The 111,065-nt window shown below is 45.5% G+C and overlaps 3 protein-coding genes and 1 long non-coding RNA gene across 5 annotated transcripts; 3 read left to right on the top strand and 1 right to left on the bottom strand.

The window, feature by feature from the left end:
- Window positions 1-401: 401 nt before the first annotated feature.
- LOC310881080 (GPALPP motifs-containing protein 1-like) lies at window positions 402-13,184 on the top strand. The gene is made up of 6 exons (XM_083797812.1): window positions 402-4,029; window positions 7,838-7,972; window positions 8,175-8,337; window positions 8,843-8,862; window positions 8,918-9,016; window positions 11,208-13,184. The coding sequence occupies exons 1-6, from the start codon at window positions 3,697-3,699 to the stop codon at window positions 11,424-11,426; spliced, it is 969 nt and encodes a 322-aa protein (XP_083653938.1). The 5' UTR covers window positions 402-3,696; the 3' UTR covers window positions 11,427-13,184.
- Window positions 13,185-18,120: 4,936 nt separating this feature from the next.
- GPALPP1 (GPALPP motifs containing 1) lies at window positions 18,121-29,769 on the bottom strand. The gene is made up of 8 exons (XM_083828442.1): window positions 29,626-29,769; window positions 27,628-27,772; window positions 26,504-26,599; window positions 23,115-23,223; window positions 22,085-22,219; window positions 21,688-21,852; window positions 21,059-21,154; window positions 18,121-18,892 (listed from the first exon to the last, which is right to left on the bottom strand). Exons 1-8 carry the CDS (start codon window positions 29,678-29,680, stop codon window positions 18,674-18,676), a joined length of 1,020 nt encoding a protein of 339 aa, XP_083684568.1. The 5' UTR covers window positions 29,681-29,769; the 3' UTR covers window positions 18,121-18,673.
- A 105-nt stretch (window positions 29,770-29,874) lies between these two features.
- On the top strand, window positions 29,875-52,847 carry NUFIP1 (nuclear FMR1 interacting protein 1). Its single transcript, XM_083828437.1, has 10 exons — window positions 29,875-30,149; window positions 30,304-30,392; window positions 31,397-31,501; window positions 32,129-32,191; window positions 32,498-32,574; window positions 38,789-38,881; window positions 42,650-42,915; window positions 46,824-46,952; window positions 48,464-48,696; window positions 51,613-52,847. Exons 1-10 carry the CDS (start codon window positions 29,927-29,929, stop codon window positions 51,949-51,951), a joined length of 1,617 nt encoding a protein of 538 aa, XP_083684563.1. The 5' UTR covers window positions 29,875-29,926; the 3' UTR covers window positions 51,952-52,847.
- Window positions 52,848-78,464: 25,617 nt separating this feature from the next.
- Window positions 78,465-108,007, top strand: LOC310896315. Of its 2 annotated transcripts, none has more exons than XR_014581381.1 (3): window positions 78,465-82,707; window positions 99,818-100,037; window positions 104,311-108,007. It is a non-coding gene; the product is annotated as an uncharacterized lncRNA (long non-coding RNA). The 2 variants fall into 2 exon arrangements; XR_014581382.1 differs by having other exon boundaries at window positions 78,465-84,983.
- Window positions 108,008-111,065: the final 3,058 nt, after the last annotated feature.

The raw sequence follows: 111,065 nt of genomic DNA, 5'->3' as shown, positions 1-111,065 counted from the left end.
GCTGTCACCAATCACCTTCTTATTTTTCATGTGCCTTAGCAGAGTTTCCAGGTTTTTGTTTCCACCCTCTGTAGGCTTCCACTTTCTGCTTGAGTTTGGCCAGGAGCTCTCTGTTCATCCATGCAGGCCTCCATGCAGGCCATGTGGCATTTTTGCCCAACTTTCTCTTTGTTGGGATGCATTGCTCCTGAACTTGGAGGAGGTGCTCCTTGAATATTAACCAGCTTTCTTGGGCCCTTCTTCCCTCCAGGGCTTTGTCCCCATGGTGCTCTACCAAGCAGATCTCTAACTCCTCTTGTTTATTCCCCATGCTACATGCATTACCACAGAGACATTTAAGTTGGGCCCCTGATAAAGCTGACTTACCGTAGAATCACAGAACCATAGAACGGCTCGGGTTGGAAGGGACCTTAAAGATCATCTAGTTCCAACGCCCCTGCCATAAGCAAGGAGGCCACCCAGTAGACCAGGTTGCTCAGGGCCTCATCTAACCTGGTCTTGAACTTACTGGCTGGAGCAGCTGGCCTTCCTTTGTGCTGTGCTTCAGGTGCTCTCCTGCTGACCCGTGACCCTTCTCCAGGCTCTGGACATCTATCACTGATACTGGCTTTGACCTTGGAAAAGTGTGATGGATAGAGGTTCCCCTTCCACAGCAACTCTAGTTTAAAGCCCTTTTCACCAGCTCTGCAAGCCTATGACTGAAGATGCTCTTCCCCTTCTCTGACAGTTGGACCCCGTCAGCCCCTAGCAGACCAAGTTTCTCAAAGCAAGTCCCATGGTCTAAGTAGCCGAATCCCTGTCTGTGGCACCAGTCCTGCAACCATTTGTTGATTTGACAGATTCTAATGGCCCTTTCAATCCCCTTCCTTTTGACTGATGAAAAAACTACCTGTGCTCCTGAGCCCTTTACAGTTGCTCCCAGAGCTCTGTACTCCGTCTTGATACTCCTCATACTGCTACTGGCAGTATCACTGGTGCCACATGAAACAACAGCAGTGGATAACAAAAACCTCAAAAACCAACCAGACAGGTAATGGCAATGCTGTGCATGTTCCCTTCCATGACTTCCAGTTTCTCTGTCCAGGAGGCAGAGGGGCACCAGGAGCTCCAGCTGGCAGTGAAACCAAAGTCTACCCCATAGGACTCCCCAGCATAAGGGCACTGGGGGAGATGGGGACGAGGAATATGCTTATAGCCTTCACATGTGTATGTGTGCAGGGGAAAAGGGAAGAGGGAAATGGGTTCTCCAGGTCCTGCTTGGAAAGAAAGTGGAGAATTCGGCTTGGCTTGCTGAAAAGGGTGCTTACTCCCATTAAGGACCATGAAGCACTGGATCTGGTTGCCTCAAGAGGGGATGGAGTCTCGGGCACTGAACATTTCTGGCTTTTGTGCAGCTGGTTCTGCTCTGAGAAGGGCTGCTGGACTTAGAGCCCCTCTGTACGGCCCTTTGTGCCCTAGTGTATGACTCGTTCCCCAGCACTGGGAGCTTGTCTGAATGTCTAGACTAAGCTTCCCCTGTTGCACTTGGAGCTCATTATTTCTTTGCTGTTCACTGTGGACGTGGGAAGCATTTTATTACCTTCAACTCTGCAGTTTCACTTTATCCTTTTACTCAGAAGGATCCCTTTGCTTTGTCACCAGCGTGCTCAGCAACCTCAGGTCATTCAATCTGGTCTCTTAGCTCCTGTTTTCTAGACCTCTGGTCATGCCTATTGCTCTCTGAATTCTCTGCGGTGCGGGTTCACATCTTCCTTGAAGTGTGGTGCACAACAGTAAAGGCCGTACTCTGTCTGAGACTACACCAGCACCAAGCCGAGCATAACCCTGGCTCGTTATACAAGGCATTGCTCACGTGGCTTGAAAGCAGGCTCAGTGTGACATCTCAGGTAGGGCAGTCTGTCTTCTGAATTGCTGGCAAGCACCTAGCTAACCAAGAAGGGCAATGCTTTTTGTATGCCTGAAGGAACAACAGCTAACATGGAAATATTCTGATAAGGATTATGTTTCATATATTTGGGGTTGGTTTGGTTTTATGTTAGAACTGTATGTGTCTGCGGAATTCAGCTGGGAGGGTGGATGAAGCCTGTACTGTTAGTCAGCTGCCACTAAAAACTCAGATTTCATTAAGACAAACCTTGAGAGCATCTCCTGAAATCCAAAGATGGAATTTTTGGATGCATCATGCCCCACTGATGCTCTGTGCTGGTGATAGGGCAGTTTGTTCCTGGGGGCTCTGAGGATGACCTGGGGGCACTCCCTCTAAGGGAGGCCCAGAGGCATGGCTGGATAGCCAAGGTGATATGGGGGCAGCCACGCTCTCGCTCTCTCCTCCAGTGTAACTCCACGAAACACTGCACCCACAACTGCATCCAAATCCTCTCTGGGCACTTCCCAGCTGACATGTTGCTCCCTGCCCTGCTGTAAAACAGCTTGGGGATGGGCCTGGCACAAACGAGGAGCTCAATGATACTATTTTCCTCTAGAACAGGCAGCAAGTTAGCGACAAAGTTGTCTCCCTGCCTCTTGTTTCAGCTCCACTGGTGTGCTCAGGTCACACCCACCACCACTTAAAAAACAGACAGAGAGGCAGAAGGGATTTTTCTGGCCCAAGTGACATTGCCAGTAGCGCAGTGTCACGGCTGGGTTGCTCTTGTGAGTGCCATATCCCCTCCCTAGGGCTGGTAATTGCAGGCGAAGAGCATGGCTTGCAAGTGGCACAGAGGCAATAAAAAGCAGTGTGAGGAGCTGTTTTGTGACTTGTTGGAGAAGTTGCTCCACAAGGAACCATCACTCTGACTCCAGGTGTAAAGAACAGGAATGAAAATGTCTGTGAGAGCCTGGCGGTCTCTGTGGCTCAGCTGGTGGAGCACAAAGTGGCAAGGCAGGGATTTCTGCTTGGCTGCTCTCACCAGGCCGCTTCTTCAGACCTCCTTCCACAGAAACTGGATTTAAAGGGAAAACAAGAAGGAAAGGCAAATTTTCATTAATTCCTCATTTAAAATCTGAACCTTCCGTTTGTCACTGAGAGAGTTAGTGCCATGGAGGAGGATCTGGGGGCCAGCGGCTGAGGAGTGGTGCTGTGCATTAGTCACCGCTTTTCTTCTTCTTTGCATTGAAACTGATGTTGTGTCCGAGGAAATAGATGGCAAAATTCAGACTGGCTGCATTAGGGAAAGCACCAACAGCAGGTCAAGACAGCAGATCCTTCCCCTCTGATCAGCAGTGGTGAGGCCACACCTGGAGTGTTGGGTTCAGTTCTGGGCCCCCCAGTACAGGAGAGACCTGGAGTGTTGAAGAGGCCGCAGCCAGGCTCTTTTCAGGGGTGCCCAGCGCCAGGCCAGGGGCAGTGGGCACCGAGGGGCAGGCAGGAGGCTCCCTCTGAGCACCAGGCAGCACTTGTGTGCTGGGCGGGCGGCTGAGCACTGGCCCAGGCTGCCCAGAGAGGCTGTGGGGTCTCCTCCTGGGAGAGCGGCACAAGGCGCCTGGACGGGGTCCTGGGCACCCTGCGCTGGGGGGCCCTGCTGGAGGAGACCCCTAGAGCTCCCTGACCGCTCTGTGGTTCTGTGATTCATCTAGACCGCTTTCCACATGCCACTTAGGAAAATGCTGTAGGAGTCAGCGTTGAAACTCTGGCTGTAGCTTGACGCCCATCTTAGGGGCCAGAATGAAAGGAGGTCAGTGTGCTGTAACTTTTTAATGAACCGTCTCAATCACATGGGTTTTCCCTGTGCTGTTTCACCTTATTCCCTATGTCCCCTCCCCCCGGCCGCCATTTTGGGCGTCCCCGGGGCCGGGCGGCGGGGCGGGCCCCGGCAGCCTCCGCCCCCCGTCTCCGCCGCCGGCGGCCGGAGCAGTTTGGGCGCCGCGGGCCGCCGTCGGTGCGCCGGGGCCGCGGGTCCGGGCGGGAGCAGCGGGAGCCGGAGCCGGAGCCGCCTGGGTCCGTGCCGGCCGTGCCGCGGCGCCATGAGCGAGAAGGGCGAGCTGGACCTGAGCGGGGCCAAGCACAACACCGGCATGTGGCTCGTCAAGGTGAGCGGGGGCTGCGGGAGGGCCCCGTGTTTGACGGCGGGGAGTTTGTAATAGCAGCCAGGGGAGGTTGGCTGCCTTCGTAGTTTTTTGTACCAATGTTACTGTGGTAAAGCCAAAGCGTGTGAAGGAGAAGAGGGGCTGGGGAGGGAGAAAGAGCTAGCTTGTAGCTTAAAGGTTAGGGAGACGAGCGGCAATCCAGGTGCTCACCTGTCCCATAAGCTCAGGGTTTTTGGTGCTTACCTACTTTTCCTCTCTCCAGGGCAGCTCCTTTCCAAGCTAGGAGAAAAGTTGCAAACACCAGGCTGTGCCCTGCAGTGTGTGGATGTCCTGTTTCTTAGCTTGGTGTGACCCGTTCTTGTAGAAAAGCTGTTGTTCTGTGCTACCTTCTCCAGAGCTGTCAAAGCAAACATTCCCTATTAAGAGCAGCTCGGGTGGCAATTTGTGGCTTTTCAATATTATTTGAATCGTTCTAGTGTAAATATATATATGTGAACAGGTTTTTTTCCCCTTTATAAGGGATGTTGTTTATCAGTGTTATGTGGAAGTCTAGTACTTGTAAATTTTCCAGAAGTATTCGTGCATCAAGGTAAAGAGCAAAGATTATCTTAAAACGTGTAAGTGAGCCGTCAGGAGAATGCCAGAACGCCCATCTTCTTGCTTGCCTTAGCAAGGACTCAATGTCCAACACCAAGCAGTTATTCTTTGCCATCTATGAAATCCCAGCTGTACTAAAGGAAAGCTTAATTCATGGTAAGCTAGAGCTTTTCTTGAACCCCCCTCTGGCCTGGGTTTGGGACCTCACCACTGCCCTTGCCATGGCCTGAGCTCATGTTTGTGCTTGTGGCTGGCTTTTGATTTCCCCTTCTCAGATCCTGATCATAACGTCACTACAGCGGGGCCGCACTGGTTAGGTTATCCTTCAGTTCGGAGATGATAATGACAGTAATTCAGTTCACATCGCGTTATGTTTGACTGCCCAAAAGCTCAGAGAGTGGAGATCATCCTAAATCAAGTCTCTGCCTGAAGTATTGTGAGGATTCTGTCACCTGGATATTTCTGCAGGTGATAATTGTTTGGGTTTTCATAAGCTTTGAGGGATATGATGGCAGATTATTAAAAGAGCTCTTTCCAGTACAGCAGACACAGTTTGTAGTCTGCTTTGAGCTGTGCTCCTCATTGGAAATAAATTCTCACCTTGCTGTGTTCCTGGAGATACCTTAATTATCACACTGCTTGCCGAGTTGCTGTCCAAAACCAAATCCGTGACATTAAAAGGCATCACAAAACCTTTCTTCTCTCTTCCCTCCTCCAATGGAAAACAAACTTGAGAGCAGTTTGCTGATGCTGTGCCTTAAAGGGCAGTGAAAGCGTAGTGCGAGACAAGAATGAGCAAACGCGGCTTTTGTGCTGGAGGAAGAGCAGCGTGTGTTTGGCCTCAGCTCCCTAAAGGAGGGCCCCCGGTACCATTCCGAGGGATCTGTATCACCTGCAAAGGGCTGGCAGGTGGCAAGTGGCACCTCGGAGAAACCCACAACCTTCTTGAGAAGCACCTCGTAAACCTGCTTGTGACAATTAATTTTTATTTCCACTGCCATTCTGTTTATTTCTAAGATACTGAAAATGTTTAACCCCCAGATGCTAAAGGGCATATGAGGAAGGAATGAGACAAAGGCTGCTCTGAAAGTTTAATTTTGATTTGTGTCTGCGATGTGTGTCATTCTCCAGCCTCCTACAGTGAGAGTTGTCATAATCTATCATGAAGAATGATCGTCTGACACTTCTAAGATACACATCATCTTGTATCGCCAAATAACGATTAAGCAATTTATCATCATGACAGATCTCTTGAGGTAGGGATGTCAAAACTGGTCTGTTCCTGTATTTTACAAACAACAGAAAAGCCTTTTTTTTTTCCCTGAACAGATCTAGCATCAGCTTTGCTGCATAGAACTTAGTTTATGATACTGTTGTTTTCTCTTCTTGTTAATTTATTTTTTTATTTTTCTAACCTTTGACTAGGATGAGTAATTTTGTATTTTGTTTTAATCTTATTTCACTATTTTGTATTTCAGTACACCTTTAGAGGCAGCTTATTCCCTGCTGACTCTTGGCTTCGTATCGATTTCCCCTTGAAACATGGGGCTGTATTTTTTTAATGTTTAATTGCATCTCGTTTGAGTCAGGTGATAATGGAGTGAATTGAACTTGAGACCAATAAGAAAGGAAATGAGATGTGGTTCCTCAATTAAAACCCAGCATGGAGTGTCTTTCATCCTTAACTACTTTACAACACAATTTATTATGAGAGCTTTATATCTTTGTGTTTTTCTGTTTCTTTGTACACAGAGAGGGAATTGCTTTATTAGCTTGGCTTCTCAAGGTAGTTATTCCCCTTCTCCACCAGCTCCTTCTTTAGAAAATAAAGATAGCAGAAATGCAGTCTCCCCAGTCTCTAAAAGCGCTATTGCAGTGGTAGTTAGCTAGTGAAAATTGGGCTTTGTAAATCCTTTGGAGAAAACTTACAGGAGAAATTGGTGTTACCTACTCGCCTTGGTCATGTTTACAAATGCCTGGTTATCTCTTCCCATCCTCGGCCTTTCAGAGCCTTTTGGTGCAACAGGTAACATCTGAATTTGCTACGCCTCTTTTTGCACCTTGTGGTCCGTATGTGGCTGTGTCTCTTGCTACCTGCAGGCTTGCCTTCTCTGCTTGTTTCACAGCTGCTGACTCCTGCAGGCAGATGGAGCCGACTGGCTTGGCTAGCTCGGACCGGTGTCATCAGAGCACGCCAGGGTAGCAAAAGGCATGCACAGGAGTCGTTTCACACCTGCTATTTTCTGACTTCCTTAGCCCAAAGCCCTCAACAGCAGCAAGGTGTGCCGTCCATCAGCAGCATTGAGCTTGAACTAAAACTTCTTTGCTGCCACCTCGTGTTCCCAAGTAATGCTCTGTGCATCCGGAGCGTACAGCCTTGTTAGCATCCTGCTCCCATTGCTCTGCCACCCACGCTCAGGCTGCATCTTTTCGCTTTTGTAGATGTCAGCTCCTTAGCTTTGCTTCCAAGGCACTGCAGCATCACCCGGTTCTGCCTCTTGTCTGGTTCTGCCTCTCTCCAGGTCTGCGCTGCTTTCAGCTCAGAGGCACCCATGAGCTTTCTGTATAACCCCTGGCAACCCCAGAGATTCTTCTTCACATCGAGTCCTGTTCAAAGTCAGTTCTTCCAAAAGCTCTCCAAATTATGTCATTGTTCAGAAAGCGGTATCAACAGCGATTGAAGAAGCAAATGACAAAAGCAAGTGATTAGACTGTAATTAGACTATAGATGCCACTCTAATTCTTAATCTTCCTAGCATCCTTACAGAACATGAGCTCAGAGGAAATTCTCCGTGCAGTGTGAAATTGGGATCCTTATGGTGGGGATGCATCCAAATGTTGCTAGTGATAACGAAGCTGGGAGCACCAAAGCTGTATGTCTGTGTGTTTCTGATCTGTCTGCACTCTCAGGGGCTCCATGGCTGTGTGCAGGGCAATGGGCAGTAGCAACACTCGGTGTTGCCACTGTGTTTACCAGTGGTTTTGCTTCCAATTAGAAATAAGAGATGCTTTTGGGAGCCTGGAGCCTGAGTATCCATGTTCAAGTGCTAGACCAGGTCTGATACGGAACTGTAATCAAGGCTTATGTTATCTGACAGGCAGGGGCGTTAGGCTGATCTGCTCCTCTAGACAAAATCATTCCAGTCCTGTGAGGCTCAAGTGTTTTGTCAGGGTCTTATCAGCGTGACTGAGGGAAGTGTTTTGTTTTTGGAAGGTAACAAGTAGCAGCGAGGAAGAAGACGACATTATAGGCCCAATGCCTGCCAAAGGACCAGTGGAGTCTGATGTGACTAAAGAATTTGAACGCAGAGCTCAGAGAATGAAGGAAAAACTTACTTCAGCAGACAGCGTAAGTTGTGGTTTATTGCTTGTAATGTTTTGTTGCCATAGTGTTTTGTGTTTCTCTTTGCCTGCCTGTGTCTGCATGAGCCCTGTCACCGTTGTGCTCATGACGCTAAGTGTTAAGGCAAAAAGAAGTTCCTGATTTCTGCTGGAAGCTGAAAGATTCAGACAGTAGGTTTTGCTTATCTGCTTGTGGTTCTTACACTCACTTTCTTGCCAAGCAAGTTCCCAGGGAATCATGGATGACAGAACTTCCACCTGAATTGAAAAGCTTTGAATTTGGCCCAAGAACATTCAAGAGAACAGCTGATGACAAATCAGGCATTGGATCTATTTGGACAGATACTGTAGCAGACAGAGAGAAAAGCCAAGGTGAGCATTTATTCATTCGTACATTTATTTGTATATATGTAAAATACATGATCGCTTTATATGTACAAATATATTCATGTGTATTTATATTCATATAAATATGTATACATATATGTCTATACACGTACTGCCCTCAAGTATATATGCAGACAGTTATTATATATGTTCCTGGTACTCTGTGAAAACAAAGCTAAGCTGTTCAAAGAAAAAAGTTCTTTTCATTTTTTTCTCTAACGAGTGACCAGAACTTAGTAATGGAGACTTAAAGATGAAGGAGAGGAAATAACTGTTTTAAGTAACACTGGTATTTATTTACTCCCTCACCCTTCTGCAGCAGTCAGTTATCATCAAATTTCCAATGCATGTGTCCAATTTCTTCTTCATCAAGCTGAGCAAAAACTATCTTGTGGCCTCAGCACTTCAGATTTAAGTAAAATAAATATAGATTTATCTTTATTTCAGACATTCTGATAACCATAGTGTGTAATTTGCTTCTACTCATCAGGAAAGAGAAGAGGCAAAAAAGTCAGCCATTTAACAGTGTGATTGAGAGAACTGTTTTATTTTTGGAAGGTAACAGATAATAGTGAGGAAGAAGACCACCTTATCGAAAGGTGGTGAAGAAAGTGTATTAACTGGAAGAGACAAGAGACTTGCTGAGCAGGTGACTTCCTACAATGTAAGTGTAATAGCAGCATGCTTCGTCTTAGTGCATTTCCTTCCAGTCTTCACTCTCTTCTTGTTCTCCTTGCTAGCACTGCTGCTTTCCATGGTGATGCCACTGTGGTCTTCCCTTTTCGGCCCCAAACCTACTGTTTAAGTCATTAGGACGTTTGCCATTGACTTCAAGAAGAGTGGGATTGCATTTTTAAGCTGCTGCTGGAAACTGATAGACTGATAAACTGAGACACTACACACCAAACCACAGTCTGTGTCTGTATATTATTTAAATGACCCTTGCATCAGGACTTGTTTGCTGGAAGTAGATAACTTTGACTCAAATATTATCCCAAGTATCCTGAAGAAAAAAGAAAGTAAAGGTTGAGCTGTTAGGACGACACATACAGAAATCTAAAAGGAGCTTCATGGGCTAAGCAGATCAATGCTGTCATCAACTACCTCACTATAACAGCATTATTACATGAAGTTTTTCTCAATCTCTGCAGAAGCATGTAACTTTCACAGACGGATGTTGATTAGTAAAAACTTTAATTCCATGTCAAATTCCCTCTCACTTCTCTGGCTGCCAACCCTGTATATGGAGCATTGCCTGCCTTACAGCTGCTCTAACCTGTTCTTCCCAGGTTTTTATGGCCTGAAGCCTTATGGAAGGAAGTCAGGTTTCTTGAGAGTATAATTAGTTTGAGAATTGCAACCTTGGCTTATATTAAAGGCTTGGAGTTTATCTGCCACTTTTAATAATTTATTTGTAGTTCAGTAAATCACATCCCTTGACTCTGAGGCTTACAAATCCAGAGCTGTTAGCATACTGTTTAAATTTCTTCTGTATTTACTGCCTCTACTGTTGTTATGAAGATGGTAGAATAACTTATGTAAAGCTATGCATTTTGTACTGTACAAGTTTTTTTGCTCTCCTCTTTCCTTTTCTTTCTCCATTGACTGTAGTCAAGGACACTTTCCTAAAACAAAAGCTTTAATTCTTGTAAGAGTTTGTCAGAGTTACTTAGCTAGTTCTGATGCCATATACATTCTCTAGTGCAATTCTGTCAGTGTTGATGCAGTTACACTGTGTGTTAGTACTGTCCATTTTCTGTTTTCCATGAGAATCCTTTCTTCTGTCATATATGAATTCTTACTGTGTGTGAGGAACTAAGGGTTTGCACAGAGGTCAAAGGGAAGATGAACTGTCTAAATAAAGATCTTGTGTTCATGAGAAAACAGAGCTGCTCATTTTACACTCTTTCTGATGAGAGAATGGGTTTAACTGGCCTTTGGGCTGCTTTGTAGTGATTGATTGGAGAGTCTGAGGACTTGACTACATAGCGATACATAAACACACTTTGAGCAAAGTAGGGGCCACGTAGTTTTGGGAGAGCACCGTAAAGGTTTAGGCTGGAAATGAGGAGAGGTTTCTTCTCAGAAAGAGCAGTCAGGCACCGGGACGGGTTGCCCAGGGAGGTGGTGGAGTCACCGTCCCTGGGGGTGTTCAAGGAAAGGTTGGACGTGGTGCTCAGGGACATGGGTTAGTGGGTGACACTGGTGGTAGGGGATGGTTGGACCAGATGATCTTGGAGGTCTTTTCCAACCATAATGGTTCTATGATTCTATGCTCTTTATCAAACACAACTGAAGTCCCCAGCTTTGCAAAACACGTGTTAGCTGAAGCCTGTGACTTATGTCCTGAGGGCTTGTAGCAGGTGACTCAAACACCAAGAAGTTAAGAGTGTGAGGGTGAGAACAGAAAGCTATCTAGCTTGTTCCTGCCCCTATCAGTGACCAAGACCAGATGGTTACGGAAAGTGTACAAGAAAGTGGGCATGAATTTTGGATGTTTGTCTTGAAATATGGCCTCTGTTTCTACTAATTATGGCAGAACATCTTGTATATCTCTTCTGTGTTGTTTTATAACTTACCTTCGCTGGATGTGGAGATTGAAGCACGTTGTGGGTATTTTGAACATCAGTCACAGTGAGTTATGGGTGTTGTACTAGGCATAGCCAGGACTGATTACCCATGCTTTCTGCACTCTGCATGCTAAATTGACCATTCTGTTTTCCTGTTCCTAAGCTTTCTTCTTTTTTGGGGATTCTTAGACTTGCTAATTCCTAGCCAGTCTTTCCAGTTGGAAAGGTTGCAGTGTTAACATTTTGTAATACGTTATTCCCTCCTCTTTCTTCCCATTTTTACAGGAGTCCAAGAGATCAGAATCTCTCCTGGACATGCATCAGAAAAAAATGAAGAACAAAGCATCTGAAGAAAAGACCAAACCTCAGGAGAGAAGGCCGTTTGACCGAGAGCAGGATCTCAAAGTCAATCGATTTGATGAAGCGCAAAAAAAGGCCCTTATTAGAAAATCCCGGGATCTGAATAGTAAATTTGAGCACAGTAAAGGCAATATGTTTTTATAAGATAAAAGCGTGAAGCTTTTTGGAAGTGAGTTAAAATTTGAATGCTTAATTTTTTAAGTATTTTTCTGTAAATATTTGTATGCATGTGAAATACCCGGTGGGTGAGCGTAATTAGAAGACATGCAGCCAGCACAGCTCAGCTGGGGTTGTGTGGGCAGCTGCAGCGTGGGCAGGCTGAGCACCACACAGCTAGCTCAGGCATCCTGGTTTGCAAAGAATGATCTCCATGCCCACTTGTGGAAAGCCGACTGCCTTGAGAAATTAGTTCATGATCAGGTGTTGCTGTAAGCTTAGCTCATATCACAAGCACATGGAGTAGTTTTCACTTGTTCGGACAAATCATTAGCAGGAACATTTGCACAAATGAGGGCTGCTTGTATTAAGATTTTATTGCTGTTAGGCTCTTTTTCATTCTCGTTCCCTTGTCCAAATGCAGGACCTGTCACCAGGCACTGCAGATGGCCAAATCACCATCCAGCTGCGTTCCTGTTGTTTGCTTGCTCCTGCTGCAGCCCCAGGTGGTCTCTGGCCCTCTGCGAGGACGTGCTGAGTGGAGGCTGTGGGCTCTTGCTCCAGAGGAGAGCTGCCAGGGGAGCCCCGACAGGAACTTTTTGGTTAGCACGGTGCTCATCACATTGCAGTCGCTGCCCCTCGCTCCATGGGATGCACGGCTCTGATCAGCAAAGCCTTGATGTGAGTCAGGAACGTGTTTTCTCTCATCTTAATCTTTTCTATTCTTGCTGCTGTTGCGAAGCAGCCTCTCGAAGACTTGATGAAATCTGCGTTGCGAGTTAGGGGAAAATTGGAATTGTGGAGAGTTCAAATGAAGCTTTTCATTACCTTGTGTAAATTGAGCGAGCTTCTGAATTGTGTTAATACACAAACTAATCTCTTCTCGCCAATGCCAAGCTGTTGCCTAGAACAGTCATTAAAATAAACAGCGACTCAGTAAATTACAAGCTCTGTAAGCTTTTGTGTGAAGAGATGAGCTGTCCTCTACAATTTGGCCAAGCAGAAATGTTAGGGGTGATTTTTTGAAGACTCTCTTTAGAAAAAAACCAGAATTTATTTCATGGAAGGCTCTCGCTGTAATTAGTATGTAATGTTTCTGGTAAGCAGCCCCCCACACCTGTTTAATGGGCTTTGTTGCTCCTCTGCCCTGCCAGCCTGCCCAGCGGCTGCTTGGCTTGAGGCACACCAAGGCACACCAGTTTGTAGCAAGATGCCAGGAAGCTTTTCCCGGATGTGAAAAGCCTGTTAGCCAAGATGTTAAAGCATTTGCCTTTGTTTTGTGCCGGTGCAGACTTTTATTTACATATTACCACAAAAAAAAAATCTGTTTGAGAGTAAGGTTCGCTCCTTCTGAGGTGTCAAATAGGTGTGGAAGGCAATTCGTGGTGAAGGCAGTGAAGAGAAGGCTGGCAGGTGGTGAGTAAATGCTGCAGTGGGTGTCTAAGGGGAATTTGAAAGAATATTATATGCTAATTAAAACAAACAAAAGAAAAAAACAACTTCTGAGTCTGCCTTGTTACCATGGAAAATTAAAGGCAGAAAAGACATTTTAAGAAAACTCACTGTATTTTTTTTTTCATCTATCTTCAGGGCGTATTCCGTACTGAGCTACCTTAATGCTTGATCCAGGAAAATTGTGATAGATTAGCAATACTCTTGCCTGAGAAAAATTTCTGCTTTCCTAATTTGAACACCTGTTTCTGGAGAGTTAATGTGTGTTAAATAAACCCAAGGCCTCATTTGGAACAACAGTCTAAGGCATTTCTTCCTCTCGCCTTTCTCCAGCTTTGTCGGGGTAGCACGGTGTACCTGCACAGCTAGAAAAATGTGTGAATTTCAGCTAACATATGGAAAGCAGCTGGAAAAAGGACGTTATGTGGTCTCTCTCAGCCAGCAGCTTTAGGTTTTTCTCAGCTGCTTGTTAACAAAGACAGCGTCTCATTAGCTGAAGTCAGCAAGGAAGGAAAGCACCGGCCCCAGTTGACTCGTTCCTGAATGACACGTCGTCCCCATGCTTCTGACTCTGTCTGCGGAATGGGAGGTGGGGACTGAGCAAAAATTCAGGCAAATGTGGCATTTCTGTCGTCTTTAATCCCGACGTAAAGACTGCTGTATTGCCCATGCAGAGCTGGTCTTCCACTGGAGCAGCACTTCTGCATCCCCCTGAAGCACCAGCACTAGAGCAGGCGAGAGCCCTTCCTCCATCAGCCCATCCTCCTTCCTTGTGGGTCTGTTTGTTTGTCTTCTTACACTGGTCTTCAAACCAGTAACAAATCCCATTGCTCTTGAAATTATACCGATTTTGAATCAGTGTGGCAAATTGAGCCTTTTTAAAAAAAAAAAAAAGTCTTTGAGTGGGAACTTAAGGTCTCTAGGAGACAGCAGCTCAGACTGTTTATCAGTTTGGCAGGAGCAGCTGCAGCTGTGACTTCTTTCAAACAAGCAATCCAAACATAAATATGCAAAAGCAATTCTCATAATCAGACTTTTTTTTAAGAAAAAAAAAGATTCTTGCCCAGTTTTCCAGCTGTTTAATGTTGCCCTTGCTTCACTTCCCAGGAGTTTAACCACTGTTTCTTGCATGTGTCCACATGACCAGGAGCTTGATGACTTCCTGGCCTTGGGGCAAGTTACATATTCTCTTTGTCCTCCCTTGACTTCCTTTATGATGTACGGAACATTACGAAAGCCCTGTGGGTAGATGGCCACCTTCCTTAGCCCAGGCAGCAGCCCCTTTCTCAGCAGGATGATCTCTGTGTCAGCTGTGCCCCTCTCTCAATGAAAAATTTGCAAAATTCACATTAGGAGATGCTGAAGACACAGATGTGTAATACCATAAGCTCTGCCATGAAATATTACTGGGAAGAGAAGATGCTGCTCTTTCCTGTCCACGTTGATTAAAGGTCTATCAGAAGATTGCACTGTTAAAGCCACAGTGGCTGTGCACGTGTTCAGGCCACCAGATTTCAATCCCATTAGATGTGTATCTGCATGGCTTTCATTCCCACCACTGCTGACATAGTTTAATTAATGTTTTCCAGAGGTCACTCCCTGGAAGAGGCAAATGGCTAAAAAGAGCTGGGAATACCAAAAGAGGTTGCCGCAGATCCTGGAAACCTGTGATTATATGCATGGATCTCAGTTTTCATTGTAGAAAGCGCTGTGTTCCCTGTCCCCAGGGTGGCTGGGCACATCCAAACTGCAGCAGAGTGGTAGCCTTAGAAGCACTGCATTTATTTGCTAGTGGGGCTTACGCTTGGAAATTGAAGGGTTCTTCCTTTTTCCATAGTACTTGGAAGAAATATATATACACACATATATTCATATATATATTTATATAAATGCTTCTGTAACCTACTCATTCTCTATCGGCAACAAAATGTGTGAGAGGGCGTAATGCATCTCCCCCACTGGCTCTGGCTGGAGCTAATAAGGCTGGGGCAGCGCATAAAGCCCGTGGCTGAGATTCTCCCCGCTCCCGGCCTCGACCTGAAACGCCAGCCTCTGGGACCACACGCAGCCTGATGCTGCTCCAGACCTGCAGCTATTTGCAATTCTAAACACAGCTGCCCAGCACTTTCTGCCTGAATATAATATAAAGTATAAGGTATGCACCACATAACGTATATATATATAATACCTGCACTGCAGGCTGCTGGATGTACAAGTCCCCAAGGCTCCCAGCCCTGCTGCAGGAGCTCATCCCTCTTCCCTGCTCGCCCACTGGCCCAGCATGACATTGACTGTACCCACACAAACCCTCTCCCACCATTGAAGGCAGCGAGAAACAGGTTTGAACGAGAACAAGACCGCAGTGATCAAACGCAGGCAGGACTCAGAGAAGTTTACAGACCTCCCTCTTTTATCCCCGTTTCTCTCTTTTTTTTCCCCAAACTCTTTCCCAACGCACCTCAGTCCCTTGCTTTTGCCACCTTTAATCCATCCGCCATCATCAGGTACTGTCGTGAACACTCCTTGAAAACACCCCGTAATAAGGCTTATGCAATCCCAAACATTTTTCCCTCCGCATCCCATAAGGAGTCCCATGCCCATCATCACATCCTGAATATCTTTGGAGATAGTTTTGAGTCTACTCTTGATAACTTCTGGTCTCTTCTCAAAACAAACAACAACAGAAAAAGAAAAAAAAAATCTAAAACCAAACTCCAAATGTGCCCCAAACCCATCCCCATCGTGGCTTTTTTAAAATCAGGATATACATATTCTTGGGACCACCATGAGATGCTGGATGTGTTCACAGCTGCAAGGCTGGATGCGATCCACCCGAGTCTGAGAAAAGAGTTGTGTCTATGAGGGCACTGTCCTCACCAACGTAAAGTCGTGGCAAGGGAGGGGATTTGGCCTTGATGCTTGGGACAAGCCACCTGTGTGCCCATCTCCAAGGAAGATTGACCCCAGCTCTGCTCTAGGTGTCTCTGTGACCCAGCGCAGTGGAGCAGAGCTGAGGATGTGGGGGCAACAGGTCTGGAGCTCCCCCCGGGCACCCCGTGGGCACACTCAGAATATTTCCATGTTAGCTGTTGTTCCTTCAGGCATACAAAAAGCATTGCCCTTCTCGGTTAGCTAGGTGCTTGCCAGCAATTCAGAAGACAGACTGCCCTACCTGAGATGTCACACTGAGCCTGCTTTCAAGCCACGTGAGCAATGCCTTGCATAACGAGCCAGGGTTATGCTCGGCTTGGTGCTGGTGTAGTCTCAGACAGGGTATGGCCTTTACTGTTGTGCACCACACTTCAAGGAATATCTGAACTCACGCAGGAGAGGATTCAGAGAGCAATAGGCATGACCAGAGGTCTAGAAAACAGGAGCTAAGAGACCAGATTGAATGACCTGAGGTTGCTGAGCACGCTGGCGACAAAGCAAAGGGATCCTTCTGAGTAAAAGGATAAAGTGAAACTGCAGAGTTGAAGGTAATAAAATGCTTTCCACGTCCACAGTGAACAGCAAAGAAATAATGAGCTCCAAGTGCAACAGGGGAAGCTTAGTCTAGACATTCAGACAAGCTCCCAGTGCTGGGGAACAAGTCATACACTAGGGCACAAAGGGCCGTACAGAGGGGCTCTAAGTCCAGCAGCCCTTCTCAGAGCAGAACCAGCTGCACAAAAGCCAGGAACGGTCAGTGCCCGAGACTCCGTCCCCTCTTGGGGCAACCTGATCCAGTAATTTCTCACCTCAGAAAAGGTGACTTTTTAGAGTCGCCTATTGACAACTTCTCTCCTGGTGGCTTTTCAAACACCTTGTCATCCACCTGTGGTGGTTTCATCCCTGTGAGGAGTGGCTGATTCACCAGAGGGCTGTGCTGCCATCCCGAGGGACCTCGACAGGCTGGAGAAAGGGGCTGACAGGAACCTCCTGAAGGCCAACGCGGAGAAGTGCAGAGCCCTGCGCCTGGGGAGGAGCAGGGCTGGGGGCAGGCGACCTCCTGGCTCTGGGAATGACCCCCGAGTAGGTGAAAACCCACCCAAATTCCCCTCCCATCGCAAACGACCTGGAAGCACTTCAGAGCCATGACACCACCATTTCAAAACTTACGTTTAATAAACGTAACAAAAGGGAGGCATACAGTGTGCATACACATTGAACAGTATTAGTTATGGGTATTTCTTTTACGGGCATGCTGAAGCACCCTGCTTATCACCAGACACCATGTCCCAAGGGTGAAGCCCAGGCCCCACACATTGCCACCTTCTGCGGCCACCAGAGCCAGTGCAGGCCGGGCCTGTTCTGTGCTCTGAGGGGCCCAGAAAAGATGCTTCAGGGCCTGCCAAAGGGATTTGGGCCTTTCCTTTAACTTGGGGTGCTGGGACTTTGGGGGGCTCCCCTTCTCCCACCGAAGACAACCCCATCAGTGTTGAATGCCCCAAAGGCCTGCAAAAAATCCCAAGCTGAAAAGGCCAGTCCCCCACAAAACGCCCAACCTCAAAAAGGCTGGTCCTCCTCTAAGAAGGATCCTAAGCCACCCCAACTCCCCCAAAAAAGGGGACCAAAATGACCCAACCCCCCAAATTCTGGCCCCCTAAAAAGACCCCCAAATAAGCCCAATGCCTCAAAAAGTCAGTCCTCCTAAAAAGATCTTGAAATTGACAGCCCCCAAATGGCTGGCTCACCCCCCAAAAAAAGAAAAAAAAATCAATGCCAATATGACAACCCCCAAAAAAATCCCAGCCCTCCACACCCCAAAAATGCTGGTCCCTTATAAACTGTCCTAAAAAAAACCTTCAACCTCAAAAAGCCCCCTAGAAACAATGTCAAAATTTAAGTCTTGAAAAAAATCCCTCCAAACCCCCAACCCCAAAAACACTGCCCCGCTCAAAAGACCTCTAAGAAAAACAAAACACTGTGCACCTGGGGCTCAACAGCAGAGGTCGCAGCAGGGATCTTCACCTTCAGGAGCACTTCAAGAGCTGAAAAAGAGCCCCATCCCATTTGGCTTGGTCTAGAAAAGGCTGCACTGTAATCCACTTCATCATGTGAGCATGCCAACGGTACGGGAGCAATTCTTCAAATTACACTAGCCCACCGGGTATTTCACATGCAAAATGGGCCACACTTCCAAACAAGGTGCTAGGGCCTCATGAATAAAGTTGTGTGTTTTAAATAAGTAACACAACTCGGTTTCGCAGCCACACCTGTAAGAGCTAAAGAACTCTAAGCATGGAGGTACATTTTTAAAATATCAAATTTATTTCCTTTTCGATACCAAAGAGCCGTTCTGCTCTGCAAAGCAGCTGACAAAATAAGCTTTAGTTTGGTTCAATTTTCACATAGTATCTGCTTAAAAGAGATGGATTTTCTGATGATAGGCCCTGCAAATAGAAATTCAAGTTTCTCTTCATCTATACCAGCATTTTATAATGAAATCTGCAAGTCTTGAGGCTTTGTTGCTTCTCCTGCTACTACTATGTCTTCCTGCTAAAATACAGAAATGATTTGGTGTGTGTACAGCTTAATTCTTTCTTACACTAAAAAAAAAATCTAGCAAGTTCACATTATTTCTCTTTCTTCCAAAGTTTTTTTTTTCTTTTAAAAACCAGCACTTTCCTTTATCAGCTTAGCTTTACTACAGTTGGTCCTCCATAGCAGAGTATTTACAGACAAGTAATACTAGTTAAACATCAGGATATTTATTCTGCATACAAATATTTACAGAAAAATACTTAAAAAATTAAGCATTCAAATTTTAACTGACTTCCAAAAAGCTTCATGCTTTTATCTTATAAAAACATATTGCCTTTACTGTGCTCAAATTTACTATTCAGATCCCGGGATTTTCTTATAAGGGCCTTTTTTTGTGCTTCATCAAATCGATTGACTTTGAGATCCTGCTCTCGGTCAAACGGCCTTCTCTCCTGAGGTTTGGTCTTTTCTTCAGATGCTTTGTTCTTCATTTTTTTCTGATGCATGTCCAGGAGAGATTCTGATCTCTTGGACTCCTGTAAAAATGGAAAGAGGAGGGAATAATGTATTACAAAATGTTAACATTGCAACCTTTCCAAGTAGAAAGACTGACCAGGAATTATCAAGCCAAGGATTATCCAAAAAAGAAGAAAGCTTAGGAACAGGAAAACAGAATGGTCAATTTAGCATGCAGAGTGCAGAAAGCACGTGTCATCAGTCCTGGCTATGCCTAGTACAACACCCATAACTCACTGTGACTGATGTTCAGAATACCCACAGCGTGCTTCAATCTCCGCATCCAGTGAAGGTAAGTTACAAAATTAATGCAAAATGAGTAAGTAAGATGCTCTGTCAAGATTAGTAGAAACAGAAGCAATATTTCCCAAGATCTCAAAATCACAGAATGGTTTGGGTTGGAAGGGACCTCAAAGATCACCCAGTTCCAGTCCCCCTGCCATGGGCAGGGACACCTCCCACCAGATCAGGTTGCCCAAAGCCCCATTCAGTCTGGCCTTGAACACCTCCAGGGATGGGGCATCCACAGATTCTCTGGCAGCCTGTGCCAGTGCCTCACCACCCTCACAGGGAAGAATTTCCTCCTAACATCTGATCTAGATCGCCCCTTATTTAGTTTAAAGCCATTCCCCCTCGTCCTATCCCTACACTCCCTGACCAAGAGTCCCTCCCCAGCTTTCCTGTAGGCCCCCTTTAGGTACTGGAAGGCTGCTGTAAGGTCTCCCTGGAGCCTTCCCCTCTCCGGGCTGACCATCTTCATGGCCCTCCTCTGAACTTGTTCTAATAGGTCCATGTCCTTCTCGTGCTGGTGGCCCCAATTCAGGTGAGGTCTCACAAGAGCAGAGCTGGCTCATACTGAGTTTCTCATCAAGCAACACCCCCAGGTCCTTCTCCTCAGGGCTGCTCTCAATCCATTCTCTGCCCAACCCCTATTTATCCTTTGCATTGCCCCGGCTAAGATGCAGGACCTTGCACTTGGCCTTGTTGAACACACGAGGTACAAAGCTTCCTCTCAAGCCTGCCCAGCTCCCTCTGGATGGCATCCCTTCGCTCCGGTGTGTTGACCGTACCACACAGCTTGGTGTCACTGGTAAGTGTGCTGAGGGTGCACTCGATCCCACTGTCCATGTCACCAATATGTTAAATGGCGCCTGTCCCAGTACTGACCCCCGAGGAACACCATTCGTCACTGATCTCCACCTGGACATTGAGCCATTGACTGCAACTCCTTGAGCGTGACCATCCAGCCGATTCCTTACCCACCAAGTGGTCCATCCGTCAAATCCACGTCTCTCCAATTTTTTGAGACATGAGTATTGTGAGGAATAGCGTCAAATCCTTTGCACAAGTCCAGGTAGACGCTGTCAGTTGCTCTTCCCCTATCCACCAATGCTGTAACCCCGTAGTAGAAGGCCACCAGATTTATCAGACACAATCTGCCCTTAGTGAAGCCATGTTGGCTGTCACCAATCACCTCAATATTTTCCATGTGCCTTAGTAGAGTATCCAGGAGGATCTGCTCCATGATTTCGCCATGCACAGAGGTGAGACTGACTAGCCTGCAGTTCCCTGGGTCCCTCCTTGTTCCCCTTTTTAAAAATGGGGGTTATGTTTCCCCTCATCCAGTCAGTGGGAACTTTACTGGACTGCCATGGCTTCTGAAATATGATGGACGGTGGCTTAGCAACTACATCCGCCAGTTCTCTCAGGACACGTGGATGTATCTTATAACATTCCATGGAGTTATGGAACGTGACCTAAGGACCTTCAGGTTCCCCAGATGGTCTCGAACCTGCTCTTCTGCTACAGTGGGCAATTTTCCCAGTCCCTGCCTTTGCCTTCTGGGGCATGGGCTATGTGGCTGGCATTTGTGTGTTTTATTCTGCGATGATATAGAACAAAACCCATAGCTTTATGTAAAAGTTATTCCCCTACCTTCATAATGATAGTAGAGACAGAAAATACAGAAGAAATTTAAACAGTATGCTAATAGCTCTGGATTTGTAAGCCCGTAAGTCATGTAACTTAATGGTAAACGTCCTAATGACTTAAACAGTAGGTTTGGGGCCGAAAAGGGAAGACCATAGTGGCATCACCATGGAAAGCAGCAGTGCTGGCAAGAACAAGAAGAGAGTGAAGACTGGAAGGAAATGCACTACGAGGAAGCATGCTGCTGTTACACTTACATTGTAGGAAGTCACCTGCTCAGCAAGTCTCTTGTCTCTTCCAGATAATACAACTTCGTTATCCTTACTGGACGACTTTTTTGTCTCTTCTCTTTCCTGATGAGTGCAAGTGAATGACTACAGTTATCACTACAGTTATCAGAACTTCCAAAGTAAAAAATAAAATAAATAAAATTTATATTTATTTTGTATTAAATCTGAAGGGCAGAAACCACCAGGTATTTTTTGCTGGATAACTGGAAATTTGATGACCTGATACAGAGTAATCAACTACTGCAGAAGGGAGAGGGAGCAAATGAATAACGATATTACTTCAATTGGTTATTTCCTTTCCATCATTTTAAAGTCTCAATTAAGGAGTTTTAGCAAGTCATTAGAGGAAAAGCAAGAAAATATTTTTTTCTTTGAACAGCTCAGCTTTGTTTTCACAGAGTGCCAACAACACATATAATAACTGTCTGCATATATACTTGAGGGCAGTATATATGTGTATATATACAAAATGGTATATACAAAAATAAATTCATATATGTGAATATAAATACACACATCAATATATTTATATATAAAGTGATCATATATTTTATATATATATATATAAATACATGTACAAATGAATAAATGCTCACCTTGGCTTTTCTCTCTCTGTCAGCTGGAGTATCAGTCCAAACAGATCTATCACCCGATTTGTCATCAGCTCTTCTCTTGAATGTTCTTGGGCCAAATCCAAAGTTTTTCAGTTCCGGTGGAAGTTCTGTCATCCATGATTCCCTGGTAAGCTGCTTGGGTTCATCCTTTACAAAAGAAAGTAATGGGGGAAAAAAAGAGTGAAAAAAACCACAAGCAGATAAGCAAAACCTACTGTCTGAATCTTTCAGCTTCCAGCAGAAATCAGGAACTTCTTTTTGCCTTAACACTTAGCGTCATGAGCACAACAGTGACAGGGCTCACGCAGACACAGGCAGGCAAAGAGAAACACAAAACACTATGGCAACAAAACATTACAAGCAATAAACCACAACTTACGCTGTCTGCTGAAGTAAGTTTTTCCTTCATTCTCTGAGCTCTGCGTTCAAATTCTTTAGTCACATCAGACTCCACTGGTCCTTTGGCAGGCATTGGGCCTATAATGTCGTCTTCTTCCTCGCTGCTACTTGTTACCTTCCAAAAAACAAAACGTTTCCCTCAGTCACGCTGATAAGACCCTGATGAAACACTTGAGCTTCACAGGACTGGAATGATTTTGTCTAGAGGAGCAGATCAGCCTAACGCCCCTGCCTGTCACATAACACAAGCCTAGACTACAGTTCCGTATCAGACCTGGTCTAGCACTTGAACATGGATACTCAGGCTCCAGGCTCCCAAAAGCATCTCTTATTTCTAATTGGAGGCAAAACCACTGGTAAACACAGTGGCAACACCGAGTATTGCTACTGCCCATTGCCCTGCACACAGCCGTGGAGCCCCTGAGAGTGCAGACAGATCAGAAACACACAGACATACAGCTTTGGTGCTCCCAGCTTCATTATCACTAGCAACATTTGGATGCATCCCCACCATAAGGATCCCAATTTAACATTGCATGGAGAATTGTCCCGAGCTCATATTGTCCCCTGCCCCCATCAAGAAAAGAGTAAAGCCTTGAATTGTAGGTCAGTATTTTCATTCTAGCAGGTTGCGTTCCTTTTTATTGTTTTCAAAAATCTGAACTTTGCTAAGATGTTCACTTGTGAAAGACATGACACGACACACCAAAGTAAAGAAAGGAAAAGCATCTGGAAGAACCACTCTGACTACCATTTAGGATGCCTGCATCTCTTGCATTCCGTGCATCATCCATCTAACAGCAAAATCACAACCACCAGACCAGCCTGCTTCTTTTTTAGGCTTACTTAAGCTGCTGCGTTCGATGCAGGCAAAAATAAGTCAGACACCTGCTGGTCTAAAATTAAACTGTCATGCAGAAAAGCATGCCTAGTAGACTTCTTCGGGTTCCTACCTGTTTAATCATCACTAATACCTTATACTAAAACAAAAGACTTCCGTCTTCACAAACCTCATTGCAGAATTTGGAGGAAGCTGATGGTCCAGGGGAACATCTGTTATTCCCGGTGTCCTCTGAAGTCTTCCTAAAGCCAGGTGGTAATGCAGGACCTATAATGGGCCTGAAGTGGGAAGAAAAAAGATATATAAATATATTTCAATTTGGGAAAAAAAAAGCAAAGGAAGCAACATAGCCAACAGGGACGGTACATTAAATGACAACATTTTCCTGCAGGAAAAATTTAGAATAAGTAAATTTATAAATAAAAACCAAACTTTTAAGAGAAGCATAATTCTCCTTCCTTCCCAAGGCAAGTGTGCCTCCTGTGAGCTCACCACAGAAGTAACTGAACTCGTAAGAACAGTCTCTCTCCATTTCCCGTGAGGACCTCTGCAGGTAGCCGGAATGCAAGAAAACTGGGAAAGTTGTGGCACATCGTCAAGGAAATGCCCTTCTTTTCTTCCCCAGCTTCCTTCACCAGATTCAACAGCAAGGAAAGGTGTGAGGCCAAACACACGCTGCTCTTTCTCCAGCACAAAAGCCGCGTTTGCTCATTCTTGTCTCGCACTACACTTTCACTGCCCTTTAAGGCACAGCATCAGCAAACTGCTCTCAAGTTTGTTTTCCATTGGAGGAGGGAAGAGAGAAGAAAGGTTTTGTGATGCCTTTTAATGTCACGGATTTGGTTTTGGACAGCAACTCGGCAAGCAGTGTGATAATTAAGCTATCTCCAGGAACACAGCAAGGTGAGAATTTATTTCCAATGGTGAGCAGAGCTCAAAGCAGACTACAAACTGTGCCTGCTGTACTGGAAAGAGCTCTTTTAATAATCTGCCATCATATTCCTCAAAGCTTATGAAAACCCAAACAATTATCACCTGCAGAAATATCCAGGTGACAGAATCCCCACAATACTTCAGGCAAAGACTTGATTTAGGATGATCTCCACTCTCTGAGCTTTTGGGCAGTCAAACGTAACATGACGTGAGCTGAATTACTGTCATTATGGTCTCTGAACTGAAGGATAACCTAACCAGCGCAGCCCCGCCGTAGCGATGTTATGACCAGGATCTGAGGGGGAGAAACCAAAAGCAGCAAGCCCTTCCAGTGAGCCAGCCACAAGCGCGAATGTGAGCTCGGGCCACGGCAAGGGCAGCGGTGAGGTTCCAAACCCAGGCGAGAGGGGGTTCAAGTTGAAGCGCCACTGCCCCCAGCCGCTGGGAAGAAGAAAGAGCTTCAATTTTCCTCTAATCCCTTCTCTTTCCTTGTTAAGACCACGTTTTAGGTTCCCAATATTAAGAGACTGAAGTTAACCCCATACAGGTACAGCCAGAATCATCCTTTAATTTTAGTCAGCAAGCACCTTTAACTTGCAGGCTAAGGGAGCTAAACCAGGCTATACCGAAAGATTTCTACCCAAACGTGTAAGAACACCAAAGTTGTGGGAAACTCTGCAACCTGTGAAAAAGAGGAGGTCTCAGGGACTCTGCCCTGCCTGTCACAGCGCAGGGGCTCTTCCCAGGAACAGCAAAATGGTTCCCATGCTCACCCCTCCCACGCTCGCCACTTCTGTGCTTCCTTCTCCACACGAGTAACCCTGCTGCTCAGGTCTTTGCTCAGCAGCGCGCAGCTGGCACATCCCTGAGGGATCCCTGGGCATCCAGAGAGCCTCGGGACAGGTGAGGTGGCTCTTGTGCAACATCTGAGATCTGTTTTCCTGCTGTTGGTAACTTTGGTACTCATCTGTGTGCATTTGGAAGAAAAGCTCTAACTGACCATGAATTAAGCTTTCCTTTGATACAGCTGGGATTTCACAGATGGCACAGAATAATTGCTTGGTGTTGGACACCGATTCCTTGCTAAGGCAAGCAAGAAGATGGGCGTTTCTGCGTTCTCCTGATGGCTCACTTCCACATTTTAAGATAAGCTTTGCTCTTTACCTTGATGCACGAATACTTCTGGAAAATTTACAAGTACTAGACTTCCGCATACCATCGATAAACAACATCCCTTCTAAAGGGGAAGAAAACCAGTTCACAAATATGTATTTTACACTGGAATGATTCAAATAATTTTGAAAAGCCACAAATTGCCACTCGAGCTGCTCTTAATCGGGAACGTTTGCTTCAACACGTCTGGAAAGGATAGCACGGAACAACAGCTCTTCTACAAGAACAAGTATGTCACACCGAGCTAAGCAGCAGGACATCCACATACTGCAACGCACAGCCTGGTGTTTGCCTCCATCACTCAGGCTCCAAGTTAAAAGCACTTCTTTGTGGTGCCCTATTAGGGACCATGTTATTTTTTAGTGACTGCCTGCATTTTATAACATTCAAAGAACACACTGTGCATATGAAATGTCAGGAAGAGAGCTGGTTCCTCCTGGAGCTGTGAAAGCACCAAATGAGCCCGCTGAGCAGGACACCCCACAATTACAAGCGGTTTCCTCAGTTTCAGCGAGGCACAGTCAAAAAATGTATGGAAAGGATACTTCCAAATAACCTCAGCCAAACACATTCAGGTTTTCTGAACTGCTGCTGAGCTCGGCAGAAAGGTATCCAAAGTAACCCAAATCCCACCGTGAGAATTCCCCGCAGACAGCACACGCTGTACACAGCCTGACAGCACCCTGAGCCACCTCCCTGGAACTGAGCACTCGTACCCGACGGGCACGGATGGACTGATTTCATCTGCCAGCTCCCGAGGGACAGCTCTGAGGAAGGTTAACAGGGAGCGAGGGCCTCCGCTGTGCCTCCTGTCAGCGAGCGCCTCCTCGGCAGCGCTGCTGTCACATCGCTCATCACTTCAAGTTACAGAAGGAAGTGCAGTGAGCGATGTACAACCAGGGGCTGTGAGACACAGCGTGAATAGAAAACCCATAAACAGGTGTCTTTCCTAAGCGTGTCCTAACTACCTGCCATTAAACAGGGAGCATTCCTGCAGCCCCACACTGCTTTACTCCGCACAGAGGTGAACTTTGGGGGGTTGGACCCGGTGATCTCTTGAGGTCCCTTCCAACCCCTACAATTCTGTGATCCTGTGAACTGCTCTGCTCCCTCCCAGCCCAAGGAAGAAGTGCAGACGTAGGTGTCCTTGTACCAGCGATTTGTTTTCCCTGCACTGATCCAAGACCTATGACAGAAAACAGAAGAAATCTGACCCTCAAAATACACATCTGACAGTTCACGTTTTCTTTTTCTCTCCGGCCTCCCAAACGGTACTGTCAGGGCCGCGCATTCTGTTTCAAGGGAATGCTGTTCTTGTTCTCACAATGTGGAGGAAGAAATTCTATCCAATCACCTAAATCTGCAGTGTACAACTGAAACATTCTGTAGCAGTGCCACAAAATATTTTATCTAAAATAATCGTGTTCCTGAATATAATTCCGTTTTAATTACCTCTCTGGAGAATCATCCTCTTTTTTAAATCCGGGAGGAAGAGCAGGCCCAAAAAAGCCATCATCATCATCGTTCTCCTCCATTCTTTTTGGCTTTCTGCAAACACAAAGATTTCACTTACTAATTACCTTGACACGCATAGCAATTATCTACACTTTAAGACGGGGAAAAAAAAGAAAACCAACAAAATGATTTCAGTCTTATGTACGAAATATCTCGCTGCTACCAAGGAAACAGTACAAAAGGATCCAAAATAATTTGAAGCAATTAAAAATTTGAGACCATAAGCTTCACTCCAAAAATGCTCTGACATTTAAGAAAAAAAAAAACAGCAAACATGAGGAGCGCTTTTGCAGTAGAAGGAAGTAAAGTATCATGGTAAAATACCATTTTCTAGTCACAAAGTAATTTTAAATTCAGCACACTTCTTTGTACATTTTTATACGCCGTCTGCATTTTGGCTGGTAGTTTTCCCAGTTCCGTTCTACTGAACTGAAAAGCTGCTGAGTAAGACAGCAAGAGGAAAGTGAGCAATATTTACTCTAACACTCTCAGACGGAATGATGTTCTTCAAGACCCTTACACAAGGTCTAAAACAAACACACAAGTTTTTAGCACAGCAATCATGAGTCATTGACCCCCCGAAATGAGAGCATGTGCAGACTCTTGTTATTTACTGAACAATTTTGATTCAAGTTGGCTTAACTGAATGTGTAAATTCCTGCCTCTAAATAGTTCTTATGATTTTATGAGTAAGCGTGCTAGAAACAAGGCTAAGCTCAAGTACGACATACTTACATGCGTTGTAAGTGGAGCCTGTCCTCAGCACAATCAAAACACTAAGGAATTTATTACTTTAATTGCAGAACGAAATTCATACACGAAAATACACGGACCAGATTGCCCTAAATATCCTAATTCCACCCTACCAAGTCACAGAGGTCGGCTGAGCATTCTTGACCCCAAAGAACACGGAGAACATACCACCACGTTTTATGTAGGTACAGGGTTTACCTTTTTGTTTATGTAACACAGTTTCTCCCATTTTATACAGACACATTTCAGTCGCTATTTCTGCAACATTTTACAGTGTAATAACACAAATAACCTAAGAACTGACTCACTTGGGCATTGAAGCTCCTTCTGGCTCCTCTTCGGAGTCTCCATGTGCGTCTCTGGGTAGCGGAAGAGATTCTGAGTCGTCATCACTGTCAGGACTTTCTGAGCTACTGCTGCTTCTGTAGTCCGGAGGCAGTGCTGGTCCTGCAACTGAACACCCAGAGGTATGCACAACAGTTATTAAACATTTCACATGAGTATTATCTGTCTTGGTACTCCCAAAACACACATCTACCCAGAATTAAGTTTATTCAGTCCTTGCTCTGTTTAGGATTTAGAGAAGATACCTAAACAAACGTATAAAAATTACTTCATTCTGCATCATGCAATGAACAACCCTCCCACGTCACGTCAGTATCTTGCTAAGGCACTGCTGTGAGGTGTCTTCTGTACGTTGGTTATCTTCTGGAACAGGAGCAGAAGGGCCTGTTGTACTTAATGGGATTTACAATACATATGGTATAAACTGGTGTATTTCAAAGAATTGATTATATTAATAAAGCATTTGAAGCCGACTAGTGAAGAGGCCCATAACTTTTATATACACAGCACGGGAGACCACACATTACCGGAATTTAATTGCCCTCCTGCTCTAGGAATGCTCTAACAATTAGGGTTATTCTCACTCCAGCCTTAGTCATGCTAAGCCAAGGAGTGAGAAAACAGCAGGCACAGAGTTAAGGACTCTGCTGAACAAGGGCTGATTTAACATCGTGCAGCGCAGACACCATCCCTCCTTCTGATATTTCGAGCGTCAAGCCTGAGACTGACGGGACAAAAAGATGCCTGGTGGGGAAAAGGCGTTGTTAGCTTTATGAACAGGGTTAGATGAAAAGATGAGGTGCGATAAAACCACATAAATGAAGGGTAACAGGAAATTACCCCTTCAGCTGAGGTTTTTTTTTTTTGATGGCACAAAATGATACCTGATGCAGGCTGAGGTTCCGTTGTCAGCTGACGAAGGCTCGGCGAAAACCGAGACCTTCGAGCGAGCTTTACAAAGCTTTTATCTGTCTTTAGCAAGAGACACAGAACAAGGGCAGTTTACTAGTTTACGAAGCACCCAGACAGATCTGCCACTTACTTTCTTCTCCGATTTAATGGGATGGACCTTAACCAGGACATACGAACTTATTTCAGTACCAAGAAGGAAAAGAATATGCCAAATAATAAAACACCCCACCCTACAAAAGTAAAGCAAGTTCAAGATAAGAGGGAACAAACAAGAATAATAAATAAATGGATATAAAGACTCAAAAAGTCCCTGATTATGGTCTGAGAACTTAAGGTGGAAGCTGGTCCCACTGATGTGCTGACCAGCATCAATGCTTCCTAGCTCGGTTCCTTCACACTATTCTCTCTGTTATGCCAAGGAGCACGCCTGTGTGGGCTGTGCAACAAACCCGAGCAGGGAATTTAACAGGCGTAACAGTAACGCTGCTGAAAGCAGCGCTCCCCTGGAAGAGCTGCTTGTCTGTGGAATTACAGCCGAAGGGGTTCAACTATGAAGAAAGTAAGGACAGAGACGGCTTCTGGGAGGAAACTGGCATTTAAAGCCTGGGGAGCGGGGAAGGAAGAGTCAGCTGGATGTGGTGAAAGGAATAAAGGAGAAAGGCTTGGGAGAATGGAGAAATGCAACCACAGTGTGGGTCAGACCAAGCTGAGTGTCTCACAGCTGCCAGAAGCAGCCGTCCTCACATTGTCGGCCTCACCACAGACATGGCCAACCCCCTCCTCCTGCCTCCCTGCTCTCCTCCCATTACCCGCAGCCATCCCCCAGCACCTCCCTGCTGCCGGTGCCAGCAGTGCCAGGTTCAGGCCAGCTTCACAGAGCCGCCACGAGGCGGGGGGCTGGAAGGGGCCTCCGGAGCTCACCGGGTCCAACCCCCCTGCCACAGCAGGTTCCTGAGAGCAGGCTGCCCAGGGAGGCGTCCAGACGTGCCTTGAATATCTCCAGAGAAGGAGACTCCACCCCCCCCCCCCCCCCCCCCCCCCCGGCTCACCGCGGCCGCAGTCCTCCTCCGGGTCCGGCGCGGCGGCGCGCAGCTCGCGGGGCATGGCGGCCGCCGGGGGCGGGGCCGGCGCATGCGCGCCAAGCACGCCCCGCCCCCTCAGCGCGAGCCCACGCCCACTCAGGGCAGCGCGTGCCCTCTCGGACTGGCCACGCCCACTCCGGGTGTGACCACGCCCCCCGTCGCCCCGCCCCTCCCTCCTCTCCTTTAAAAGCGGCGCGTGCTCCGCGCGCCGGAAGTGACGCGCAGAGCGGAAGTCGGCGGCGCGTGCGGCGGCAGGCGGGCGGGCAGGATGCAGGCGGGCGGCGGCGCCGCTGCTGCCGGCGGCGGAGGCTTCGGGCCCGGCCTGGCCGAGGTGGGCCCCTTCGGCTGGTACCCGCCGCCCCTCCGCCCGCCGCTCTTCTGCCCGCCGCCTCCCCCCTGGGAGCCCGGCTTCTGGCCGCCGCACGACGGCTACGCCCCGCCGCCGTGGTACCCGCCCGCCTACCGCGACCCCCCGCGGGGCCCGCACGCTGGTGAGGGGCGCTGAGGGCGGGGGGGGGGAGCCAGCGCCGCGTCCTCCCCGCGGTCCCTCCCCCTTCCAGGCCCTCGGACGAGGTGCGCGTGGGTTTTGCCGGCTGTGCCGGACACCCACCGCTCCGTTTCTCCTTCCTTTTTTTTTTTTTTAAGGTGGGAATGGAGGTTTTCCTCACGATTGGCAAGGAGAGCAAGCGCCCGCGTTTTGTAAGCGTGCTACGGGTGGAAACGGCAAGCAGAAGGTAAGGATGGGTGGTGGGTTGGGCTGTCTGGCCTCCTCCAGGGGTCGCTTCCGATCTTTGATGTTGTGTGAGTCCGTGAAGGTGGCAGCCACGTGGGGCTTGTGTCCTCGTGGGGACCCTGTGCTTTCTTCTAATATCTCTGTAAGAGAGAAAATACACGATTACCAAAAGAAGAATGATGAGCAGGTTGCAGGAGACAATTCTCCATGTTTAGTCAGCTCTCATGAGATCCCACTCGGAGTACTGCATTCCGTTCCGTGGCCCCCAGCACAAGAAGTCCATGGGTCTGCTGGAGTGAGCCCAGAGGAGGGTATGAGGCTGGTCAAGGGGCTGAAGCATGTCTTTTTTGAAGGCAGGCTGCAGGAGTTGGGCTTGTTCAGGGACCCTTTGTCTGGGAATGTAGCAACAGGGCAAGGGGAATGGGTTTAAGCTAAATGAGGGTAGGTTTTGATTTGATATGAGGAGGAAATTCTTCACTGTGAGGGTGGTGAGGCCCTGGCACAGGCTGCCCAGAGAAGCTGTGGCTGCCCCATCCCTGGAGGTGTTCAAGGCCAGGCTGGATGGGGCTTTGGGCAACCTGGTCTGGTGGGAGGTGTCCCTGCCCATGGCAGGGGGTTGGGACTGGGTGATCTTTAAGGCCTTTTCCAACCCAATTTCCTACCCTAAAACAGGTAAACTCCATTAAAAACTTGTATTGTGGTGATGTCTGATGGTATAAATTACGTTAGTGGTCTGCTGTGTTTTCAGGGCCTGACAGCCTGATCCCACTGCTGTGTATGGTGGGAGAGGGAAGGATCTCTGCTGCCCCCTGAGCTCCTCTTACCTGTCATGTGAGAACAGGCATGGACTGACTGGATGGCTAGGAGACTTGTGCTGTACCCCCTCCTCCTTCCAGCTGCTGCTGAATCTGTGCCTGCCTGATGTGCTTGCAGCAAGCATTATTTTGTTAATTAATAATGGAAATGTCTTTTTACTACTGTGCTGATACATCTTTTTCCTCCTAGAACAAAAAGAAAAAGGAGCCGGTTTTCTCCCACTACTGTGATACCTGTGACCGTGGCTATAAAAACCAGGAGAAGTATGATGAACATGTTTCACAACATACACAGGTTGATGAGCTTGGCTTCTTTTCTTTACACTTTGATTTTTGGTTTCATGCCTAAGTAGATAGCTGCGGTCATGCTTTGAATGGGAGACTTAGCAAAGATTCCTGAGCTACAAAAAGTCTTGTAGGAGACTTTTTCTGATCCCTGTCATGGGGGAGCTCTCAGTTGTGGGTTTGGTTTTGTTGCTAAAGTCACTTTCATGTCATTCTTGTGAGTCGTTGCTAATTCACCTCAGCACTGTGAATTACTTCAGTGACATTGGTGTACCATGTTAAAAACCTGTGTGAAAATGCTGTACAGGAAAAACACTTTAAAAATCAACTCCTTTATTGCAAAGAAGTAATGAGGTTAGAAATTAGACAGCCCTGCAAATCTTTCTCTTATTTTAACTTCATGTTTTCTCCAGTTACCAGGCATGTTCACTGGCTATTCAAAACTTGTATGGAAGTTACAAGTGTACTAACCCTGCTAACTGGTTTCAGTTATGTCTGTTGGAATTGTGGCTTAAGCTCTGCGCAGCTAGCTGTGCAGTCATCTGGCACTGACTCTGACCTGTGCCTAAACGCTTGCTCTGATTTGCCTGTATAAAGTGCTGTATCTGATGTTCACCCTCTTCCCTTTACCTTGCAGTGCACAGAGGAAGGCTGCAGTTTCAATGCCCATGAGAAGTTGGTTCAGATTCACTGGAAGAATGTAGGTATCCCAGCTGGCCCTGAAAAACTAATCTGTACACTCTTTCCATCTGCCCTTTTTGTTCTTTTGGGGCTTTGTCATTTGTCTGGAATGACTATGTAGCACCTCTGAGTTGAATTTGTTATAGAAATCTACAAATGAGAATGTTCAATACTTTGTTTCCTAATGGATTTGTTCTGTAATTGCTGTCTGCAGCCTCAATGCTATTGGAGACAAAAGCAGTGTGATGCTGATATAATTGACATGTTGCTTTTTTCTTGTGTTCTTCCAGTCCCCCTTAAAAGACCTGTGAAATGTTTTCCGTAGGTACATGGACCTGGTGCTAAAAGAATAAAATTAGATAGTCCAGAAGAGATAGCTAAATGGAGAGAAGAAAGAAAAAAGTGAGTATCGTGATCTGTGAGCTTGTTTTACTGTACGTTCCTTGAGCGGTAGCAGGATGGCACCCGAAGGACGGTAAGCAGCTTCGTTTGATGCTGCAGAACTCCTGAGGTACCAGCTACCCTGTGCGGGGATGGGGGCTGGCTGCATGCAGATTGGTCAGATGGTTGTAACAGAAGGCTGCAGAGGAGGAGTCAGCTTTCCCAAAAGTTTGATTTGGGTGCCCCAGGTTAGGGGGATGACCCATTCCTTGTTGTTTAAGTAGATCCTATTTGGGAGTTCTTTTAAAGAGATTCCTGCATTGCTTGACGCTTCTCTTATGAAAAAACAGAATCCATGAATGATACCTCAAGCAGACTGACTTGCATTGTAGCTAGGGTATGAGGTAAAGTTCACATGCACATGATATTTCTCACTTCACCTTCTGTGATGTGAAGTGGTATGACTTCTTATTTACCAGCACTGGAGTGTTTAAAAATTCACTGTACTTTCATAGACCTTATTCCAGTGACTTCTTCGGAGTAAAACAGATGAAAGTCTAATCCTCAAATGAAAGTCTAATATTCAGCAGGTGAAAGATGCAGGTTTTCCTCACTTCTGTCCCTGACTTGGAATACAGTCCTGTGAGTGAGCAGTACGTGGGTTTGCTTCTGTGAGCAAGAGTCTTGTATGCACAGTGGAAAGTGACATAAATTACATTACAGGGTTACTGATGATTGGCCTTGGCATTGTACTGGTGGTCTCTTTAAATGAAAATAACCTGCACTGTCTTTCTACTCTCTCAAATGAAGAGAATCACATGGTGTCTGTTTATAACAGCTTATTTTGATCTGGAAACATACTTAAAATGCCTTAGTTAACTGTACTGAAGTTGCTTGTGGTCTGTGCAAGTGCAAGATGAGTTTTTGTTCCAAAGTTTCCTTTTTTCAAAATGTACTTAAAAAAAACAGGGATGGGCTTTTTTTAGTGGCTTTTGTTCTAAATTTTTCCCACCCCCCCATGACAGTTAGTCCTTTGGACAAATGTCTAAGGACATTTCTTACAATGTCCTTAGATTTCTGTCTCGGGGCTACTGTTACAAAACTAAGTGTGGGCCTCAAGGGAAAAGTGAATACTTGCATGCAGGGTCTCTTCATTTTCAACTTATCTACTGTGTTTTGGGATGTTGTAGGAGAGTGGCTGGTTCTAAGATTTAAGTTTTGAAGTGGTGTTCAAGGTGTGTGAGTACATGCTGTACTGTGTACTAGGACAGTAGGGAAGCAGGCATTGCATGCACAGTCACGTTTTATGTCCTGTTTGCTTGGGGATTGGGTGCTGTGACTGATGGCTGTGGTTAATTGTAAGGATGATGCTCTGCCTGGGAGTATTTCTGTTGACTTTCTAGAGACTCTTATGGCAGATACTGGTTTTTTATTACAGATGAGTATGATTTGGCTGTGGTACAAGGTTGCAAGCTCTTTGTTTTGTGTAGGATGGTAAAACAAATGGAAACGAAGTGGTGTAGTCATGACCACCAAGGGAAAAGGCAGTGTGGGATGAGGGCCTTCTGAACCGCGGCCACTAGATGGGGTAGTGCGGTGGCTTAGTTGGGTACCTCCGCTGCTGTGTGGGCTTCCTGCTTAGCTGTAAGGGATGCGTGTAGAATGACTGCCTGGGTGGCTGGTGTTACTCTTCGCACAGCGAGGAAGTCGTCCCAACTTTCTCTTTAAAAAAGAAAAGGAAGCTTTTGTGAGGCATTAATTGGGTTTCCAGCAAAGCAGCAGCTTAGCGCTGAAGACCTGTTGTTGACTGGCAGTAAACATTGCATTGTAAAGAAAAGGGGGACACCAGAGGGAGTCTGAACTAGTAGACAGCTTTGGTTTATGGTCAAAGGAGAAATGCTTTTTCTTTCATTCTTAGCTCTGACCAGAGCTTCTAGAATCTTTTTAGGTCATTAGTAGTCTGTTTCTATCTAGCTTGTGATGATTTAATGTGTGTGTTCCCATGTTGCATCCTGAACGCTTCTGTCTTGCTTGTTCTTTAAGCTGTTATAAATTACTTAGAGTTGAGATTTTCTTTTTATTCAGCTGCTGTGTTGCTCAGTTGTCTCTGGCTAACATCTGTTGGAAAGAACCTGTGTTAACAGTGCAGCATTACTCATGATGAGGAAAGGGAGAGGGGCAAGCTGGTGATGAGTATCTTTGCACTAAGTATGCCAGGTGAGAATGCCGTTTTCCACTCTCAGTTTCTATAGGATGCCCTGGTTGCTGTTTTTCAGTCTTTGTGTCTCTACCTAAATTTTTTTAATGGCTTATGGCCTACTGAACCTGTTAAGGCGAGCGATCTGAAGGCTTTTTAGTGGGTTTTGGCCTACTGAACCTGATAAGGCAAGCAATCTGGAGTTAAATGGACAGGGGTAGAGATGAAATTGTACAGGATCGAAGAGTTTTTCTGTCTTGCAGACAACTGGTTGTGGACTCTGACACTGGCTTTGGTGATTACAATTGCTTTTCTTGTTCTGATTCGCCCTGTCTGTTCTAACTGCTGGGAAATGTGCTGTCTTCAGCACTTTTAAATGCAAGCTTAGAGGGAATTACCAGCAGTGCATTTCCTTAATGTGTCAGAATGTGGCATTGCGGTCTTCCATTCTTTCCAAGTGAAATCTGAGCCCTGGTAGGCCAGCTGTTTGCTCAAGAAGAGCTTGTTAGAAAGGTTATCAGGAAATAAGACAAAGCTGCTCTGATGCTGAAGCAAATACCTAAACTTATTTCTTTTTTAGGTTCTAGTATAACACTGGCGACTTTATCTTATGTATTGCTTCTAAATTCTGCCTGCCCCCCTTGCTTTTTATAATCTGCTGGGTTTTGGTCCAGTTAAGGAAATACAGCAGTCCAAGCCTGCAATTTGTCTGACAGGCTGAGCATGTGCTTAATGAACGAAGGCCGGTGCTGTCAGCCAAACCACTTTTTATTAATTTGTGATCCTCTAGCTGAATAATGATAGTTCTCGAATAGCTTGGCATCCTCCCTGGTGGTGCATTCATAGCAGTTCAATACATAATAAGGAAAATGAATTTCCTAGGGTCTGATAAAGCTAAAGACAAAGCCAAGTGGATTGAATGTTGTTAGATTAAGGTGGATGTGGATGGGATAAGTACTTGGAATTGCTGCCATGCACTGGTAATAAAACTGCCTCATGGTGAAATCACCCTAGAGATGCAGCGCCTGATAAAATGCCTGGGAGCCTTGGAAGGGGATTGTATCAGCTCCCTGTGGGCTGTTTGTCCCCTTTGAGCTATCAGTGCCCCCTTTGCTGTTGGTTGTATGTGTACAATTTGAGATGAGCGTAAGAAGTTACCAAGCCAATTTGGTCACAGTGCTGTTCCCGTGAAGATGATCGATTTGTATAGATCTGGACTCAGAAATTCAGTGCAAACTGCCACAGAAACAGCTCAGGTCTCTTTTCAGCTAGGCATTGGCAAAGCTTTTTTTATCCCCAGTGCTTCCTGAGAGCTAGTTTACATGGTTTATGTGGACAAGATGGAGTATGCTGGACTACGAGTGCACTAGCCTATGTCATACATGATTTTTCAGTAAATTAATCTATTTGCTAAGGCACACTGAGTTAGTTACACTTAATGTTACCATTCCCCTTCTCTGGAAGCTTAGAGTATCCTTTACCTGCATATCATTTTGTTGGTGCAGATGTAATCTTAGCCTTTGAGTTTTCTAGTGTTATCTTGACACCTTATGCTGGAAAAACTTCCATGTGGTTATAGAAGCATCTTTGGGTGGAATCTGCAGCTGTTACGAAACGGGGCTGCTGCCTTGGGCAGTACTGACTTCTGTCAGTGTCTGTCCATCACGGCCTGGTTTAACTCCCTCTTCTACAAGAAGTCACCGGGATTTGTAAAGCCTTTGTGTTGACTGACAAGGCTTTTTGTATTAAAGTTGTGACAAGCTGTTTACAGGACCTGGGTGCTGGGTTACTTCTCTTTCGCAGCTAATGTTTTAAGAACCACATCTTACTGGGGAAGGAGGGCATACCTTCTGAGAAGGATATAAACCTGGCTCAGCTCATCAGGTACTACATGTAGCCCTAAATGTGGAGAGACTGAGCACGGGCCCTTCATTCTACGTTGTTACGCATGTTCAGGAGCAGTCTTCCTAAATTTAGCCTTCCTGAGTAAGAATTCTCTATCAAAAAAATAATCTTTCTGGTCTACCCTGAGTACTTTGTAGCTGTTCTCATTGATTTTTTTGTAAACTATGAGGCTGCACCATGTAGTTGTGCCTCAAGACCATGGTGTTTGTGCTGTAGGCATCAGTCTCCACTTTGGGATGATGTGGATCTAGTTGCCTCTTTGGATAGATCTAGCTGCTGCTGTATGCTTTATTATGTGTGCAGGCAAGGTAAAGATGAGTAAAATGCTGTTGAACCTCTAGTCAGGGGAAGCTGGAGAAGATAATGGGTACAGGTGCTATCAGATATACTTTTGCAGGAATACTGAGACTTCACATTTGAAGTTTTTACAGCTGTTAGCTCCTGTCTGTCAACTGAAGAGGCTTTCTAAGAGAAATTTGTCTGTCTTGGCACTGAATCGAACTGAAAGCGTTTACGGAGTTCTTTATGGTGGCTCAGTGGAGGGAGTGGTAACTCAGAGGAATGAGAGTGGGAGGCAGTCATGTCTCAAACCACGTTTTGAGAGCGTGTCTGAATATGTCTTCAATCAGCATAACTACAGGAGCACTTGGAAGACTTCTTTTTTTCCCCAGAATTAAGGGTCTTCCCTTATGTCCTTGTAAATAAAAATGTGCCTAAGACAAAAGACAAGCTTGGGGTTCTTCTGAGCATAGGTAACTCATTTAAATAGCTCTTTTCCTGTGGACCTTACTCCTGTGAAGGAAAGCATCTTAAGTTTTATCCTAAAACTGTGGAGAGCTGCCAAGCACAGGGGTCTTTGTGAATGTGAAACTCTCGAGATTAAATAATTCATTCCACACCTGCTGTTTGCTGGGAGTTTTATAAGGTGGATGAAGAAATGTAGCTAATGAGGAAGAACAGAGAAACATCATGTCCCTATGCTCACTTGAGCTGTGTGGTGAATTTTCTGGGAGAAATCCAATGAAAATAGACTTTGACAGCCCATACTCAAATCCTCTTGAACGAGACAAGTTCTGTTTAGGTGTGTCTCAGAAAATACTTCTCATCTTTTTCTCTTGGTATGTGGTTGGAGCTGTCTTGCATCAGTGTGAAGCTTAATGTTCTTGCTATAAAATGGAGGAGATGTGTGTGATAAGATTAAATAATTAAAGATAGGAGTCCCTTTTGATAGCTACATTATAGTAAGTAGCTGTTTGAAAATGGAATAACACGGAGCTTAATAGACTTATCAAATATTGATCCTCCGTGGTGTTCTCCAGAGATGGGTGGGGGTGTTTCCCATTTCCTACCTTTATCTCAGAGTGCGGGGATTTAGCTAACTGGTGTTTACAGAGCAGCCAGGGTAGCCAGTTAAGGCTTTGACAGCAATTTACAGGAGGCCTTGCATGTTAGAACCAGCGTGGTGTTCATCTGCAGGGAAGAATGGTGAGGGAGGTGGGGAGTGGGAAGAGAGGGGTGGTTAGTGAGATGGTTATAACAGTAGGCTTGTTTTTTTGTCTGCATGACTTAGCAATTTTTCTTGAAACTGGAAGAAAAGGGGGCAGTAATATTGGTGTAATAGAGGTCAGTATGCAAGCACTGTACTGAGGAAGCTTGTGGGTTTTTTCCTTATCTATCCTATTAAGGGAATTGTGCACCCAGAAGCTGTTCTTGTAACCTTTTTTGCAAAAGAGTCGGGCAGTTGTTTTGCTAAAGGAATGCTATACCCCAGGATCCTTCAAATACTACAATTAAAGCACCATAAAATGAAATTGCTGGACTAAATCATGCCCTATTGTGTGTAGGGGTAGGTAGAGGGTCCAGAAGCATGACTGTACTGTTTGTCTGTAGCTTGTTTGGTTAGGTAAATCTAATAATGACAATTTAGTGGATTTTTTGGTATTGAAGTAACTAAGCGTAAATACTCAGGCTTCTTTTCCTTGCCGTGCCTTTTCAAGAAGGAAGCAGTCTGCTACCCTTCTATGAAACACCTTAAAACCTTTTTATGCTCATAGCAGATGTTGGTTTGTTAAAGGGTGAATTGACCAACTACGGTGAAAGTTTTAAGAACAAGTGATTTTTTTTTCCTCCTAGAAATTTTCCTACATTAGCGAACATTGAGAAGAAGAAGGTGATGCAGATGGAGAAGGAAGAAAGGGGAGAAGTCCTGACTACCCCACAGTTTGGGTAAGCATTTCGAAACACGGCTGTTACTTCTGAACTCTTTAAGAAGAAAGTAAGCTCTCTTACTGTGGTGTCCAAGTACTCAGTGCTTTCACTGTTCACACCATCTAGCTGACTTTAGCAGGGTACAGGTCACTTGACAAATTGCAGATGTAATGTTCCTTTGTTTACAGTGCTTCATAGTCCACTTCGGTTAAATTAAACAATAATTGGTCTAGAAACCTGATGTTCTTGCTGAATTCTGCACTCCGGCTTGTTTGAGAAAAGCATGTTCTAGTGGCCACTTGTTAGATCACCCTAACCTTGGTCTCTGAAAAAGAAATAATGGGGATGGAACATAATGAAGCTACGTGGTCTAATCCTCTTATGCCTGAAAATGGCCCAGGGAGACTTTAGGAGTGCATTTGGCTTCTTAACTCTCTACTTTCAGATGATAAATCAAACTTTAAATGAAGAGCAGAGGAAGAATTAACTGTTTTCATAGCTTAAGCAGTGCTTTTGTTGCTCTTTTCTTCTACCCTCCATCTTCATTATCTACCTGCTACCTTTCTTACAGGCCCAGTCCTTGGTCCTCTTGGATTTTTGTTTCTCTCGTACTGTGAATTACTTCTCACTTTATTTTTATTACTTCATTTTCTACTCTCCCCAGTGTCAGTGTTATATGGAAACAGCCAACTCCATTAGCTCTGTTTTAGGGCCTGTGGGAAGACTTTTAGATAATCTAGGAGTGGTGGATTGTTATATTACTTGTTTAAACTGGAATGACTGGGCCAGAAGGCAGGAGTGGACCTACTTCGAAGGGAGACTTGCTAAATTAAACTTGCTGCCATGTGGAAATGAAGCTGGAGCTTGTTGACAAAAAGCTCCTTGAATATATCTCCTTGAATAAAGAAAATAAAAAACCTTGCACCATTTTTAATCAGGTGAACTAGTGCAGGATAGGGTTTGTGCGAGGCTAGTATGATTTGTTAAAAGATGATAATGCAAGTTACCTTGATGCTGCATTTGCTTCAGATGTTTACCCACCCCCTCCAACCAGTTGCCTTATGATTCTGGAAGGGAAGGCTTATAAAAGACTGAAGTAGCATCTTTTTTCCTTCAAAAGATAAAAAGGTGCAGAAGTGCTTTGGACACGAGGGGCCAAAGCTACAAATGTGGAATTATGTTTGGAGATTCTTGTAAGCAGAGATGAGTTTTGCTTGTCAGAGTAATAAACTGTGGGGTGTCTGCAGGTTTATTTGGTAACTCTTGTAGCTCTTCTAGTGAACTGTGAGTCAGATGCCATATGTAGTCTTAAATGTCAGTCAGAAATTCCATGTTTATCTATTAGATGTGTCAGTACTTTTATAGCTGGAAAATTGTTAGGGAGGAAAAAAGCCCTAAAAAAAACCCTACTGTTTGGTTGCTGTTTGCTTCCACTTAGTGACTTTTACCTCTGGTTGATTTTAGAAACTAGTTTGGTATTTTTTCCCCTTAAATGCTAGCCCTGTCTGCTTCATCTACTGTCCAAAAACCTGTCGTTTCTGCTTGGTGCATCAGCAGTAAAGATTCTGGAATTGGTGCTTATCTGGCAAACTTACTGATGCAGGAGGCAAAAATAGAATAGAGCTTGTTCTCTGCAAGCTGTACTATTAAAGCAAATAGCTAAGGAAGATTTAGAAAGGATTAGATACTTAACACTTCTGCAGCACTTACCATTTGTGGTTCTCTGAAGTGCTTTACAACTGCTAATTCTCGGCATCCCTGCGTGTGAGATTAGAGATGCAGAAGGACCACTTTGGCAGTCTGCGTGGTGTCTTGCAACAGCTAATTAATAGAGCGTGGCTCTTCCACCCCTTTGGACAGGCAGTGAAGAGTACAGCTTGCAGTAGAGGAAGACAGATGCCAGACTTAAGTTTGTTGGGATATTTGTGACCTTGGGGTTTCCTCCTGGGCGTTTGAGGCCCCAGGGAAATCCAAGGCTTTTTAACCCTTGGCTAAGGATGGAATGTCTAATTGAGCCTATATTTGCTCAGTAGCACCCATGTCATACAACATCCTGAACGTAGAGCCCTGTTGTACAATTTGGTCTTAAATGGAGGTGAGTTATGGGAGATAACATTAGCCTCACTTTGTGGATGAGAGGCTGATGCACAGGAAGGTGGTGGCTTCTCTTGAATCACAGGAGAACTAAGGTGGGTGATGGTATCGGTGACGGCTGAGAAATCAGTGCTAGACAAACAAGAAATGATGGGAGAATAAAGTGTTTTGTCACAATATAAAGCAATTTTGAATGCTATGCCTGGTCCTTCTCTAGAAGAGCTTATAACTGAAAAGGTATGGAAGAGGGAAGCATGAGTTACAAATGGAAACACTTCTTTGCAAACAGAGGTGGGTGGCTTAGAAGGGTTGTATGACAATTTAAAAACTTGCATTGGTGTGAAGAGATAAATAGAATAGTCAGTGTTTCTTCTAACTCCAGGAAGAGCAGTTGTCAAATGACTGTTTTATTCATCAGAGTGAAAACCAAAGGAAGTTCTTTTTCACGAAACATTCACACCTTTCTGCAAGTCTTTGGGGAAACTGAAAATTTTACACAGCACCCCACAGCATGAGACGCAACTATTAGTGTCTGGTGAGCATCTCTGGTTGGAGAGGGTCCCTAAGCAGTGTATTCCTGAATGCTGGAAAAAGATCAATGTGACTGCTTCCACAGAAAACCAGATGTTCTGCTGGTTGCTTATCAATGACAAGGTGCCAGGTTAGAAAGGTACCTTTGGGGTTGGCCTTTAAGATAAACGGCTCAAGACCCAGGGAGAAGTGTCAGGAAGAAGCTCTTGACTGAGCATGGTGTTACACTGGTGACTAGGGCTAACTCTAAGGTCCTAGCTAACAGGATCTCAGCTATGCTGGTGGTGAGATTAAGGGAGAGAGCACTGAGCCAAACGAACCATGGGGCTCATTCAAGACTGTCAGATCTTCTGTGTCTCTTGTGGTTGTAACGTGCTGATGACTATTTGTAGTCTGGTTTTTGCTTAATTGAGTTTCTGTTACTTGAAAAATATCTTCAGGAGGCTTATGTTTTCAGTTCTATATTTGCTTTTCTGATGTCCACACCTATTCTGTCTCAGATTCTGATGAGTTTTAGGCTGTCCAGGTACCTTCCTATAAATGTGGTTTGTAGGGTAGCCTGGAAGATTAGTGGAACTAGCATGCTGTTCTCATTCTGTAGTTTAGGACTTGCTTTAAACCCCACTGTCATGATGAAAGTTTTCTTTCCTTTTCCATCGGAGGAAGAGATGAATGGCATGTTAGTTGGAGGCAAGGGTTAGGCAGTCATTGCAATTGATTCTTCACTGAACTGTAACTGGAGAAATACTTCAGAAGTGGAAGCATGCTAACAGTAGATGCTTACCTTCTAATTCCATATATGCTCTGCCTGTTTTCAGTGACTTCATTGTTTAAGTGCAGTGAATGTTTATTGACTTTGTAATCTGAAATGAAAACCCTGTCTTCACATGGTAGATGATCAAGGAGCTTGCTTAGCCCTTTACATTTGTTAAAAGATAAAGTTCGTCAACTTCAAACTCTTCACTGAGGTTCTGGCTTGGTCACATCCTGCCAGTGAGATGAGCTGTGACTGCGTGTGTGGTCTGTTACCACGTGTTTGTTGAGCTGGAGGAAGTCCCTTGCATTGTTCTATGCTGTTGTACCTTGAATGTGGGCCTGAGCTGTTTGGTGACTTTATTCTTGCAGGTTGTCATTTCTGTGAACTTCCTTTCTCTCTTCCAGCAAAATGAAGGGGATGTGGAAAGCTCCAGAAGATGAGAGGCCTGGGCAGCAAGGAAGGCAGAGGAGGAAACAGAAGCGCCAGTTCTGGAAGAAATTTAAGAAAAATGGTGGCGATGACAATGTACCATCACAAAGAAATCAAAATGAAGCTAATGGACCGGAAAACAGCACGTGTGAAAAAGAACATGAAAAGCAGCCTGTTTCGGAGGCTCAGCTGTGCATGAAGGACGTGGACCCTCTCAGTCTTCTGGCAAACAGTGATGTTGGTAAGATGAAAAACTTGAACTTTACATAGCACTGTTGAAATGATTACTAATGTTCTGTGCAGCTAGCAGCTTCTAGGGGGAACTGGAGATTTAACAAAAAAAAAAAACACACACAAACTTAGTCCTTGTTGGAAAGAGGGCTAATTGGGCACGTTTATAATAAATTCTCTTAGTAGAAAACTAATGAAAGGAAATCTAATGAAAGGTTTTCCAGTATGTTTGGACAATAATAATACCACAGAGCCTGTTGTCATACTTATCTTCTCATTGTTATTAAAAAAAAGTCCAGTTTTGTGGCTAAAATAGTTCTAGGGTCAGTAGGGTCAAAATTTTGTAACTTTGAATATAGGCCAACATCCCAGTGTCTAAAAGTTGCATTTAGAACTTCCTTTTATATGGACACTTCTGTACAGATGTATCCTGATTCAGGACGTGGTCTTCTAAGAAAACTCACAGTGAATGTTATGGAGTGGGTCTGTGTTTTATCTAAAGGAAATGGGGCAAATCTTGCAGTTCAGGGAGCTTCTGCCCTATTTTCCTGTTACAGGCCTAGTTGGTAAAGAACCTAAAATACGAAGTCATTTGAAGAAGGTGAAAAATTCTGATTTAGAAAAGCTGACACAATGCTTAAGATGCTGCCAGCATTAAGAACTTCTACATAAGTTTGCTTGCAAGCCATGTTAATCATATTATAAACAGAAAATCTAGCAAGTTATTCTTACGTGTTTTTTTCTTTGAGATGTTTGAAGCATCAGATTTCCTTTATCAAAAACATCTTAATTTGAAGAGGGGAGACAGGATGTAGGAGTGTCCTGAATATGGAAAATATCCATGCTGGATATTTATTTTGGCTTCACATCTTCAAATACATTACTAGCTTTAAATCAATATTTAGCTATCAAATTGAAGAGGGTTTCTGGGCTCTTAAGGGAACACCTCAATTCTGTCTCCAACAAATACTTGACCATAATTTTATTCTATCTATAGCCTCCATAGATAAGGAATCCTTTTTGTTCAAAACACTTAGTATGGAAGGGCAGCAAAGGGAAAATAATTTGAGCCTTAAGGAATTGATATTGTAGTAATTTTGGGAAGGAGACCATAGGGATTGGTATCAGGAGATAGAACAGTGTCGAAGATGATGTGTGGAAGTGTTTGTACATTTGGTGGTGCTTGTCTTTGGTCCGAGCTAGATTTCTTAGGAAGACACAAGTTTCTTTTTGCTGCGGTGTTCAGGGAAGGTGAAGACTGGGAGGCTAGCTACCTATGTTTTGGGGTGAGGAGGAGTCTCACGAGCTAGGCACAATGGTAGGGGAGAAACAATACCATCTGATTTGGTTTTGAATTAAGGTACTGAAAGTTTTGCCTGCTAGCCAGGGTTTTGGAAGCATCAAGCAGTGTGAAAACAATCATTTTTAAAGACTATTTAATATCCCTTTGTGTCCTTTAACATTGAGAACATGAAAACAATGTCTTTCCTTCTATGAGTTAAATCATTTAAATGACACTAAAATGTAAACGTTTTTCCCTTAATTTCAGTTTTTGCTAAGTTATCTATATAGTTCTTTATTTTCCACGTGTGTATATTTTCTAAAGTATTGCTGCTTAGGTTTTTTTTCTCATGAGCATGTTTTGTTTTCCCTGTGCTGGCAGCAATATAAACACCACTGATTCAACTATTTATAATATAGTCAGCAATGATGTAGTGCTCTTAGAATATGGCAAGTAAGCTGGCTTATACTCTATTTTTAGCAATAAGGCTAGAATGCATCCCCTGGAAAGACTTCGGATGCGGAGTTTCTCCTCTGGAAAACATAATCTTCAATTAGTGGGAACAAGAGCTCAGCATCCCTATGCAATTTGTTTATTCCACTAATCTTGGCTAGTTAGGAAACAAAGGGCGATTAAATGGAACTGCATTTCTCCCCAGCATCTGTGTTTTGCTTAATGATAGAAATTTGAATTATACCAAAGTAGAGTTAGTAACTTTAGGTATAATAGGTAGAAAAGGAAAGCGTTATTACATGTTATTAATAGCAGTTGCATTTTTATACAGCTAAGTAGAATAAACATTTTCTTTTAAAATCATACCACTGAAGGCCATGATTTTGCTGTATAGAAACATTTTGTTGGAGCATTCAGACCTTTCAAACAGCAGCAGCCCTTTCTCTCAAGGCAATGCCTTTTTGCGTAATGCATTCGCTGAAGTTCTGTTCATTATCCAGTTCCTTCAAAGCTAAAGAAATTGAATGATATGAAGAAAAGGACATTTTTCTCTTAATTTATAAACAGAAACAAGGTAAGAAGATCAGCCTGTCAGGTCTAAAATTGTGGGGCATCTGTTGACCAGGAACAGTCAACTCTATTTAGTAGTTCATAATGCTTCCTCCCAGTGTGGTAGGTACTGTCAAATAGACAATATATTGCAGTAAGTGTCTTCCTAATTTGCCAAAAAGCCAAGTTCGTAATGTTAAGTCTTTAAAAACTGATTTTTACTTGCATGACTAGATAGTTTTTAAACTTAAAGTGTAAAAAAGGCATCTGACCCCAGTGTGCACTTCCCAGTTTGAATGTGGTAGTAGAGAGCAGCTATGAATCAACATAATTTGGAGTAAATGTCAGAGCTTTACAATTGCTTAAATTTATGTGAGTGCAGTATGTTCTCTGTTAAGAAAATGCGCTGCATTTCCATGAACTTCCAGTATGTTTGGGAGTTGATGTGACTACTAAACTAATGAGAATCAGCCTCTCAAAAAAGAGTACTGAGGGAAAAGAGGCAGATAAGTAGTTTTAGATAAACACCTGTGTATTTAGCTAAAGTTGTTCTACCATACAACATGTCAGTTTGATTTATTGGAGCTCAATTGTTGATGATATATTAGAAGAAAATAGCCAAACACTTGTGATTTTAAAAATAAAGATCTCGAAAGTGTTTATTACAGCATATCTGCTTACAAAATATTGAGCAGCTTTCCTGTGGGGTGTGATATTCAAGCTTAAACAGATGAGGGGCGGGAGAGGGCACAACTTTTTGTGAAAATAAGACTGCAACCAGTCTTTTCCAGTAGTCCGAAGAGGCTAGTTTCTCAAAATGTTTGTGGTAGTGTTACATATATCCGAATGTGTATTACTGACAAGCATTTCCTAGTTTTCTTAACCTCAGCACTGAGTGTCTTTCCAAGGTCTTAACACATATAGACTCTTTGCATTAAACTAAAGCCATCACAATTTTGCATGTTTATTTTTTAGAATGTTTTTTTGGTAGTTCTATTTTCTTACTATGCTCCGTTTCATCATTTTTGTGCTGCTTGCCTCTCTTCTATTTTCCTGGTATTCTTTTTTTGTAGCAGTAATATTACAGTAAGACTGCAATACCTCACTTACTCACAACACTCTGTGGGGATTTAAGTATCAGTCTGAAGTCCTGCTGAAAACATTTGTCCAATTTGTGGTGTAGGCCCTAAATGTCCCTTATGAACTTTTGCTGTCCAAGAATTTTTGTTGCTTGTGCTTTGCACGAGGCTAATTGTTGTTGTGAAACTGTTGGCTTTCTGCATCCCCACCCCTGCCTCCACAGGGCTAAATCCAGCGAAACTTCAAAACACATTATGAAATCCCCTTTTTTTTTCCTGAGCTTTATAATAAAACCTGTAATTATGTTTAATGTGTGAAGAAAACCCAAGCTGTTGTTCAGGGAACTTGACCTTCTCTTTGTTTCTATAGCTCTGCTAACTGTAAATCAGTGGTGAGAGATTTTCCACCAAATATCTGTGGAGAGTATGCAGGTATGCTCTGTATCAATCCACAGTGTTGAGCAATGATGCCTATCACTCTGTCATGATCAGTTAAGGTGGCTGTTCATACAGGAGAACTTGGAAAAATCCCTCTTGGCTTTTCTTCCCCCACAGACTCTGACAAGGATGAAGAAGCAGCTGAAGATGGGAAGCTGGGGATGACTGTTGTTCCCAAGCAGGTCACCTCAGCCCTGAGTTCGTTGTCAGCCAACTATGGCAGTGCCTCTGAGAGTGAGCCTGAAGGTGTGTATATGCTCGTACCCTGCTGTTCTTTCCCTCTTTTCCTTTACGTTGCTAGTGTAAACTGCAAGCAATGAGTACTCAAAATTTCCTGAAAAAACTTCTCAATAAAGCATAGGTGTTGCAGAATAAAACGCAGCATGTAAGCATTGGCCCACCTGTTAATATAATGCTAGATCAGTGGCATTGGCTGCATCTCCAAAACATCTGCTTACGGAACTGCCTTGATTTTTTTTGGGTCTGTCTGCTGGTGCTGTAATTCAGAGCTGTCTTGTATAAGCTTAAAAATCAACAGAAGTAAAGAGAGAAGCTTGTTAAAGGTTATGCACAGGGGTGTTTTTGCAGTCTGTGAGATCTCTCCAGTGTGCTTTCGGTGGCATGCTAGTACTGGTACAAGTCATGCATAAAGAAGCAGGGAGGAGTGAAAGCGTATGTCATTTTCCTCCCAGTCTGTTTCCCCATTCTTCCTTCCTCCCAGTTTGAGCACTAAATGGGTTACTTTATGGTGTGAGCCATTACTAATTCCCGAGTATAGTGATAACTCCTGGTCTTGGAGAAGTACCCAGACAGAGCAGGGCCTTTGTGCAGTCACTTGGTGCACTGCAGTGACCCTGTCCACTTTGGCTGTGCCACATCTAATTCCTGGCCTTTTTCTAGCCCTACAGCATTCTTCAGAATGTCTCAAGCAGAGCTTCCTGAAAGATTGAGTGGGTTTCTTTCCCTGCTTTGTTTGCCTTTTCTCAGCACTGTGACCTGGGTTGAAGGGTGGACATAAAAATTTCTTTGGTTAGGGTGTGTATCATCAAACTTCCCAGGACTTCTAGGGGCATGCTCTTGGAGAGGAGGGAGAGCAGCCTGTCTTGAGCCTCGCTTCAAATCATGTTTGAATAGAGCCAGGAAAGTGCTGTTATACACTCACAGTAAACTGATTTCCATGTCCTTAAGGGCTTTTTTCCCAGAAGGCTTCTGGGTTTTGCAGTAAGACTTGCACTCTGTAGTGCTTGGATTTTGTGCTTCTCTGAGTGTGTACATGCTGCTCCTTGGTCTGCAGTTAATTACCGTGCCTTTCTTGCCCCTGATGATCTACCTGAAGTTACAGAGGGCATCTAGCAAGGAGGGAATTGAACTTGGGCATTTTCTGCCCCAGTGTAGTGACTTCTCAACTGCCAAGCTTGCGGCAAGCTGTGCTGTGAAGAGGAAGCAATGTACTTCCACAAGGCAGAGCTGAAAATCTTGTTCAACATCTTAAAGTCAACCACACCTCCTTGAAAAAAACAAGTATTAAGTATCTCATTTACTGTTCTATGACTGTTTAGAGGTTATTCTTTGCATTTAAACACCAAAAACAAAAAACCAAAATCCAACCCAAACAAAAGCCTCCCTTCTTTCAAGTAAACCTTGCACATATTTTACATCAGGTTATGTGAGTAAGAGGAGTACTAATGAGCTGCCAGTGCGTGGGGATATAAGCATGCTAAGTCTAGGAGATAACTGTTTTTTGTTGTGTTTTTTAGAAGTCTCCGTCAAGATTGCAACAAAAGCTGAGGAAAACCAGGCTGTGCTCAGAAATACGCCTCAAACTACTAAAGTTCATCAGAATCCAAAGCTGAATCAAGAACATCCAGAATCTGTGGACACAACGTTAAGAACCTCAAGTACAAATGCAGGTTCCCCCAGAGGCCCTGATAAACGGGCAAAGAAACCATTACCTCTCCTTCCAAAGCGTCGTCCAACCCTGCTGGAAATGGTGAGTCTTAGCACTAAAACGATGCTTGCTGCACAAGAGCAGCACTGTTGTGAGTGGTTCTCCTCTCCCCTGCAGGAAGTTAGAGCAGTCTGTTAGCTGGAGCAAAGGCCCTGTCTTAAAATAGCCGAGGGAGCGTTTCCCTCCAAGTGTAGATGCTGAAACAGCTGTACAAGTATCCTGGTGTGCGTTCAGGTAACGACTGGCTTTGGTGAGCAAGAGATGGCAACTTAATCGTGTGCCTAAAGTGAGCTGCACAAAGGATAAAACCTTTCTTCTTACCTCTCCCCTTTCTGTGGTAATGTTCTGTAATGTGTTTGTATGTGATCCTGTCAGATTGATGCTGATCCTTCTCCCTTTGCGCTCAGCTTTGCTATTGAGCCACCTGACTGAGGAGACAGTTTCTTCAGCTGCAGTCAGACATCTTCTTAAGGGTGGTGGTGGCTCGAACTGTAGAGCTGCAGCCTGCACATGCATGGATTTCTGTGTAGGCATGTTGAGACCAACCTGAGGAAGTGATAGTGCGGGTGCCTCGAAGAGCAGGCTGTGTCAGAAGGGTCAAAAGAGACTTGTAGGGGGATTTCTGAGGTGTCACGGTTCTGTTCCAAGTAACAGCGTGAAGCACCCTGTTCGGAACTTTGGCTTTCTTTGTTACAGATAAAACTTAGCTAAAGCTTTTATCGCATTTAAGTGCTCAGAGCAATACTGGCCAGGAGGGCAAGAGGAGGTAGGCTACACTTGTGATCCTGTGAATAGCCAGCATAAAGCTTCCCTGCCAAAGGAAAACTCTGGGCAGAGCTCAGGAGAAAGCAGAGTGCCACTGACATCAGGGCTCTGATACAGCACAGGATGTTTAGGCAAGAGATAGTGGGGAAGGCACATCCCAAGCTGCAGATCTGGGAGAAATCCCTTGATAGTCCTCTTAGCACATACTACATTTGCTGCCAAGAATTAAAGCTGCTAGCGACTGAAAAGGGAAGTGTTTGCCCTTTGTGTAGCTCCCTAAGCATGCAGTTGTCTTTATCTCTTGCTCTTCAAAGTCGTTGGTGATCAAAGCAGTGAAGACTCTGGAAAAAAGTCATATGAAGGTCCTGCATGCTGGGAGAGGTATTATAGATGCTGGCAGAACAAGGAAGTCTGAATTGTAGCTTGCCAGTGTAGCCCACTTTTAAAATAGCATTTTTTTGGCCTTCTACTGTTTAAAATTGTTGTTAAAGGATGTGTACTGTGGCTGTGAATCACAGAGGGGTGCTTGAGATTTGCGGGTAGGCTTTTGCTGCGTAAAAACCTTGAGGAAGCAAGGCTGAAACTTCATAGTGAATCACTGCTGAAAATGTGTCCAGAAAGTGTAGTAGTAGTATGGCTCAGAAAAAGATGTCACCTCAGTGAAATGATGCTCTAAAAAAAGAAAAGGAGAGGGGAGGTAGAAGGTAGGAAAATAGCTGTGGAGATGTCTTGGCACTTATTAGACAGTCAATTTGAGCACTCCTAAAATGTGTTTTTTATAATCATGCTAACAATGCGTGTTTAGCAATGCTACCAGAATAATAAGGCCTGTATTGCATTGCTCCAGTGTTATCTATCAATGCATTTAAGTAGTAGGTGGGGTGGTGGTGTCCCATCTGTGCCTTTATCAGGCCACTTGGGAACATTTTCTCCTGCATTCTCCTGCAGAAAGAATCCCATTACGCTGCCCCTTCCCTGCCCTGCTGTGCAGCTACTGGTTGAGGCAGGAGGCTTATGAAAGCTCATTACGGGTGCCAGTGCTGGTAATACCTGGTGAGAGCTGCTTGCAACACCTCTTAATAAATAGTCTAAACAGAAATAAAACAAATGTGTACTGTAAAGTGCCTGGCTAGGCCATTGTTGAAACTTCCAGCAGCATGCTTCTCTGTGACTTCACAAGCCCAATCTAGCTAGGAAGTGCAATACAGGTCTCTTGCAAATGATCAAGTAGCCACAGATTTAGCTAAACCTGTAGCATATTCAGTGTTAGTTCTTCTGACACCGGGACGAAATGTCCTTCAGCCTCCTGGCTGTTTTTTAACGCTGAAATGAACTTTACTGAGGCTGAAGGAAATGAGGAAGGTTTCTAGCTCCTTGTTTAAGCTGTTAGACCTAGGTTGGTGGATTATATCCCAAAATAGTCACTGCTACTTAACCCCCCCAGTCTAGTAGGTGTTGAAAAATGCCCTTTCTGTGTATTTATAAGTATCTTTTACTCATAGGTATTAGCTAATAAAAGATGCATGGGTTATTAAATTACAGATACAGTATAACCTGCAAAGCCTAAGAGATGCCAACAGACTTGCTACCCTGCTGCACTGCCCATGGCCTGGAACGCATTCTTTAGTTTGGGTGTGTCTTGTCCATAATATGAGAATATCGTCATCTGGGTCTACTCTGGGAGAGAATGGAGGAAATTCCAAGTATTTAGATATATTCACTGATTTTTCTATGCCACCTGTGCAAACTGAGACCGACAGCTTAATCCAAAACATATATGGAGACTTGTCAGCTTGTTCAGCCTGCCTCAGGTGCATCAACAGTGCTGAATGAATGGCGCTTCAATGCATTCATTTTGGGCGCTTCAGTGTTTTCATCCATTTCAGTGGAACATTTGTCAGTAGTATAGTGGCCCTTCTGAGCCTCTCTTGTTGCAGGAGTGGTGTTTGACCAACCCGTGCTGCTCTAGCACCTGCTGCTGCTTCCCCAAAGGGCAGCTCCCTCCTTGCCTCCTTTCCAGATGCCTGGTCTCACCTCGTGTGTGCTGTGCCGGGCCTTTTGCTGACAGTACATCTCTTACCTTGCGCACACACCCCTTGCAAAAGAAAACAAACCTCCATGAGACCTGACTGAGTTACTTCTATTAATCATATTTGTTTTCTCCTGGTCATCGGGTCTTTTGTTTCTTTGCAGTTACTGGCCCAGGACATCCGGCACGAGAGGAATGTTATTCTGCAGTGTGTTCGGTACATTGTACGAAATGATGTGTTTGGACTTCACTTAAAAGCAGAACCCGAAGCTGGAACAGAGACTGGACAACCCTCTAAAACTACAGCAGAGACTTTGACAGACAAACTTGACGGATCTAATCGTTCTTGTAGCTCTGACCTTCAGTTAGCAGGAGGAGAAAAAGATGAATTATTAATAGCCCATGGTGAGGAAGCACCTGTAGATCAGACATCACAGATAATTCACCCAGCAGATGAGGAGACGTGGGAAACCCCAGCAATTCAGTGTGAAGAAGCACTGTAGGAGATAACTGTGCTGGACAATAAAGCAAAGGCTCAGCTTTTCTATCTGACACTTCTGAAAGACATCGGTCTAGCAAAATAATTATTAAAGCGTATACTGAGAACTGTTAAAACCATGTTTCTGATCTGCTCTGCCTGAGGTTACCATTTCCTTGTGAAAACAGCAGCTGTGTTGAGTACTTGCGTTTCCCCATGGCTGAAAAGCAGCAGTGAGACAGTGATCTTTCCTAGAGTAGGTGTGGATCCCTGCTTTGGAGCTTTATTGCTCTGTTTTCCTTTGTGGACAGCATCAGTCCATTGCCAGAGCCAAAGCAGTGTTAGGGTAGGGTGGATCCTCCTTATGTGAAATTATGGCCTAGAGTGTTTGAGTATCTGAGTGTCTCGAATTATTTGAATGTTCTTCTGAAGTGGTACCTGTTGCATTTTCTCTTGTTGTTGGTCTGAAGTATAGATGCAGAGATAACTGACCTGGCTCTAAAAGTACTGCTTGCACCAGGAGTCTCCCCTTCTCTGAACTAATTGAGTTGAGCAGAGAAATAGAAATGAGGGTGCAGACTGATGCAAGAACCTTTCTTTTAAAAAAGTATAAAAAAATAAAAATAGCAACTGCTAACTGCTTGTGTCAGTGCTAGATTGATGTTTGACCTCAGGTACCCATTGTTAAATCACAGGCCTTAACCCCTGTTATAGTCATTACCAGACCAATTTAACTCTTGAAGCAAGCTCTTGGTGTTGAGAATGCTAAGTTTAACTTACCTAAGTTGGAAAAGTTTACTAAGTTACTTGCTTGTCCCTCTAATATACTTTGGGAATTTATTAGTCTGGAAAAAGTCTTCCTTGGCACATTGTTATGTTTATGATGTTTGTACATTATCTAGCAATTTTTCATGAATCTGTGCATCCTTCTGTGTGGCTGTACATACATGAATGGTTGTGAACATTAGAAAACAAACCAAAACAAAGCAAACCAATCAGCGAAGGCTTAGAAACGAGTTCAGTCTTAACACTGCATTTGAGTCCTTGTGCAGGTGCTAATTTGTCACACTGACATGGAAACCATGTCATGAACATGATCTATTATCAAATCCTCCACTTCAAAATGTTTTGCTGCACTTCATCTTTTAGTCATGGTTAAATGTTGGAGATGAATTACCTTCTCAGGGATTGATTTTATTTGTTTTTTGGGTGGAGTCTAGCCTTCCATTCCACCACCTCAAACAGGGAGACTCACGTGGCTTTTTTTGTTGCTTAATAACTATTTTCAGTCCTCTAGTTCCTTAACTTTTAACCTGTGCCATACATCTCATTTGTGGTGTATAGAAAACGAGAAGTAGCTGAAAACTGTCCCACTGCTCTGCTATTTGTAGCTACAACTGCATATTGTGTTTGTAATGCACTGTCTAAATTTATGGAATTATATAAATATCAACACCCTTGTAAAAGTTGCGTGTCTCAAGAATGTGTAAATAGACTGGAGCAGTGATCATAAACATACTTCCAAGGCAGATGATTCATTCTTCCCATGATGGTCCCACAAGCCATCTCAATCACACTGAATTGGATATGGCTCTTAGATCTCTACTGCCATGGAAATAGCAGCAGAGGACTCAGCCACAGAGATTTGGCACTTGGGCAGAACCTGATTTCTGAGGGGATTGGTACCAGTGCTGTTGAACACATGGGTAACAACTGCACACATGCAGGAAAAAGAAATGGAGGTCTTGGAATTGCCATGAAACTGCACTTTAATCAACCCTGAATGTGCTTCTATCCCTGTTGAGTTGATGGCAGAGCTTTCTTTGACTGTATGCTCTGCCCTGTGTTAAAAAAAAAACAAACCTTTAATCTGAATTCTTTATACTATTGTCATAGACTTTGATATTAAACTTTCACATAAAAAAAGCTTTGTCAGAAGAAAATCTTTTTTTAATCCTTTTTTCTGAGTAGGTAAGAAGAGGTGGGCTTCTTCTGGGGCCTGTACAAGGCCTGTACAAGGTTGGCGTGTATGCAACACAGGTCTTAGGAAATCATTGGTTTATGCAGAATTGCTCTTGTTTTGAGTGAACCTTTTCTGTCACTTCTTGCAGCAGATGTGTGGAGATGTGCTGTGGCTCTGTTAAATCCTGGACTGCAATCATGGTCAACAAGTGGAAGTTCTCTCTTCTTGTTTCCCACTTCTATTTTCCTGTTCTTCTAGGTCACATTTGGACTTCATGTTGCCCTTCCTGATGTTCAACTTCAAATTCAGCCTTTGGTTAGGAAAGCTGCCATGACAACCTTTTTTAGGCACAGTCAAATACCTACAGGCTTCTCCTGTCCCTGTGACTTCCCTGTTCTTTTCTGGTTTGAAAGGGTTTTTTTTTTTTAATCTGTTATATTCAGATACCTCTGTCTGTGTAAAAAGAACTTGGTTTTGCATCATGTCAGAAGCAACAGGTGTCTTAAGCTCTCTGTAGCTTTTAACTTTGTGTTGTGATTTTTTTAAATTTCCCCCCCATTAGCACTGCAAAAAAAGTCCTACTTCTCAGGCTTTGTGACTCATTTCAGCTAAAAATATTCCAGTGACAACTTTCACACTTCTGAAATTTTATTTTTACCTTCTTTTGTGACTTAGCCACTGAGAATGTAGTTGTGAGTGCCTAGTTTAAATTCAGTACCCTTGGGCTTTGTGTTTTTAGTTTTTTTTTAAATCCATCTCATCAATTGAGCTAGAACAGTTGAGAGGGGAAAAAATCGGACTTCATAGCTCTTTACTCAATTTTGGTGATGGTGCAACTTGGGCAATCTAGGCTTTACTGCGTGCAAAGTCATGCTATGGCCCAGTGACTCCTGTCTGTGGCTCTGAGAGGAGTAAGAGGAACAAGTGGTGTGTTTTTGTTTTCCCAACCAGTATGACTTGGTCAGGCCTGGTATTTGTGCCTGATTTAACATGTTGATGTTGCAATCCGTGCATCAGGAGCACCTGAGGAGGATGGTTTGGCCCTGTGCAGAAGGGAGGTGCTGTCCCTGCTGTCAGCACTGATCCCCTGTCAGCTCTTCACAGCTGGGTGCCTCTCTGCTTCCCCTCATTTGTGTTAATGACTTCATGGCATGACTTGGCTTATTTAGGATTAAGTCATACAGTTTTAGCAGGTCTTGCGTGTTTTAAAGGTGTTGAGGAACAAGTATAAACTACTCGGGCAGGTCATTCTGTCAAAGGCAGAAGTTTGGGCTGGAATATTGCAATCCCCAAGCTATCTAGGTGTATCTGGCCTGCAGTGGACCAGCGTCAGTGTGAGGCTGCTCTTGAATGTCTTTAAAAGCAAGTGGAAATTGGGTAAGTTCCTGAGGACTGGAAGAAATGCAAATGTCACTTCTATCTTCAGGAAGGAGGATCTGGAGATCTACAGGCTAGTCAACATCATCTTGATGCCAGGGAAGGTGGTGTGGTAGGTAAGCCTGGCAACTGGTAAGCCTGGCAACTCCTTCCTAATACTAAGGACAAGAAGGTGTTTGGAATTAGCATGGATTTATGAAGGAGAAATGCTTGATCAACTGGATGGTCTTCTACAAGGAGATTATTTGCTGAGTGGCTGAAGGAAGGGTGGTGGATGTTGCCTGTTGTGTCTTTACAAGGCCTTTGACACTCCCATGAAAGCATCACTGATGGGGTATGGACCAGTAGGCAGACGGGGAGGTGGACTAAATGCTAGTTCAAAGGGTTGGGATCAGTCCTTAGACTGAAGGAGGTGATCTTCTCTCTCTGCATAGTACTGGTGAGGCCACACCTGGAGTACTGGGTCTGGTTCTGGCCTCCCCAGTACAAGAGAGCCATGGACATGCTGGAGAGAGCCCTGCAAAGGGCCACCCAGGTGAGGAAGGGCCTGGAGCACCTCTCCTGTGAGCAGAGGCCGGGAGAGCTGGGACTGCTCAGCCTGGAGAAGAGGAGGCTCAGGGGGATCTCACCCAGGGCTGTGAATCCCCGCAGGCAGGGGGCAAAGAGGCCGCAGCCAGGCTCTTTTCAGGGGTGCCCAGCGCCAGGCCAGGAGGCAGTAGGTACTAAAAGGACATTTCTCTTAAGCATAAGAAGAAACTTTAACTGTGAATTCGATCAAACTCTGGCACAGGCTGTTAAGAGTGGTGGTGGCATCTCCATCCTAGGAGATGTCCAAAAACCGCCTGGATGTGGTCTTGGGCAACCTGCTGTAGCTGACCCAGCTCTGAGCAGGAGGCTGGATGGGATGATCCCCAGCGGTGCCCGCCGGCCTCAGTTCTTCTGTGAGACCATGGGCTGAAGTGGCTGCAATGCTTGCAATTCCTTCTTGGTGTAGACAACCGATTTGGAAGCTCTGCTCTGCAGGAACCCCCTTCTGCTGCCCACACGGAGTTGACAGACCGCTCATGGGGTAGAAGAGAAGACACCAGGGTCCAGCATCTGTGACAACGGACTCGAGTCCATGTCCTACATTGGTTTCTAGTGCCTGCCTTTGCATGACCTTGGGCTTCAGCTCCGTGCATCAGTTTGCAGGGAGGAAAGGTGAATGTAGTGCTCTAATCCTCCTTGTGATGCAATTTGAGACAGATGAATGAAAAATGCTACGTAAGTGTTAGGTATTGCTGTTACCTGGGGAGGTGAAAAAGAGTTGTGTCCGTCTGGTTATTTATTGATGCAGTCTGGAAGTGCTCAATACCTACAAGAAAATTCCCCTCTCCCTGCTTCTCCTTACTCTTCTGGCTTTTGTTTGTGACTCCGTTCCTAAATTGTTCTTCGATTTCTAAATACACCCTTTCAGGCAGTGGCTCCTGTCTAGTAAGACAGCTTTTTTTGGCATGGTCTAATTTTTTCCATCTTTCTTTAATGTATACATAAAGGAAGTTGTATAGACTATGTATGGGCATGGGCTCTTGTGCAAAATAAGTGCCAGATGAGTAAAATAAATTTATGTTGAGGAGTATCTGAAGTGCTGAAACTCTAAGTGGTCACAGTAGCAAGTTGTTTTGGGTGAGAGGATTCAGCACAGTGTTTAAAAAAAAAAGTCTCCTTCACTTTGTAGTACAAGACAGTGCTTAAATACTTGCTGATCTGCCTGAATGGTGTAAATGTAACCCTGGTTTGGGGGAAGATAAAGGAAAATCGCTGCTCTCTGTTTGTGCTGGTCCTGTGACTGGCTCAGGACCGGGTGCCTTTTTAACTCTGCTGCTTCTGCAAGCACGTGGGGTGAAATATCTGCGTTTCCCATGGGAATGGCTCGTGGACGGACTGGCGCAAGGAGGATTTCTTCAGTTACAGTGAAGCCCTGAAGAATCCTGAAGTAGTCCAATTCATAAGACACTGTAAAGAAACCTCAGATTATTTTCAGAGCGTAAAATTTTTTGAAGGTTTGGTTTCAGATCACCAATATCTTAGGATTTAGCATGAAGATGTTCTTCCATTTTAAACAGAGGCCTAAACAGAGGCCAAGAGAGATGGAGCATGTCCTCCTTGGTGTGGGAGGAGGTGACCCCCTCAAGTGTGCTGCTTGGAGTGCTCCTGGGCAGGAAGACCATGGTCTACATCCTTGGGATGACCACCTTTGCCCAATTAAACTGCTAATTAAAACTGTCTGCTGCTGCCTCCGCTGCCTGGGTTAGTGAATCTGGTCTGCAGTCCATTGTTCGATGCAGCTATTAAGTAGTTTCAGTCTGAATTTGAAAATAGCCGTGGGATTACTCAAACCATGCTTCTCAGCGAGATTGCTGCTGCTAAAACTCCTCATCCTGCTGTACTTAAATGCGAACCCTCCTCTTTATTTCTATTTGGTCTCTTAGCCAAGAGATTTTGACTGTTGAGGGCAAGATGTCAGTGTTGTACCAGGCAATGTTGGAGCGAAGGTGATTGCATCAGACGGCCACAAAACATCATTGCACTTCTTTAAAATCAGAGGCTGTTTCCCAACTTTTCTATAGGCTAATTCATCATAAAATTTGTGCCTGTCTTTTCTTTTGTTGTATTAGATGATGCCGTTACTACAGATTTTCTTACAAAAGAATGAAATTCTCTTGCCCTTTCAACATGGAGAGAAAATGGCAATAGGGCAGGAAAAAGATTCATTTTTATTGCCCCTTGGTATCACGGCAAGGAACATGTTTTCCATTTCAGCTTCAGATGGGTGTTTCTGAGAACCCAGCGTTTGTTTGTGACCTTCGTCTGTGCACAAGAGCTCCAAAACCTTGTGATACCCTCCAAATAAAATCTGACAACGACCAGAGTCAGCATGTCCAGTGCTCTCTAAGGAGTGGAGGCAGCAGCGCTTCACTTCATGCAGGTATTTTTGAACTGAATTTAAATGCATTAGATGCAAATGTATATATTGGTAAAATAGTATAAAACTTCAATGCTTAAGAGGTTAATTAAAATAAAACCTCTTTTGGCATTACAAATTGGTATTTATCACCTCTTAGGTCAGGAGGCTTTGCTGCACATTTCCAGTTTCCCCAGCAGTGGCAAGGAAGGTGTGCCAAATACACTGCTGACACATGCCCCAAAGTGCATTTTGACCCTGATGTTATTTATGATTCATACCTGAAGCCCTGGTTAATGTTTCTTTGCCCTTCGTGGGAACCTCACCAGCTCTTACCTGGTGCCTGAGTCTCCAGGATGCATTTCAGTGATGCCCTCTCCTGGGATTTCAGATGGTTTCCAGATTCCCTGGCTGGGGCAATGAAGACATTTTGGTAAATGGGATGGCCATCGATGGCCCCGTTTCCAGGAGGGTGGCCAGGTAGCAGTGGTGCACGCAGGAGGGCTCCTCACTTTCTGGCATGGAAAATAACCAGGGGGAGCCCCCGGGTGTGAGCATTTTGTGTGTGGTGGTGCAGAAAAACCTGCATGTAAAAATCGCCTCTTCTGATTTTTGAAACAATTGAATTGTCATTTTCCAAGGTAGAGGTGGCGTGGAGCACCGGCTGTCCTTGGTGGAGGATTACCAAACTCAAGATTTAGAGCTGGAAATGCTTTTAAAAACCCCATACTTAAGTAGCACTTCTTCTATGCTCAGAACTGAAGTCTCAAGCCGTGGGGATGCTTTCTGAATCTGGGGTGCTGGCAGCACCACTGACCTCTGCTGTGCTCGTGCTGTACTGCCATACCCTGCGCTAGCGGTGCTGCTCTGCACCCCTGCTTCTTGCTGAGGGTGCTGCAGTGACCTCCTGCATCCCAATATTTTAGTCTGCATGGGTAAAAACACAAGGGCAAGTCGTCTGTGGGGACGATCTGCTTCCTACACATCCAACCCAGTGCCAGGGATGGGCAGGAAGGGAGCGCTCTGGGTGCACGCAGCTGTAGGTTTAGCTGGGGGTGAGGTTGGTTGTGCTCCACCCAGTTAAGCCAACGAAGCCCAGACTTCCGAAGTGCAAGGCTGAGAAGACATCCGCGTGACCCAGTTTGGATTTACCACTGAATTCATCTTTTTCAGTGCTATAAATAATTCAGCCCAAAGCAGCGCGATGGTGATAAATAGGACAATAAACTTCATGCTGCAGCAGAGGCTACAAAGAGCAGTGCCTTTTAATTGACTGTCACGTGGTGACTGGGAAAAGCAGCGAAAAATCCACTCAAAGCACACAAACATCAACAAACACGAGCTCTGTGATGGCTTTGAAGTTTCCCAGAGTAATTCAGTCCTTATCACGGGAAGGAAATTCACACAGTATAGAGGGGTTGGAAAGGGAGGATCGCTTGTGACCCCCCAAGTCTTTGTGCAAACTAATTTAACCTTGTGGGACCACCGTGAGGGTCCCGTTTTGTATCTGGTAGGTAGGGTCCCCAGCAGAAATGTCCTTCGGGCCAGTGAAGGCCCTTCATTCCTCTCTGTAGCTCTGGAGAGAGCTGGTTAAAGCTCCCCGGTTCACAGTCGCATCATCTGGAGGACATCCCATGCGTTACGCCTCTCTACTCTCTCATGAATTAGGCTCAGAGCTTTAAATTACCATTCTTTTTTAATGTGTGGCTATATTTAGCTTAATTTCCAACGGTCTGCTAGGCTTCTCTGTAGTTAGCTGCTGCGATCTGGTTCAATAGGTTACTGTGCTACGCCCGCAGCCGGTGCAGCTCGTCTTGCAGCTAGGAGAAAATTGGGACCGGGGAACCTCAGTGCTTGCATTTGTACAGGGATTGTTCTGAGCCTCTTGTTTTCACTGAGAGCATCCCAGCGTGGGGTCCAAGGGTGCCCGGTGGGAGAGGCTTACTTAATTTTATGGGCCTGGGATTTCTGCTCGGGGTCGGGGTGGTGGGGATATAACCAGAGAAGAGCTGCCCTCTTGCAAAACTGCGTCTTGGTTCTTAACAGCTCCGGGGAGAAACAAGAGAAAAGGCTTCTCCAGCCCACGTCTTGTGCTCCCCTGAGAGCTGGGGCTGCTGAGTAGCCTGAAATTTGGGCTGCTTCAGCGGGATCTTGGCCACTGCTCAGGGAGACGTTATGGGGTGTGATGCGGGAGAAGGAGGTGGCTTGGTTTCCGTAGCCAGCCCAGCTCTGATATATGGGCTTGGAAGTGTGTTGCCCTATTAAGGGCAAGCAGATGAGCGGGTGCTGGCTTATAAATACCTGCTCTTTCTTGGGAGAAAGGACCCCAGAGGCAGATGGCAACCAGCCATCAGTTTCTGGACTCAAAAAAAATAATGCTGTTTATACCAGCAGCCAGCAACTGTATCTAAACATATGCCTAAATCCATAATTCCAGCTGCAAGCCTCAAAAGGGTTAACCATAATAAAAACCTACTTTGATATTGCTTTTTTTTTTAAACCTACTGAGAATCACTGAAGTAGAGATTTTCATTGTGACTCAGGTAGTTGAGCTCCAATAACTGAAAGGTCTCTTTAAATTCAGGCCAGCGTCCCCTGAGACAGCACTGACTTTTCCCTATAGCTCTTCCAAATTTATATTAAAAACGCAGCTCCTAAAGCCGCTTTGATCAACTGATATGTGATATATTCCAAACCAGAGAGTAAGGTTGCATCTCACCTGTCCTTGGTCAAGCGAGACAGTTCTGCCTTTTTTTTTTAATGGTTTTAACTGCAATGACAAAAAACAAAAAAAAAACAACAAAAAAAACCCACCTTCAGTTTCATGTAGCGATACATCAGAGAAAGCACATAAATTCAGCAGGCTAACAGGGACAAAGGGTCACGGGAGCAGACCTTGGCAGATAAGCTGATGCGCGGAGGCTGGTCAGTACCTGGGTGGGTAATAAATACATCACGGCTGCTGCAGAGCCAGGGGCCACCCTCTGGTGCAGCTGAAATGGAGACCCCTGCAGGAAGTCTCACCCCGAGACCTTTCTGCAGGAGGTGTCACAGCACCGCAGCACGGCTGAGGCTGTCAGGGAGCTCTGCAGGTCCCCGGCCCCAAGCCCCGCTCCAGCAGGGCCCTCCAGCACAGGGTGCCCAGGACCCCGTCCAGGTGCCACGTAATGATCTCCGAGGCAGAAAATCCCATAACCACTCTGTCCTATACTTTAGGGGATAGCGTATGCTCCTTTGAGTACCTTGATTTTGATAACAGAGCCACTTTGGCCTTCAAAAATAGGCTCCCTCCTTTCCCCTATGAGGGCGATGACCTTTTAGCTCTTGCATTTATGGGTTCTCAGAAATGAAGCTGACGGGTGCTCTGTCAGCACCACTGCAGGCAGAAATGTCCAGTGGGGTGGGGCTGACGCAACTTGTAATCGATCAAATCATTTGCATGGGGCTGCGTGGTGTTTTAGGCAGGTCACTGCATCAAAACGCTTCCTTCAAAATTTAGCCTTGGGACCCTTGTGCTCCCCCGTAACCGCCCTCTGCAGGTGTTCGAGGCTAAAAGCGAGTGCTGGGTCCGGTTTGAAGGTAGGAGGACTCCAAAGCCCCAGGAAGTTTGTCTTGGAGGCCCTGAGCAATGCTGCCGGGAGCTTTTTATCTCAACAGCGTGGAGACAGGAGTAAGGAGGCTGGAGAGCAAAGCAAGTCCTAGCAGGCAGCAGGGATTCAGGTCATGGTAAGAGCCTCGTGAGTTAGGATTCATCGATAACTTGCTTGCAAAGCAGTCCTTTAGATCCTGCGGGACCACGGGGAGATACGCTCTGTGCCAGTGCCTTTCTCCAGCAGGTCCTGAGAGCAGGGGTTGAGCTGCTGCTGAACGCTCTGAAAAAATTACCCCGCAGCCCTAAAATGGAAAATTACTCCTCGCAGCCCAAATCAATGGTGGCTTTATAAGTGGGAAGGAGTCTGGGGAAGACCCTGGGGGGCTGTGGCTTCCTCCTTTTCCTCCGTTAGCATTGCCCCGTGCAGCGTGTGTTCATGCACCGGCAGAGAGGCTGCAGTGTGCGTCTTCCTCCCTCCTTCCCCCATCAGCGAGCGCTGCAGCTGTGCCCAGCGTCGCAGTTTCCCATAATAGTAGCTATAACTAACCCTGTAAGTCAGGCTCTGTAATTACGGGCCCCAGCGTGGAACAACAGGATGAACGTGTCGGTCAGCGGCTGCTTCGAGGAAAGCATGCAAGGGGCCTCAGCGGGCGCTGAAAAGAGTTGGTACTGGAATCCTGGTCATCCCAATGGTTTGTCTCTGTGGTGTTTTGTGCTTTTGCTGTCCCCAAAGGTAGCTGAGAATCCGCTCCTTCCTTCTCCCCCTCCTCTGCTACCTTCTTGAAGGGCAACCACAAATGCACGGTGAGCCATGACACCTTGCAAAAGAGTTTGGAAAGGAAAACAGCTGGCAGGGCTTCGATTTCCCTGTCTTCTGTGATCCGCACTTGCAAAGCAGCATCCTGATAAAGGACTCTGGTGTTCTGCAGGGTGCTGGTGTTGCACCCGAAAGTCCAAACTTTGTTCTTTCGGGCTTTCGGTCATCAATAAGCCACGATTGCATGCTCTTTCTGGACGCACTCTCTCTCCTGCAGTGAAATTCTTTGTAGCCATGGATATTACTTTGACATGAGAGACGTAACCAAAGTGGATTTAAATGGACCCTTGTGGGTCAATATTTCCATAGGAGCAAATGGGAGTCCTGAGGCTTCCTTGATTTCTTCTGCTTGGCCTCGGTGCCACAAGCACGAACCACCCAGAGCTTCAGCTGGAGAGGCAACGGTTGCCCCTTAACTGGCAGGAAGGAGGAATAAGTAAATTATTTTTCCCCACCCCACAAAGATACAGGAAGCTCTCCGATCACAGTAACCTGAAAGGTCAGGTAGAAGTTTCTCCATTGTTTGTTCTTGACAATTTGAAACTACTTTTTCTTGCCAGTCCTATTTTTTTTTTTTTTAAGAAGTGCCTTTCAGTCTGGGGTTTCCACGATGTGTCGTGTTGCAGCTCATAAATGGACTTGTGTTCTGGGCAAACAATAGTTGTTACTGTTTAACACAGAGATTTGATAAAATTTGCTAATGACTGCTGCAGAAAACGGGCAGCTCGAGCGGAGAGAAGTTTTCGGTTTCTACCCAGGAGCAAAACTCCCACTCCCTGTCTTATGAATTTCATTAGGTGGAACTAATTAAAGGGATGTTTCTTATTACCCAGATGAGAATCGGTCCAAGAGGAGTCCAGGGAGGTTTGTACGCTGCGGCACAACTGCTCCGCTTTTAAATACTGCGAAAGCCTTGTGTCCTATTTAATTTGACATTCCTTGTGTTTGTTTCTCTTCGTGACTCATAGCACAACACTGGCAGCAGGCCTAGGAAGTAGGTTATGGGATCTGGCGTGGGGACACTGGTGGATTGTATTCCAAGTGTTGTGCTTACATTGCACCACGAGCCGTGAGAGCATCCAGCAAACTGTGTTCGTCCGGCCCCGCAAGCTGGTGGCTTCAAAAACCAGACTAACAGCTGCAGCAGCGGTCCAAGGCAGCCTTGACTTAGCATTTAATTTGCCATATCTATTAGCCTGGCTTGTTCGATACGAAGCAATTTTAGTACTCGGATATAAAAACAAATCATGTACTTCTAAGGTGTTTTTATTCACCTTTTTTTTCTTAGCTGTTGCATTCTGTTTTTAAGGAAGAGGTTAATCCCCTGGCAGAGGCGCTGCTCTGCAATCATCAGACCTTCACGGAAACAGGGTGATCAAGTAATTGTTGGCAGAAATTGCACGAGGGCTCTGATTTCGCCCACTGATGGCAAGAAAGCACATTCTTTTTCATGGTGATGGGGACTTGATGGCTGGGGGTATGGCAGGTGGCAGCAGCTCTGCCTCAGCTCTTGGTCTCTCCCATCAGAGATCAGAGCAGGAGCTCAGATCTTCACTTCCTCTAGCTTAGGTTAATTAAAAGGCAAAAGCATCACACTACACTTGTGGATACTGAAGCTGAAAATGCCCGTGGTATGTCTTGGGAAAGACTGGGTAGTTCACTTAGCATTGTTCTTAGTTTGGTCTTCTGCAGGATAAAGAATTCACCGCAAAGCAAATAAAGCTTTTAGGAGAGTCCTTTGGATTTGCACCGATATATAACGACAGGAGCTCCAATAAAACCAGCATAAAATACAGCTGGATACTAGGCTACTTCAAACTCCACTTTTTTTTAGCCCCATCCCCCTCCGTAGAAGGACCGGAGTCAGGATTTAGGTTCTGTTTCTGTTGATTTCTTCTGACAGAAGGCAGATGATTTCTTGCAGCTCAGTGATAGAAAATGAGTAATACTTGGGGAAAGTACCACAAGAAATCATCGTTTGCAAGAAGAGAAAGAAAAGCATCACTAAAAATATTTGTCTGTAGTTTCTAACACAATCACGTCAGTGGCTTCTTGTGTCACTTAAAACAGGGCGTGCGTTTGGCCGTGCAGGTACTGAAATGGTGTGTGTGTCTTTGCATGTGTGCTGCCGGATGCTGAGCTCAAACCCCCACTGAGTGCAACTTTTTTTATGGGCAACTTGCAAAGTGATGGGTCAAGGGCAAGATGCGATGTTTGAACTGGCTTCTGAAGATCTGAGTAGCAGAATGGATTTTGAGTGATTCAGGGCTGTTTTTTATTGTTTGTTTGTTTAAATATTAACCAGACTTCAGCCAAGTAATGAAGCAAACCGAAAACTGTTTCCTAATGCCTTTCTTGGGCCTTGCTTTCTTAAGAAAAGAGTTTCTAAAAAGCAGGCCTTGCCTTCAGGATCAAAGAACACCACAGCTCTTCTGTCACCATGCAGCACCCGATGCCACGAAGGGTCAGGGGTTTCCTTGGGCACCCAAGGCCGCCTGCAACCACATCACGTTTTCCTGGAAATTCTTGTCTGCGTTCATGCTCTCAGGCCCTCAGAAAGAAACTTCAGAGAACACTTAATTCTTATTAAACTGACATGTCTTTTTTTTCTCTTTTTTTTCATTTTTGTGAGCTGTAGGTGTGAAAACGTAGAGTTATTTGCCATTGGTGAACTTGCACCAGCTGCTCTGTCCTTTTCCACAGTGCATGCTGTGTCTTTGGAGACTGCTCGGTGGGCCATTTCGCTCTCTTTTATTTATAACTACACAGTGACACATCTCTGAGGCCACCTGAGTACCTGAATACATAGGAAAAAGCCAAATTAAGCAAGTCCTTAATACGTTGTTTAGGTTTTTGTTTTTATGGTTATGTTACAGATTGGGAACAAAGAAGAGAGCAAGCACCGTTTGGACAGCCAGCTGGAAACAGGCCAAAACCTGGAGACACACACAGGCACGCTCTCACACTGTCTCCTCCTTCTTTTTAAATTCTTGATGAGGTTTTTCAAAGCTTCTGAAACAGCTGTCCGGCTTCCCTTTTGGAGAGGGGGGGAATCCAAGATGGGAGCGGTGGCTGAGGCCGCAGGCCTGCTCCAAGCACTTGCAGGCCCGGCCGCCTTTTTTCACCCTCTCTGCCAGAAAACAGACCCAAAACATCACTTGGTTTGGTGTCAGGGCTGCGTGTTTTCTTTCTCCAGAGGTGAAGTGGTAGGAAACATGTGATTGTGGCAGATTTTCCTCCATGTTTGTGTTTTTAAAGACCTTACACGTTTTGGTGGTAAATGCTGTGAAAGGGCAGTAATTGTTGTGCCGCTTTGGGTCCTGGAGGAGATTAAGCTCCATCAATGATGTTCCTTTGATTGTCATGTGGTTCAAATCAGTTAAGTGCTGGTAAAAGGTTGCATTATCAGTGAAAACAAACCTCTCCAGCCAGGGGTGTCAACTCTTCAACGCTTTCTTTTATCTTCTCTGCAATAACGTGTTCTTCTCCAAAGCTGTAATTTTCTGTGAAGAGAAACATTAGAGAGATGTCTGATTTACCAATTATTGTGATAAAAATTATGAGGTTTCCCATGCTAGATTGATTTTATTTTTAGAAGTGACATTCTGGCTTGTAGTCAAATAATAAACGCCATACATCGATGTCTTTTTTTTTTTTTTTTAATCATGTGCATGTGAAGTCAATGTGTTTATCCAACTGAGAAAAATTACTGATCTTCCTTCTCATTCGTCCCTCCTCAAGCACGGCTTCTCCTGCAGGGAGAGGTGCTGTGTCAGCAGGATGTGCATTAAACATTTAAGTGCACTTTGTTTTTGAAATTTTTAGCACAAGGTCAGAAATAACCGAATGGAATAATCTGACTGCCGGGTTGGTACCAGCAGCCTGTTGAAACGCCAAACCAAACCCAGTGTTGGCCACTTGACCAGAAGAAAACACATCTGGAACCAACTTTTGCCCTCCTGCTAAGTGGTGTGTTTTAAGAGTACACCTGAAAGATGAAATAATGCCCCATGGCCCCCTCCACCTCAGCACTGCATGACTACATAGGAGCAAGAATAATTAATACTCCTATTTTTCCAAGCTAGAAGATCCAGCCATCTGCAGTCTTGCTGCTCTGTTTTAAATAACACACGTGTCTGTATGTGTGTGTAATTTCTGCGTGAGAACAGGCTCTATAATAGTTTAACAGTAAGCTCATAAGAAGCTCTGCCTCACCTGAAGGCATAATCCTTTGTTTGTGACATCCCAACTAGTTACCACTGGAAAGGATTACGGCTCCATGGGAGAAATGAACAGGCCACAGGTGGAACTAAAGAGGCTAAGAGGTGTTTTTTTTCACACATGAAAATGTCTCTCAGACACATTTATTAAAAAAAAAAAAGAAAAAAAAAAGTGCTTGGGTAAAGCTCTGCCCACAGGAATGCTCCTGAGTAAGTTTGCTCCCCATATGTGCTGCTAATGTCTTCCTTCTGTCCTATTTAGACCTCACTGCCAAGGAGAAATAGACAAGCTATATTACTTTTCACATAAAGAAAAATCTGAAACGACAAAAGGTGCCTATGCTTTGATCCTGTAGAAGTAAGGATGAATGTTATCTGACAGGCTTTTTCTGGTATAATAAAACGAGGGTCTTTCCACCAAGGTGATTTAATGCAAATTTAGCACAGGGTCGATATTACCATAGCTGCATGGTGCTGCCTGCAGGCTAATAAGCCTTACCAAGAGGTGCTCAGGTAAGGGTGCGGTGTGTCTGGTGGCATCGAGGTGAGGTGTCCTCCCTGCTGAGCTCTTCAAAAGCCACCTGGACACGGTTCTGAGCAACCTGCTCTAGGAGTCCCTGCTTGAGCAGAGGGTTGTACCAGATGTCCTCCAGAGGTCCTCCGCAACCTCAGCTGTGCTGTGATCTTTTAAACCTTGACAGTCCCGTGGACCCTTGGAGGATCTTTTAATTTTTCAGGAAAGTGCAGCCTGCTCCACTGACCTGGCTCTGCTCCCATCTCGTATTATAAACACAGGCTTGACCTTGTGGCCTGACTCTGTCCTCAGATGTTCACGCCTGAAGGGTTCAACTGTAACACTATACCTCCCCATAGAAATAGGATAGGAGGAGATTTCTTGGAAACTGCTGGGACAGACACCAAAAATAAAAGGCATCTGAGCAACAAGTGGAACTCCGCAGACATGGTCCTGCTCTTCTTTTTTTGTTTCTCTGGCCGGCCTTTTTATGTTATCTTTTCCACTTCAGGACTTAGGTGGGAGGCTACAAATATATAGAGTCTGCACAGTTATTACCATGGAAGTGAATCTCTCCGTTGTCCCTTTGCTTGTGACTGGCTGCCAAGGTGTGCATCTGGGATCGGTGCCCATGAATGGGCTCTTCTGCTGCCGTACTGCTCTGGAAGGTCTCTTCCAGGGGCTTAGGGAAGGGTAAACAGGAGTTTGACATTTCAAGGTTGTGCTTATGTGGCATGAGTGAAGACACTGTGTAACGGACATTCGTCCTAATTCAGGATTGTAACATCCCTGCCTCGTTGCGGCTTGCACGGAAATTCCTCTGTGCCCATGGCAATGAACGGCTGAGGGAGAGACTTGGCTTGTTCTGAAACATGCAGTGAAATATCATTATGAGGCCCAAATTACCCCAAAATACTCAAGCCTGGGAAGGCTCCAGCCCAGAGACCCTCCCACTCGGCTGAATGAAGAGCACACAAAAATCTGCTCGTGCCGTTTTTACTGGGAACGCTACTTGTAGCTGTGAGCAAAACCACAGGATTAGTGATGAAATGCAACCTCTGCTGCTTTTCGTGGCAGAGCGCTTTACCATTATATGGTTTCAATTACAGCGCTGGGACCCAGAGTGCCTGGGCAGGCATGCTGGGGATGATGCTTCCTGTGGATGCTGGAAGGCAGGTGGTACAGGGGATCCAGCTCCTGCCCTCCAAACTCTGTTGCTTCACTTTTGTGCACACTTGTGAAGTGGAGTGAATTGTACTGCTCTCAGCTAACTCCAGAATATCATCTCTGCTTAGTTTCTGGCAAGCAAGAGGTTTTTGGTTTACAAGAGGGGCACAAACTGGAACACAATAGGTTCTGTTTAAACATCAAGAAGCAATTGTTTATTGTGCAGATGACTGAGCACTGACCCAGGCTGCCCAGAGGGGCTGTGGGGTCTCCTCCTTCGTGATCTGCAAAAGCCACCTGGACGGGGTCCTGGGCACCCTGCGCTGGGGGGCCCTGCTGGAGCAGGGCTTGGGGACGGGGGCCTCCAGAGCTCCCTGACAGCCTCAGCCATCTGTGATTCTGAGATTAACGAGTCCAGGGAGAAGCAAACCAAGTCAGAAAGATGACTGAGTCCTCTGCTGGTTGCCTCTGAAGCTGGGAGCAGGTACTACCAAGCAGTGTCTGTGCATGGTGTGTTGTGTGCACAACGCATGTCAAGGGCTCTGGAGTTTGTGAGTGAGGACAGGGAAGGAACCAGGGAGGTTTTGCTCCACAAATAACTCAGTGGAAGAGCCCATGCTGTAAAATAAGGCTAAATGAAAAATTACAGGGTGAATTTGGCCTCATATTCACGCACAGATAATTTGTTGCTTGAACAGAGTTGGCTGAATATAAACAAGTCTACAATGCACCTCATTAATTGGAGCTATTTTTCCTGCAAGCCCCATGGAAATATGAAGTGGTTTTGCTTTGCAATTTGTGATATAGTTTGCTATTAGATGCGCTCAGTTTAATTGTGGCCATGCGTCTCATTCTGGAAGCTTTCACAGCCACTGCGTAAAAATAGCAGAGGCCAGCAGAAGCCAGCCCCCCAGCCCAGGTGTGCTCCTCCATTTGCTGCCTGCTGCTGGAGCAGACGGGTGTGTGGGGTGGACGGGTGGCCCTGAGAGGCATTTTGGGACAAGTGGCTTTCTTCTTCCAGTAGCACCACATGGGGTAGGATGTCTCTGGTTTTGACTGCATGGAAAGTCACGATGCCCTGCCTGACCTTCGTCCAGCTTGGGCTTTCCATCCGTAGTCACAGTGACAGACCCTACATCTCTGCTCAGGCGTACTGCCTAATATTAATCATATCTGACCGTTTTATGCACTAATCCCATGACCTCCCAACGATGAGATCATGCTGGGCTGCCATATATCAAACCCTCACATCAGCCTGTTGTTGACTTTGGCCATAGGGAGCCAGAACAATGAAACGAAAACATTTCCAACCTTGACACGCCGGGGCTTAAGACAGTAACTTAAAACATTTCCCCGTACCAGGGGGCACAAAGATTTCTCTTTAAATGTACTGTTTATTTTAATCCGCATGCTTCAGAGCGGGCAGAGACCTACGAGGGGGTAAAGGCCAAAGCTGATTAGGAGCCAGATGAGCTTGCCCAACTCGGAGATCTTTGTTTTGATCACAGGATAGAGTTGCCACATCCCCAGCCATAAAAGGCTGCTACTTGGCACAACCAAAATAGACCTGCACAGCCATCGAATTGTTGAGTTTGTTGATCACACTGTTGATCAGAAATCTGAATGCGAGCGATAAAGGGATCACCTAGTCTTTTCGAAGCACTCCAGTCTCGGTGCTGCATGTGGCCAAAAAGGGTGAACATGAATGTGAGTTTGGGAACATGAAAATAGCCATCGAATATTTCAGCACAAGCTGGCACCTCTGCTTTGCCCTTAGGGCCATGGCTAGTGCTGCTGTGCTGCGAGGAGCACACCTGAAGCAGCTTCAGGATGTTAAGGAACCCGCGACAGAGGATGAATTTGTGGCCTTACAGACTGCAGTGCGAGGGGCAGCTCTCATTCATGAGGGAAGCAACAACGCAGAGATATCTGAGGGAGAAGGTGCCCAGAGACCTTATCTGTACGAGTCAAAGGCACGCACAGCTCTGCGGTGATCTGTGAACTCAGTGACACTTGGCAGCGGGAAGCTTCACCAGCTCCTAATCCAGCTTTGGCACGGCGGACCCGTTGAGTAGTCTCTTGACCAAGACCTTCCGACCGCTGTCTCCGCACATGAGAGCAGCACGTCCTGGAGGACATCAGAGCAATCGCACAGCACATATTTCTCAAGGACACGCACTGTGATGACACATGTCACCCAGTGTCATCTGCGCCTGAAAAAATACGGCCTTCAAGTGTAAACACTTGGCAGGAACAACAGCACAGGCTCAAATTTAGACAGGAATAATTTATGCTGCGCAGACCCCAGCGTGCTGGAAGGGGGCATGCACTCTGGAAGGCAGGGAGGAAAATGTGTTGCTAATTTTGCTAGACAACTTCTTCCCTCCCCTCGTTTTCATTTTGCAGTTGCCAGCCTCCCTGGTTTCTCTTAAAATAGAAACATCTGAAGTTTGGCCTTGTGTAACTTGTGCTGGGGGCCTGCGGGGAGGAGGAGGGGACGAGTCCCCTCTGTGTGGTGTGTCGGTCAGCCTCTTGCAGAAGCTCTGCTGGCAGTTGCACCTCATCTCGCCACCTGCCTCCAGCATCTCACCCCCTTCCCGTTCCCCTTCTCCTGCCCCAGCTTCGGGCCAGTTTGAGGACTTCCCTGCCGTCGTCCCACCATCCCACAACGCTGCTGTCGGCAAGGTGTGGAGCTGCCGGCGACCACCACGTAATGGGGGACTACGTGGGACTGGGCAACGCTGGGGAACCTGGACCAGCAGCCCGAGGAGAAGCTCGAAGCGGCGGGCCAGAGGGGTATTTCACGGCGGTGGAAGCGTCTCAGCTCCAGCCGGGCTCTCCCTGCATTTCAATGAGCCCGTTATTGTTGCTGTTTGTTTGCAGTTAATCTCTCCACGCGGTATTAGCTTGGAGAGGCACGGCTCCGTCATGTTGCCATGCTACTGAGCTCAGCGAGCTAGCCGTGAGGCGGGGCCAGGCTGTGCCTCCAAATAGTTCAAGTGCTTTCCAATCCCCGAGCGATGACCCGTGTAATGACTGGGGTGCTCCTTAGTCCTCCCTCCCACTGGGAATCTCATTACCCCTCAGTATGGATGAGAAACTCAGTTTGATTTCTGCTTTTCTGGGGAGGATACGTAGAGAGAACCTGCAGGAGGGTCCATGGGACTTTTTTTTGCAAGGAGGGCTTATTTCCATCTTTATTTGGGGAAAATGCAGGGAACCCTCAGAGGTGTGGAGCCCTCAGTGGCGAAGCCCGTGGGTGCTATTTCAGAGCCCGGAGCGGCAGCACAGCCTTCCCTGGGGTGACACTGTGCAGTTGTGCATCACGTAGGAGCTGCAGCCCATGGGACCATCTCCCCCACAGTCACACAGCAGCTCTGCCTGCCCCATCCCAGTGTCCCAGGGACACCCACAGGACAGTTCTCTGGAGGGGGCACCCTGTCCCGTAGGTGATCTGGGGGCTGCTGTTTTTCGGAAGGGGTTGCAATGCAGCCATGAGGTCATCAGGCTAAATTCTGTCCAAGCCACGTCCTATGTAATTTTCTAGTCCTTGTTGCCCTGCCAGCTTGAGAGTTGTCTGGTCTTCTAAAATCCTCAATTACAAAGCAATGGGAAATGTAACAGAGCATAGAAAATGCCAGCGAGCAGGACATAGAGATGAAAAAAGTAAAGAAATATTTCCTGGCAGAACCAGCACTCTGGAGATATGGGAAATTTCTCTCCTCGATTCCTCTCTCTTTTTATTGTTTGACAGACTGTTCCAAACCTCATTTTCGGTCTCTAGCTGAGAAGCCTGCGAAGGCCTTGGGAATGTCATCTTTGTGAGTATTGCTTCTCTGTTTGTTTTCTCATGGCTTTGTGACTAGTGCGGAGGGACAGGGGACGAATATTAAGGTCCAGCCCCAATTGCATTCCCACCGCTCAGCAAAGGCTGACTTCAGCTTTGCAAGAATTAACCCGGATCTCTACTGCCGCGGGAATATTTGTGGATGGGAGTCTGGGATGGAGACCTGCAAAGCATTTAGATGTGCTAGGGCTGAAATGGCCAACAGGCTTCCCCTACTTATAAACCAAAGCGACAGTAGAAATTTCTAATTAGACAGACGTGACAATGCCTGAAGCATGTGACAAGCCCATCCCAGCTCTGCTCCGGGACGGCACACCGCTGGAAAAACAGAGTTTGGCCATCTGGCGCCTGGGAGATTAAGAAGTTGAAATTGGATTTTAATAATACATGGTACCGTCTGACACCGCGACTGGAAGGAAACCCTCTCTGCTTGCAGCTTGAAGAGCGCAGCCCGTGCTGAATCCTGAAGTGTGGAGGAAATCTGCTATTTCTTTTCAAAGGGGTGTCAAGCACTTTGCTGTAAGAAAAAAGAAAAAGAAAGAAAAAAAACCAACAACAATAAAAGCAAATGACTTGTGCTTGTCATTTCTGTTTTACAAAGGAAGTGGCAATTAGGTGACAGGTGTGTAAATTTCCCGGGAATACTGCTGAACACAAAATGCACTCTGATTTGAGTCTGTTCTTGGAAATCTTTTACCAATCCTTCTCCTACAAGGAAACTGTCAGACTAAACCCATTATTTCCTCCTGAGATTTGAAAAGTTGTGGTTTTTTTTTTTCTTTTTCTTTTTTCTCCCTCGTTTGTTTCCCCAGAGAAACCGAAAGGTTTTAAGATTGAAAACATAATGATGGCTCTTGAAAGAAACCGACTTTTAAAATTAGAGACTTACAAAGAGACAGGAGAGATGAATGATCGTAGCTAGCAAGGTTTGCCACTCCCTCCAGGCTTTGTGGCATTCCAGCCCGAAGTGGCTGTAAATCATTCCCATGGCTGACCCGTGCAAAGCATTGTCTGCGGGCCCCAGCGCGGCGCGCATGGCTTGCACGGCTCTGGAGTCACTGTGCGTAAAGGCTTTAAGTCCTGAACAGCCAGGGTAAATTATTAATCAGGTGTGCTGTTTAACTAACTACCATATGATCTTCACCTTCCAAACTGGAGCCGGTTTGAAGGTGTTTCTGAGGATGAAAAAACATCCGGATGCAGTCATGAGAGTTTCTCCACGGCTTTTATCAAGCATTAATTCAAGGCTAAAAATATCGCTCTGTCCATCTCTGTGCTCTGTACCTGTTGCAGCTTGAATCGTGGAGACCACAGGTGTGCATGTGGTTTGAGGAGGTCTCACCACAGCTCCCAGCTGGGGCAGGAGCCATGGCCAGCCACCACCACCTTCTGTGAGCTGAGATCCCCTAGCAGTGTTTGGGACAGGGCAGACCTGGTCTGAAGCCTGAGCAATTAAATTTCTCTGCCTAATAGGAGAGATGGAGGCAGATGAGCTGTGGAATAAGGACAGGGTTGTTAGACCACAGAGGGAGCTGCAGGTGGCCATCCGCAGTACAGATATGTGGCTCACGCCATTTTCACTGGTTGGACCTTGCCACCAGACACGTGAAAGGCAACGTGACAGTCAATAGCTTACTGGGAACACTGAGCAGAGAAGGATGGAGGACATCCACAACATGCCTTGCTCATGGCTTGCTTTTCTATTTTTTTGAGGAGAAATATTTTCCTTCTTTCAGAAATTTTCATTTTGTTTTTTCCCCTTGAGCTCTTAACCTCAGCAATGATTGATATATGCATGTTTTAAGTGCATCAATCAGCTTTTCAATCAGCTGTGCATGAAGCCTGAGCTGACAGCTCTTTCTGCTATGGCTGGTATGTGTAATCGGAGTCTGCTTTGGCTTTCATTTTTATCTGACAGTGAAGAGGTGAAATAATTCACTACATATTCAACTTTATGAGGGCTCAAAGGCTACATCACCGCGGCTGCATGGTGCACTGGCTGCACGGTGTCCTTACAGATGTTTATGAAAAGGGGTAAAAGGGAGCATTAGATTTAGGAATGATCAAATTGATAAGGACAGTATCATCATGCCTTTTCGAAAGAAGAATCAATAGTGTATTATGTACACAGGAGTGTCTTGTGTAAAGCATGTAATGGCCTTAGACTACAGCAGGGGAAATAGAGGTTAGATGTCAGGAAAAGCTGTCTGCAGAAAAGGATAATGAAGTATTGGAACAGGCTGCGTTGGAAATGTGCAGGATCTTCATTGCCACAGATTTTTAAGACCATTTGAGAAGGGCATTCACCAGAAATGTCCTTCCATGGACAAAAGGACCCTTCCAGCCCATTTCCATAATTGCTTACCTTATTGCAGAAAACATAGACACTTTGATTTTCCAAGGCAAGATGGCAAGGTGATAGTTGGGTACAGACAGCACCTTTTGTAAGGCAGACTGATTTATCTTTGAAAAAGTACAAAAAAATCAGGGTCAGAGTTCCTTCTTTGGGTGTGAAGTAGAGGCAGCCTACTTCTGAGCTGGGAGACCTCACAGTTACCTTCCAAAGATAGACTGATGAACGTGAGTTTGCAGCTTTCCCAGGCAGCAAGACATACAGATTTATTGTTGATAAAATTTTATGGTACATTACAGCCCTCCTCAACTTTATATTCCAAGGGACATAAAGGAATTGTCTGCTTCCCAGAACATCAGCTGTTGCCTTCCTCCTGCTAAAATCTGTTCTTCTCCACCAGTACCAGCTACGTTAGCTTTCGGGGTGGTCTCTCTGCTATGTATCCGGCACACGCAGATCTGAAGTTAGGGAAGAACCACCTCCACTGCATTTTTACATGGAATATCATAGTCCCCTTAAGCCAGGAGTCCAGCTTTATGCCCCGATCTCTCCAAAACACTGCCTGCAGTTGCAGGGCATGCACCTGCTCTACAGGGAGAGGGCTTCTGGTTGTGCTGGTTTCATCCTGACAGACAACTGAACTCTATCACATTGCTCTTTCACTCCCCCTTCTCAAAGGAAGAGGGGGAGAAAATACGATGGAAAGGGCTAAGGGGTTGAGATAAGCACAGGGAGATTGACCACCAATTATCGTCACGGGCGAAACAGACTCCGTGTAGGCAGATTAATATAATTTATTGCCTATCACGAACTGACTAGAGCAGTGAGAAACTAAAAGCAAACTAGAAACAGCTTCCCCCCAACCACCCTCTTCTACCTCCTCCTCCCGAGCAGCCCAGGGGAACGGGGAATGGGGGCTGCGGTCAGTCCCTGACGCTTCGTCTCCGCCGCTCCCTCACGGTCCCTCCCTGCCCCTGCTCCACGCGGGGTCCCTCCCATGGGATTCTGGCACCCCCAGGCCCCTGCTCCTGCGTGGGCTCCTCTCCACGGGCTGCAGCTCCGGCCCGGGGCCTGCTCCTGCGGGGGCTCTCCATGGGCCGCAGCCTCCTCCAGGCCACATCCACCTGCTCCACCGGGGGCTCCTCCACGGGCTGCAGCGTGGAGATCTGCTCCGTGTGGGACCCGTGGGCTGCAGGGGGACAGCCTGCTCCACCAGGGGCCTCTCCACAGGCCGCAGGGGAACTGCTGCTGCGTGCCTGGAGCACCTCCTGCCCTCCTGCTGCACTGACCTGGGGGCTGCAGGGCTGCTTCTCTCTCAGCTCTCACCCACACCTTTCTCAGGCAACCTTCTCCACTTCTTCCTCATCTTCAGTTTTAGAAAGTCATACATGCCCTAATATATACCTCCTCACTTCTACCATTAAATAATATCGGTTTAGATCTGACTGCCCTCCTCTGACCTTTCTCTGCTTGGTCTGCCTGTCATACAGATCCTATTTGAAATACCATTGCCCCAAACAGGCAGTTCAGTTCCACTGAGGGCTTTTAGAGAAGGTCGTGCAGCAGAGCAGAGCAGAATTATCTCATGTTTTCACAATGGGACACTTGTGTTTATATATCCAGTATGAGACTTGTGTTTTTTTACAGTGACAAGGTACCATTGAATTATGCTCAGCCCATAGCCCACTTCCCCAAAACTGCTCATGACCTGGTAATTGCCCGGATTGATTTTGTGAAGTTTGCTTCTGCCATGCAATGCAGAACTTTGCATTTAACTAGTCAAAAATGAGTCATGTTGGTTTTCAGGGGATTTCCTCAGCATATATATTTTTAATTCTTATTCTATGCACTAATTTACACGCAGTCTCTTTCAGCTTCACGTCACCAGCAAGTGTCCCTTTTGTTCCATTGCAGGTTGTTATTGAAAACATGGATTGGGACGGACTACACAGACCACTGCCTGTATGCCCTTTCAGTCCGACTGTGAGATGAGACCATGGCAATGAGAACTCTCCAACTATATTTTTTTCTAGCCTCTCTTGTAACCACCTTTTATAATTTAATCTAGACTGTGCTTTCCTAGGTTTGAAAAATCAAGATGTGTGACACTTACCAATTCTCCCATTATCCTGTAACAAATTTAGATTGGTCTGACATAACTCAGTGCAATTAGATTGGTTTGATGCATGCTGGCTGTTATTAATCTCCTTATTTTCTTTCAAGTGCTTACAAAATTGTTTGTGATTTGTTCCAGGCGTGCTCATGGAAGTGAAGCAGAGTTACATGAGCTACCTGACCTGAGTTAATTCTGGAATCCCCAGGCCGATGGAACCAGTGCAGGTTTGACCAAAAGTACCACGGGAAAAGATATGCTTTAGCTCCTGCATATTTTGATTTTTCTATGTACCATAAAATAATGTGATCCTTGACATTTAATTAAAGCAATTATCTTTCCCATCCATGCAGAAATGTGCCATAAATGTTTTGCAGGTGAAATAGGACTGGACACTGTTTAATACGAAACACTCGAGCAGTTCTGGTGGCAAAGCTGCAGTCATCTCCTTGTTTACTTAGACAAAAACCAACCCTGACTTGCTCTGTGTGGGGCTCCTTGAGATCACACGCAAGAGGAGACCTCCAGGCATCTTGCAAAACAGGGGGATGTTGGGTGCTGTGTGGACTAGGCAGTACATGAAGCTTTTGGTTAGGTTTGATCAGGGTTTGGGTGTCTGATGCCATGGTTCAGGCTCAGACCTTTTCTTGCTTACCTTGCACGCAGTTGCCGTGTATTTCCAAGGGACTGCAGTCATCCATAAAGAAGGAGAAATAATTATATGTCTGGATAAATATTGTAAACGGGGGGGCCCACACATGTTTTTGGGTGTGTGGGCAAGGAGGAACCTGCTGGCTGTATCCTACATACCTGTGATACACTGAGGGGGGCTGGAAAAAAATAGTCCTGCCATTTGTGCCACTTTCACCATTTCCCTCATTGCTGATATCAGCATGGGTCTCGAGTCTGTGAGCATGGTAGGAAATACTCAGGGTAAGTAAATCCCTCCTCAGCTTCAATTCTCCTCCAATTTGCACATCGCTCCTCCTACTGCACTTGCAAACAACCAGTGTGCTTTAGCTTTCCATTCCTGATGTTTTCCCACTCAAAGTCTATGAGCTCTTACTTCATTTACTTTTATTTATTTTTTTTTAAATCCTACTACATGGTGTGTTTATTCCTGTGTATTTTTCTCTGAAGATCGCTGTAACGATGACATGAAAGGCTCTGTGCAGCTCCAGCCATGACAGGTGCAATCAGCTGCTGCCGAAGTTATGCGAGGCAGCTAAAAATAAGTAAAACTGCCAAGTTCTGGGGCGAATCCAGTTTCTTGTTATCTACTATGGCCACAAAGGAGGATGGGGCTGGGGGGGCTGGTGGGAGGGCTCTTTCCCTTGACATTCATGGGCTGGGCTGGTGTTTCCCAAGGCAGCTCTGCTTCCTGCTGTGCCAAATGCCAGATTTTGACAAGCCAGGCAGTGTCCTCTTGGTGTGTTTGCCTCTGCACAGGCCTTCTGGTTATAATCTCGGGGACGTGCACAGATCACACCTTAACTATGAAAACAGCCCTGTTCCCACATAAGAGGCTCCAGAATACAAGCACGTAGGAGCTCTCCTTCCTTTCAAGCTGCTCTGGTTTCGATCAAAAAAAAAAAAAAAAAAAAAAAAAAAAGCAAGCTAGAAGGGAGCGTTGAATTTCCAAGCACCCCTTCTGGCTTTCCTAGAAGCAGAGGTGCTGCACGCAGCAGTAGGTGGACACACAGCGTGGTCCCTTCTCCTCCAGCTCCAGAGAGGCGGCACATGGCCCATGAAAAGGGCACATGGCGTTGGCTTAACCTGGCCTTTCACTGGGTAATTTCCCTGACTCTTCTCACATCCTCAGGGAACGTCTGCTTTTCATAACCACATTGCAGGGTTTTCTGACTCTAATTTTTTTTTTTTTTTACCGTGTCAAATATTTTAGATCAGGCTTATGCAAAAGACTAAGCAATGTGGTCATATTTAGCCAAAAATGATTATTCTTAAGGGGTAATTCAACTAATGAAAGTTTAATTGTATTTCAGAGAACTGTATGCCATTGTAGCATGTTATTTTTGTACCTCGCAGCTTGTGCTATTAAAAGATTGCAGCTGATACTGAATGATATGGGAGGATGCCAACTGGATTCAGAGTATTTAATCAGGTTACATGGTCTCTGAAATCCCTTCATTGGTTAGTTATAAAATTTCCTATTAATTTTAGAGCATTTCTGGTCACTTTTGAGGACTCTAATAGGATTAGCTTGAGAGCTCAGAAATTATTTTGGGAGGAAAAGATGTTTGATGCTACTGTCCTCAGTCTGTTTTGCTCTAGCCTTTTTTTTTTATGAAGTTTCAACTTGCATAACGTTGGGATGGGTGATGAATATGTTTTGAAAACATGTGAGAGCACATCTTTATAAATGCTACTGTCCTCCTGTCTGAAACCACCTGTCTTTACAGAAGTGAAAGGCTCGACTCCATTTTCGTTTTCAGCCTATTGTGTGGCTTTTACATTTCGAAGATGCTTAGCCTGCTTATGTGTTTCAATAAAAAGCACAAAGGGGCAAAAGGCTTAAAAATATGAGTTAAATATTGTTTCCTTCCACCCACTGATACCCTTAAAAATCAAGCAGACGATACCACCTGGGTGGAAGAAAACAGCTTCTGATAGTGGGTATCACAAACAGAAAAAGGAATAAATGACCAGTGCTTAAGGGAAGCTCAAATGAGTCCACGTTACAGGAAAAAAATGCCTGTCAGAAAGGACATCAGATTACGGAGTACTTTGCCTAGTGAGGTAATTATGATCCAAACAGTAGATGTATTCAAGGCAAGATTAGATAAACTTTCTGGGAGCCTAATAAAAACAAGAAAGTCAATGACATTTTGGAGATGGGACAATTGGATACACCAAATAAGGGTACCTGGGACTCTTCCCAAGCGTTTGGGCTTTATTTCACGAGGAGTCCTGCCTCTGAGCCTGGTTGCTTGGTTCTGATTGGCTTTGGGTGTATCTGGTGCCTGTGCTGGTGCCAGCCCCAGCTGGTGCCTGCAGACATGATTTTTTTTTCTTTCTCTTTACACAGAAAAGGGAACTTCTGCTGTATTTAAAGAGCAGAGGTGGGACGAAAACCCCACTGACTGCATGTGCCTTATGACAGCACTAGCATATTCATTGTGGAAGTGATGGGCAGCTAATAATGTCAGTGCAGGAAAAATCCCAGACCTTGTTTTGTGTGAGTGAGTGTGTGTGTGTGAAAAGCCCTCAAAAGGGGCTGCTGAAACAATCCGGGCAGTATATACATGTATATATTTAATAAAAAGTTGAGGTGGGGAGAAAGGAAGAAGATAGATTAGTGCCAGCTGGAAGTGAATTCAATTTGGCATTTCAAAATAACAAAAATATTCAGTTCCCATTCATTTGATCTGGCATGTAACATCAGCGCCGCTGCCACATCATCACTCAGAGTTAGCACGCTGGAAAGGAAACCCCAGCAGAGACCGAATTGCCGCTCAGCCTCCCCCAGAAGAGGATGCTACGGTGGGACGGTGCAGCAGACACAGCAGCGCTGGGGAGGATGCTCCAAGCAGCAAGTACCCAAGCAGGAGCACTCTCCGGATCTAGGGCAGAAGGTGGATGGGGGGTTCCCAGGATAACCCCGTTGTATTTTGCAATTTGCAGGAGCAGACATCACAACGGGAGGGATAGCTTTGGCTGAGATAAAAGGAAGGTGATGGCAATGGTGCAGGCTTTCCTATGTAAAATCGTGCATTATTTGAGTCAGCTCTCATTCAATCTAACCTCTGTTTAGGGGTAAGCGTTTTAAGTTGGAGCTTCCCATGCACACAAGGTGAGAGAAATCTTTGCAGTATGCATGGCACAGCCTTGAGTCAGGCTCTGTTGGATAGTCCCGGTGTGCAACAGGAGGAATGAACCTCTTCAGCCTTTTTAGCCTGACCCTCACAGCATACACATCTCCACACCAAGGTCAGTGCTGTCCTCTCAGCTGCTCAGACATCCCCCTCTGCCATGTCTGACAGTGCTTTCCCAAAAACAAGCCACACCAAAGTCAGGGCATCACTTTAATAAACTGTGGGGACGGAGCAAGGGAATGTTCCAGATCTACTTGGCCAAGCAACAGAGGGACATGGCGGAGGAAGAGAGACCAAAAATTATTGGGAAAGCAAAAAGATCTCCATGGGTTGATGTCAAGAGAAAGTTGCTGTAACTCAAGCTGAGTTGGAGTTTGCAAAGAAAAAAATCAGCAAGTCCTTTCAGTGGTATAACCAGAAAGGAGACAAGAGGTGAGTAAGAAGGCAGGGAGGGAAGAGACAGATACTAGAAACATTCAGGTAGGGCATCAAGCTACAAAAAAAATACACACCATAATTCAGTTTTCTATAAAATGTTAAATATTCTGGGTAAAACTAGGGAAACTGTTAGGAATTAGGGCATGAAAAATCAAGGGGCTACACCACAGGTGAAAACAAAGCAGCGTGGTCAATGCACCTTACCACGTAGGCAAGATCATCTCCATCCCAGGACCTCTAAAGATTCACCCGCCAGGCTACATGACACCACGAATCCAACAGTAGATCTAATAAAACTGCACTTCAACAGGTTATTTTGATACAGAGAAACCAGGGAAATTATCCAAGAAGCTAATGAAGATGGACATTAGTGTGAGAATGATGAGATGGGTAGCAGGTTGGCTCACGGTGAGAAACCCAGCTTTTGTCCCTCAGGAGAGCATCACACCAGAGGGAACCAGCTGGCAGAATTCCTTGAAGACTGGTTTTGGGTTTGCTTTTGTTAAATACGCATGTGACTATTGGCACAAACAAATGGGAGTGTGCTGATGAAGTGTGCTTTAATGCATTGTCACTGCAGAGTATTTATTGGGAAGAACTGTATGAGTTTAAGGGGTGGGGTAGTACGTGTGAGACGAAATGGGATAGCACAGAACTGCAAAGTGGTGCAGAAAGGAAATTCTGTGCTGTGTTCTGGGAAATTGGTCCACTGAAAGTCACCCAAGCTGGAGAGGTCTAAGCACTGGACTTGACTGTGGATGACTGTGGATCCCGAATGTGAGGAGCCTATGAGAAATGCAAAGTAGCCCCAGTAGGTACCAGGCTAATACGGAAGAAGGATGTACTTGGAGCACCAATGAGGGTGCTGGCAAGCCCAGATCCAACTCCATTTTCTCACTTTCGGGAAAGATAAATTTTACCGAGATCAAGTGTAGATAAGGATATAGAAGTGGGCTGTTGGGGGAAAAAACGACCTAACTGATAAAAAGTGAATAGAAGGTTTTGGCTTGTTTTCCTTGACAAAACTAGGGGAGCTCTGGTTGCTGTCTCTCCCCAAAGGAAGGACATAAGCTATTTAAGCTGGGGAGATGGTGGACACGAAAGCCAACGGGTGTGAACTGGCTGTTTTTCACTAGGGCTGGGAACTAGAGGATGTCTCCAGCTTGAGAGCAGCGAGGCTGTGGGACAGCCTTCAGAGGGAGGCAAGCGCCCAGATGGCCAGGAGACAGGTTTTGGGGAGGGTGAGAAAGAAAGAGCTGTAAGCAAAGCCTCGAGGTTGTGTGAATGTAATTCCCACCTCATCTTCTCCTGTTTGAGTAGCCAGTAATCCCTCAGTGAGCCTCACAGAGGACTCTGTTTGCTCTGTGCTGTATCAATGTTTATCTCACTCGCAGCAGAGAAAACAAACCCGGGAAATGGGAATTTCACTCGGAGGAGAAACGCGGCAGTGCCCTGGCTCCCAAGCTGTGAAGGGCAGAGCTGCCTCCAGGTTTCAGCAGGCTATCCTCCAACCATCTTCCATTCACGCTCCGGACATTGTTGGGAACGAGAGCTAAATAGCTCCTTGCCTGTTTCATAACGGAGAAACGAGCCTCTGTAAGAGGTAAGACACTTCCTTTTCTTTGCTTGAAACATCATGAACTTTCAAACTTGGCAAGGCTCTTTTGAGTTCGATCTAATAATAAACCCAAACCTTCCATCGCACAAAAGCAACGAGTCTGAACTTGCCTGAACTTGCCGCGGGGAGCTGAGATCCAAAGCTCTGTCATTCCTTCAAAAGCCGTTCTCCTCTTTGCAAGGACAGGATGTTGTTGTCATCCTCGCTGTTTGCTCAGCCTCCCTTCCTCGTGATGAAATCCCTCTATAGCGACTCTGGAGGTCCTCCTCCAGCTCCGTTTCGGGCATACAATGCGCTGCCCAACCAAATCCCCGCTCTTTTCTATGAGTGATTTATGGAGCCTCCAAGGACATTGAGACTCAGCACATTCTCTGTTTTCCAAATGTTGGTGCAATGAGCACGGTACTTTTCCTGCCAGTGGGAACCTGAAAGACCTGATGGGCTTTTCTGGCAGGACTCGTTGCCACTGGAAGGGGCGCCAAGCCGCCTGCGGAGCAAGAGGAAGTACAAATATCCATGTGCTTTGCCTTCCACTGGGAGCTGCGGAAAAAAATATTTTGACTTGATTTTACAGTTCAGTTTCTTGTTAGCACAATGCGAGTGCTCGGCCAGCAATCAGAAATGCACTTGCTTCATTTGCATCATCTGCTCAGTTCCCGCTCAGTTATTAGGCAGAATTGATGTTAGAAGAAGAGCAACAAAAAGAAAACCCAAAAAACAACCACCACACTAAAGATAAGCAAAATACTTTTTCTTGCTGTACCAGTTCTTTTTTTTTTTTTTTATAAAAAAAATGGAAAGACTTCTGTCGTCATGAGGTGTTTATACTGGGAGGGAGAAGGGGAGTTTGCAGTGTTTGTTCTAGGTATCTAAATTTAAATGACTAACTTAAGCACATAATCTCCCTAGGCTGCCTATAAAAACCAATGGAGAGGGAAGGGTTCCTCTAGAGAGCAGTTCAAAGGCTCCTGCTTAAGTGAGCAATATTTTATTACCACGCTGTGCAATATAACAGGTGTTTAGAGCTACATTTTTATTTTACCTTCTTGCATGCTCCTGTTCTCCAGGACGATGTGAATAGTACAAGAAGTTCTCTGTATATCTGTATTTGTTACCCACTGCCTTTCGTTGTGCAAATCACATTGTTAGCAGAGCTCAAGGGAATGAATTAGGTGACTCCCTTTCCCCCTCCTGGAAACCCTTTCCCACATATAAAAACAAAAAGCCCTCTCAGATCTTGACTCTGAAGCCCAGCAGCTGTACCTGTGCAGGTGTGGAGATCTATGTTGGAAATCTGTCCCTTGTATTTGGAGGCAGAAGGTGAATTGGGACTCACGTGGGCTTGGTTGAAATCTCATGTAAGTTGGGAAGCCTGTGATCTGGGAACTATTACACCAAATTATTCCCAACTCCATCTTGCCCATCATCCTATTTGCAGTAGGGACCACCAGTAGATGCTTCTGGTGAAGGCTGGAATGGGTTTGCAATGGATGGACTGTGACACTTGGCCACATCCTAATCCTCGAAACAGAAAATAGCTCAAGTCAGCTCTGATACATGAATATTAGTTTCCCTTCTACATGTTATATTAACATTAACTATGCAAAATATCCATTTTCTTGCTGCCCATATAATAGGGAGAAGCTGTAACTACAACATCCCACCTTTAGAGAGGCAGTGTTTTTATAAGGATAGGGGGAAAGAGGTTAGACAAAACTACTGAGTCCTCAGAGAGCTGTTATCAAGTGAACCCTGTCAAACTGGAAGGATTTATTGAGCTGCTTCCCTAGAGATACGGCCTGAATTCAGAACTATTCCGTATTTTCATTAATAAAGTGGATGAAGGAGTGGGGAGCCCCTTTGTTAGAGTTTTGGCTAAAAGCAAGGGACGCTAGGGAGGAGAGGATTAGTGCTCAGGAGAGCTCAGTAATTAGGGGAATGGTTTGTAAATAAGCAGGATGCAATTTAGTGAAGACAAGTGCAAATCTGCACTTAGGTTGAAATAATCAGCTGCAGAGGTACACAGTGGGACAGAGCAGCCAGGTAGCACCGGGGAGCTGGAGGCTGTGATGGAGCAATGCCACAGCAACAGAAGGCAGAAGTAACGGGCTGGGTTGTGCAGACAGGGATGTCACGAGGGTTAATCCCTTCAGCTGCATCACTGGGAACAGTTTCTGGCATCACACCTCAGGAAAGATGAGGATGCAGTTCCTAGGAGAGCAACACAGCTGAGAGGGTGTCTACAGAGCAGCACCTATGGGGTAAGAAGGAAAGCATTTGTTTTTAGCCTGGGGAAGGCAAGGCTGAAGGGAGACATGATAACAATCTTTGAGTGTGCTTAGCCTGCCAAAAAGAGGAAGGTGGTGAACTATTCTGTGTCCAGAAATTATCCTCTGTGGTTTAACCATGATTTCGTGTGGTTAGAAAAAAAAAAAAAAGAGGGAGAGAGAAATTGAGATGGTAGATAAGTTGACTTTACTGCTTTACTTATGAAGTGCCTTAGGGCATAAAGCACATGATCAAACATAGTCGAGTTACTGCAGCTTAATGAGTTATTGCCTGTTGGCTGAACCATGCTAATTAACCATGTGCGTGCTCTCAGCCTGCCTCGACTGCTGGATGAAATGGGCTTGCTTAAATACTTGTGTTTTACGTCGCAGAGGAAGCAGGCTGGAGGCTTTGCATAAGGTCAGTGATTACAGCTCAGCTGGTGGAGGGTGACTTCCAAAGGCTGGAAACTTGTCCTTGGTGCTCAGCAGTTATATCTGGGCATACAAAACGGGAGGTGACAAGGGAGGAGGAGCAGAAAACAGACCTAAACATATCAATTGTCCTAATTCAGATGCTTATGGCAATAGGAGAGTGGCTCCATATGAATATATTGCAAATGTATTAACAGTGAGTTTTGGAAAAGAACTCGTTTTTTGTTTGGAAAGGCTTGTAATGTGGTAATTTAAAAATATAGCACCAAGTATACTACAGAACACTGCATGCTATTGAACAAACTCTTGCTTTTTCTTTCTCTCTTGTTTTGCTAGTGTTTTCAAGTATATTAATCTTTTTGACTCGTTTCCTCATGCTTCCCTCCGATTATCTCTCGTAGCCATCAGTAAGGCTGTTGCTTCTCCTCACTATGAGCCTTCTTCTTCCTTTCACTATGATGAGTAGTAGCTGATGGAGTGGAGCCTTCCTGGTGGCGGTATGCATGGGGTATACGGAGCTCAGCGTTTCTTCTGATGTGCTTTTTTCCTTCCCTCCTTCCTGTCTTCCCTCCATCCTTCCTCCTTGCCCTTTGCAGTTGTTTTTCCACTGCTATCACTGGTTTGAATTATGTTGCTAAGAACGAACATTTGGATTTCACAATATTTAGGGAAGTGTTTTGTCTGCAGCAGTACTTATGTCTGGATGCTGTACGTTGCCTCTTTTAAAGCTACTCACTCATTTCCTTATAATATGCCACTTAGGGAGGCAGCAGATTTGGCAGGTACGCCTAGCAGACCTACCTGACAAGTGCCATGTGAAATGGAAGCAGAGACTTGTACTTTGTTGGTTCGTTGCTGTTTAACAGACTCACATAAATTAGCCTGGAAAGGACCTCACGAGCTTATCTTGTTCCTTTCTCTGCTCAGGGCGGGATCAAATACATCACTGCCTTTTCTGACTGCTGTTTGCCTAACCTCTTTTTGAAGCCCTGCAGTGGTGCAAACTTTGTGCTCTTGGAACAATCTTTCCCAGTACTTTCCTATCTGTAACCACTCCATCTGACCCAAAATACGTAGCATGTGACGGCTTACATGCAGCTGAGCCGAAACCAGCCAAGCTGCATTCATTTGCTGCTGCAGTCCTTGCAGTTTTCTGTAGGAGAGAGAAATGCTAGAAATCTTCATAAAGATGTTTTGACAGCATATCTCTTTTGTAATCTAATTTAGTCTAAAGTTGATTGTTTTTCCTCCAGGACATAGATTTTTGCATCGGGAGAGAACGTACGACATACCAGGATCTGTAATGCTACAGTAGTAATGTATATGCTGCATTTCTTGAGTGCCTGTGACACGAAAACAAATTTTCAATCACAGTTTTCATAGCTGTGTCTGGTGTATGAGGATGGAGGTGCTGTTTTGTACCTATCCAGTGGTGGGCTTCCTTGCTTTCTCAGCCGCATGCTCTAGACCAAGGACATGTGATTTAGGCAGAGCTGAAATTTAGTCTGGGTCTAGGGAGTCTGTCTGCTGCAGCATGGAAATAATTGGCATCTGCGTGAAGTTCATATCCAGATGTGGATCTGCAGTGGGGGAAAGTCTGTGGCTGATTGGAGCTGGCGTTTGTCTTATCTCTAGCTTTACTGCAAAGAAATTTTATCTCAAAAGAGTGTTCTCTGCAGAGTTCTTCCAGTGTTGCTAATCCTCCTCCGGTATTACCAAGGAAATATCAGATGATAACTGCTCCATGGAGATCCTCAGTGAAAGAGTCATACAAGAAGAACGTGAGAACTGCAAAGCAGACTGCATTTCCAGTTATGTGAGAGCAACTGTACATCTACAAGTAGCTGAAAACTGTGACGCTGGCACAGTTCTGTCACGTCCTTCAGGAAATACCTCTTGTACAGACAGACCCTAGTACAGAGAGAGAGATTAAAAAACAAACAAATCATTTTCTCGCCCTGCATGCAAGGAAGAATAGTATGCAGCTTGAAAGCGAGGGTGCATGCTGGCAAAAATGAGGATTGAGCTAGGATATTAGACGAAAGAAAGCCATGCAATCAGTAGTGAACTTCTGGGATTTATTCCTGCAGAAGACTGTGGGTGCGGGTAGTACCGGCATGCTCAAGAAGCACTTAGGTAAATTCACGGACAACAGGTTTGTGAAGAGATACCAAAGGGAATAAGCAGCGCTGAGCTCATAAAGCTCCTTATGCCGCATGTCCTACCACCACCAGCAGAGGCAGAATGTGGGTTGAGGTGGGCCACTGGTCTCACCTCAGTAGAGCAGGTCTGATGTTCTCATGAGCTGCATCTCCTTCCTGTCCTGCCTGCCCTGCACGTGACTTCAAAGCCAAACCTACTTCCTGCTGGGTTAAAAAGTGTTATTTGCTGTTTTTTTTCACAAAACTGGAGCTGGCATATGGGAAAATGGGTAACTGGGTCCATTGTGCTAAAGGATACTGGATCTAGGTTAAGGGTACTTGGTTCTATTGACATCTCTGTGCAACACCAGTGAAAGAAGAAGGTTGGTGACAGCAAAACACTGCCTGGGAGCACGTAGCTATTCCTCCAGACATGGTGGGGTGTGTATCTGGTTTCCTCATTCGCTGCTCCACAAGGGGAGAGGGGGGCACACCGACAGACATGCAGCTTGTCTATTTTTGCTTTCACAGCATTTGGTGAGGGCTGGAAACCTGATGTATTTTCCAGAGCTCAGAGCATCAAATAATTCTCAGCAGTGTCACAAATAACGTTGTTTCAGGTCTGTGAGGGATTTACAGACCAGAGCCAAAGACCCTTGAATTCGATATCAATAATTCTGCCTCTCGAGCTGAAGGCGAATCTCCCACAGCTATCAAGGGCAGTGTTCTTTTACACCCCTTCTATCAGCGAGGAGGCAAGACCATCATAATTAGCTGCTAATTGAGAAGCCTGCCTCTGAAAAGCACAATTTCAGAGAACAAAGAGCCAGAGAGGCCCATTTCTAGGGCTAATTGGAATTAATTCATAGCTATAAGTGGAAGGGCTCCCACAGTCCTGGGACTCTCTCTTGCCCTCTCCTGAAACACTGGTCTAAACATATGCAAACCTATCGTAGAGGGCTCAACGTGACTTGTATGGCTCTTGTGTGATACAGAAATAACACTGCTTGCAAAAAATTAGTATAATTTTCATTTTTTATTTTTATTTTTTTTCCCTGCCCTGGTCTGTGTCTCCTTCCTGCTGCCTCAGGTCCTGCATTCAGGCTTGATGCCTTCTGCCCTCCCTGCCCCTGGGGCTGGCACCGTGTTCTTCTGCATGGGGACTCCAGGATCACAGTCCTCACCCAGGCTTAGAGAGCACCCAAACAGCTTTGCTGCCTGCTCTCTCTTCCTTTTCTGAATCTGTGCACTAAGAAAGTGACAAACTCATCACTTTTAGGCTACTGCAGGCATGGAGCTTCTATAGAAAAAGAGGTCTGCAAAAGCAGGCCACGCTGCCTATTGCACCCAAAGCCCTCCTGAAGATGACTAACTTCAGGCACATCCTTGAGCTGCTGGAGTCCATTTGTTTTCCCCCAGCAGGTCCACATCAGCTCTTCTTCTGCCTGAACTGGGGCTCCACCTCGGTCCCCAGCAGCCCTTCAGGTAGCGAGGACTCAGGCTGCAGCTTGCTGTCTGGATGTGGTCTCTTAAAAGCCTTCTGGAGCCAGTTTTATTCTTTAAAGACTGAAGTTAAACAAACCAAAAAAATCTGTACAGTAAACATCTCAGTAATAGGTCAACCTACGGTACTCATATCTTGTTTGAGATCACCGCGTCTCTTTTCTTTGTGTTTAAGCAACCACTCACTGGTCCCAGCGCCTCCCATTGCTTGGGCACTGAGTCAATATAAGGGCACTCCAGAGAGAAAATGTACCAAACTCTTCCCTTCTGACAGCCAGTGCTTTCCAAATACCCCCATTTTGGGTGCTCCTGCTTTTGTTTGTCTCGTATCAGGTGCTTTTCAGATGAGCTGATTTTTTTCAGAAGGTGTTGAACACCTATCTTTGGAAGACTGCATTTACTTCAAGTTGCTTCAGGCCAGGGACCCAAATAAAGAGCAAGACAATAATTGATTTGGAAAAATGCAGGATAACACATTCTTGTTAGTGATGGTATTGTTGTGCAGGAGGTGCTCCATTGAATTCTGCAGTGCTGGCTTCCCTGTGGAAGGATGTCTAACAAACCTTAGAAAATTCACAGTTTAATTGTGGGTGTCGGAAGCTGATGCTGCTAAAGAAAACAATTCAGTTTAACAGGAAAGAGAAGTGTGTACTGCTCAGTAGTTGTGATGTGCCTCATTTATGGATCCAAATTTGGTTGCACTTCTATATCTTTAGTCAGCCCCAACTGAAAATCTGGTTTGTGATGCCTCTGAGGGTGTGTGCTGGGGTGCATGTGAGCATCACATTGAAATTAAGAGTTTCTGAGCTCCTTGAGCGCCTTTAGATTTCCTGCCAAAGGAAACTGATTTTCTGGAAGATTTTCCAAAGGATTTTCTGCCCACAGATGATCATCTGTATTGTTAAGTTGCAAGAAGAATTGGCTGATTCTTCTCTACTTTGTTCAGGCACACCCTCCTTTCTGTGCAACGTATCTTGTATGTCATTACACGATTCCTGTATGCTCATTTTGGTGAGGGATGGTATCTGCTGCTGTCACAAATGACTCGCCTTGCACTGACTTTGTAGCCCACTGCTGAGAGGGGATCCAGTTGCTGCAATGTGTGCATGCATCAAGGCTTCAGATGGAGCCGAACCCAACCGTAACCCCTCTGCTGCCCTTTCCCTGCCAGCAGGAGAACACGTTTCCATCTGGGGCACATTTTCCATCTGACCCAGAGGACCAGAGGTGTCCCCTCAAACTTTCCTGTCACTTAGGGCCATGCCCTGCCAGGATCCCACTAAAGGTTTAGGGAGAGCTTGAGCCTTCGGGTGCCACATGCTAGGTGAAAGCAACTAGGATGGCAGAGGGCTGGTTTGTACAGGGTTGCCAAACACAGCATTGCTCCTTTCCTCAGCCTTTGCTCCTGCCCTGCCGCCACACGCTGGTGCAGGTGATCAACCTACCACTTCTGACCTGGCTCCTGCTGTAGCAAACCCAGTGCTCCTCACCACGGGACCCTCCCATTGCTTCCTGGTGATGTTTCCCTTGCCAAACACCTGGATTCCGTGTGCTGTCTTGGGTAACTTAAATAATGCTGCTGTGATCCTGCAGGCGAACCCAGAGGAGATGGCTTGACAAGGTCCCAGGCAGCTCTCTGTTGCTGAGCAGCAGAATTTCCTTCCCCTTTACACATCAAATTCCTTCTGCATTGCCTGCAATCTTACCTTCAGTTGCTGCTTGAAAAACTCAGGAATAGTCTCAGTGGGACTCGTGGTTTTCCATTAAGTCCCAATGGCTCACATTTGCCTGATTTGTTTGTATCTGCAGTGGATCACGTTTCTTGTATTAGGTCAGCAAAGCTATTTAAGTTGAGTAGAAGTGTAATTTTAAAGACTTTAAAGCTATTTGTTTTTAACATCTCACTGACTTAGCCTGTAGCAGAGCAGTCAGATGACTACAGGGCCATCCGGTCGCTGGGCATTGTGCTCCTCCTGACCTTAAATCTCTCCCTCCTCAAGGCATGAAGCATGGTATCAAATGCAAACTCTTTCCATGGGCTGCAAAAGTTTCTGTAACACCTTTTTTGTTTTTCCACTTTGTGCACAAATGAATGGGATTAGACGTGGAACCAGAGATATGAAATACCATTATGATGGTGCTGGGACTGTGCTGTACCTAAGTGATACCATATGTTGGCCTGCTTCTAGCAGTGTTTACTGTGTGACTACATCGGCTCAGTAGGGATCTGTCTGGAAAAACAGTCAGGGTGGAAAAGAATAGCTGAAGAGAGCCTTTCTGAGCAAATGCTGACAGAGCTGCTAAGGGGCAATGCCAGAACCATCGTCTTTGATGACTTTGTTTCCAAACCAGCCAACCTACAGAATTGGTTATGACCAGGAAAGGAAGAAGACTGTTCCAAAATACACTCAGGAAATGTCTTTGCCCCTCATTACTCAGTCTGTAGGCAATGATGGTCATCAACCTTGGAGAAGGCGCCCAGCCAAAATACCAAATACCACTTTGGTGTAACACTGTATGCCAGGAGACCGAAAACTGAGATGGGATGGAAACCAAAAGTTTGCAAGTGGCTCCAAGCTTTCTATCTAAATCCCATCTGCCATATTAAGGAATGCCTGTAGATTTCAATGCTTGCATGATCCTTCTTTCTGTAGGGCTGTCAGAAAAGCTTCCTACACCCTGTCTGAAAACCAAAGGTGGTGACGACAAAAGTCTCGTTGCCAACTTCGGACACAGGCTTAACAATCAGCTATCCACAGCTTGGTCTTTTATGAAGGGAAATAAATCCAGTGAAGTCTTTATAAATATGCACAAGTGGAGCATGGTTGATACCTCATTTATAGATCGTAATTACCGCAGTTATAACACTTCTAGCTTAAACAGAACCCTTGTCACATCGTTCCCTAAACATTTCATTTCTGAAGTCTTTTATTTGCTCTCCTCATGAGGCTCAAAATGTACCAGAATCTGAAAAATATTTGATCCAGTCCTGCAGCTGCCACCCTAACAAACATGTAAATAAAACAAGGATTCTGTGAATGGGAATCCAAAGCGGTTGTGGGGAGGATTAGGGATTAGTGAAGGATGATTCTGTCATTGTTCTCCTAATTGATAAAAGACAGGCCACGGTTATTTTGAATAAAGCTGTTACCACACAAGCCTCAAGCAACTCAGCAGAAGATGCTGTGTAATGGAGAAGAACTGCTTCTGGATGTTGACCATGTTCCTATGAAGTTACTCGATGCCAGCTACTCAAAAATAAGGAGCAAAGTGAATGAGGCAGTACCTCTGCTTCCTCTTTTTAAGCTTAACTGAGAAAATTGCTTTCAGATGAACCCACCTCATTTTTTCTCTAAAAGTTTCCTTTCCTGAGCTGCACCTCCTCTGTGCCTGAGCTCCTTCCCAGCCCTGCCACAGCCCCAAGGTGTGCTTTGGTGCTGCATCACTCCTGCCTGCTCAGTCACTGTCCCCTTACACAGCCCAGAAGACCCTGAGCCAAGACGAAAACAGCTCCTCATGATTCCCCTCCCAGACCAACTCTCCGTCCAATGCTTCTTCATCGCCTGAACGTGACATCAAGCAGACTGATGTTTAAAACAGCCAAGTAGATGGGGTTAGATTACGAAGAACGCAAGGTAGCTTTACGAGGTGTACTTAGAAATGTGTGTCTATATTTACTCTGAATATCAGCACCTCTGTTGAATATCTCTGCACATTCAAATGGAATTCAAAAGAAAACATATGAAAGGGAATAGCACACTTACACAATGTGTGAGCATCATCCTAAAGCAGAAGTTCTACTTTAGAGGACAAAAAGAAGGTGACTGGCAACTAAAAGCAGTCATCTGTTAATTCAAAGGGGATTTAAACATGGGATTCAGAAGCAGCTTATCTCTGCAGGGCGTCTGAGCAAATCTTAGCACAGACCTTACTAACCTGGCCTTCTGAGAGCTCCCAAGACAAACGGACTGCTGAGCCCCAAAGCCTCTCAAGGAACTGGGTGGGATCATGTGTGCGGCACAGCCCATAGGAGCTTTCACCAAACTTCACCATGCCAGCTTTCAGAGATGATGTGCAGGGTGAAGACCAGTCCAGTCCTTTGAAGCTGAAGTGGTGGCTGCTGGTTTAGAGCTGTAGCAGCACCTGTCTGGTTGGTGGGCATTGGCCTCAGGTGGGAGAGAAGGAGAAAACATCTCCTCGGTGAAACTGGAGTAATGAAGGGCGAGAGCCACCAAAGGGCTTAAGAGGTTGTACTCCTCTATATACAGTCCTGTAGAAAGTTAGACATCACACCGAGTGAGTTCCCATGAAGTATGTCTTGTCTCCTTCCCAGCTCCATCACGGAAGTATCTCCGTCCTCCCAGGGCTGCTCTAGATGCCAAGTTTACCTTTAATACCAATGTATGGACCCAAGACCGCATCACACCCACTTGAAATTGCCTTTGGGAGAGAGGCCCCCAAGGAATTTTTAAGTTCATGCATGTGAGATGAAAAATGGCCATCTTTGAACTTGAGTTGCTCTCCTTTTCTCCCTCCCCCAAAGCAAGTGTGTAAACAAACCAGCCAAAGGCAGAGGTTTTGATTTTCCTTGCATTCTTCCAGCTTGGACCTCCTGTCCTTCCCCTCATGCCAGTCAGGAAAGAAAAAGAAGTGCTCTGTTTCTGCTCATTTGGCAGCTGCTACCGAGCCTGCATGAGAAGTGAAGAGTGATGTGCTGGAGAAATCTGATTCCCAGTGCCACAAGGACCTGCAAGGAAACAAGAGCTGCTGCATATATCCAGAGGAGCTAAATGGTCACAACGATCCCCTAAAAGTCCAAGGAAAGCATTTGATAAGCTTTAAGTGGTCAGCATGGGTAGTGGGATGAAATTAAGAAAAGGAAGCTATCAGCCCTGAATCAGGAAATATTTACTAAGAGTGGAATTTGTATTTTCTGAGAGCTTCCCAGGAGAAGAGCAAAAGCTGTGTGAATTTTAAAATTTAAAACTGAACAAGGCAAAGCCCTGGTGGATGAAACAGAGTCAATAATCCTGCTCGGGGATGGGGTGAACTGCTGGCCTCACGTCACGTGTCTTTTCCATTCCCCACTTCTGTGATACTAAAAAAAAGCCTGACCCAATCCAGGGATTACACGAAGAATGCACTTTAACAAAGGGAAACACATGGCCTTTCTGCTCACCCTTTAGCGGTATTTAGGACCAGAAGAGAGGTTGGTCTGAACAGTCAGAATTGCATTCCTATCTGCATTTAACATATGCTATCTGCGTTGAGAGGAAAAATATATGTAGCCTCTTACTAGAATATTTTCTCCATGTTCTTCTTTAAGTCAGATGTTAAGTGGAGGCAATGATGGCCATTGAAGCCATTCGTACTTACCAGCCTGTCTGAGAAGCTATTTCTTCCTGCCTCTGTGTGAGAATGGGCTAGTCCCCAGTGCTGCTCAGCAATTAGGATATTAATAGTCCTATTACTCTGTGCCATCTAGTTTGATTTCAAATTCATGGTGCAGCTCGATGAGATCTGTTCATAACAGGAAAAGTACAGAGGTGCAGGAAGACTGAGTCAGAAGAGAGCTTTGAAATGCATCAAGCAACCGTTTAATTAAAGAAGGGCGCTCTAATATTGTGTTCCAAATGATTACTTATTTATACGCTCCTCAAATAGTGCTATTTTTAGGCCACATTTTGAAGAGAAGACAATTTGTATTTTTACATGCAGACAGCCCTAAAGATAAATGAGCTGCCAGCACAGCACTGCCAAGAGCATCTCTACGTCCATCCTGGTTCTTCTGCTGCCTCACAGCACCTACAAGTGCTAGAGATCAAAATAGCCACCTGGGATCATGCTGTTCTACATCCACAGCCATGACAGCTTCTCCCCACTACCCTCCTGCCAAAGCAGGGGGATGTTTTCCAAATGTTGAGCACTCAGTGGACCAGGGAGCAAAAAAGTAGAGTTGCGTGTCCTGATGCGGCATCTCACCTCCGGGCATTGTTAGGACATGATTTGGAGGTGCCTGGGGCTGGTGACCACAAGTCTGGAAGGATGGATGGGAAGAAGTGTAGGATTTTGGGGAGGTTGTACTGTCTGGTGAGAAAAAAGGATTTTGAGCTTCTAAATTGTGGACTTCCATGGACTGAGGTACAGGCAGGACTTCAAGACAAAAGCGCTGGAATAAAATCAAAGGCAAATGCTGCATCCAAGTGTAGAGCTTCGTCCTTCACTCCTCTGATATTTTCCGAGTGTGGAATCTGAACCCAGGGATTTAGCAGGGCACCATTTTAAGTCCATTTTGCACTGGTCTGCATAACTACGCAAGTTGCAAGGAAATAAAAATGTTGGCTCCCATAAACGTTCGAAAACATGAGTTTTTCTTAGGAACAGAGCTGGGAAAGGCCTGTGTGTGAAGGAATGAATGTTTGCTGAGTTCCCGAATAAATCTTAGCCCAGTTTGAGAGGCTCAAAAGACCAGTGGCTTCTTCCATTTTCTTCCCTAACAAAGAGCTGGACCCAAGTGCGCTGAAGTCAAAGAGAAAGAGTCTCATTGACATCAAAGGACACTGAATCAGACACGACGAGGGACAGTCTCAGCCAGGGACCAGCAGAAATAATAGCATGTGATGTACGTGACCAAGTGCCACTAACCAACAGCCCGGATTCCAGGCATTAAACACAGCAAACAGCGAACTCGCGAACAATTCATGAAGATGTGCCAAAAAAATTCAAAGAAAAATATGTAAGGAAACGGCAATGTGTTTGTGGGTATTCTGAGAGCAGAAAAATATGTTATATTTGTGGAATAAATTAGTCTATGGGAAGTGTTCCCTCATCTCAGAGTGGTGTGCAGTTAAGTCAGCCCATCGAACTCGAGCTTCTTTTCTGCTGCCAAAGGAACCAGATAAGTACAGAGCCACAGATGAAACAAGTTTTGATCTGCTTTTAAGAACGGAGTGGCCAGCTACATCTCGTTTCAATAGTTCTCATAGTTCGGATGGTCATTTTTTTGCTGCTATCTGAACGCTTCGGTTTATTCTCACACAAACGCTGACAAGCTTTGGTCTGGTGTTTATCCATATCAGACGCTGCAAAGCTCGTCCAGTCTCTTATCTCCGTCTGATTAGATTACCGTAATGCCCCGCCGCGAGGTTCGCCAGGCTGCTTCCTCTCGCGGGGAATGCCACCGCTGCGAGGGCATCACCCAAGGCACTTGATTCTGATACCTTTGTGCTTTTCTCTGGCTGTGAAGGAAAAGGATTAAATGAAATGGGAAGAATCTGGAGCTGGGGTCCAGATCGACTGGAAAATGGGGTAACAGCAAGAGCAGGCGTCTCTCTGACGTGATGAGGAACAGCACGGTAAGGGAATGAGGGTCAGGCTCAAACGTGCTGCTTGCGTTTGGTCTTCTCCAGACTGATGTGTCAGGGATGCCTGGGGACTGACCTGTGCTTCATTCATGGGCGCTCTCAGGGAATCAAAAGGACCCATTTGACTCTTCCCCGAGGGAATATCTGCTTGGTACAAGGAGTGGAGTGAAGGTGGGACTGGGTATGTCCACACCACAGTGTGGTGGTTTCTGGTGGTAGTTAAAGACTCCGTCAGGAGCTATGTGGGTATTAGCCATGCACAATCAGAGGCAAATGAATGAAGGGTTTTTTGGGTGCAAACTTGGAGAGCCAAGGAGTTTTTTTAGATGAGTGACCAGACCATTGGAAAGAGGGAGTATTGAGAAAGGTAGGGCTCCAGGATAAACTTGTTTACCTGCAGGTGTTGGCAGCCACCACAGCTGCTCAGCTGCAGGTTTGGACATAAGGGTTTCATCCATATTCACTGGAATAAAAGCTGGATTTCTGTTGGGCTTCTAAGGTTGGGTATCAGCCAGAGGCAGGGCACTCTTGGGGCTGTTCCACTGCCATCCGAGCTGCTGGAAGTGCCAGCTCTCCTTGCAGGTGGCAGCTATAAATAAATTCAGGTGGGCATAAATGGTCCCACGGGCTAACCAGTTCTCAGTCCCCATGAGTCCTCTTTGTACCCGAGCATCACAAAATGCTCCACAGACCTTAACAGAAACAGCCTCAAGGACTTTTTCCCATCAGGAAATGTGTTAGATGTCTTTGTCAAGCTCTCACACACAAAACCAGAATGGCATGGCTGAAGGTTGCTTAAATCCCCAAAGATAATGCATCTCCCTGCTTCCCTGGCAAGTCCCTGTCACTGAACATCAGGACCTCTTTGCCTTTCAGACATCCACCTGGCTGCTGCTGCTCCCTGCATGATCGAAATCCTGTTTGATATGGTCCCCTTGCTGGTGTTATTTATAGCTGCTCAGCTTTAACCAGACTGGGCTTTTTTACAGTGGGTTTTTTTTTTTCTCTCTCTTTTTTTTTTTTTTTTTTTTGCTTCAAGTACTGTGAGGGTCTTCCGTGTGACAGGTGCTGCTCAACATTACTTGTTTGCCTTGAAATTTTGTTCTCATCTAGTGATTTTCAGATACATCAGTTGTTCCATTAGGGCTGTCGCTTCCCATAGGCTTTCAGAGAGCACCACATTTTAATCGCTCACAGCCAATGCTGCTTCTCTCTTTGCTCCCCCTACCATGAGCTGGTTTCTGATTGCCAAGGCTCACACACCAATACCTCCCCCTTTTGTCTGCCACAGACAAAGGGCTACTGAGTGCTACTCCGAGGCTCATTAAAGTTCACAGCATTGCTTAATTTTTTGTTTTTTTTTTTTCGAGTTACCATGTCAAATGTGCTTAGCAGGGTTGCTGGCTCACTGCAGTGGTGCACAGTTTGGGTGTCTGTGTGCTTGGCCATGCTTCTGCTGATTGGGGAAGTGTCTGGAGGGGCCTTTGGATGGAAATCCCTTGGCCTGACTGAGCAATGCTGGGGGTTTTCATGTTTCCATGAAGCCTTGGGATGGCCTCTGTACTACCAGGCAAACACCTCTTTCCCACCAAAGGCCTTTCTGCACAGGGCAGAAATGCTGCAGCAAACACAGTGTGAGGCTTGGCTGTCTTACAGGAGCAGATTTACTGGTGGGGATTAAACGGGCCTTTGCCATTGCTCTCCATTAACACCATCCAGCACATGGTTGGTGTCACAAGACGACGTGGACAGGTCTGCAGCTGCCCTCTTCACAGCTTTGACATCCTGCTCATGTACTTCAGAAGCCAAGCCAATTCATGACTTGGTCATGAATTCAAGTTCTCTGGTCTGATCTGACTGAGCGTGGTGTAAACACATCAGAAAAAACGCATACCGACTCAAAACAGCCCTACACACAACAAAGATTTGGGTTAGTCCGCCCTGCAAGGACTGTCCTGCAAATCGTGGTCTCCCACTTTTCAGCTGATGCAGTGTGATGTTGTCTCAGCTCCTCTGCCCTCGGGATCCTGAACTTCCAGTGCAGCAGGAAATGTTTTTGGTCCCACACCGGTGACAAGATCTGCCTCGTACAATTGCGTCTGACTTGTGGGAGCTAGCCAAGCTATTCTGCAACAGGCAACCCGTATCAGATTTCCTGCTCCCCGAGTCTTGGCTTTGCTCTGCTCTGGGGTTTGCACTAGGAGCTAGCCAAAGGCAGAGGGGAAAGGTGGGATATTTTTGCGTAGTTATACAACTTAAAAGCAGACCTAATAAGGTAAGGAATCATGTACATAAGCGGTATAACCTAGTGTCTTTCCCCCATTTTTCCTTGCTCTGTTCAGGGGCTTCATGTGTCCTGAGCTCGTGCATGTGTCCAACATCGCGTGGCTGAAGTCTCCCTGGTCTCTGTGTTTGTCTTGTAGCACAACAGGGTGGTGGTTCCCTCCGAGTCCCTCTGGCTCTGCTTACAGAGACATGTGAAGCAATGATGATTTTTCCCGCATGCCTTCATGGTGCGAAGGAAATGCTGCTGGCCACTTCTACTTGCAATCCATTTAACTGACTTTTAACGATGAGCAGACCTTTCACTGGCAGTAATTAATGCTCACTTAGCTTTTAGCATTCGGGGACTCAAAAGCCTAGGAAGAGTTCATGTCTGAGAGCACCAACCCAGTGCACCTGGGCAGGATGGTGGGAGTTAGTCACAGAGGTGAGCAGAACTTTGAGTTATTTTCAGTTTGGGGGGTCTTGGTTAGTTCTGGTCTATTTACTAATCTTTCTGCTCCACTCCTTGCTTCCAAAGACTTTGCTACACTTCTCATTGGCGTTACTCTGAGCATTCATCTCTGTGTTGTCTGTTTTTGTCTGTGGCTGAGGTGGCTTCCAGGGGCTTCCCTGGGACTTTCCTTTGCCATTAGGAAGGATGAAGTTGGCCAGAGTGCTGTGTGTTCAGTGGCTCCAAGGAGATGATGTGCAATTCTCTCATTGCAAACGAAAATTTCTTGCTTTTTTTTTTGCTGAGAAAGAGCACCCTCCATTCTCAGATACTGTCCACTGCCAAAGGTGTATTGTCTAATTCAGCAGAGCTTCTGTCATGCCCTTTCCTGCCTTTGCTTTGCTTTATGTGAGGGAAAAGGTCTCGTTATTTTTATGAGTTCAAATTATATAGGTGCAATTTTACACTGTGGTAATTGTGCTGACCTAGGTATGATTGCTGATTTCTAGCTCTGTGAATGGAGAATTAGGTCTACAGGAGGTGTAGGAAATTTTTTTTGGAAAGAAACCTCCCTCAGAAGAAATTGGTTTTAGTTTTGGGAAGGATTTTTATAGTTTTTTTTTTTTTTAATTAAATCCAGAGGCTTTTGGAAATTCTTTGTCATTGCAGGCCACAAAGCTGCATTTTCTTCATGTTGCTGAAGCAAGAAATCCAAAGGAAGCAACTACCATTCAAGTACTGCAGCTAATGGCCCATGTTAACAAGTGGTCCTGGTGGAAGTTGAACACAGCGAAATGGGTGGAAAATAAAAACTGAAATGAATGAGATTGTTATCCGTAGGATAACAAAAAACAAAACCCGAGAAGGACATCCATCATTATGTGCTGAGGTAACCACTACATATAAAGTATATTCATGGCTACCACTGAATTTTGTGTGGATTTATCCTAAAAACATTCCTGTTTCATGGTTTTATTGCATTTTAGTGGTGGGAAGTTGGAGCTAATGAGACTGAAGCTCAAGCTTACTCAGGTAACATAAGAAGTCGGAGAGGAGAGATTTCCCAAGCCCTAGGCTGGTTGAATTATTTCTCCTTTCTGTTGCAGAGTTCCTAATTCCAGAAATACAGAAAGAGAGTTTTTACATGGTGATTTACATAGGAAACCACTTTGTGAGTGGTCTGGGAGGTCCTGAACCCTGTGCAAGTTACTGTGTCTCCAGGAGGAGAGAGGGGCACACAGCCAGATAGCATGTAGGGCATCAGGAAGCCTTGGGTTTACTCTCAGGCTCTCCAGCAAACTTGCCCTGGGACTTCAGACAAACCTCTTCACTTCCTTTAGTTTTGTATTTTTCATCTGCAAAAACATGTAAGGCGGCTTACCTGTTTTACCTGAAAAATGATGGGTTCCTATATTAAGTGTTTGGAACTGTTGATGCTAAGCTTTGTTAAAAAGCTATAGCCAACAAAAAAATTGCGATAGAAATCACCTAACCTGTAGCTACCCATTTGTATTATGATTGACTTAATTTTGCATTTCTAGTAAAATTTGTTCTAGAATGTCTTGGAATGGAAACAATGGGAAACCTTACGTGGTTCTGCCACAGGAGGTGATAGACCAGATTGTGTACCTGGCTGCACAATGCACTTACATATTTAGATTGAAAATATCCCCTCTGCCTGTACCCTTGCCCACCTCATGTCAGTTGACCATCAGTGTTACAACCGAACCACTGCTGTTATTGCCTTTGCGCAGCGCCAATTGCCTGCCATCATCCTGTCAGGCACTTACACCTAGTTCTCCTAATGTAATTTATATTAAGCCAATTTATATTCTACAACGAGTGCCTGATGGAGAAGGTGCCCACAGGAGACTCATGTGCTGTTTTCTCTCAATGGTATTTAGCTGATCTGCTGACAGGAATTACCTCTCCCGATAGGATTTGATTCATTTGCATCCTCAGACAATCAAAGCTGATGCAACACAGTCGCTCCAAGAACAATCCCTGTTTTTCAGGGATTGCTTTGCTGTCCTCCCTGTGGGATACAGGATAAGTACCTATAACCTGGTCCTCCAGAAGCCCCCCAAATACTCTCCTGTGGCCTCAGATCAGTTCCTGTGAAGATACATTTACATTTCTATTTATTTTAGTTCTCATTGCATTTGCTTCTCTTTCTCTGTTGAAGCTTTCTCCATCTCTGTCCATCTGGTTTATAGAAACATAAAAACAATAATGTAAATAACAATATGAACAAACAGAACATGTGAAAATTACTCGGCTGCCTGCAGTGCTCTCCTTTCAGTCTGTCAGCAACAGACCCAAGCCCAGTTAGGGTTTTTGCCTACATGAGTTATTTGCCACTGGAACTACACTGATAGAAAACCAACCTGATACCAGCTCCACCAAATCCTGTTAAGGTTTTGTTGCTGTAATTCAGCTTCTTCACCTATTATTTGTATTTCTTTACATCTCTGGGATCTATACAGTGCTCTGCTTGCTGGGTGCTTTGGGAGTACTAGCAATGGGCCAGCAGACAATCCAAAAATAGATATAAGTAGCTTCAGGTCTTCTGGAGGGGTCAAGAGGGGGTGTGTAACATGGCCATTACATTTACTGGAGAGGTGTTGAAATCTGGTGGTTAATATGGGGGCAGAGGAGGCATTAATCCCCTCGTTCTCTCAGCCCCCATTATGTCCCTGCCAGGCTATGATATAAGTTTGGATTCACAGTCACAGTCCCACCAGGTAAGCCTGCAACATCTCTTACAGAGCAAGCGTGAGGAATCCCCATCCCCTCCTTGCTCATGCTCAGGAGCTGAACACCCTCTTCTCCTGCCTGGCACCCTCTGCAGGGGAATCAGTTCCCTCCAAGGCAATTGGGTAACTCCTGAGGAAAATCATAGAGCCATAGAAAGGTTTGGGTTGGAAGGGACCTCAAAGATCACCTAACTCCAAACCCCTGCCATGGGCAGGGACGCCACTCACTAGATCATGTTGGCCAAAGCCCCATCCAGCCTGGCCTTGAACGCCTCCAGAGATGGGGCATCCACAACAAACGTCCCCCACGGCCTGGTTCCTGCCCAGGGAGACCAACTACATCGCCTTGCCACCAGTCCAAACCCCTGCTGGAAGGCACTGCCCCTCAAACCGGCCATAACACGTCTGCTGGTCGAAGAAGGCCGGACGTGACGGCCCCATATCCCGCAGGCTGCAGCGTGGGCCTGCCAGCCCAGGGAGAAGCTTCAACAGCTTCTTTCTCTGTTGACCTATTTTTCTGGGTGACATTTTCTGCTTCCCCTTATTGTTCTCCACCGAGTTTGCAGCATGACAACCTCGGGGCACTGAGGGCCCTCAGATCCTGCCGGCCGGCACAGGCCCACCAGCCCTGGGCTCCTGGCCTGCTCCTACAACACTCTGCAGATTTCCTCCTTCCATAGGTCAGCCTGTGCTGCATGGCAGGGATAGAGAACACCGTACGAAGCCCAGACCAGCACTTAAGCCAGAGATGTACCCTTTAGTTATTTTTTTTTTCCTTAGTGGCTTTTATTTTATGCGCTGTAGAGTTTTCCAGGCTTTGGCTCCCGGCCTTCCTAAAATAATTATGCGACTTTGAAAAAACAATTCATTTTTTCACCACTTCTCCAGCGCTGCCAGCTTTTTGTGGCTTTATAGAAAATCTTGTGCTATTTGGTGTTTTGCCTAAAGTTACATGCGATTAATCAAAGAAGCTCAAGCCTTCACTGAAAAATACATCCTTAGCTCAGAAGCTGGAGGATCCAGTCTCTGAGCCCAAAACTTTGAGACAGCCACCACATGTACGCGATGCCCTTTCCATATTTCTTTCCCTCCCTGCAAGGTGTAGCCCAACAGCACGCCCCAAGTACCGAGTCAGGGGCACAGGCAGCCCCACCAGCGGTGTTAAACAACAATTTTCATTGTCGTGGTCCGCAGGGCTCCTGCAAATTAGCACAATGAGACATTTACCAGCACAATGAGACATTTACTGGAGGGCCGATGGGGCGCTGGCCGTCCCCCCCCATGCATGTTAGCTGCAGCTGGCGTGGCACGTGCTGCCCGATCACAAAACACACGCCTGCAGCTGCACATCCCCCCTGATCACATCAGGGCCAGCTCTGCCCTCCATCACCACGCTTAGGAGCAAAAAAAATTAATAAATAATACACCAGAGGAAAGATTAAGCCTTTCAAAAGGAAGTAAATTATTTGAATGAAAGTATTTCAAGGAAGTGATTTTATCACTCTGAAATTTTATCCATCCTTTGAAAAATAAACAACCTCAGTAACTACTTTTTCAGGCTACGTTTTGCTGGCAAGTTTTATCTGCAGAAAGGATTAGCTTATCCGTGGATGGGACGTGCTGCACACACCCTGTTCCCATGCAGATTTGTGCGGAGTGGAGCTGCCTTTCCAGCTCTGCGCTAGGACATTTTTATGTAGCTAAATCAGATGACTGCAAAGACCATTAGAGCAGTTTATCGCTGGAATCTTCAGGAACACACTGTACCCGAAAGGAAAATGCTCACTGATAGGGGAAGTGCAAGATCTGTGATCCTTGTAATTATGCAGATGATCTTCTCCAGAGGTCTGTGGTATGTGAGCAAGTCCACCGCGAAGGCTTCTGGCAGCAGCACTTTAGTAGCCCACTGAAATCCTACTGCTCCGGCTCCCAATCCACTTGGCTGCAGCCCTGCCTGGCACATTATTGTGGATGGTTTTGTTTCTCGCTGAGGACGTTACAATTTTGGCATCCAAAAGGCTTTCTGGAGTTAAAGTGCTGCTCATCCTGGGCAGTTTCGCAGATATTTGCACCTTGCAGCTCACCAGTGGTGGAGACACCCGACAGAAAGGGATGAGTGACTTTCAGAGCAAGATGCCACTATCACCAGCACAGACCGGCAGTGTGCAGGTCTGTTACTTCCTCCAAAAATATTAATCCAACACCTGGCCCAAGGAAGTATCCCCAGCAATAAGTACCTCAGCAAAAAGAAACCTCTCTCCTCCCACAGCAGTGTTTCAGCTTGATATGAAACCAGGTGTGAGAGCAGCATGTTCCCCAGCAAGAAACAAAACTCACATGTTAAGAATATGGAAGGCTCCAGGCAGGAAAGCTGCCTGGTGATATTTGCGTTATAATTTCTTATAGGGGCATTGCAGACATCCGAAAGAATTGGGAACTCGAAGAGGTTCTCCTCGAGGGACTGAGAACACATCAGTAGTGTGACTGGCACAACAGAGGTGCAAAATGCTGCAAGATTTGCTGCTGGTGTCCTGCCTTGCCAGGTGAAAGCCGTCCTCCTCCCAGTAACACTCTTCCCAGAAAAAGCATGTCCTTGCCAGAGATCCCAAAGCATCCTAATGTTGCAGGGCTGTACACCTCTTGTGACCCCAGGGCAGCCTTTCAGTGCAAGAATACAATCCCTGCATCTTCAAATTGATCAGAAAAAGCAGGACTTTAATTACAAATATGCAGTGGAGAGTACGATACGAAGGACACAGTGTCTGCTTCTAACCTCTAAGAGTTTATCGTGGAGATTGTAGGAAGGGCTAGCTGGGACTCGGGCTCAGTGTTCGGGACATGGTCCTGCCAGCCCCGCTGCCCCCCTCGGGACCTGGTTGTGCTGGGTTGTGCTGTACCCATCCTCAGCAAGACCCACCCCCTTCCCCGTTAACCGTAGTGCTCGGAGTAAGGAAGATGGGAGATGGGAGTAAGGAAGCCGTTGTTCCAGTTTTCCTGATAAGGACCTGGAAGGAGCGGAGAAAAAGTGTTTTGCGCAAGGCCATAAAGGACAACTGTTTCAAATCTGGGAAGCAAGCCTGAACCTCTTGACTCTTAGTGCCCTTTCCTCTTTGGCAGTAGCCTGACACACTTTTCCAGTCTCCGGGAGCTGAGGCTTCAAATCTCCAGGGCAGAGGACAGCCAGGCTGACGCAGAATGAAGCTTTGGTGCCTTGCTCTTGAAAGAGCTCATGGGACGTTTTTTGATATGACCTGTACACGCATCTGGGCACGCCACGTGAACTGCAACAGGCTGGCGGACTTGGTAGGGAAATGGCCTGGAATGGCTTTTGGAAAAATTATAAAAGCCCACTGCGAACAGAGCTGTGCACCCAAAGCTCTGCATTTCCAGTCCATTTGGGACCAATATGAGTTCACCCATGCAGCTAGTAGCTACAGGTGGCGAAAATGAAAATTGCAGATGAAGAATTTAAGTATCTGGGCATGTTCAAGGGGTAGCACATCAAGTGCTAATTCCCTGTTGCCCGGTATTATTACAGGGAGCCAGAACAGAGAGAGCAGGGATCTTCCGCAGTGCCAAGTCCCAGACTGAGAACTAGATACATCCCATTCCCACAGTATATTATAAAATTGCAACAGACAGCTGCAAGGCAAGAATGAAGGCTGTCATGCAAAAGCATGGTTGGAAGACAAGTTGCTGAAGGGATAGGTGGATGTTCAGAGCAGAAACAAGCAGTTATTGGCAGGATGCAGCCCTTGCATGTGGTTTATCTGCCAACAGGCAGATTTATGCAAGAAAAAGCTTAGCTGAGCTAATCCCAGTGCTGGAAGCCTACAAGAAGAAGAGCCGCCCATACAGGAGCGAGATGTGAACCTACGGAAATGCACTTAACAAGGATGATATATTTTCTTATATCTTGGGGGGCGTTTCTGTTAAGGTGTTCAGTTGGGCAGCATCACTGAACCTGGAGCTGCTTAACCTTGGGACCACAGGATGGGGATTCAGGCAGCTCATGGCCAGGACTTGCTTGGATGGATAACCTTGTGATGGATCAGCAGCCCCTCACCAGCATGGGGGCTCTGCTCTTCTCATGCTGCAGATTGCCGTGCCCGAAGCACAGAAACATATATATTTGCCTATGTATGTATATATGCCCGAGCATATAAGAAGTCAAACAAAGCATTACAAATGTACAGTGAAGAAATAACAATCTGCCTTCTTTGATTAAACAGCCTGATTTACTGGGCTAAACAATAGGTTTATTGCTCTGTGCTACGTAATTGTTATTAGAGGATGCATCTGGTCTCTGCGTAGAAATGAACTTTTGTGAAGCTAACGTATTCCAAAATAGGAGGAAGAAAGCAACTGTCAAACCAGGTCTATACACACACACACAAAAAAAAAAAGCTGGAAAAAACAAATAAATTTTGAATGATATATACTTAAAAAGGTTGTAGGAGAGAGTGGCTCGTTGATATTATAGTGGCCGAACTATGACATTTATAGCTCTCCTCCTGACTGCTCACTGGAGGTTTTCCTTTTCTGCTGAGCACCAGCAACCACTACAATACTTAAAGAATTTACTGCCTTTTTTTTTTTTTTTTTTTTCCCCAGATGTGGTGTCACAACCACTTTTGAGCTTGCTGGAGGTGTCCAAAGCTTGCAAAAATAATGAATTCTGCTAAGTACCTGGATAAATGTCCAGGGCAGAAAGTTGATCTCCAGCCTGCATGAGCTAAAAGGTGTTCCTGGGTGGGAAGAGGAGCATCCGGAGCGGGGCACAGCTCCTGCTCCTCAGGCTGTGCTGCTTAATGTGGAACCAGGGACTCAGAAATGTCTCATGGCTGTCAGCACTTATCGCTGTCACAAACAGGGGAAAAAAAAAAAAAACAAAAAAAACCAAGCAAGCCCACAGCAGTGTTAAGGAGATTAAAAAGACTGAGTGGTGAGACCTCACTTGGGTCTTTCTCAGTTTTTTAATGAGGCATAAAAAGGGCCTTTGAAGGTGGGTTATTTATTTTATTTTTTTTTCCTTTTCCTGTTTGTTTTGCTACATTAGAAATTTAGATTACCCTTGCTTTCCCAGGAAGACTCAAGTGGTGAACGACTTCCAGCAGCACAGGAGCTTTGCAGCCACCAGCAACGTCCTTCTGCCTGCCAATGGCCATGGCACCCAAGTGGGTGCCCTCCTCATCGTCCTCATGCACAGACAACACCTAAGGGCGGCATTTTTGTTGGTGATGAGAGATTTTCACCTCTCATCCTGCGACATCCTCAAAGGAGGTCAGGTTTTTGGAGCTGATGAGCACACATGCCATGGAAGAAGTCAAGGTGTACTGAGGTTCTTCAACGTAGCAGCGAGAAATTAAACCTTTCTACACAAATAAGCTAAATAAAGCTCAGACCAGTTACAAAATTCACCTTTCTCTTTGGAATAATTTACTCTTAATACACTCTTAGCCTGGGAGAAACACGGGACCTCCTAGAGCTGTAGGATTATTTGTATGGGAGCTGTAGTTAGGGGAAGAGATTGAACAGTGAGTTCAGGGGTAATAAGTTGGTGCCATTCTTAAAAATATGCACACTCACATGTCCAGGTGCTTCAATTGCAGAAGGCCACATCACTGAGGAAGAGGGCAACTGCTAAGGCTGGTTTGCTTCTTACACGGACTGGGGCTTTCAAGCCACCACACTCCTGTTTGCGTCCTACCAAACTGTACCGTCACATCCAGGCGTGCAAGAAAATGTGAGTCACATCCCTTCAAAATTAGGAAATGGGTTTTAAAAAGTACCCATTTTCTGAAAAAAAAAAAAAAGTGCTAATTTATTTTTCTCTCTGTATCTGTCAGAGTCACAGCTTTGGAGGAAAAAAAGTTAAATTTTTAAGAAAAATCAAATGTAAGATTTTTATGTAATCCTGTGATCCAAGATGATGATGTCTTATGAGATCCATCACGCTGTGATACTTGCACTTAATTTGTGAGGTTAAGAGGCTGGAAACTGGATACACGATTGTCTTATAAAAATGCAAACAAATCAAAAAGGTCTTCAGCTTTTCTTCAAGCAACAAAAAGCTTAATAAAGAAAAGATGTTAATACTAAAACTGCCTCATTTCTGTCTTGCTCTGCTTCTTATACCAGCCTCCATAAGTTTCAAGTTTCCCCCCTTGAAATAAATAAAAAAAAATGTAGAGGGAGATTTTTTTTTTTAACTTTTTCCTTAAATCTCCCCTCTTCTTCCCTTTTCTATGTAAAAGGGTGGAGGGGACAGCAGGACAGAGCAGCCCCAGCTCCTATAGATGGGTGTTGCACCTACAAGAAAGCAAAAAGCACAAGGCTGGAGCTGTACCCCCAGCTAACGCAATGGGTTGCCCTAGGCACTGCGCTAAATACATTAGCACTGATGAATATACATATTGGAAGATTAAATCTACTTCCTAATGGAACTTCTCACTGGTAACCTTTTCTTCTTGTGCCTTTGAACTCCGCGGCTGAACTACTGCTTTGGGGTGGAACGGCTTCCTGAGTCAAAATACTTAGGGTATGTTCATCATCAAAAGGTTAAAGAAAATGTGCACCATCCAGAAAATAGATTTGGTGAATGAAACCAGTGAAACCAGTTTCCATAAAGTGCCCTCAAATTTAGGTCTTGATCTAGGAATTTGTTTTAAAACATTAATTTTCTCCGTGGGAACCCTGTTACAGGCAGGGGGACCTCATACAGGGGAAAATACAGTACAAGACTATCCCTTTTTCCTGATGCTACAAAAGTCATTCAAAACCTATTTCCAGCCTGGCTGAATACTCCAGAAGAGCTGGGCTCCAGCTGCAGGTGCCTCATCCACCAGCCAAACGTTGCAGTGCTATTTCCCCAGCTCACCTTATCTCTAAAGCAAAAAAAAAGATGCTGTTGCAGTCTTTTGGCAAGAGGCAGCAGCTTTGTGACCTGGCGTTACAAGGCTGTTTCTCCATCCAAAGATCTGGCAGCAGAGGCCTCCATCTGAAGACGTCCTTCCAGTGAAACAGTTTGGGTGGAAACACCAAATCAAGCCTGTTCATACAGGCTGCATCACCCCACTTGCCCCAGGATGGCGTGCAGCCCCCCTCACTTCTGTCTAGCTTCAGGTAGGGCCAGAAGCTGGTGGTGCCCTTTGAGCGTCCTGTAATGCTGGGCACCTCCAAGCCAGCTGGTCCATCTCTGTGCCCTCGGGAGGACGTGTTGCCACAACCACTTCTTGGGATTTTAGTATGAAATGTGAGAAAACTGTCAAAGCAAACAGCTCCTTTGGCAGCTTCCTAACCCCTCTGGCCCTTGGCCTTTCCTCTGGAGCAGGGCCAGCTGAGGGGACCCATCCCACAGCTTCCCCCAGGGCATTTCGGGGAGTACCAGCCGCATCCCGCTGGGTCTGCTGATGGATGAGAGCTGGACTGCCCAGATGCCTCTGTCCTTAAAAAGGGTGCACCACTGCAGGGACGAATCCTATGGGTTTCTGCAGTGCCTCCCCAGACACTAATGCCAATGAAGGTGGCAGAAGCTTGGCTGCGGAAAGCTGGAAGCCAGGACAATAAAACAGGATTATTTGTTTTTGAGGTAGTAAAGCTCTTTTTTTTTTTTTCTTTTTTTTCTTTTTTTTTAATTGCCAATAAATAGGAGAACTGTGGGGTTTTAAAAGTAGGAAGATGAGAGAATGAGTCAGACAGTTGCTGACCGCAGCTTTGCCTGCAAACTGGGGAAATGCAAAGAGAATAATTTCTGCGCTATAGAAATGTCTAATTATCATCTGCCATCTCAAATGCCTCCAACAAGAAACTCCTGCAGAGACCTTTGAAGCTATTTTAATGCAGAAAGTAGGAAAATACTCTGTCAAACTGAACCAAGATGCAGAATGTGATCACATAAATCCAGCATCTTGGAGCACAGCCCAGATGTTTCTGACTTTGTTGGTTTTTGCTGCAGTTTAGCAATTCAGCAGAATCACGTTTGCAGCCCCGGATCTACTGGTTTTGGTAGTGATGTTACTTGAACTAATCGCTTATGTAAATAAATGTTTAAAAACCTACAGGAAGGCTGAGGCAACTGCGAAGAAAAATAATTGCAATTAACTTGCAGTAATATATTAGGGGGTTGCAAATTATTATTATTTTTCCAATTCACCGAGGCTTTATTTTTAGAGGGGATAAAAAGCTGCTAAGCCTTCAATTCCTGACATTTCTCTTTGGAGTGAGAACAGAGCGATAGCAATTAACGGGGAGGTCTCAGGCATTGCCAATGGGCTGAGGCTTGTCCGGGCATTTTCATCTTTCAACCCCTTAAGAGAAAGAGGAATTTGTGCAAAGCTGTGCAAAGATAATTATTGGGAATGAAAAGAGAACAGCATCGTTACGGCTTCAGAAAAATAAAAGAGCTCAAACCCAAGTATTGTGACCGCTTTGGGAGACTAATATCTGATGATACATTGACTTAACTAATTTACTGCATGCCGTTTTTGGGGATGGCCGTGTGCCCTGTACCTGAAGGCATCCTGCACACCCTGCTGAGACAGGAGGATGCTGCCTTGGTGTGTGCATGGGTATCCCAGGTGTCAGGAGGTGTCCGTTCTCTGCAGCCTTCCCCATCTCACCCTTGGAGGATGAGCACGAGCTCATCCAGTGCCCCGAGCCCACCGCTGCCCGGCTCCCACCCCGAATTAGGCAGAAAACATTCCAGCTGGTGGGTGGATGGGGGCTCACTTCAGACCTTTAAGAAGCTGTTCATCATGGTCTTAGGCAGCGGGTGGATAACGCTGCCCGTGGGACAGTCGTCATCACCTTTCCCGCTGGCAGCGGCGCTGGAAAGAGTTGCGAAAGAGCAGTAGGTGCGGGAGCCCCGAAAACGAATCTCACAAAAAGTTATCCTTGGTGGGACAGAGCTTTTTGCCTTGAAATATCTTTTAAATTCAGCATCTCCGGTGAAAAGAAGAGAGAAAAGAAGCGCTTAGAAATGTTTATTAAATAAAGCAGGGTTTTAAATCCGTATTATTGTTGCAGGACACAATGGTCGTTACTGTTTTCGCTGGTAAGTGCCAGCGTGATTTAAAGCTGCTGACAGCACCAGACGCTCACAATGAAATCATCTCTCCCTCTCCTCCGCACGGCTCGGGCAGACACTCATTTGTATGTAT

Source organism: Anser anser (genome assembly GCF_964211835.1).
Source record: "Anser anser genome assembly, chromosome: 1".
Lineage (NCBI taxonomy): Eukaryota > Metazoa > Chordata > Aves > Anseriformes > Anatidae > Anser > Anser anser.
This window is presented reverse-complemented; position numbering and strand designations above follow the sequence as displayed.

Coding starts and splice junctions, on each gene's coding strand:
- LOC310881080 (XM_083797812.1), top strand. CDS start 3,697: ATGAACCGTCTCAATCACATGGGTTTTCCCTGTGCTGTTTCACCTTAT. Junction 4,030..7,837: donor CCGGCATGTGGCTCGTCAAG/GTGAGCGGGGGC, acceptor TGTTTTTGGAAG/GTAACAAGTAGCAGCGAGGA. Junction 8,863..8,917: donor GAAAGAGAAGAGGCAAAAAA/GTCAGCCATTTA, acceptor GGAAGGTAACAG/ATAATAGTGAGGAAGAAGAC.
- GPALPP1 (XM_083828442.1), bottom strand. CDS start 29,680: ATGCCCCGCGAGCTGCGCGCCGCCGCGCCGGACCCGGAGGAGGACTGC. Junction 27,773..29,625: donor GGAGGAGGACTGCGGCCGCG/GTGAGCCGGGGG, acceptor CTGGGTGTTCAG/TTGCAGGACCAGCACTGCCT. Junction 22,220..23,114: donor CCTCCAAATTCTGCAATGAG/GTTTGTGAAGAC, acceptor GTTTTTTGGAAG/GTAACAAGTAGCAGCGAGGA.
- NUFIP1 (XM_083828437.1), top strand. CDS start 29,927: ATGCAGGCGGGCGGCGGCGCCGCTGCTGCCGGCGGCGGAGGCTTCGGG. Junction 38,882..42,649: donor CTGACTACCCCACAGTTTGG/GTAAGCATTTCG, acceptor TCTCTCTTCCAG/CAAAATGAAGGGGATGTGGA. Junction 48,697..51,612: donor GTCCAACCCTGCTGGAAATG/GTGAGTCTTAGC, acceptor GTTTCTTTGCAG/TTACTGGCCCAGGACATCCG.